The sequence below is a fragment of the Varanus komodoensis genome, unplaced genomic scaffold (assembly GCF_004798865.1).
Source record: "Varanus komodoensis strain SLA01 unplaced genomic scaffold, ASM479886v1 scaffold10, whole genome shotgun sequence".
Taxonomy (NCBI): Eukaryota; Metazoa; Chordata; class Lepidosauria; order Squamata; family Varanidae; genus Varanus; species Varanus komodoensis.
In genome coordinates, this window is record NW_025335269.1 from 22,611,729 (window position 1) to 22,723,818 (window position 112,090).

The 112,090-nt window shown below is 42.1% G+C and overlaps 2 protein-coding genes across 4 annotated transcripts in view; both read left to right on the forward strand.

The window, feature by feature from the left end:
• The window catches only part of LOC123016529 (caspase-14-like), a 23,958-nt gene extending 23,318 nt beyond the window's left edge, over positions 1–640 (forward strand). Inside the window, exon 8 of one of the 2 annotated variants that reach the window (XM_044417030.1) lies at positions 495–640. In XM_044417030.1, coding sequence (XP_044272965.1) covers positions 495–573 — 79 coding nt within the window. In that variant the 3' untranslated portion in view covers positions 574–640. Of the gene's footprint in view, positions 1–465 lie in introns of both variants that reach the window. The other variant, XM_044417047.1, reaches the window with a different exon arrangement.
• Positions 641–29,691: 29,051 nt separating this feature from the next.
• Positions 29,692–90,836, forward strand: ZNRF2 (zinc and ring finger 2). Of its 2 annotated transcripts, XM_044417065.1 has the most exons (5): positions 29,692–30,609; positions 57,189–57,284; positions 78,776–78,881; positions 82,911–82,992; positions 84,989–90,836. In XM_044417065.1, the coding sequence occupies exons 1-4, from the start codon at positions 30,129–30,131 to the stop codon at positions 82,966–82,968; spliced, it is 741 nt and encodes a 246-aa protein (XP_044273000.1). In that variant the 5' UTR covers positions 29,692–30,128; the 3' UTR covers positions 82,969–82,992; positions 84,989–90,836. The 2 variants fall into 2 exon arrangements, with proteins under 2 accessions (XP_044273000.1, XP_044273007.1); XM_044417072.1 differs by lacking the exons at positions 82,911–82,992; positions 84,989–90,836 and adding an exon at positions 82,266–82,638.
• Positions 90,837–112,090: the final 21,254 nt, after the last annotated feature.

Here is a 112,090-nt window from a genome sequence, read left to right on the forward strand (position 1 = left end):
AGGGGAGTTTTATAAAGTATTCACATGTTCCTTCCTCATAAAATGGTTAGCTTTTAAGGTGTTTAAGAAAATGATGCTACAAGAGAGCTGTTGGGCAGTATAGAAATTAATTAATTAATTAAAATGGTAAATGACAGACTAACTTAGCTACCCCACTCTGATGTATTTTTACTGGCCTGGATGCATATTTCATTATACAGCTTCCATAAAGCCTGATCCTGCCTAATCTTGTAATCTGGACGGGTGAGTTAAATGTTGTGAACTCCCTAGAAAGCTTTGGCTATGGGTAGTATAGAAATACAATTAATAATAATACTTAAAAGACCCAATGAAAAGTTAGGCTTAACCAGCAGTAGCCCAATTTTTGAGCATTTTGTAGCCACATCTCTTGCTGACCCCTAGAGGGCAGTATAATCTACAGTTTTAGTTGCATTCTGGGTGATGCACCTTCTCTTTATCCTCAAGGTGACAACTTTTGCTCCTATCATTGCTAGCTATTTGTCACTGGCAATTCATGTCAAGCCTGCGGAGACGTCCCTGGACAAGCTTCTTCTCAGTTCTATTCATACATAAGCATAAAAAAATCACAGAAGATCTTCAGCCTTTCCTTCCAGAGGTATGAAGAAATGGTGACTAACTTGACACAAAAGTGTTGAAGAAGTGAAAAATTACAAAGGGATATAAAACCAGACCAAAAAAAAAAAAAAAAAAAAAGCGTGGAGGCAAAGTCAGAATCTAGCATAAGTTAAATATGTTCAAGCCCACTGGAATCAATGAGGTTGAGAACACTGTTCTGCACTCGATTGTGACTTTTTGGCATGATGCAGCTGAGTCATTCCAGAAACTCAAACAGCACTAGTGAAGGTCTAGTGGAATCTCTCCATTGTGCAAGGGAATTATGCATTACATTTCTGCAGCTGGTCATACAACCTCTTGCAGAAGCATAATGCATACCCTTGATTATGCAAATATAACTTTATTGGGATTTTGCTACACATGGTTTGAAACTTTTTCGAACTCAGCATCTTTTGTGTTAGCAGGATGTCTTGGTTGGGTGCAGCCCCGTTTTAAAAAAAGAAAGCCAAAGATTCAAAGGAAGTGTCGAGGTGAGCTTGGATGGGTGGGTGGGGGCTGCAGTTTCCTGATAGTGTTTTGTGGAAACATGATGTGGAGTTTCTTGGAGGCAAGGAAAAGAGGGGTCAGGATTGTGAAATGGAGTTACTGTTATTTCCTGGGTCCAACATCAGAAACGTACCAGCACCATCTTTAATCATACAACATCTGGCATTGTTTAGCTTACAAAATGAGTGGGTTGGGGGAAGACAATAGAGGTATAGAAAATTAGACATGGTGTGAAGATAATGGAGAGAGAAAATTTTCTCCCTCTTTGCTAATATTGGGAAGTTAGTGCAAGATGAGATTAGGCTCTGACATGAAGCTAGGCAAGGGAAGACCATCCTGCTGGTGCACATAACTCAGGACTGATTCACGCATGACCTGGAGATCATTTCCATGTAAGAAATGGCATGCATACCCTCACTGTCAAAATTTGGAATAGATGTGCATTAAGATGCAAGTACATACATTAAGAATCCTGTGTTAAGCTTGGGCCACATAAGACAAAGACAAGCATGAGGTAGCCAGAGGGACTGTGCTTATGTTGGCATCCTAATAGCTCAGCGAATACTGTTGAGGATAACTTAGATGGTGGAGGACATTGGAGTAGCTGGTTTTTCTGTGCGACGCTATTGCTGTGGACTCTGCAGCTCATGCTAGGCCCTGCCAGCTATGTTGACCACAAGAAAAGGAAAGAAAGATTATTTTCACAAGAGCAATCATGTTGTTTGAAGGTAACCCATACAAATCCAAGTCTGGATTGAATCCCAGACCTAATTGCAATTAGATCCTATTGAAATCAGTTGGACAATTAGCCATGCTTTTAAATCCCACTGATTTCAATGCAAACCAAGTACAACTACCAGTGAAAGCCTATACTAATACTTTTACTAGAAAAGAGTCCTATCATATTCAATGGGACTTAGACCAAGCTGCATAGAATTAGAACTGAGTTGTAACTTAGTCTCAGAATGCAGTTGTGAACAGGTGTTAGAAGTAGAGGCAGTATGAGGCAGATTTTTTAAGGTAGAATCAGATTTTTAAAAAGCATTTATAATATCATATGGTTAGTAAATGGAACAATCAGACATTTTAAAATCTGCAATAAAATGCACATAATGAAAAGAATAAATCAAAACAAACAGGTCCATACACAGCAGAGATTTTTCATAAAAGCATTTTTGGAATAAAAGTGTTCTCAGAACATGATTAAAAGAAGTGGGTTGGAGGGCTGATGGCTTTCCTTAGGAAGGGAATTGCAGTTTTGGTGTCACTACCAGGATGATTATTTTGATACTCACCAAACAATTCTGATTTAATGGAAGACCAGAGAGCAGAACCTGAGAATACCATTATACACCAGTAAGTTCATGTAGACCAAGGTAAATATACAGTGGTGTGAAAACAGTTACATGAGCTTGGAACATATATCTGTCTCAGATCATAACGAGCTATGCCCATGTTAGTAAGATCACTGTGACTGCAGCAGTGGAACAGTTTGCCTCAGTCCTTTTCTTGCAAATTGCTCTGGATGAATGATTCATTAGTTACATCTCTAGTAAGGCATAGAAATGGGCTGACAATTTTACGTCAGCTTCCTGGAGAGGGGAAGCAACTACAAATCCAACAGGGCTTCAAATTAGCCTAGGTTGGGGCATCAGTTGTCCTTCACAAGAAAGAAACAATGAAACAATTGTGAGTCCAATGACAGGTGTTTACATTCCCTCAGCCTGGCAACTCTGACATGAAGGAAAACACTAGTGGATGCTCAGATTGCAGTGGATGGAAAGTGTGGTGGGGGATTTCATTGGAAGTGACACTTGCTAGACTGCTTCCTATGACCGCTGTCTCTTCCTGCTGTGTGTTTCCCATAATGCCTGTCAATTACACCACAAGGGGCAGGCGACCTTTGTTTCTCAGCAGTTAAAGATGATAGCCTTCAGCTCTTCACTGCTACACATCTTCTCCCAGATGTGTCTGCTGCTGCCAGGATTTGTTTCCATTTCTTTTTTTCCTTTGTAAAATCTTTTAAGAGAGTGAAATGCACAATCTCGGGCAAAGAAAGCCTTGAACCCCTTCCAGCTCCTTCTCCCTCCCCCCAAGATGAATCCCACTGATAAGTGCTAGAAACCCCATTGCTGGGACTGCCCCATGGCATGCTCTCCCACACACCTTCCTGCATCTTTCTTTGCAGAAGCAGACTGGATGTAGCCAAGCCTCTGGCATGGCACCAGCAAGAATAGCAGGCCTGTAAGGCCTCAACTTGGAGATGCTGAGAGGCAAGGAGAAGACAAAACAATCAGTATTTGTGTTTGACATTTCTAGACCATCCAATAGGTGAAACCCATTGGGCAGTTCACAGCAATCAACGTGCTAAAAATGCAGCATGATAAAATCTAATATAAATACTTTCAAATTTTAAACCAGTTTTTTCTTAAGTAAAGGCTAGCAGCAGCATAAAGAGACAACAACACACTTAAAAACTAAGCTGAGGGACCAAGAAGCTTAGAAACATAAAAAGGTCTTCACCTGGTGCCAAAAACACCACAGTGTAGCCACCAGGTGAAACTTTCTGGGGAGGACATTCCACAACCTGGCTGCCAGTACTGAAAAGTCACTTGCCTTATTAGTCATCTCAGGTGAGGCACAGGGGGGGCACAAAAATGTACACTTTTTGGGGATGGTCCTTCAAGAGAGATGCTGTTCCTGGGGTCATAATTATAATTCTATACAAACAAGGTGCTGTACATTAAAAGGTAAAGCAGAACTTCCAAAATGTTTTCTCTGGTTACCAAAACAGTGCAATCCTGAGCACAGTTACTCACAATTCTCTCTGATTTCCATGGGGTTAACCCAGTCATATTTTTCACTGATTGATTTCATGTATACATCATCACTGGGGTGGTTCAAAGTGTTTCATCTCTCTTGGCTCCCAGTTACAGTTCAGGGACAGGCAGAAGGTTGATCTGGAGTTACTGGCAGATCTCTGGCTGATTTGCTATAGACTGGTAAGGACTTCTCAATTCCAATTGTTTAACAATAGTTGCAGCAAAATGACAGCCTCACCATTTTAAAGTCATGCTGCTGAAACGAAGACCGCTTGGGATGCCCAGTAGTGAATTTGTGTGTGGAAAGACTTTGAGCTCAGGGAAATTCTGGTATCCAAAAGAAATTCCTGGGCTCTGAATTCTTTTGCACCATGTCGATCCTGAGAGTCTGGGAGATCTTGCAAGACTGGAGTCTGCCTTCCATGAATGAACCGACAAATAAGCGGAGCCTTTCAGTTTTCCTGACCAGCTGCTCATATACCTGAAAGGAACAGAAGGAAAGCAGAGATGAAGAGATCTCTTAATCTAGATGGTAAATAATCATCCCAATATTTACACGATGTTAGATTCAAGCTGTCACAAAACACAAAAAGCTCCTGCTGTGAAACATCTGGACTTGAGCTAGTTGTTGGCTTACTTTGAATTGACAGAAATGAAATGATAACACTATTTGGAAAGGATATATATGTTTCCTTTCTTTTCTAATACAGGGTCCAGGGAAGAATTGTAAGCTGGTGAGCTGACCAAAACATTCCAGTGGATGTAAACTGGCCTGAATGGAAAAACAAACCATAGCTAACAACTGTGCTGCAGGCCAGGATAGGCATAACTTGGTCTACTGGTAGATCTCAGGGTGACTTGCAGTAATACTGACTGCAACTTTTGGACTCCCATGGTTTAACAAAACAGCTTTCTGGCCTCAAGTATACTGTTGAAATGAAGGAAGGTTGGCATGACCAGGAAGCAGGGGCACAAAGAAAAAATCAACTGTTTTGATTGCAACAGCACATACGTATAGTACACGGTACCATCAGGACAGGACTTGGAGGGCAGAAGTCCAGGACTCCGCTTAGCAGAATGAATGAGGGGCCCCCCGCCCGCCCCTGCACCAATATTTTTTAAAAAAGTTGGAAGGAGATGGTGCTGACAGGGCACAGCCAAATGCACCCAAATGATCATTTGTTGTCCAAAGGCTTACAAACCTTAGAGGAAAACCTATACATTACCACCTAAAGCAGTGTGGGCAATTTGATGACCTCAACATATTTTGGCCTAGAAATCCCATCATTCCTCATTGTTGGTTCGAGTTGATGGGAGTTGAAGACCACAAATCTGGAAGGTCACAAGTTGTCCACCCTTTAAAGCGGAGATCATTAAGTCAGAAGCCTCAAAATCAACTGCACTAGAATTTTGTACTCACTCATCTGCATCCCTTCTGCTTTTCTGTACTGAGGAGCTCAATTGTCCTGTTTATATAAAAACACAAGAGCTGTTCTGCTTTGTTGTCTGGCTTCCAACTAGCCCAATGAGCAGAATGCCTTTATTGCAATCTTTTCATAATTGGAATTAAGAGTAATAGTAAGAAGAGATGCCTCCCTTGTGCAGTCAATAGTTCAAATCAAGAAGAAGGCCCCAGGGCAATTTGGACATATGAAAAAAGAGATAATTAAAAAATCAAAAGCCAATGTTGCTTCCAAATGTCCCCAAGGAGAGATGAAAGCTGATGGTGAGGTGTTTGAATAATGAGGATTTAATGGAATTAAACACTGACTTTTTTTGTATTTTATGAAGTTATTTATCAGATTAGGAAAAAAAGGAACATCTTGTTGGTTTGCAAATGTTGTTGCTACAAATGTTCAGTCCATTATTATTTCAGGCAACATCTGAGCTTACAGGAAAGGATATAGCTTATACATTTAAAAAAATCAATGCTAGGATTAATCTATAAATAGTAGATCCAGTATATTAATCTTACATTCCAGATAGCAATCTAGGAGCATCATTTCATTGATGAGCTGTAAATGCAATGTGAAAAACAAAGATTTATCATTCATATAGTCCTTTCATTTAGGGCACAACCCAATACATGTTGACAGGAAAAAGTCCTATAACTCCCACCATTTTTTCTGCCCAGAGGTCTATAGAATTCTCAGATCCAAGGGCAGAAGCAGGGCTGCTGCATCGGAGTTGGGGACCTGTGCTTGAAACCCTCTCCCCGACCCCACCATTGCAGCTGGCCCTGTAAGGACCACAGTGGCTGCCTCTCCAAGGCTGAGAAGACTCACTTGACGTTGGCCTATTTTGAACAAACGATAGTTAAAATTAATCATGGTTAATAGTTTGTCAGGTTCACATGTCATGGGAAGCTGTGGCCAATCAGTAATAGAATGCAAAGCTTTGGAGGAGGAGCAAAGAGGAGACAACATGCAAGTCCATTTCTCATCTGAACCTGCCCGGTGTCTCCCAAGTAGCAATAAATATTTGAAAGGCAGTGACATTTTCAGAGCTGACATAAGGTGACAGTCCACATTTGACATACAGCTGCTCCCATGTGACAGTATCTGAGAGCTGCCATACAGTCCCATGTCGGCATTTGTCATTCTTGCAATCCAATGTAGTGACATTTTGTATAACTGTGGAGTTTGTTGAGTGGAAAAGAAGCACGGTCTGGCCTCTCCCATGAGCAGAACGTTCTGGAAGCAACCTGGCCCCACTCATCAGCCGAAGAGGCAGTGTGCATGGCAAGACTGCTTCATGCCTTAGCGCAAGGCCTGGCTCAAGATATTTTTCTGCCCGAGGCAAGGGCAAGATGCTGCTTCTCCTGTTTCATGTACAAAAGCTGACCGGGCGGGCAGCTGAATCCTTTTCAACAAGCAATAGACCAGCGTTCTCCACCATACCTTGAAGGTAGCGTGCCAGTCTAGGCATGCCCACAACTCTCTTGCTGCCACCTCCCAGTGCCTGATTCTGCCCAGTGGTAGGACTGACCCTGCCAAGCAGAAATAGTCCTCTGCCTTGGAACCACAAAGTTGAAGGGAAGCATGGCCTAGCCCTGCCGGTCGAGGCACCAGGGGACTCTGGGGGTTTCAGTTTTGTTTACACGTCTCTCCCTGTGTACCCCTTATTACAATCTATTGCAAGCCACCATGAGAATTAAAAGCATTAATGGAAACATTCTAAACAAATAATCCATTAAACCACTCAAAACAAGCTAATCTCAAAAGGTCATGTCAAATCATTTATTTCATTCATTAAGGGAGCAAACTATGAATGTTTAGCCAGAAAAAAGTCCTGCAACTGCCACCATGCATAGGATTGCATCCTTATTCGTTTATTATATTTCTGTACTCCATAGCCAAAGAGGTAGTGCATATTAATTATATTTCTACCCCATAGCGGGAGCTTTCTGAGTGGTTTACAAAGATGAAAACTCTTAAAAATACAACATAGTGTGAAATCATTTGCATACAAAAATGCAAGGTCAAATTTCTGGCATCAAAATATGATTATCAGACTTTGAAAAGTCACTGTTTTTTGTTCCATAAAATTTTGTGTCAGCTCTACTGTAGATTTGAAATTACAAGTTGCTCTAAGGTCTCAGCAGCAACAAAGGCAGAGAACTACTGGAGCAAATAAGGCATGCTATTTGCTAGGACTGACTTTCCAAACGCTTCTGATTTGGTCAGCCCTCAGGCAGCCCTTTCGACAGTTCTTGGATGTAAAGATGTTCAGCTAAGAAGGCACAGCCTGAGTGGATGTACGGCCTATTACTACTACATCGTAGCAATGACTCTGCAATGTACCCTTTGCACACGATATTGTCGTCTTTCAATTCATTGGAACTGAACAGCAAAGGGATTGCCACTGATGTGGTTAATGATCTGTGAAAGTGAATCTCATCATTCCAAGGAAAGCTGAGTCCTCAGATAGACAATGATTTTTCTGGAGATGAGGCAGGAAAATGCTAGTGAAGTAAAACTGAAATATGTATGAATAGGAAGCAGTATTCTGTCCCCACAGATCCTATTGCAGTCAGTATAAGTTATCTCCATTCATTTCCTTTGGGTGATGGCTGTATCCAAATTGCTTCTCTGTTTGTGCTTGAAACTTATTTGCTGAAAGCATCAGCTGTGCAATTCTGCAGCTAATGTTTTCCAGGCTGCTTGGAGGAGGATAAGGAGTCAGGAGAAAGAGAGAAACAAGACAGGTTATATGAGACTGTCAAACATAAACTTATTATGTTTGGAATAATTCACATATCACACATAATCCATTTTTCATTTCTTTATACGAGTGAGCTAGGTTTTTACAATGGGGATGGATGTTCAGAAATGATTTTATCAATTATTCTTGACTACCAGTCATGATAATTCTAAGCAATTTTTAGGTTCAGAGACCTGCTCTGGGGGCTGGTTGCTACCAAGCAACAGTAGAAGTTTACTACCTTAGTGCCTTCCAGATCCTAAAGGCATCTTGTTGGCCACGGTAGGAGAATGGACCATAGGAGAGTAGACTAGTTCTAGGGTGCCTCATACAGTTGCCAAGACATTACTGCATGTCCCCCTGGGTACCCTGACCATGATGAACCTCTCCTTGCTAATTGTCCTTCTGCCTCTGCTTTCCACTCCTTCCTCTAGAGCCTCACCGGGATCGCACTTGCCTTTCTGCTGCTCCTGCAAGTGAGGTCAGAGCAATATTGATCAGGATCACTGGAAGATGGGGTGGAGAGAATACCCCCAACACCCTCCACCAGAGATCCTCACAGATTACGTGCACACACGCTTGCACACATAGGTATGCACATATGGTTCCCAAGCCATATGGTTCCCAAGCCAAAAAAGATGGTTTGCCCCATGGCCTAGATGGACCTTTCAGGGCTCTTTCATTCTTTGGTTAAAAACTTTAGCACTTATCCTGCATGTGTGTGCACACAGAGACTAGCCCTCAGGCCAGGCCTTGAACCCTTCCTGCCCACACAGAGTCGATAATCTACCCTGCAGGACAGGTGATTGACTGCTTCTCTCTTTTTCCCTTTGTCTGTCAGCTTCTCTGTATTAGGCAGGGAGCCCTTTATCTCTGTAGAAATATAGAACAAGAGAGATTCAATGAGAGTTTCTGCTGCCTAGGCAACACTGGGTTAAAAGCTTGTGCCTGTTCTCTAATTTCTGCTGAGTAAACTCTCCTTTCCTTTCTAAATGTTACCTGTGTTTGTGGGAATGCAAAACCAGGGCTTGATCTCTCTGGAAGTGTGCAGCAAAAGATCCCAAAGCTTTTTGGGCAATCTGGTGGGCAAATGCCTTCTTCTGAGGAGTACTGCTCCCCAAGATTAGCTGACATAACCCAACCCACAAATAGAAGAGCTAAAGTGAAATGACTAAACAGTTAATGCTTTGGTCTCATAACTGCTCCCCAAATCCAACATTCGTTTGGCGTGTAGTGAGTAAATTTAGGCTGACTAAATGGGCACGAAGATTTGCAGACATCAGGGTGCTGTGCACCATTGAAATCTAACTGTTGAGTTTCAGGAAGCTTGGGAATCTCCCATTTGCTGATCCTATTGGCTGCTCTCCTTTTGCTTCATTATATTTTTACAGACACATCTATTAATGTGATTTTTTCACTCCATCCAGCTGCATGTATGTACAGAATGATTCTGGGAGCATAAGGTTTTTTAACATTCACCTAAACTGGTTGTTTTGGTAAAGGACAAATTCCAGTTATAATTGCGCTCATGACAACAGGTATGTTTCTTTTTTTCCAGGCCCATTTTTCAACTAAGACAGTTCTGGAACTTTCTGTTTTAGGGAGTATGGTTTTGTGCCATGCATGACCCTGGTTTCTAAATATATTGAAATTAATTGTTTAGCATTGGCTATCTGATCTTGCACCAAAATGGAGCTAGAGCACCAAAATGATGACAACTCAGAAGAGTCAATCAGCATGTTTATGATCATTCTTGAATGAAAAGAGAGCAGAATGAGTGAAGAGGCTGACCGTGCTGTGAGAATGCCTTGGAATGTTTAATATGTATAGGCAATAATTTGTTAAGAAAAATGACTTAATTACCAACAATTAATACACAGAAGCCAACAGTGTGTGCTCCACACAATGAAGCATTCATTAATGTAATGTTGCTTGCTACAGACTGAAAGGAGAATTACTTGTGACACACCTGTTGATTCTTATCACATTTTAGGGAAGGTCCTCCTGAAAAGGTTTGTGCATATTGTCAAGGTAAATAGTATTTACCTTCCTCCTTTGCAAATGCAAAGATACATGAATGCACCAATCACCAGCTTACATCTTCAGACCTTTTCATGTTTATGGTTTGTGTTTCTTGAAAGCTTAGTAGGGATTGTTATCAGAAGATCAGATACAGAGGACAAGTGTCTTTGTTTCAAGCCCATATTTTACTGGCCATATCAGTAAAATATGGGCTTGTCAACCCAGTCAGCCTCTGAAATTCTGTGAGGTGGTGACCTTAGTGGTCTTTCTGCAGCCAACAAAATGTCACTATAGAGATGGCAACGACTCTTTGAACCAGTCTCCCACATGTGGTTTGAGTGGCAGAAACAGGGCAAGTTTTAAATACCTGTTGAAAACACACCGATTCACATAGATTTCCCCTGACCTGTGAGAGACTTTGTTTCTATCTTTATATTATTGTAATGTTTATAAATGTTTCAACCACTTTTATTCTTTTATCTTGTTTCTATATTAAGTTGTCTTTTAATAGAAATTTTAATACATTAAGCGGTATAAAGGAAATAATGCTTTGACAAGGTTCATGGGATGTTTCACATAAAAAATGCAACATACAGTGAAAGTAATAGTAATAGTGGATATATAAAAGTAGCATAACATCCCTTGGAAATAAAGCCAATTTAGTATGCAAAATGATACATGTGTAGGCTGAAAAAGTCCTACCAAAGTTTTCATTCTGTCTGGCAAATGCTGGACATTGTGGGACTTTTCTTCTGTCCAACATGCATGGGATTGCACCTTTAGTAGCTGAACAGCTACTACAGTAGCTTAGGGTGCACTCCAGTGGGCCTGCCCTGAACCCAACCCAGGAAGGATGGCAGGTACACAGAGGCAATAATCATCTCTAGACAGCTGAATCTAACTGTCTAGCTGTGGTGCATCAGGTGGGGAATGAAGGCAGGTGGAGCACCGTATCCAGTCTCCTCTCCTCCACACTTCCCAGAATGCCCTCTTCACTCCTTCTCCACATCCAATGCTGTTCTCTCCACACCACCTGTCAAGGACCAAGCGGAATCCAGTTGCAAATCCCGAGCTCCAAGATCAGAGCATTTTTTTCCTGACCTTGGAGATGGGAATCTGAGTGATCCCTATGGACCTCTAGACACTCTAGGCACCATAGGATTGCTGTGTTAGAAGCTAAAATTGATAAAAGTTAAGGGAAACACTTACTGGGAATGACAATTCATACTCTGCCTATACTCTGGGCTGTCTTTATGTGAACCAGATCATACAATGGGACTTGAGAGCTGCTGGGTGCTTAGCAACGTGCATTGCAAGGACTGGATGTGCCACAACAATACAAAGAATGGTTAACCGTGGAACAAAGACATACTTAAATCAGAGTTCTTAGCCTTCTTGTGTGTAATAAAAATATTTCAGGTTTTTAGGATTAACTACCAGATCACATTCATGGATAAATGCCACTCCCTGCCATTGTGCAGACTCTCTTCTGCAGGGATATGTCACCTTCATAGGCTTTAGATTAGGTTTCCTGCTTTCTGGTATAGGCCCTGCTGAGAAGGCGTATTCTTGCCTCCAGTTCCCACAGTATGCTGGCCCATGTTCTGATACTGGACCAAAACTGCTGTGCCCCCTGAACAGTGCATGGCTAATCCACACGCCATTGATTCTAAGGGTCTATTCAAAATATGACCAAACCTGGATCTAACCCCATGAAAATAAGCAATCTGTTCAAAGATAATGCTTACAGAGTGTCAGCTCACTAGGTACTGCAGATCATTCTTTCTTCCAACAATTTCTGAGCCAGCCTCGAGCAAGTGACATATGCAAGCTTGCTTGGATATCAGAGGCCTGCTTTTCATGGAGGAATGTTGTCATAGGAACAGCAAAGAAATGATCCAAGAAAGTGCTATGAATGTTGCACAAAGAAGGAAAGAGTGTTAATGTATTCCCAGTGAAATTCCCTTCATCTGTATCCTGCTTAACAATTGCCCTAGAGATCTGGCAGATGGTATTTGGCAGGTACCTTAAGAGCTGGATTCCACCCAATACAGAGGGCTCCAGGTTTTAGAACAATAATGAGCTTAATAGGACCCTCTGCAGTGTCACAAGATGGGCCACAGAATCTGCAACAATTGGCAGGGACGCTGCTCAACTGAGCGATGCTGAGCAAGGTCACAGCCAGGGAGCCTCAGGGATACATGCTAAGCTTTGTTTCAAAATGGGCACATGAAAATTCAGCAGACTTTTGCTGTCTGCTGTTGCAGGCTGTCTGCAGGACTTTCTGCCATAAGTAGTAATAGTTGGCATTCTTTGTCAGTAGAGATGATTCAAGCACTTCAGTGTATGGACAATGTCAAAGTCACAGGTGACAGATATCTAAGGCTGTGATATATACAGGCAGATTCTGGGTGGATACTACATTCCCTTCTCTGTGCCTGTACATGCCTGTAAAGCATATTCTGACAGCTTCTTTGCATGCATAAATGGATTAGTGCATGTTTAATTGTCTGCACCAAACCTTTTCAAATGTTTCACACTAATTGGATGGCAGTAATTCTTTCATTACAGGAGGGGAAAGCAGGAAGCATGTTTCTAGCTGAGAAGAAATGCCAGTAATCCAGAAACTAGGCTCTGGGGTCTTAACAGTAAACAAAGCATGTACAGACACATAGAACAGAATGTAGTTTTCAGATAAGGAACAAATGAGTCCTCCATAAATCTACCTATGGTTTATTCAATCGACATAGAACCCATACCTTCTTATGCATACATTTCTTTCAGTAACATGCCAAGGACATATGAAAATGATACCAAGACTTGCTAAGTATCTGCTAGTGTTGTCTTTCCAATGCACAGACATTATGTCTCTGCTGACCACTTTCCATAATAACAGCTGTAGGTGCAGTGGTCACATTTCCAAGGGCAGAAAGAAAGAAGTAAAAAATGAATTAAAAATCAGTGACTCTGATTTCTGGAAACTTCTTCCTCACCTCTTCTTTTAAAAGGATAGGAAATGCAGACCTATTTTTTAAATGATGCACTAGTGTGAATTATGATGGGGAAATGACATATGCGCCGCCAATTATTTAAATATACAACAGGGTGGGCCCAGAGTCCTTACCGCTTATGTATTTGCATCCATGCTTGTTATCTGCCTGTGCATGTCTGCCCCTTCCCCCAGTTCTGCATTTGTATCATTTCCAGTTTTTACATACCTTTACAGTGCAGATTAGGTATTATCTGTTTATCAGGGAATGGCTTCAAGGGTTCATGAGCTGCTGCAGGGAATATGTGCTCTATTCCCTTATCAATTACTTGATTCTTCTGCAACATTCAAGGATTAATCATGGAAGAGCCTGAAGCAAAGCACATAAACCTGAGATATTGAGGAACAGAAGAGATACCAAACTAGTTAGTATCTTTCTTCTACCCTTAAAGGCAGCCTAGAAATAATGCTATTCAGATGCATACATAGAGAAGATATTTTGCTGCCACATCTGTGCTCTCTGGGTTTTTTCCCCTTTAATTTATTTTTGAGCTAGTTTTATGCCAAGCCAAAAACAAGACAAAACCCCTCATAAAAAATAACCCGGCTAGCCACGTGGGCAATTTCAAATACTTAGAAGTTTGCCAGGGGAAAATAATTCTTAAATAGTATTAAAACTTATATACATTTATTGGAAGTTGCAATGTATTATGTGAGGCTTACTGCACACAGGATTGTAGCCTCCAGGTCTTTCCAATGAATGTCTTTTCCCAGTGTGATAGCCCTGTTTTTATTTAACACCTGATAGGGAGTAGCCAGTGCTGCTGGTTCTTGCAGTGCTAGACAGCTCTGTTTGTTATAGGAGGCATGTGCCAATAGGCTTTGAAAGAAGAGATCACACACTCTTTGTAGGCTAGGATAATTTAATAGAGAGAATTACCTGTATAATTTCCAGAAATTTAAAAAATAAATGAGGAAGGGAATTGTGATATCCTTCATCAAGATGTCTCATACACAACACAGTAACTAACCATGAAAATATTGCTACCACCTTCTAAGCTGGGGTGGCCATGTGTCCAACTTTACAGAAGACAGTCCTCTATTTGAAGAGCTGCCCACTCCAAATCTACTTTAAACATAAAGTACCCTAAGAAAGGATTGCATGGGGCTTGAAGTGGCCATTTGTAACTAGATCTGGACAGCAGACTAAGCTGCAGACAGAGTACCTAGTCACAGTTCTCCCCACTAGAGTGACCTGTCTTGCATTTGCATTTAAATGATAGTAAATCTTTCCTAATCTGCCTCTCTATATAAGTTGGTGTATGCAAATCTCTGTCCTCTATATGTCCTTTTTTCTTGCAAATATTAAGTATTCTATTCCCAATGATAATTCACCCAAACCCAAACGGGGGGGGGGGGGACTGCTGGGATTAGGCCTTTTGGATAGTTCAGTAATTACATGCATGCAGATTTCTAACGTTTTTCCCTATAAACAATGAAAAAAATTCCTCAGGGTTTTAGGTAAAGCAGGAAAATATACTGTGGAGGGGAGTGGATAGCTTTTTGGTGTTTCTTTCACTATATGATGCTCTAGTGAATTCTGTTTGGTCTCCAGTATTGAGCATTTCAAATATAACTGCATTTACTTCTGGACATCTATCTGTTGAAATATAGTCAATATATAGGCTTTCTAATAATAGCATAGTTTTTGCATGTATGTCAACAATTAGATCTTCAAGAACTTGAAAGATGTCCCAGACCTCAGAAGATGAGTCAGAGAGTAAAAGACCTGATAGGTTCTATAAAACTTACTTGAGAAATCTGCAAATTGACTTACCTTTTGGAGAACAGCCAGGCTGTAACTTTATGAGAAGACAAAAATCTTGCTCAGTTATATACGTACCCATCACAAACAAATGCGAGCAAGGCTGCAATTCTTGAAAGTTATTATTAACAACACTTTATGACACAATTTTCTGTTGCTTAAAAAAACAAAACAAAATGAAGTTACCAGTGCCCTTCTCATAATATCATTTTTATTTTAATAATTTTGGTGAAACCAAGAGTGGACTCTGGCAAAACCTGATGGAACAGGTGCACTGAGAACAGTGTCCCTCCCAACCCACCAGGGTGGTGTGCTCCCTCTGTACCCAACCCTGTGCAGACTCTACGATGACCATGTTTGGCTGCAGATGGTACAGTAGGAATGAGATGTCGCTCTCCTGGACCCAGGACAGGCTTTCCAAATGGCAGGATGTTCACTGTGGCTATGTCTTCCATGGTTCAGAAGATGTCCAGAAGATGCTGATGGTGAGTGGCATTGGGACCATTTCTTGGGCATGTCTTTGTCCTTCCTTACTGCCATTTTCTCAGTGGCTGCCATCTTGGCCCTCTTATCAGGCCTCTTCCTATCAAATGAGAACCCAGACTTGGGTGGCATGGATGGAGCAGCTTTTGGAGCCCCAGTAGCCACCAATGGGGTACAAGAGGTGGGGGTTACCCAGGATGTTGAGGGGTGCTCTGCTGGGCTTCCATGACTGACTGAACCATAAGGGCACAGCTCCACATTTCAGTCCTGACCTGGCCCACTCAGTTTTTGTGAGCATGCGGTGTGAATGTTTGACAATGAGGACAGGAGTTCATTCACTAGTCTTTGCCTAGACAAAAAAAGCTTAACAAATGTCCATCAGACAAGGGCATTTGCATGCTGCCACATATGCACTCCCTAAAAGTTGCCTTGGGAGCCATCAGGAGAGAGAAGAGAGAAAGGTATGAGGTAGATGAAGAAAAAATAGAAAGAGAGATGATGACAGAAGGGTTCTTTTTGGATAAGGGTAAGGAAAAAAGGCTGGGTGTGAGGACATGAGCAAAGTGTAGAGTGAAAATAGATATTAAGAAAGTTCTGGAAGGATCTGAGGTAACTGGAAAATGCTAGGAAAGAAAGGGGAAAACTAAATATACCAGGGGGAGAGAGGGGCAGGGCTCCTGCCAAAATAAGCTTAGCTAGGACAATCCTTCAGACAACTCAGATGCAGAGTCCATATGCGTGATGCACGGAGACCATGAAGGAGAAAATTGTTTGTCTTTAAGGTGTCACAATACACTTTGTTACATTTTTAATGTTCACCTATTGGTAGGGGGGCATGATTCTGAATATGAGCTGATTTTGTCATTTTTTATTTTCTTGCTTGTTGCTAGTAGTGTTACTTTTGGGCAGGCAGGGGCCAGGAGTGGTTCAGCTTAATCCCAATAAAGTATCCCCCGCTTCTTATTTTAGGTGTCTGTGGAAAGGCTTCAGAAAGCAATTTCTTAGTGCCCATTACTGTTTTATGGCTGGCAATCTGCAAGAGTACTCATGTGTTGTTAGGATGTGACATGGAAGTGATATTGAATTTACTGGACTTTTTTTTTCTAATTTTGCTATCCAGAAAATTCAGCACTCATTTTCACTGAATGACAAAAAATCCATAACACAATTCATCCTGTAACTTGAGTCGCATCTCTCCCAGGGAAGTCAGAGAGGAATTGCTATGAATAGCAATTAAATTTCATTCTGTATATGCATCTACCACAACTAATAAATCCTGCCTTCAATACTGCTATGAGCTTGTCTAGTTTTGTTAACTCTCATCTGGTCCATCACTATTGTTTGCCTTCACGTATCACTTGATTAGAAAAGAAACCATGTTCTCTTAATAGAATTGGATAGTACCCTTCCCAGCCTATTTGTCTGCAAGTTAGGGGTGTGATCTGAAACAAGTATTTGGAAGTGTGTGTGTCAGACAGGCAGGCAGAGGCAGAGAGAAAGCCATTTAGACACTTTTTAATTGTAGCTTTTAGAAGGACAGAAGCCCATGAGAGGACTGAACATAAGGTCCTCTAAGGATCAGATTCTATTTGTAGGAACGATAGGGTCAGTAACCCTGGAAAACTTTGTGTAGCTTCCAATTATGCTTTGCTTATGGGCAGAAAGTGAAGAGGAACTAAAGAGCCTCTTGATATGGGTGACGGAGGAGAGTGCAAAAGTTGGCTTGAAACTCAACATTAAGAAAACTAAGATCATGGCATCTGGTCCTCTCACTTCCTGGCAAATAGATGGGGAAGAACTGGAGGTAGTGACAGCTTTTATTTTCCTAGACTCCAAGATCACCACAGACGGGGACTGCAGCCAAGAAATTAAAAGATGCTTGCTCCTGGGCAGGAAAGCCATGGCAAATCTAGACAGCATACTAAAAAGCAGAGACACCACCTTGCCAACAAAAGTTTGTATAGTCAAGGCTATGGATTTCCCAGTTGCAATGTATGGCTGTGAAAGCTGGACCATAAGGGAGTCTGAGTGCCGAAGAACTGAGGCCTTTGAATAGTGGTGCTGGAGGAGACTTCTGCGAGTCCCTTGGACTGCAAGGAGATTAAACCAGTCAGACTTACAGGAGATCAACCCTGACTGCTTTTTAGAATGCCAGATACTGAAGATGAAACTCAAATATTTTGGCCACCTAATGAGAAGGAAGGACTCCCTGGAGAAGAGCCTAATGCTGGGAACAATAGATGGCAAAAGAAGAAGGGCACGGCAGAGGATGAGGTGGCTAGATGGAGTCACTGAAGCAGTTGGTGTGAGCTTGAGTGGACTCTGGGGGATGGTGGAGGACAGGAAGGCCTGGAGGAATGTTGTCCATGGGGTTGCGATGGGTCCAGCATGACTTCGCACACAACACAACACAACACAAGTAAAGCAAATAGTACAACAAATATTCATAAGTCCCAAGTATGTGAGTTCATCTAGGCATAATGAGTGCACTACTTGAACATCAGTTACAGAATTACTCCCAGTTTACAGCCTCTAAGATTTTTCCACTAAGATCAAAGCTTGTTGAATAGAGGCAGCTCCTAATCTATTATTTGTTCAGTCAGCACCCACAGAGAAACTGAAGTAATTGATTCCTGTTATAATTTGGTTTCCCAGTTTTACCTGAAGGTTTAGGGTAGAAATAAACAATCTACCTTGCTTACCACACATAGACTTTTTTTGAGCTAAGGTAGGGCAATGTAGCCACTAAAGTTGAAGCTGTTTCATGCTACCAAGCTTGAAGATATGTCTAAATTCCTGTGCCACAGTGAAGCGTGCCTGAGACACAGTTAATACAAGTCATATCTTGCTTTTTAAGAATGTTACAATATATAATCTTGCTTGACTGCACAGGCAGGCTGTCAGGTCAACAAGTGGGACCTTACTGATTTGCAATGGCTCTAGTATCATTTAGCAAAAGGAAAGTAGCAATCAGGTAACACTAAATTTGTCCTTCTTTAAGGCACCCCCACACTTAATTTACAAAGTCATATTACAATTTTGTCTCCTATGTTAGATGTTGCCAAATTGTGTCATTCTGAAACTTGAAAAATCTCAGTCTGCAAAATAAAGCCTATACATAGTACTAGCCTTCTGTTCTGCAAATATGTTCTGTGAACACACTGAAGAGTTTTCAAAAGGGCAAAGGATAGCATACATTTGAGAACAGATACCATCAAGTTAATAACTAATGCTGCTCCTGAGCTTGTTCTTGGGCACAATCAGTACTGGGCTTCATGAAACTGAGAACCCATTCACAAAATCATTTAGGTAGGATAAGACACTTCAGCATGATGCCCATGAGCCTTGTGTTCATGTGCCCCCCCCCCCATGTTGCTGCAATGAGACTGGATAAGAACAGTTTGTTGTTTCATCTAACCCAAGACATAATGTGAATAATTTAAACTAGGATTTTTCTTTGCCCAAACACACCAGGATCAAAACAGAGTTTCGGATTTTGGCTTGTTTAAACAAACAGAATTTCAAAGTAATTACAGCTCTTGGTTATTTTAAAACAGAAGTGGGTGTTTCTGGTTGCTTCACTGTGGCTGTACTGAAGGAGGTGGGGAGACTATGACTATATATGTAATGTGTCTGTGTGTAACTTTAGGGTTTAGCATTTTGTCCAAACCATACCAGGATCTACCTACTTGCATTGCTTTTTTGTGGAAGGGAATCAGGGTATTAGCCTGCAACTGAACAATTAGTACAGTTGTTCAATAGTACAATTAATTCAATAATTAGAACAATTAGTGCAAATAACAAAATAATCACAGATTTTGTTATCACAGTGCATCCTAATTTATCTAGTAATCTTCTGGAAACCAGTAGGGCTGTTCTCAACTAGAGTATTTTTGAGGGGAGTAGAATTTTGCAGAAGAGACCCTTCATATAATATTCATTCAAGAACTGATGCTAAACACTTCCAATGGATTTTAAAATTTCAGCCTTTCTGCTTTTTATATAGAAGGTGACACTTGCACTGAAATATCTATGCAATATCTAAATTAAGTAAAAACTGGCTAAGGGCCAAACTAGAAGTGATGGGGAGAAATCATGCTTGCTTCTCTTAACTGGGGTTATGGGAAAGGGAGGTATGTGAGGGCCAGTTTACCTGATGTAAAGGCAGGCTTGCAGTGTATATACTTCACAGACATGCTATAAACACAGCTGCTTTGTATGGTGTGAAGTGGCTGAGAGCAGTGCTGGAAGACCTTTATGGTAAAGTGCATTGAAACAGTACCGTGGTGAGATTAGATACAGTACTTGGACAGAGGGGCTATCTGACTCTATGGGGCAGCAAGGGAAAAGGAGTCCTGTTGCTATTAAGATGGCTGACTGTAGTCAGAGGCTCTCTACTAGTTTTATCCTAAAATAAGCAGCCTTTTCATATAAAGCAAGATCAGCTTTTTGTAGCCTGGCAGATCTACAGTTACTAATGGGGTGATTTTCCCCTTTGAGAGCAATGGTAGGGTTAGAAATTGGTAGGTCATAGCCACGCTGGTGAGAGCCAGTGTGGTGTAGCGGTTAAGAGTACAGATGAACCTTGTGGAATTCTATGACAAGGTCTCGAGGTGGCTGGAGGGAAGGCGTGGTGGATGTGGTTTACCTGGATTTCAGCAAGTCCTTTCACAAAGTGTCGCATGATATCCTGGTTGAGAAATTTTTGAGCTTTGGAATAAATTGATACACTATCCAATGGATTAGGGCATTGTTGATGGACTGCAAGCAGAGGGTGATTATCAGTGGAGAATCATCAGGATGGGAGCCAGTGACGAGTGGAGTCCCCCAGGGCTCAGTTCTGGGACCGATTCTGTTCAACATTTCTTATCAATGACCTGGAGGAGGGGATAACCAGTCCTCCACTGACTAAAATTGCTAATAATAGTAAGGTGGGGTGGTGGCCACAACTGAGGAGCAGGTGATCCAGAAGGATCAGGACAGGCTGTGGAAGTGGGCAGGGGATAACAGGAAGGCATTCAGTGTGGATAAGTACAAGGTCTTGCACTTGGGACACAAGAACAGGTGTCACAGGTACAGGTTGGGGGACAAGTGGCTGGAGAGCAGCACTTGTGAAAGGAATCTTGGGTACTTGTCAACAACAGGCTGAACATGAGCCAGTAGTGTGACATGGTGGTTAAGAAGGCAAATGCCACCCTTGGATGTATGGTCAGAAGCGTGGCTTCCAGTTTCTAAGAGTGCAGGCCCAGGACTCAGGTGATCTGGGTTCTAGTCCCCATTCAGCTATGGAGCTCACTGAGTGATTTTGGGCCAGTCACAGACTCTCAGCCCAACCTACCTCACATGGTTTGTTGTGAGGACAAGTTTGAGAGAAAGACGTGAATCATGTAAGCCATCTTGAGTTCTTGAAAGGAAGAAAGGTGGAATATTGTATCAATATAATAAATATATAAATAAATATTCTTGGAGGAACATAAGGGCTTTGGATCCAACAGATCTAAAACTGCCTTTGCCCCACCCCCAACATGCCTCATTTTGGGAACTATGATAGTTTGAACAGGGTTAGGTTTGCTCAGTTTATTTTGATTGTGTTTCTGAATAGCAGCATGTAAGTGCATCTAGAAGACAGTGCTGCAGGTATAAATTATCTACCAGTTTGCTTCAACATCTCAGGGATGAAATATGGAATCAGCATATGGAGGTTCTTCAGACATCACCTGAAGTAAAATGAATCCTTTTGCTGTTTGTATTTAGTTGCAAAAATAAGTAATTTCTAGACACCAAAAATGTGCAGGTTATTGTATCCAGAAAAATGTATGCAAAATGTTGGAGATTAAACAATGTTTTTACTGTAACAGGATGGGAACTATTTGATTGTGCTATTATGTGTAAATTGACAAGTTTTACAAGACAAAAAAAAGGAAGGCAGAGAACAAGTAAGTTGTAGAAAACTGGTTATCTTCATATGCCAAAGGGCAAATTTCAATAGATATGGGTATGGTTTACTATGGTTTACTTTGCAGTGCTGTACATGTTCATGTTGTACATGTAACATTCAATCTTTAGATGTGAATTAAGTACTGCATATTAATACAAATTCCATTTTAAAAGGAAGGCTATAAAGACAGTAATTCAGTGGTTCAGCATTCCACATCTTCCTCCTATGCCAGAAAACAAATGAGAATTTGTCCAACCATTGCTTTTTCTTCATAAAGATAGCAGTGATGGTACATGCTCTTCTCACACCCAAATGCTGTGTTCTTTCAGCAGTGAGCTGTCCAAAACTATTATCACTAGGTGTCAGTATGGACTAGTTTATTGTACCATCTTCCCAAAGGGGTGTTTGCGGGGGGGGGGGGGGGGGATTTTTTATATTTGTTAGGTGATTGTCTCACTGAAATGGTATCTAGTCTGTGTACATGTACACACACACACACACACACACACACACAGAGAGAGAGAGAGAGAGAGAGAGAGAGAGAGATCTTCCAACCAGTATCCTCAATTTACCTATCTGATTTATTTTGGATTATTCATATTGACATAGACCATATTCATTCTGAGCAACTTTCTCTTTCCTAAGATAGCTAATTCATATTGCAAAGAATGTTGTTGTTAGTCGCGAAGTCATGTCCGACCCATCACGACCCCATGGACAACATTCCTCCAGGCCTTCCTGTCTTCCACCATCCCCTGGAGTCCACTTAAGTTCACAATTGCAAAGAATACTATGTATTAATTATGGGTACTCCAACTCAGATTGTGAACTTCCATCAGTATGTTTGCAATGTATTTAAATAACACCACTACCACCATGTTGGTTTGGATCTTAAGGGAGAAATAGGATGGCTGTAAAAACAAGTCAAGCTTACGCTGAAAATGCACCCTAATCCTCAAGACAGGTTTGAAAAGAAATATTTTGTACACCACTTTGCAGTTATCCTTTCTACACTGCTTTTTATAGGTTTTGTTGCCCTTGCCTGTCCCTGTCTCCATTTAAATTTGTGAGTTTGTGAGGGTAGGGAATTATGACTATAGTACTTTACAAAGTATCATATATGCTGAGATAAAGGCTAATTCATATTTTGGATACTAAATAAATATTTGCATAAGTATCCCAAAATTGCAGTAATAATTTTACAATCCTTTCTGAGTGTGAGCAAAGAGGATAACATGTTTGGGTTGTACAAGAAGGCATGTGGGTAGGACCCCGGCTTTGAATAAAAAAGCACTGCAAGACACAAACATTTAGTTTTTGTTCACTGGAAATACTAGTCAATGTCCCCTTTGGCAAATAGCACATTTTCTAAATCTTTCTCTGCAGCAGTGATGAAAGTTAGACATTTTTACATAATATGAAATTCTGAGATGGAAGGTAGTTTTCCATTACCACGACCTATGATGAATTAGTTGTCAAAGTTTTTACTTTCTTCTTTTCCTGGAACTTGCCTCATAAAGAAGTCAGTCTGAGGTCACAGTGAGACAGACACTCCCCATGCTTATGGTTCAGTGCTTGTACATAAAACCAGGGAAATATCCAGGGAGTATGCAGAAGCAGGACTTTTTATGCTATTGTAGTGTCTTTGTTGTGTAGACTAGAGCAGAGGCGAACAGAAAGTAGATCTCCAGATGTTTTGGCTATCAACTCTCAGGATTCCTGGCCACTCTGTCAGGCACTTCTGGGAACAGAAGTCTAAAGCATCTGAAGATTGACAATCTTCCCATTCCTGAACTAGGGAAACAAAGAAAAAATGATATAAAAATTTAGAGAACCAGTGAAGAAAAGATATATTGGGATGTCCAAACTAGGGGATGATGAATGTACATTGGAACCACATCTATCCATCTTAAAACTATTATGATTATTTAACATTTTTAAAGCGTTTTGGATGGCTGTGTGATCTCTAGCCCATTTACTGACTCTAGCCCATTTACTGACTCTAGCCCATTTACATTTTGACTCATTTTGCAAAGGTGTCCTATAATATACTGCAGTTAGAAGCTTCTGAATCAATTTATGTTCATTTGAACACTTCCACTATGTTCTCTGTACTGCATCACAATGTTAACTGCATCTACTTCTAGGAAGACAGTTATACCATGTGATCCTTGGTCATAAGAGCAATTTTATTCATTCATTCATTCATTCGGTTTTACACCGAGGCTCTCTGTTGGCAGAATTAGCATAACTATACTAGCAAGTTTCAGAAGTGTGGCTTTGTCACTTTTCAGGGAACAGCAGTTAGTGATGATAAAATGAAAAACTCTTCTCTGGATTTTGATCTATTATTATATTTCTAAGGTTACAATTTCCTAATAATGAACTGTTAGAAAAATGGATATATCATATGTAAAATTGTACAGGCTGTTGTGGTCAAAAAGACACAGCAATCTACAGCTCTTAATGTAATGGTTACAAAAGAACTTGTCAGCTGCAGAGAGTTGAACAATTGACTAAACATATGCTTAAAAACTCTTGGAAGGGGAGACTCTTTTGTATTCAGTAACAGGAGTAAAATAACATTTGGCAATAATGTTTTGTTGGTTTTAACAAGTGATCATGCTACTATAGCTTTCTTTTCTGTTCTTCCATTTAATTCCCCCACTTCTATTTTTTGTATGGTTTTCTAAACTGGAATCTACACTGTACTTGAACTAATATCCACTCTGACCATTTCTTTTAACTGTCATTTAATTGAGTCATTCATATAGGGGCAGAGCAATCCTGTACTCACATTATGTTGAGACTAGAGATATGTTGCCACTGTAAGAGCAGGATGGTTGCTGTACTCTGTGGAAAACACATACTGGTAGAAAATGCTAAAACACCATAAAAATGACAGACTTACCTGCAATGTCCCTAGAAACACTACCACAGCCTACCAGATTAGAACTGTGCTGCATATGATGTCCACATGTAGGGTGAACCAAATAATTCACAATGGCAGCATGCCCTCAGTATCACCAAACATATGGTACTCAAAGTCATGCAAAAATGATGGCACACTTCACTGGCCCCGGTTGCATGGCCCAGCTACTGCCAGTCCTCAAGCATCCCTAGAGGCAGGACTTTACATCCCTTTATGCCACTCCCAACTATCATCTTAGGAGCGCAACACACATAAAGTAGAGGAAGGGGAAGCACACTGCACAGTACTCACATAGCTCCTTGGGCAGGATTCAGACAGGGAGGAAACAAACCTTTTGAGATCTTTCTACCAAGAGGGCAAGATTCTTTTGCCAAGCAACCAAGGCAAGGGGCCAGGACACACAAGACTAACAGCCACCCACACACAGAGCAGCAGCCTTCACTAGCTTCGTGCTGGGAAGCAAAAAATGATGTTTAAGTACTCCCAGGAGGAAGAGGCAGATAAGATCTTATTCACCTTTCATATGTCTGGTCAAAATAAGGCAGGACCAAAGCAGAGGTAACTTCCAGAACTCAAATCCATATTGCAAGGTCCACCAAGGAGTTCCTTAACCAATCAGCCACAGCAACAGATACCTATCAGATCATCATGGGATATTTTTCATCCTTTCTAGCCTCAACCTCAATACCCAGAGATGGGAAGATTAGCCCTGATCTGATGAATACCTTACTTTTCACATACAGAAGGTCCCTGGTTTCAATCCAAGAGACAACCACACACTGTGAAAGGGAAGGGTCCCACATCTGAGCCAATCAGGGAGAGTGCTACATAGACAAATAGCCAGTTCCTGTATGTGCCAGCAAGCCCTTCTGGCCTATGGCTTTCCCTGAAATCCCAGGAAATACCCCACCCTATGTTACCTGCTGGACCAATTTGTTAGGAAGCATCCTGGTAGGTCAAATGCCCCCCCGCCCCCCGCTCACCATCTTGATTGAATGCCTAATACAGCACCACACATTCCATTTGTACCCAAGAGGAACCATGAGGGAGCATAGGAGGCAGGTCCTATCACACACCATACCCACCTCCACATTCCCATTTGAGGTCAGCAGAGTTAAAGGAACTTATGGTCTGGGCTAAGTGTGCCCCTTCCCTTATGCTGTCCATCTCCTGCCCATAAGTTTCCCTGTGCTGGTGGACAGGCTACTCTGCTGGAATATTCCACTAGCCTATCTGGGATGATCCACTGTCATACCTGTCATGAGGGATTCATGTTCTGCCAACATAGAATGGCCTCTGCTGAATCTTGTACCCCAGGGATTCAGATGCTCAGCCTCAGCAGTCAAAGCCACTCCCTGGGGTTCCTCGGAAGGGTATATTCCCTTTCCCTTGGCTATATCCTTTTTCTCCTAAGCCGTGATCATTTGGCAGTGCCCTGGCTTCTGTGCAGTTTTTTTCCTATTCCCAAGTGAAATGCCCTTTCTAAGGCTCAATTACTGGCAGTAAGAACTTGAAGCTTCAATGCTTGGTATTTCTGGTATTTTGCCCCCACTCTTGTGCCCTGTCCACCAGTGGAATTTAACTGCTGAGTTTTTTCTGAAATGAAATTCTGCTCTCAGGTGGAAAGAAGTTCACACCCCTGTGGAATTATGCACGTAAAGATTAGCTATATTTCTCTTTTCCCTGTGACATTATATATTCTATAATAATTTCTCTTAAAACAGCATAGTCCTACTCTGAGTGTCTTGGATGGATTTTTGGTTCACTCTGATGATTCAAGATAAAGAATTATATTCTTTTAACTGTTATTTTGACAGAAAATAATTGCCTTCTTCCACAGGAAATGAGCATCAGAGCAGGAAAAAAGATTTGTCAAGAACTGCTAATTTGACAAGCCCTGAATATAAACTGAAAGAAAAACAAAGAGAGGAAAATGGGCATGTTTTTCTACATACGACTATTTAGCTTAAGGATGGGGAAGCTGTGGCTGTCTGGATATTGTTAGACTCTTAACTTCCATCAGCTCCAGCCAGCATGGCCAGTGGGCCAAGATTATAGGAGCTGATATACTTTAAATATTTTATAAGAACTAGCATTATTGTGACTTAATAAAATAGCTACAGTGGTGACAAAGCAATAGTCTGGCTCACAACTCCTTGGCCTGTTACTTCTTCCAAGAGGATAAGCATGTGCCTACAGGAAAGAAATTTGGCTGTGGACAGGCATTCCAGTTTGCTGTTGCAGATGGCGATCTCAAAGGAGCACTAGCAGGACTATTAGTACCCCATCCATGAATTGGAAACCCAAATCAGAGACACTACTAAGAACCCTGTGAATGACGCAACTGTTTTCCCGTTTTTGTGTCAGGATATACTTTGAGAAAAACAGTTGGAGCAGAAACTGTTTTTGCTGTACAAACATATCTATCTAGATATACTCAATTATTTTATCTCAGAGAACTCAAGGAAAGTTCTTAATGCACTTAAATGACATGGAAGAACCATGAAAGAGGCCCACATGATTCCTCTGAAAACCAGACTCATGCAAAATAGGTCCCCTCCTCCATCAATGCTGATGTTTCCATTTCAGGAAATGCAATTTAGATTTGCAGTGCAGCTTGCTAATATTGAAGTGCATCCTTTAATTTTTAATTAACTTATGCAGTAACTTCCACCATGACTCAAACAGACATTATCAAGCTGAAAAACTGAAATGGCATACTCACTCCAGCATAACTTTGCAGATTATTTATTTGCCATGCTTTTGATAAGTCTCATTCAATGACAAATTCACTTTAATAGTATAGTATACAAAGCTGGCAGCAAAGGTAGCTTTAAAGGAAATTAAAATAATGTCTACAATTTTGATATCCCAGAGAACAAAATACATTCTAAATCACAAGTAGTGCTAGCCTGTGACTTCAATTTTACTCTTACACAGAAAAAAATATTCCTGCTCAACTCTGTGCTATGTTGTTATTTACCGTATCACTGATATACAGGTAAATTCTGTGTTCAGGAGCTTGTCTTTCATTTAATCTTAGACTGGTTTAGGTAATTTGGAGTGGTACTACTCCTTAATTTCTCATCTACTTAAAAAAAAATGCGATAGGTTGGCAAATAAGGTTACTTTTGTACTAAGTTTATTTGAACATTGTGTATAAATACAACAATTAGGTAACAGAAATGTATCCCCTCTAACAGCTCTTGGACCAACACAGCTTATTATGGCCATATTGAAAAGTACTGAAATGTAAATGTAAACAAGTTTTACTGTGGCTGTTATTCCTCCTTCCAACCAGTACTCTTAAAGAGTATTGTTCAGGTCTTTAGCTGTACTTGGGATCTTTCAGGACTATCGTATGAGGTAAGTCACTCTTATTCATTCAATGAGAAATAGAAGCTAAGAAAGAGCAACTTGCCCAAGTCGACAACGATTTGAATAGTTTTTCCAAATCTAAGTTTAACTTCTCACTGAACCACACTGGCTGCTCAAGCAGAGCTACATTACACATTAATTTTTAAGGTGTACATCTTGTAGCATGATGTGTATATATGACAGCTATCTTCAGTGGATCACAGAATGCATATTGCCCACTACTTATACACACTATGTCTGTAGGATTGGCTCAAATTGGTTATGGTTTACAAACAATAGAAAAAGGGTCATATATTTCCCCATGACAGGTTCCAGGGCACCCAAAGGAAATCATATGGACTTTCCAGTGTTTGTTTCTGGTCTCATAACAATTGACACAATTAGTCCAGGAGGAGGCAGTCAAAGAACTGCTTCATTTAGGGCTCTGTTTACTATTTTCAACTATTGTATTGTATTGTATTGTATTATGTGGTTTTAATTGCTGTGAACTGCCCAGAAAGCTTTGACTGTTGGACAGTACAGACATGTAATACATAAATAAATGTTCAGATGGAACAATTCTTAATGGCTTTCATTTGATAAAGTTGCATTTATGATCTATGTTTCTTAGGTTTTAGAGTAATCTGAAAGATCTGCATGTTTTGTGTGTAGGCATGACTCACCATAGCTGATTCCCATAAACTGATTTTAGACATACACACGTCTTTGATCACGTGGAAACTGTTTTTTGTTTCCAGAACCAACAGTATCTCTACTCTTTGGGGACCATGCTTTGCAATGTTTGGAGAGGGATTTCCAACCTGGCTTGAACTCTGGCACATTTTTATTTCAGAAATGTAGCAATGTTTGCATATTATACATGGCAGGTGTAATCTGCAGTGCTACATATTTATCTCAGCCTTCATCTAAAAGTTCTACCTCATAAAGCAGTTTTGGCCAAGGGACAGACATTGACTTTCCCAAGGTCACTCTGCAAGTTTATGATTTGGAAGGGGTTTAACTCCAGCACACTAACTACTACCCCAGTCTCTCTCTCTCTCTTATTTGTGCACAGGGGCTGTACTACATACTGAAAAGATCTTGGAATCAGCCCCACGGGAAAAAAGGACCCCCATGTTCATACGCTAATTTAATAAGATCTAACTCTCTTTCTCTGTGTGTGTCTTGTCTCCCACAAATGTAAAAGAGGATGTATAGGCAGGGGGAGAAGATACCTCAGGTAGAAAGAATTATAAAGGGGGCAGCAGAAGGAGAAGCAAATGCTGGCAAAAAATACCCCAAATCCAGGAGCATCAGATGCAGCGGATTATCAGGGACCCTGTGCGTTTCTTTCAGCATGTGCCCATGGATAGCAGGGCGGTGGGACAAGCGGCCTCCCAGAGATCCGCAGCTCCAGCCCTGGACCCCTCCCACGTCGCCTCCGCTCGCCTGTCTTTAATGACCAGCGCTGGTTAACCTGGCCTTTTTTAAAAGAGTTGCCACCTTTCTCCTCCTTGGAGAAGCAAAAACATGACGGGCGAAGTGTTTATTCACGACCACAGTCCGGTGGCGGGAAAGCTTCGCCTGTTGAATTTCGGCCTGACCGAGAGCTGTGAAAGGGGCATGAGGCGTGTCGGGCGCAGGAGAGAGCGTGAAAGAAAATGGGCGAGACGGGTCTGCCTGCCCAGTTCCTCGTCCAAACCGCTTGCTAAGCCGCGTTAGTTTCCCCCTCAGAAAGAGAAGCGGGGGGAGTATTACCTACGAAGCTGAGCAGAGAGAGGAGGCGGAGGCAGTTCCAACTGTCTGTTAACCTCCTCCCTCCATTATGGCGACACGGCGGTAGACAGAAAGCGAGCGCGAGGGGAGCGGCGGACGGCGCAGAGGTGCCGCCCCCTCGCCTCACACTTGAGCGAGCGCGGGGGAACCGGGCCCGGGCGAGTACGCGGCCTCGCGGGCGGGTGGCCGCCGCCATCGCCGCGACTTTGCTTCGGTCGGCCTGGACGGGGGCACCGGGACAAGGATGGCGGAAACGGCGGGGCTGAGCCCTCGGGCAAAGGCTGCTGCAGAGGCAGTAGCAGCCGCCGCCGCAGCCCCAACAGCAGCGCCTTCCCCGGCAGCGGCGCCCGCCGCCGGAGCTTGCCCCGTCGCTGCTTCTGTCGTCGTTTCGAGGGTCTCGCCGCGGGGGAGGCTGCACCGCCGCAGCCCCAGGGCCGCCAGCTGAACCGCAGCTGCCTGCCTGCCTCGGCTCGGCTCGGCTCGGCTCGCTCGGGACTCGTACTGGAAGGACCAGCGGGCGTTTCGCGCTCCCCTACTCCGCCCCACCGGCGGGTCGCACTGAGGGTAGCGGCGGAGTCTCAGAGGAACCACACTAGCAGCAGCAGGAGGAAGGAGGAGGAGGAAAAAGAGGCGGCGGCGGCGGCGGCGAAGAAAGGACCATGGGTGCCAAGCAGAGCGGCCCGGCCGCCGCCAATGGCCGAACGCGGGCTTATTCTGGCGGGGACTTGCCTTCCAGCAGTAGCGGCGGCGGCGGCACTAACGGGTCCGGCGGGCGGCCCATCGGTGGAGGAGCGGGAAGGTACACGCACCTGGCTCCGGGAGTGCACCACGCGGCCCCCGGCGGCTCGGCGAGTGGGGGGGCGGCAGCGGCTCCCCCCGTGGCAGCGCCCAGGAGCAGGTCCCTGGGCGGACCGGCCGCCTCCGGGACTCGGGCTGCGCATTCTGCCTTCAACATCCCCAACAGCAGCGGCCTCTATGGCTCCCAGGACTCGGTCAACAGCACCCCCGAGGACAGGGGACGGGCTGCGGCTGGGGGAGGCAGCGGTGGCGGCGGCGCAGGAGGACACTCGGGGGGCAGCGGCGGACCCCGACTCGTAATCGGCTCGCTGCCCGCCCACCTCTCCCCTCACCTGTTCGGAGGTAAAGGACTTCGCCACAGGAAAGCGTGTGTTGTTTTTGTATGTGGGGAGCCTGGAGAGCGAGCACGTGCTGTGAGAGAGCAGCGGGCGGGTAACTTACAAAGCGAAGGCTGGGAGAAGAAAGAATGGGGCGATTACTTTCTAGATCTCCAAATGTCGGGGGAAATGCTTCCTTAGCATGGATGATCAGGGGTAGGAGGACCGTCATGCACATTTTAAAAAATCTTGTCACTTGCTTTCCCTTAAAAAAATCCCTCTGAATGTGTTCCTACTCAGAGAAGTTAGAACTCCATTTTGACAGGTAATAATAACATTTTCTATCCAGCGGGTCTCGCTACCCACACGTTGTAACTGAACTCAAGCGGGGCTGGCTTTCTGGCTGGTATGGCTTGGTCTGTAGCCGTCAGTTCAGCTCCATGCACAGTCTACTTAGAAATAAGTTCTGACGAATGCAGTCGGTCAAGCTGCTCTTGCAAGAGTGTTTAGGATTGCAGTTCGAGATCAATGAAACTTACTTCTTAATAGACAGAAATTTTTGACAGTATTCTGTGGCTGACAACTGTAAAAAATATACTTAGCAGTTTTATACTGATGTTGTATAATGATTAGTTAAAGCTTTTGTGTTGAGGATAGTTTTCTTCAGTAATGGCTGGATGTTTCACCTGCATCTTGGTTACTGATGTCAAAGGAATACGGAAACTGAATTCTCACCTTGCCCTGCACTTAGGACTCGGTTCCAAGGGTGAGAGATGTTGGTTTTCTTTTTCACAAGATTTGCTTCTTATTCTGAATCTTCTGGAAAGAATGACTCCCTCTCCCAAAAAAAATTCTTTCTTCCATATTCAGAATACTTGACTTTGTTTCTTACGCAGGCAAGTTTCCTCTTATTTTGCTAGTTATGTGTCCAAAATACCCTTAGAACAGGAACTGAAATTTTTCAACACCACAGTTAGTATCATTTGGCCTACAATGTCAATAGCTGTTGTTGTGGTTCTGTAAATTCTTTGCCAGCTACTTATATAATTAGGACTTAATTGGATAATGTATTTGTGCAGCATGCAGTGTATTTAAATCTGACCACCATCTCTATTTAGGTGCTGGTTTAAGGAAAATAAGAGCTTGTCACTAATTTTAGGTTAATAAACTGTCAACTCTGAGGGTATTTTAGTTATTACAACTATAAGTTATCTATTACAAAGTTTTTCTCTCTCTAGACAGAAACATTCTGATGAGAGTAGTTGGAATAGCAAATTATCTAGATAGAAATAGTCGTGTAGTATAAATTTGATAAAATGTACAGTACTGAAAATGAAGAGAAATTGAGCATAGGAGAAATTGAACCATCTGTTCAGTTTTATAGCCAAACCTTATTAGATTTACTTAGAGGTAAGTATGACAGTGTTCAATGGGGCTTAATTCCCAACAAGTGTACATGGAATTTCATCTGTAATGAAATACTGGCTGTTAATGTGCATTTGGCAGCTTGAGCTACAAATATGCGACTAGGAATGGGCCAAATAGGTTTGCCTTTGTGAAGAGGATTTTCTGTTGTTGCTATATGCCATCAAGTCAACTCCAACTTATGATGACCCTATGAATGAAAGCCCTCCAGAATACCCTGTCCATCACAGCTCCATTCAGATCTTCCAAGTTCAAGGCTGTGGCTTCCTTTCTGGATTCAGTCCAGCTCATTTTCGGACTTATTTTTCATCATCATCTGGCTTGGCCTTTCCCTAACATGATTGCTAGCCATTTTCTAGCCATTTCTAATAGTTTCATTTAGTCTTTGATGAGTGACATGTGACTAGTAGAGCTTTTGTTCTTAATGGTTGCTTGCCTGTTGAGATCTTTGAAACTATATCTGAGTGAGAAGTCTGAAGCTCTGAGTGAAAAGTCTGGCAGTAGTCTTCTGTAAGAAATCTATAAGGTGCTTGTTTGATCTTTTGGCCAATATGATATAACACATTGCTTTCAAAATTATGGATGCTCTGGGATGAGTGGTAGTAGATGCACCTGGTTGGATCAATGTTACAGCTGTGTTCTAGGAACTACTCGAAATCATTCTTCTTGGTCAGTGCAGTGTAGAAGATACAGAGTGGTGGATTGGGGACTCAAGATACTCAGGTTCTAGTCCCTGATTGGCTATGGAGTGCACTTGGTGACTTCTGTGCAGTCACTGGCCAAAAGATGTAATAAATGCCAAAAGATCAAAGAACTCGAACCTAACTTGCTGGGTTGTTCTTAGAGTAAAGCAAAGAGGGAAAGAGCTATGTAAGCTACCTTGGGTTTTTTGGGGAGAAAAAGGTGGGACATACATCTAAACATAACACAAAAAGTTTATAAACTAAAGCACAGTAGAATATGCTCATTGTACAGAGCAATGTTCCTGGTGTAGACACTGAATAATAGTGATGGGTCAAGAATGATCAGTCACTATGCTGGTTAGGTATCTAGTATCTGCAACCATCACATTATGTATTTATCTGTTTGTTGCATTTGTATGCCACCCCATGGCCCAAGGGCTCTCTGAGTGGCTCACAAGAAACAACAGTGTAACTTAGGTATAATAAATAAAACAATGCCATCTAAAAGCCACATAAAAGCCAACTAATATAAAATGTGAAAACAGAAAGATTATAACAATATAAGCAAAAATCAAACCAGCAGTGAAAACCAGATATAAACATGATTCTAAAACAGGTACTAAATGAAAAGGTCTTTACTTGGTGGCAAAAACAGAGTAATGAGGGTGCTAGTTGCACTTCTTTCAGAAGAAAGTTCCAAAGATGAGCTGCAATAACAGGGGTGGTCTTTTTTTTCTAGCCAATTCCGCCCTCAGTTTACTGGGCGGAGTTCATGAAGGAGGACCTCCTTTGAAGATCTGAGTGGTCTGTTAGGGAGAGCCAGTGTGGTGTAGTGGTTAAGAGCATGGGACTGGGACTCAGGCGATCTGTGTTCTAGTCCCTGCTCAGCCATGGAGCCAACTGGGTGACTTTGGGCCAGTCACACACTCTCAGCCCAAACTACCTCACAGGGTTGTTGTTGTGGGGATAAGATGGAGGAGGAGAATGATGTAAGCTTGAGCCCTTTGTAGGAAAAAGGCAGGATATACATTGAAAAAAACAAAAAATATATGGAGACAGGCATTCCTTTAGATATCCCAGTTCCAAGACGTTTAAGGCTTTATATGTTAGCATAAGCACTTTGAATTGGGCTTGGACAGTAACAGGCAGCCAATGCTGTTGGCGGAGTACCAGCATGATATGTTCTGTAGGACCAGTCCTTGTTAATAATTGCACTGCTCTGTTTTGAATTAGTTGAAGGGACCAGACAGTCTTCAAAGTCAGTCCCATGTAGAGCACATTGCAGTAATCCAGGTGAGAGGTTAACAGTGCATGGATAACTCTAGCAAGGCTCCACTCATCCAAGTAGGAATGTAGCTGGAAAATCAGCTTAAGTCAATTGAGGCTGCCCCTGGCCACTGAGGCCACCTGGGAAACAAGTTGCAGCTCATGCTCCAAGAATACCCCCAAGCTATGAACTTTATCCTTTAGGGGGAATGCAACCGGGTACAGGATACGTTGACATTTTCCCAGTTGGATGAACAGACTGTCCACCAACAGAACCTCTGTCTTGTCTGGATTGAGTTCTAGCCTTTATAGAGTGGCATAGGGAGCATTGAACACTACTAGTTTATCTGTGTACAGTCATGGCAGCATTGAGAAATTTAAGCATTTGGCAGACAAAGCCAAAATTGTATGCAGACTCTTATATACAGAAGTTTTAACTGAGCTCTTCTAAGTTAAAAAAGTACAATAGATCTAAATGTTTGTCTTATTATAATTAAATAATACATATGTTTTTATAGCCTTTGTGTGATGGTTCTATGAAGGACCCAAATGTGAACAACATTTTAGAATGAAGGGTTTTATTCCAGTTAGTCATTATGAACTACTTTGTAACTTGAGAATTGGTCCCTGCAGCCCTATTTGCATGTGATGACAACCTAAAGTACTAGTTGAATATATGGTAAATCATATGTTGTTGTTACATGCAAACTCTACGCTATGGTTTAGCTATGGGTTGTTAACCATATATGAGATGTCACCACTGCAAAAGCTCCATTCTTTATCTGCCTGTCCTTGGAACATACCTTAAGGCTTCAGGTTGGGTTAAAATGAATTAGTGTCAAAAGTTTTCAGGATCTTTGTTTTTTCCTAACATTTGAACGATATAAGAATAAGAAAAATTAAATACAGTAGAATGTAATTAATACCAGTAATATATATATATATATATTTATTAAAACATTTTTATGCCGCCCCATTCACCGAAGCCTCAGGGCGGCTTACAACAATAAATTAAAAGTAATTATAATAAATTACAATAAATATAAACATTAAATTAAAAATACAAAAATACAATATAAAATAAGCCGCCCTGGCCAGATAAAATCTAGTATTACTAACAGTTAAAATGCCGCTTAAATAAAAAGGTCTTCGCCTGGTGCCGAAAAACAAATAACGACGGCACCAGGCGAACCTCTCTGGGGAGCGCATTCCATAACTTAGGCACCACTGCAGAGAAAGCCCTCCTCCGAGTACCCACCCTCCTAATTTCTTTCATGGAGGGTTCCTGGAGAAGGGCCTCTCCTTCTCCAATATAAGACAAAATACTTGTGGTATATTGGAATAAAAACTACATGGGGTATTGGTTTAGCTTTGTTTATGAAATAAAAGTTGGGAATCGTAGTCAGCACATCTGGAGGACAGCAGGTTAAAGATGACTGCACCAATTAATGTTAGCAATCCAAATAGCTGCACAGTATGGTGAAACAACTTAGCTATTTCAAAAGAATTCAGCATTCTTTCTCTGACCTTGATGAGGCACCTTAAGTTTTATTCTACTTATTAGTTCTATTTCACTCTGAGATGCATATGCATTTCAGTGTGTTTATATATGCTGTCATGGTTTTGCGAAGGATAATCACCTGCAAAGCATTAATTGCAACTTTGATAGAGCCAAGCTTGCCTAGTATTGTTACTAATGAGCTTATGAAATGGAAAATTTTCTGTGGAAAAATAAAGCAATAGAAAAGTGTCCAACCTACATCATTGGCAACAGTTGCACCTGCCAAACAGCTGGTCAGTGGTTGAGGGATTTTCTTTAGAAATCATTAGGTAGGAATGACTATAGTTATATAGTTACATTTATTCTTTTAGAAAACCTGGACCATACATCGATAGAAGACATTTGTGGTCTGGTGAATGATTAGAGCCTACTGCTTGATAGGATTCTTGCAAATAATGCTTGTCTGAGGACTGTACCGAGAGACTCCTTTTACAGAAGATCCCTCAGTCTATTTTTTAGGGAATCCCTTTCCACCACAGCTCACCTCTTCCATCAGGGCTTCCTGACAGAATCACCCATTGCTAGGCTGCAGCACAAATGGCTCCCATTTTGCATATCCAGGCTACTGCATGTGGATTGTTGAGTCCTGCAAACACAGTGAGCATGGGGTTACACAAGAGTTAACAAACCTTGCAAAAAACTTGAAACAGACCATTGTTTAATCCTGATGACCATTCTTGCTGGGTCCACAGGCTACAACCTCTGAACATGTATTGGATATCACAGTGGTGACCATGGGCACCACTACTCATGATGGGTTAAATAATCTTTGACAAACCATCTTGTGTTGCATGTTCCAGGTTTTGCACAGTATTTTCAGTGAACTGGAGAAGCTTTTTGAGAAGGAAGGGATAGGGAAGTGCACTTCTGTCAGCATAGTTGGATCAGCAGACATCTGGATTCAGCAGTTTCTTATATTTTCAAGGGATCGTGCTTGCTCAGGATGCTTAAAACATCAGTTGTGCTTTAAATGTTAAGTGATCCTGATTGTCTTCTTGCTTTATACACTTTGAAATAATCAAGACTGAAGTGAACCCACCTACACCTGTCATACAGGTTTATCTTGAGTGGAAACACTAGCTGTATCTGCTTAAAATGCATTTCAAAATATGCAGCAGGAGCACAGAGCTACAAATATAAACAATCAATAATATGATACAAATGTGTAGAACAGATTATATTCAGACCCATCTGTTAGCTTCAGATGCAGGTTCTACTGATTCTGTCCATCTTCCCTCTGCAACACACACATTCCTTGCTTCTGCCTCCCAAATAGTTCACAGGACTTGGTATTAACAGCAGAATACTTTTAATATGCCATAAGTTTTATGCAATAGAATAAGACCTAGCTATCTTGTAGCTTTTATTCTGTGGGACCAATCTGATAATAACAGTTCATACTTTCCCTATATTGAAAAATAACCAGACTTTTCCTTTAGTATTTGGGTTTCTCTAAATGGTGTTATACACCACAATCCTATGTAGAGTAGACTTGCTTGTACCTCTGTAGTGGGGTGGTTGAACATGCAGCCCACAGGCCGCATGTTGCTCCCAAGGCCTTGTTCCATGGCCCTCTTGCTGCTTGGAGCCCCTCTGTTTCCCCTCAGTCCAGATCCAGGCAATGGCACAGGCATGATTTTAGCAGGCTTTCCCAAGACTGCTGTCCGATCCTGCTGACTGTGGGTTCAGCTGGCTGCCTTGTGAGAGCTTGCCCCTCGTCAGCAGGAGTGGGCAGGGTATGCTGGAGAGACTTTGTCAGCTCAAGTGCAAGAAGTTCAGCACACCAATTTCAAGAAGGATGGAGGGGCGGGGGGTCACATGGGAGGGTTTCTGGATGAGAGATACAAGGAAAAAAGGGATGGGCCACCCCAGAGGGAGTAGTCATTGTGCTTGGGCTGTGGTTTTATCCCTCTTTAAATGGCTAATTAAATAGATTGTGTATATTAAATAAATATTTAAATATATTGCTAACATTTTAATTTGCAATATGGAAATATAATTCATTGTGTGGCCCATTGTGTGGCCCCTGGGTTCTGTGTCAGAGTCCTCCTACAGCCTTCGAGGTAGGAGAAGTTGGACCACCCTTTTCTATAGGATAGCTGACCTCAGTTTTTTCAGTTTTAAAACAGAAATGATCTGTATAATTCAAAACTTAGGCTTTTAAATTGTCCTGTAAATATTCTGTGTCATTCCCTATATGACTTTACATTGCACTGTTGTGTTCTAGATGTAATCACAACAATTTATTACAGCACTTGCTTAGTACACATGATATTGCAGTATTTCATACTGCAGCTGGTAGTGAGTAAGCTGGAGGACTGTTTTTTAACTAGCTCAAGCTTGCCTAGGTGTGGTTCTGAGCAGTTGCCTTGTATGTTGTGAACCTCCTTTTGATAAATCTGATCCAGGGAATTGAAGGAAACTTTAAGGTATCAAAGAAAAGATAGCAGATATCCAAAACTTAATGGACAGTGTTCTCACTAAAACACGAGAACTTTTTAGCACCTTTCTTCTGGTAACAGCTACTTGAGAGGGTTTGTCATTGGAAGAAAATAGCAAAATAGCACCCCTTTTTATGGTTGCTGTAATAGGGAAATAATTAATTCAATTGAATTCAGCAGAGAGTGTATGATGTCTTCACCCTTCTTCCTGCATTGATAAAGGACCAGCATGATATAATTTCTAGACAAGTGTCCAGACTACAAACCAGGTTTGAATCTCTACTCAGCAATGAAGGTTACTGAATGATTGGCTGGGTTGTTGTGTTGCGCAAATCCAGATGTTCGAATAAACCACACTTTGCTAACTGCATACAACCTACAGTTCACAACCCGACAACAATTATTTTTATTATTATTTATTACACTTCTATACATTGTAAAGCTGAAGCTTTCTGGGTGGCTCACAACAGGATAAAAAACACAATAAAGTATAGTAGATAAAACAATATTTTAAAGTTAATTAAAATAGCATTAAATACATTAAAGTCCATTGAAAAGATCCAGCCAAGAAGAATGGAAAATTTACTTCATGGATTATTTATGGTTAACGAATCATGGTTTTTAAGGACAGCTGTGGACAATAATCCACAGTACAGTTATAGTCCATATTTAGCCTTGAGTGTGGTTTGTCATGTTGTATGAATCTAGCCACTGACTGGGCTCACACAATGGTAGGAGAAGAAGCCATAGGGGCTTGTGTGATGTTCATAAGCTACCTCATTTCCATACTTACTGATCTCATACATGGGTTATCTGAACATGGTAAAGTGGTTCTCAAACCGCCCCAGAACCTATAATTTGTTTTAGGATTCTAGGATGGTTTGGAAAGTCTACTTACCACCCAACCCACTGATTTTGTGAAGCTAGTCAGTGTGGGCAAGTTATTGTCCTGGTTCACACATGACACCAATCCATGGTTTGTTGCCCAGTCAGGGTCAGTCTGGCAGACAACTGAACAAGCTACGATTAGTTTTCTCAATTCTTGGGTTACTTACTTTCCTTCTCCTTCACCTGCCCTTCCCTGTATCCCAAATGTCTTTTCTGCCTTGTAGTACAGTCTTGTAGAGCAGCTGGTTTATTAATCACTGAACAACCCATCGTTCTAAGTTCATATATAACGACAACCCATGATTTAAACAATCTAGAGTTCACATCCCAATAACAAATCATGGGACTGAGTTCACATGATAGAGCAGATCATGGGTTAACTCACAGCTGTTGTGAGAATAAAGTAGGGGAGGCCAAAAATTTGATCTCCCTGCAGGAAATAAATATCATTTTTAAAAAATTAATATTCAAGTTGTTTTTTTCTTGTACTAAAATTGAGTTTTAATGTAATACATTGGCAGTGCGACTATAGAAATAACTCCAGTTGGCTCTTGTCATCATGTTAGCTGTCTTGGCTGCCATCCTAAGTGTCTTTATGTTAAGAGATGTTAGCTGTCAGCTGCATTGGATTGCGGGTGCCAAGGCAAGTGTAATAGTGGTTGTGTTCACACAGCATGACAACCCATCCTATGAATAAGTTACACTGTGTGGGTTGTTTAAGGAGGAAGCTCTGGCGTGCTGGACAATCTATATTTTCCAGCCCAGAAAACAAAACAAAACAAACTGCTTGGCCCTGTCAAAAACCCTGTCTTAAAACAAACTAACTGCTCCCATAAATAGGATGGGCTAGACTTTTCCACTTTCCCAAGCACCTGGAGGCTCAGAAACAGGTGGAAGAAAATGAAAACAATAAGGTACAACCTTAAAACCTAGAAGATCTTGCTGTGTAAATGTTGCTTGCTCTCCATTTTACAAGCAAAGGTGTTTTTCATTTCACTGGGACATTTTTACTATATGTTTTACCTGTTTTAAATTTAATACTCCTTTGATTTTATGATATTTATATTGTATTTTATTGTTCTGTTTTTATGCATTATTCTAAACTGCTTCAGCTGGTATAGATGTGAAACACACACACATAAATAAGATCTGTTTGCAGCTTTGCTCTGCTCTTGACAACTGACAGCTACAAGCAGAGTAACATATTTAAAGCTTGGCTTTGTCAACATCCATACATGCTGTCTGCTTTGACAGCAGGAACTCGCCAGGACATTGACCAGGCAAAGCTTTGCAGATTGGGTGACTGGAGCTGCATATTTGCATATCTCCAAACTCCATTTTTTAAGAAATGCATATTTCTGGTTCCACAAAAACATGGCAGACCAGTACCAACTACTCTAATGTGCTGCTTGGGCACTTTGGCAGGGTTTTCACTCTGGAATATGTGAAAAGCTATCTCCAAAAAGAAGGGAAAACAAGCCACAAATACTGTAAAAGGGATGGTGACTGGAGTGAGGGAAAGTGAGCCAGTGACACATTCTTTAAAGTGTGACTTGGGGGTGACTTTCAGTGGCAGTGATTTAGGCAATGGGCTTTTTCCCCTCTCAATGATGTCTTGCTTGCTAAAAGCAGCAAGGGGTTTTTGCCACTCTTGCTGAGCAGCTCACTTGTCACCTCTTTGGTCATACAATGGGACTAGTTGCCCAAGTTTGGAAAATACGACAATCCCTTTTGGTTCCAACAACCTTCTAAAATAAGCCATGGGTTGTCTGGGTTGGCTAATTACAAGGTAGCTTTCCATGATGTGTGAAGTATCCAGTGAGTTCAAATTCCCTATTCTCCTCTTCAACAGGAGAAAATGGATTTGAAAAACTAAAATTCCAGGAGGGAGGTGATCAACAGATAGGATGATAGGAGGGAGCTTTACCTGAATAGTTCAAGTGACTATAGGTAGTTGTATTCTGCAACATTGTACCTGTGGTGTCTTTTCAATGACATGAGCTTTTGCTTCTTTTTACTTTCCTTCTGTGATTGATGTAGTTTTCTGGAGATGAGAAGGTTCAAGAATTGGAATTGTATTATACTGAAAAAACACAGTGGCTCTATTGACATGACATGGGTGCAGGCCATTGTGTTGTGTGAACCCAGCTGTGCTAATAAATATATTTTGGTAACCAGTAACAACCAAAAAAGAGAATTCATGATTTGTTGGGTTATGGACTTTGGGATCTTCATGGTTAACAGAGTGTGATTTCTTAGTATGGCTGGTGTTCATACAATACAAACATGGTTTGACAGCACCTCACAATCAAGCCATAGTCAGCTCTGAAGGCTGTTGCTTTTTGGGTGTGACACGTTTGATAGTTTAACTTTATTTACAGCTTTTTATGCCACCCAATAATTTAAATTATCTGGGCAGTTTACAAGATGGAGGTTACAACTAAAATATAAGAACATAAAACATACCATGAGGACTAAAGCACATTCAAACAGTCACATAAAAACAAAGTAAAACCAGCCACAGGTCAAAAGTTCAAAAGCATGAGCACATTTAAAATACCAGATAAAATTCATGTATTGGGTATGGGATTATTTCAGATAACTCTGTGATTCTAATATGACCTTGCTGTAACAAATTCCAAGTCAATAACTTTGAGATAAAAATTCCTGAACTCTGTTATACTTGGTGTCAGCACACTTAGAAATAAGTGATTTTGAGCCTGTGTAATCAAAATTAAATGTGGACCCAGGCACACATCCAGAGAGAGAGGGAGCATGGTGTGTCTGCAGTAAACAAGAGGACCACAGTGGGCAAAAACCAGTTGGACCTCCTGGTGTAAGTAGGAGAACAAACCATTTAAAGAAGCTGCTGAAGCTCTAGATATTTATTGGAGGTGTGTTTTTCTAACCATTTCTTCCGGGCTATTTATGAATATAAATGTCCCTCATCTGCTAGTAGTCCCTTATGGTGCCTCTGCTCCATTGAAAGCAGTTTTGTGGGTGAGGGATGGCATTAGACTAGAGAAAGGCATGGGAAAAGAGTTAAATTCTCTCCAGTGCTATTTCTTTGTCAAAATCAACCAAGCAGAAGCTGCTTTGAAGGTGGCTGTGTTTTAGGTCAGAAGATTCAACCATGATGTTCCCATGGAACATCTGTTTTGGTCAGCAGAGAAAAGACCTAAAGAAGTAGCTTTAGGAAACTGCCGAAGTGAATGCCCTTTGTTTCTCCTGTACTGCCTCTGTCTAAAGTGTTCCAACATATGTCTGCTTTCACCATTTTGGCTTCCCTTAAGTAAAAGTTTATTTTACTTTCCGTAATATACAGCAATTTTCTATGAACTCCTGAGTTCTTCTGTTGCATAAGGTATGACTTCTTATCCTCATCTGTGAAATAATAAAAGCCTGAAACTGTTGACATGTCTATAGGCATCCTCTTTCTTCTGGCTGAGAAAGAGCCTTATGCTGAATTCTGAGCATAGAATGCAAAGTGAATGCATACACAATTTGAGCTTATTGTGCATTGCAGAGGTAAAAAAATGTTTATATTTCTCCTTCAAATGATTACACCAGTATAGAGATACTTTGCTTTCTCTTTGCCTGTATAGTGGAGACTAACTCTTGAATATTGTAATATTGGTTCACAAAAAAATTTCCCTCAAATTTTCTAAAACTGAAATAATGGCTCACAAAGGCAAGGTTGCTAAGTATGCTCTTCAGTTACACCAAAGAAGTAGAAGAAGTGAAATTACATTCCTATAACTAGATAAGCAGATATATGAGAAATTCAACAAGATAAACCACACTTTGTAGAAAGGAAAGAGATGATGCCTTAATTTTTAAGCGGATTTCTCAGTGTTTAATTCGTTTACCAAAGTAATGCTAATAGGAGACTGAATTTGCAGTTTAATGGCACCTTCATTACTTTCCTGTATTCCTTGTATGTATCTATATTTTTTACCTTTAAAAATAAATGAAATCTCAATGTTTTTATGGAGTAGAGAAATATGAGAAATACAAGGACTACAGTATTGGAGGATAAAATAATTGCTCCATTCTGATTTCTGGAATTCTTAATTATGTCAATCTTTTTGTTTCATTTATTTTGTTATTGTGTAACACACAGTGGAAAACTACACCACTGATGTTCTTTCAAATTGTATTAAAATAAAAATAACATAATTATCACAAGAAAAGTGTACTTCATAAGAGAGATTTAGCATGATTTAAATTTTATTCTGAAGTGTTTGGAGCATTGGCTTTTGTTTTGAACATAAGCCCAACATCCTGTCTCTTCCCTGATTCATTATCTCCTTACAAAAGAAAATTTGTAAACAATTCCTGTAGCCACATAGTGCTGGCATGAGAACAATTTTATCTGTTCTGCAGTCTTAAAGTTTAAGTTTCTGTGGCCTCTTAGCACTCATAAGACTTCTTCTAACATGGATAATTGTTGTAATTTAGAAGCTTTCATATAGTTACCTGACATTTTTGCCATTTACTTATGTGAAAGCAAAGAATCTGAAGACAAGCTAAAGTAAACCTGACTGAGGTAGTGTTGCTGAAACCAGTATTTCTAGAAAAGAGTGGAAATATGCCACAAAATAGTTGTGTGAGAGAGAGAGAGAAAGAAAGGGTGTGAGAGCTTTGATCTTGGGCTCCCCTTGGATAGAAACTGTTGCACCATATCTGAGTGTTTCATCTCTCCTGTCATCTTAGAAACATCTCCTTGGGATTGGTTCTTTTTCCCCCTATTTGCAGCCCAGATACTCTCTAAGGCCTATTAATTACCCATTGTTCTGAATAAATGGTCAGAGCTTTTGGCAAGGGGCCTTGGCCCCTTCTTGGAGGCAAACCTTAACATAGTGGGGTTGATAGGTGGTGGGACTGATAGTGTCAGAGAAGTCAAGAACAATTCCACCAGGAAACTAAACTCTCATTAGTCTGGTCTCCTAGCAGGGTCACCCAAGCTAGACAGTGCGGAAAGCTGACGGGAAAAATAAAAGATGCATTTGAAACATAGTGCTGGTGCTGGTAGAGAGCTTTGCAAACACCCTGGACATACAAAAAGACGAACAAATGATTTTCACATCAAATCAAGCCAGAACTTTCTCTAGAAGCAAAAATGATGAAAGTGAACCTGTTGTACTTTGGACATATTAGAAGGCAAGACACATCAGAGATGCAATCTAGGGGAAGTTGCTTTTGCTGCTGCTATCATCCCTACATTATCCATACTGGAAAACAAAGGAAATTATGCTTCCTAGGTTTTTTCCACCATGAGTTGTAGCAAGATAAGAGTACTCTTTGGAGACAAAAAGTAAAGAATCAGTATTGACCCCTTACTGGCAGCAGTGTGGCTTGCTGTTGATCTATAGTCAGAGAGAAGCTCATTTTAGTACCCAGTTTCCAGCCAGTCAAATCCACCAGATTTTGACTCTCCAACCAGATTCTTCACATACTCCTAAACTGTACTGTGATTATTTCAAACAAAAATAGCAGTACTCATGGAACCTCATATACACCATTGCTGTACCTGTACCTGTGGAGAATTAGTTTCTGGAACAAGATTTACTTTCTGAGGCCTCTGTTTAGACATCTCTCTCACAGGAACTCACCATTTTTTGCAGATTATTGTATGTTATGAAATTCCAGCAAAGGTTAATATGTTTGGAACCAATATTTTGTCTTGCCAGCACAGGATTATTTTCAAGAGATTACTGGATATTTTTAATTGATTATATGCCCTGGTTAACATTTAGTGGGTTCAATTCCTTTAGATAGTCTGGAGGATCATTTGGAAAATTGTAACAGGAAAGCGCACACATCCTTATATTACGGCTTATCCTGATTCATACTGCACTGTGAAAAATGGTACTAGTACTATCTATCCCAGCTTCAAATCACGATTGCAATTTTTCAGAAATGTCTTAAAACAGCCTTGCAATGTCTACAAATCACTAGTCCACTGTCTGCAGATAACTATATTAGGTTTGTACTTCTTGTTTGTTTGTTTTTGCTTTTTTCTTCTTCTTTTGGCTGAAAAGGATCCAGCTTCTTCACCAGCAGGCAGACTCTTAATACTGTTCAGCTATGTTGAGTTCTCTTTTCAGAGTGTGTCTCATCCTTGTAAATCAGAATTTATAATCGAAGACATATGTAAGAGATAGAGGATGACAGTTTAAATAAGTAGCGAGGGATGCTTTGTATTTAGTTCATTGTCAACTAAACCCTTTTTGGGCCCTGCTCCCTCTACTCCTAATTTCCCCTTACTTCTTTCCATGCCTATGGTTAACCCCTGTTTGGTAAATAACTGAACAGGGTTAAGTTGTATGCTTAATCCATGGATCTAGAAATGAGAGGTGACCATTTGACTTGTCAAACATTAATTTTGTAAGAATGTTACAGTTCAATCTTATCTTTGTGTTAGTGATAGTTGGATGAGGACAGGATTGCTGGAATAATCCTATACTAGCCGTTATGCTAGTGTAGTCGTTTTCACAATACAGCATTGATGATATGCTGGTGAAACTTTAAATTGGTGTAGATGCTTTGATAGCACACCCATGTCAGTGTAAGGAGAAAAACTGAGTAAAGATTGGGGTGTGGTGGTGAATTGGATGAGTAGCCAGCTTAGTCTGAATCTAGAATATGCTCTCATTTTGGTCCTATATTATCTGTTGGTATAAAGCTAAGCCTATAAAAAGTACAGGTATTCCCATTGGGTTGTGCCCAAGAAACCCTCCCTGTTACAGCACAGGATTCTGGCAACCAAGTAGTCCAATAAAACATAGTGCTAGAATTATACAAGCCCCATCAACAAACTTTGCTATATATTCTTGTTGGATGGCTGGAGACTACATGACTTCATGTCTAGTGATCTAGGAACACAAGTCACAACATTAGTGAAAGTGCACTCCACATGAGGCAGGAAGGGCACATGAATAATAGCCCTTTGTAATCTGAGTCCTGAAATAAAGTTCTATTGGAAACTTTAATTCTGCTGATATGGTTAGGGCTGCAAGGTCAAATCACCCCACATGTGTAAGCAAGAGAACCCTGAAAGAGGGGGAGAGAGTAGAGTATCTTAAGCACACTTGACATCAAGCTTTACAGAACACTTGAAACATTCACAGTCCCTTAATAAGTAATAATAGTTACTTAATTTTCAGCAGGATTTGTATACAGTTTGTATAAAGTGAGGGGCAATTTCTCAAATTCAGAAGAACTTCCACTGTACACTTTAGAAGGCAACAGGGAACATGGACATCTTTGTTAGTCAACAGCATACGCTGCCCAAATGCTTGAAGTGGCAGTGGAACAAACAGTAAAAGGAGATTGTATTTCAGTGCATATCCTTATACAGTGGTACCTTGCCTCACAAACTTAATTCGTTCCAGGTCTCTGGTCGTGACCCAAATTGATCATGAGCCAAGTTAAATTTCCCCATAAGATTCAGTGTAAATAAGGTGAATCCGTTCTGAAACTATTTTTTTAATCAGAAAAATGTAAAGCAAAGTGACAAAGAACAACAGAGATCGCGGCCATCTCGCCCCCGCCCCCCCATGAGCGCAGCCATCTCCCTACCCCCCATCACAAGCGCAATTGCGCCCATCATCCCTGCATGTGCCTGTCATCCCAGCGCGCTGGGGAGGGGGAGACAGGTGTGATCGTGGGTGTGCTGGGAGGAAGAGATGGGTGCAAATGTGGGCGTGGTCGGGGGGAGACGGGCGCGTTCGTGCTGGGCGGGGAGATGGCTGAGATCGTGGTTGCACTCCTGCAGGAAAGAGGGGCGCAATCATGGGTGCGCACATGCAAGAAGGACGGGAACGATCTTGGCCATCTCCCCCTCTGGCCCCCAGCACAATTGCGGACATCTCCCAACTCGAGTGGGGGGGAGATGGGCGTGATCGTGGTCACCACCCAATTCGGAGTTCACAACCTGAGTCAATTTTTTTTAATGAAATTTTGGTTCACAACCTGATTTGGTCATGAACTGAGGCATTTGTGAGCCGAGGTACCACTGTATTGTGTCAAATGAACACAAAAAATCACCATTGCCCCAAAATCTTAATTTTTCAATCTAAAACCTTTGTTTTTTCACTACTTGGAAGTGCCTTGTGTTTGTACCTTGGATTGACTGCTGCAATAAAGCTGAAGAATGTTTGAAAGGCTACTCTTCAGTAAAAGAATAAGTTCATAGTGACAACTTTTTAAAAAATATATATATTTATATACTGTCCCATTCCCATAGACTCTGGGTGGTTAATTTCAAACAGTTTGCTTACTTGTTTATGAAAGAAGTATATAACTTCCCATATTTCTTATTTTAATTTTATTATCTTTATTTTTAGCAACTTGGAGATTACCTCCATCTACATTCTGTTTTCCCAACTTCAAGAGGAAATGTTCCTTAATGAAGTTATTTTTTAGGGCTAATTTTATTTTATAACTTAAAGAGTCAAATTCTTCTTTGTGCAACACTTAACTAATTTAAGGAATGCTCCAGTCTCTAACATCTTCTGTGCAAACCATGCAGGACCTAACAAGATATGCTCAAGAATCTTCATTACTTTCAGCAGGCCTTTATAGATTCTGTTCCTCTTAAATGAGTAAAGGAATTTTTAAAAAAAAACTTATCAACAGAAAGTGTGCTCTTGTTTATGGATTGTGCTTTTGAGTTTTCAACAGTTGTCTGTAGTGTCATTGTTAGAAAGTACAAAAGGGAATCAAAAGGTGTTCCAAAGAAATGAGAGGGAGGTTCCTTGTAGCTTTCCTTTCATCTTGCTGGCTTCTTCCTCCTTATTTCATTCTCCTGTACTTCCATGGAAAGAACGGAGTACCCAAAGCAGCCCAAAGAAATAAGATGCTTGTTTCTTTAGCAAAACTCCCTATCCCAGTGCACCAAGGGGAAACACTGTTCTGCTGTGCAACAGTACGCAAAGTGCACATCTGCAGTATTCTGACTTACCATGATTTTTGTGGGGCATTTCAACCCGTTGAGATCATTTCTGAAAAGGTAGGAAGCTTCCCTCTTACCTGCTGGGAATTCTTCTCAAGTTGTCAGTGGCTGCGTCCACATAAAGACATGGGGGCAATAATTAGATTGATAAACAAAATAAAACAATTTACTTAAGCAGAAATTTTGCAGTTTATTTTTCTTAATCATAACTCAGCAAAAGTGAACCCTGACACAATGTAAGAGGAAAGTGCTGACTCACCCACCTGCCTCTGAACGTTATGCATCCAAAGTTCAGTGGGTTTAACTAATTTGCGAAGCTTAAACGGAAGATGGATCACAGTCAGTTGAGTGTGTACTTCAGACTTTCAGGTTCCTTTTTCCCTCAGCCTTTTCAGATAGATTGCTATCATTTTTTATATAATAACTGAGTGATTTGGTGTTTACATTAGTGCTTCTCTAAACCTTGTTGCCATGTAGATCCCTCTTTTATTTATAAATAGTTACTGTGGACTGTGGACAATAGTCTATGTTTTTACCGTAGCTATCTGGTTGGCTAAGATGTCTAAGCTGGTAATTGCCCAGCATGTCTGGTCTTGGCCTCCATTAGCTCCCAGAGCTAAGTGGCGGCTACACAGAAAACCAGTTGACTTATGGAAGTATTCAGAACATACCTCAGCTGACATGAAATGGGTATTCTGGATGTTTAAGACATTGGCTGTGCTAGGTGTTTGCCAGTTACTGCCTTTTGCTGCTGCACAGCAGGCTTACTGACTTAAGTTTGTCAGATGATGGTATATAGAGGTTGTCCTGGGTGATTTCATCAAAGGAGGAGATGTTTTGAGAATTAATAATCAACATAATGATGACTCTAAATCAATCACTGACCTCACAGGTACAGAAGAAGCTTTGATGATTTGCGCTAGTTTGGAAGTAGGACATCCAGAAAGGGGCATGCAGACTGAAAGGCCATTTCACAACTACTTGGCCTTCTCTATCCTCCCTGGGTGGGTTAGTTTGGTTGGTCACTTCCACCCTACAATGCATGGGATGGGTTGATTTTAGAATCTCCCAAGACTTGCTGGCCGCTGTGACTATTTATGCTTCTCTTTCTCCAGCAAGTCAGAAGAGGGAGCAAAGCCAAGTGGTACACTTTAGAAGAAGTCTTGCACTTAGGGTACGCACCCACAGCATCCTGCAGCTTAAACAATTTTAAGATAGTTTTTTTCCTGACTATCTTACCATTCTAGTGCTTCTGGAATAGACATCAATCAATATTTATTAAGCTGGTTGGGAAACTGGACTTTCTAGGAGAGGTCTGGTTGGATCAGTCATCCTGCATTCTGTCTGCCATTCTTATTTAAAATCTGCGTATCGAGACTATATTATCTTATAAATAAACCCTTTTATGACTTTCGTTTTTCTCAGCATGAAGGCTAGTTGCAGTTCATTCTGTGAATGTGTAAAATGTACCTGAGTGATAAAGGTTCATAATCCTCACTTTTTGGAATACTGCAAAATAGGAAGGGAGAACATTTTTTTGTTCCTGCAGGAACCAGTTATGGTCTAGAATTGTGCAGAATTTATGTTCATGTTCACTTTTATGGCAGAGTAATTAAAGCTAGGGAAATATGTTATTCCACCAGCTAGAGCAATTGTTTTACTATATGCTATACCAACACAAATTTCTTACTTTCAGTTTAGATAGGGAAATGTGCAAAACATTGGGTACTTTGGCTCTGAGAATGAAGGACAAAATATATGTATTGTAGCATCAATTTCAAAGGGTGTACATATATAACCAGTGCGGTGTAGTGGTTAAGAGCATGGGACTGGGACTCCGATGATCTGGGTTCTAGTCCCTGCTCAGCCATGGAGCCAACTGGGTGATTTTGGGCCAGTCACAGACTCTCAGCCCAATCTACCTCACAGGGTTGTTGTTGTGGGGATAAGATGGAGGAGGAGAATGATGTAAGCTGCCTTGAGCCCTTTGCAGGAAAATGCAGGATATAAATCGAAAAATAAATAAATGAATAAATATAAATGATTGCTATTGTTTTTCTTCAAGATATTGCAGCCTGACTTTTTATCTTTTGCTGTTTGTATGTATTTCAGACAAAGCAATTAAAAATAAAATGGAACTAGGATTTCAGCTAGAGGTATTCTTCTACTTAAAATGCCTTATTTGATGTTAAAGATTGATTCTGGAACTTTTATATGCAAAGTATGCCATCACGTGTTTTCCCTTCATAATATTTGCAGTGTATGTTATATCTCACCTTTCCTTTGAGGAGCCCACACTGGTATACATGATCCTCCTCCTTGCCATTTTTCTCAATAATCCTAGGAGGTATGACAGACTGAGAGTCAGTTTCTGGCCCATAGTCACCCAGCGAGCTTCACAAATGGCTAGGGATTAGAACCCGGGTTTCCAGAGTCCCAGTTCAGCCTACTACATTAAGCTGTTTCGCCATTCTGATAAGTACAAAATGTATTGTGGGAAAATGACCTTGGAGCAGGTCAGGCTCTGGACACCTTCATTGGAGGTACTGATTTCTAGCTTCTCATATGAGGGGTATGTCTTATTGCCCATTCTTTGCTTTTGTGTAGTGAACTTCAAATCATTAGGAAAAAAATGACACTAAAATGCATTTTTAAATGTTATGGCCTTTCCCCCCTTTATTGCATATTTATCAGGTAAATCTTGACCACTTCAATAATATATGTTCATAATGGAATACTTTGGTTCCATTACTGAAGGTGTCGCCTTTCTATTACCCTACCTCACAATCTCAATGTCTTAGAGGCAAACTTCCTTTTGTGGGGCATGTGCTCTTTGGACTTCTGAATTTTCTAAATAAAGTATAGTGAAACATGAATGTGTAACTTGTGCAACACCACCACAGTACCTGCTTTATAGCTATTCTTTTCAGTATGCAGTCTTGCAGAACTCAGGTTGTTAAAATACTGTGCCAACAGAAAACATACTGATATCACCGTGACTGCACCATCCATATGATACACTACTGTGAATAGTATAAGTTCACATCCTATTGATTGTTAGTATGTGTTTGGAAACATTTGATCTGCCCTATATCTTGGCACAGTGCTTGCCTTCTTCTACCCCTCTCCATGTTCCAGAGGGATGAGTTGATGGTTTAATGGTTAGCCATCCCATAGGAGGCTTCTGAAGGGTAGTGTTAACTCATGTTGCCTTGAGAGTTTGCTTAAGTAAAGAGTGATTAATAAATGCATTAAAAGTTTTGGTGAAAGCATTGTATTGTTTAAAATTTATGCATTCCACAGTGGGTGGTCTGAGTGGGTTGAAATACCAAATAACAAATGGCCTTCTTTCTTTTATTTTTTATTTTTTCTTCTTAATTTTTTCTTTGTAGTGGCCACCCAAAGTGTACAAGGATTAATATTTTGATGTCCCATAGGCCTGAATGCCCTTTGCAATGACGTTGTTAAAAACAGTTGTGGTAGCATTCCTTAACCATTTTTATGAAAAATAAATAATTCTTTGTAGCATTCTCCTCCCCCATTTTAAATTTGATCTCAACCCTAATGTTACCAAGATTGCAATTAGAGTGGATATCTCATAGTGGTTTCTTGCCCATCATTTGTCTTTAGCACAACAACAGTGACAACAAATGGAGATGGAAGCCTTAACTGTGTTCACATTTTGTCTCAGCCTTTTCACAGCTACTTCATATTGTGCTTTGTGTATTCTCCCCTTATTATGCTCAGGAAATAGAGAATGCAAAGAGGTGGAGCTTGCGTTGTTCTTCAGAACCTAATTATCTGGTGCAGCTATGAAATAAAATGTTATGGCCTAGGCCACCCTACTTGCACAGAGATAACCCAGTTCAATGTATTACTTTCTTAAAAACAAACATTTAAAAGTTCAACATTCTTTCTTCCTGTTGTTGCCACAGACTAACATGCAAACCTCTCTAGAGCAGGAGTGATTTCAGCAACTCTCAGTAGCAGATGTGAAAGCTTTACAGTGGATTTGCTGCAGGTTATGCTTCCATCCTGTGCTTTCTCATCTGTGAAATGTTGGTCTTTGAAAACAGTCAGTCAGGAAGTTGTTAGCAGTTGCTGTATCAGGTGACTGGCATGATAGTCGGTCAAAGGGACCGAAGTGTCATAGCCATTTGTACATGTGGGGAGCGGGAGGTACCATACACAGGCCTTTCTATGCATCTATTAGAAGTGTCCAAGCCAATATGAGAGAGTTGTATTGCCTAGTTTAAAGGAGAACCTAGCTATAGTGGGCATTATGGAAACCTGGTGGAATAAAAAACCCAGTAGAATATAGTTATCTGTGGATATAAACTCTATAGGAAGGAGAAATAAAGGCATATTGGAGGAGGTGTTTCCCTGTGCATCAAAGAGGGTATCATTTTGAACAAATTAGAGAACCTGAAAGAGGTTTCTTTTACAGAAGTGCAGTGAGCAACAACACTGGTTCCAAAACTAATTTAGTACCAGCAACATGCTGTTGTCATTGAGACCAAAATGTACAAGGTAATCATTAAATTAAAAATGAAACTAGGGAGACCTTCATAAATGGGTGAGTTCACCTCCCCCATGTTGACCTGGTAACATATATATTCCAGTTATGCCACAAAGGTTAAATTTCTTGATGTCCTCTTATTGTATATTTAAGTGAAAAATTGCCAAGGAAGTTCTGCACAGTCACAATTTATTTGGTACATGCTGGTTCCAGGTAAATGGATTAAAAGTGACACAAAATCAGGAAGCATATAGAACGATGTGCCCTCCTGAAAAGGACTCACCAAAGATGCCTGAGCAAACTTAACAGTCATGGAATAAGAGATCCTTTTATGGATCAGTAGTAGGTTAAAGAACAGTGAACAAAGATTAGGAATAAATAATAAATTCTCTCAGTGGAAGGATGTAAAAAAATCCTACAAGGATTTGTGTACCAGTACATTTCTAAAAGGATCTTTCCCAACTGAAAAAATGGACATCAAAATGGAAGATACAGTTCAGTGTAAACAAGTGTAAAGTGATACATGTTGGTATCTCCCCTCCCCACCCCCCAACTTCAAATATAAGTTAGTGGAATCTGAGGTAACAGTGACAAACCAAGATAGACAGAGAAGCAAGTGCCCTGTTCCAGATGGGAAATGGAAATGGCAAGTTTCCTGGCCTTACCAATTCATGGATTCTATTGTATACACTACAACCCATTAATTGGCATTTTGTGTGAACAGGTCACTCTGCAGAATATGCTCGTATTACTTGTTTAACAGAAGTTTCTATCGCAGTTTATATTTAATTCATATTGGATTGAATTTATATTGTTTGCTGACATGCTTCACTAGGAAGCATTAGGTACTGGTATTTCAATTTAATCAGATTCTATAAAGCTTTACCCAGTGAGAACATTATACTTTTACTGACCTGGGTGAAAACTTTGCAGCCTATAGACAGTTCTGCTACCTTTGTGCCCTTTGAAATCATCATTATTGCTTTGAGAAGTGATAGAATGCAAACTTACTGGGACACTAAACACTGTTTTCAGACATCATGATAAACTATGGTTTATTGTGATAGGAATGAGCCACAGCATACCTTGGGCTTGTACCCTCCCCTTGTACTCCAGTGCATACACACAAGGAAGCTTTTGCTTGTGTTCTGATTAACCACAGTTTATTACTACATCTGAACTCTAATCATAGTTTCTCAAAGAAAGCTAGCTTTGTAGCCCATGGTTTGTAGTTTGTTTCATTCCAAGAAACCATTGCTAAGATTAACAATTCATCAGGTACAGATGATGCAGTAAGTTCCATATCCTTGCTATGGAAATTAACATAACAAGGTTCTATTGAAGGGTATCTTATATAGGAATAATGTGTTGGGGGATAGATGGGACCAATAGTAGCTTGAATCCTAAGAATTATGAATGACATTCTGCTTTCCAAAAGAGGCTTTGCTAAGGGAGAAGGGACTTTCCAGAAGAGCATCTAATGTGACATAAGGGAGGCAAATTTGGCAGGAATCTAACATCTTTCCCTTTGCCATCTGTTCATGCATGTGAACATTCACATGTGTACAGCCCAGCTCACCATGGTTGGAATCGAAGAGGTTGCCCATCCCTAATTTGCATTATCTTAACCAAAACAGTAAGTCAGAATTGTTCAGCTTTACTTTCACCAGGAGAATGCTTTTGAACATAAGTTGCAGGATGGAAAACATGTTCCTCCATCTAGCACCCAGTCAAGCAAAGTCTGTAAAAAGCATTAACACTCTCAATTTTCCTTAAATCAGAGTTCGAATATCAGGACTCTGCAATGTTAAGCTATATTAAAGATCTGTATGAGGCAATGCAATACTTTTGTGAGCGTAGCAGGGAGCAACTTAAACAATACCAACTGTAGTTGAAGTCCTGCAGCAAATTAAAGTTGTGGTATTACTTTGCTTTCTAGTGTCAAGCATCATGTTGAGGGAAGATGTTCTGGTTGCTTCTTAATGATAATATTTAAGTAGGGTGAGCTTTAAAAAAAAAAAAGTATGGTGCCTAACAGTTCTTGAACAGTGTGTTATCCTAGTGCAATGATGGCGAACCTATGGCACACATGCTGCAGCGGGCACACAGAGCCCTCTTTGTTGGCACACGAGCCAAGTTGCCCCAGCAGCCATGCACATATTTGAAAAGAGGAATGGTGCCAGGCAACAATGTCCTTCATTAGCCACGACTCGCCACATGAGGAGGTGTCAAACAGGTGGCCAGAGGCAGGTGCAACAGTCGCAGTGGGTGCGCCAGGAAGGAAATGGGCGAGCAGCGAGCGGGTGCGCTGAGTGCTGGTGGAGCCTCCACCCTCCTCCTGCCTCTTCCTCCTCCTTCCTGCCCGCAGCATGTGAGTGGCTGCCCCAGCTGGCCTCCTAGCACAGTGCCGGGACCCTGCTGACTCAGTAGCTGCAGGTGCAGCCAAGCAGCCACATGCCTGCTCCTGGGCCGGGATCCTGCACCGGTGGCCGCAGAGGTGGGGAAGCTGGGCAAAGGGAATGAGCAACGGGGTCAAGGTGGCAAAGCAGCAGCAGCAACTGGAGCAAGGAGGAGGAGAGAGAGGGTGCCTGGGATCGATATGGCGCTTCCTGGGGAGGGAGGCCAAAACAAGGAAAGGTGGAGGCTGGAACTGCTGCGAAGCGAGAGGAGTGGGTGCATGGCGGGGACCCCCCTCCCCACCTGACCCCACTCACCCAGGCTTGGCAGTGCTGTGGGGGCACCTCGAGGAAGATCCCAACAGAAGAGCAGAAGGGATCAGAGATAGCTTCTGCTCACCTTTAGTTTAGGTCTCTCTTCCCCCCATTCCACCCCTCCGGTAAACTTTCAAGTGCCACCGAAGCTCCTGCGGCATTCCTGCGGCATTGGTTTGGGGGCAAGGAGGGAGGGAGGGAGTGCGCATACCTGGGCGCAAGCAAGCCCTGCATCCCCCAACTTGAGGGCGCTGAACGTAAACATGGCTCCTTCTCTCTGTTAATGTGTTTTTCTTTTAAGACAAAAGATGTTAATGTATGAGTTGGTTTTTTTCTGAACTAAAGCCACAGTATTCAGGTTTTATTGCAGTGTTGGCACTTTGTGATAAAAAAGTGGGTTCTGGGTTGCAGTTTGGGCACTCGGTCTCTAAAAAGTTCTCCATCACTGTCCTAGTGGAACAGAAGCCAGTGGTTGTTCATCGCAACTGAACTTTCTTTACCCGGCATCCAAAGAGCAAAGAATGCCAGGCTAGGCTATTGATAGAAAATTCTTCGCAAACAAAAAGAAATAAATATAGTAATCTCGGGAGTCTCAAACATGCACATGTGTTTTCTTCTTCGGCATTTGACTGAAATAAGTAATTTCTTGTGCACTTTAAATCCTTCAACTCTATGCTGATGACTGGGGGCTTGCTAGAGTGGAAAAGGATGAAGCTAATTACACAACGGCCATAAATTTTCTATTAAACTCAGGAAGAACATACTGAATGCCTAACCAGGTCTGTAAAGGCTGTTGCATTTTCTGGCCATTTGTCAAGTTTTTGTGCAAGACAGGTGGAATGGTTTGGAAACAGGAAGTGTGGGTCATGAATTCATCTACTTATCAGTTTGTACCTTGTATTGAGCAACAGTTTCAGTCATGTAATTAGAGGTATTAAAACCATATTGCAGCATGTTTTCATTTTAGCTGTGTGAAGATCCTTCAAAGATGAATATATACTTTGATTAGGATGGTCCTGAATGAAGTCATCCCTTGAAAATGAAGGGACTGTTTTTGAAACTGAGCTTTTGAGACTGTTTTTGAAACTGAGCTTTTGAGACAGTTATGTTAGAGAGAATCATTCAAAATCACTGTCCTCTTTTTTTGTGGTGAGGGTTTGAAATGCCTACCTGAAAGTTTGAAATGCCTGCTTTTAAATGAAAATGAAACTTGATGTAGAGAAAGACAGAAGGTGCAGAAATATTTAAAATATAATACAAAAGTTATTGGATATATGACTTGTTTAAATTTGTGCTAATAAGCAAAACCCTGAGACAATCTAGCATGATCTTGTCACTTCTGTAACCAGGTAATTTTTCTTGTATTGTAACAGTTGTTTTACTGGAAAATAAACTTCACAATTTGATTGTGATTATGAAGTTGTCTAGCCTCTCTGACCTAGTTTGATTTAATCCTTTCCAGTCAGTCCTACTTAAAGGGTTGATTCTAGTACAGCAAAATTCCTTCATAAATACGGAGAGGACACTATGAGAATATGAGACCATATTCATTGAGATAAACCTTGATAAACCTACAATTGCACAGAGTAATTTTACCTTGATCTTGACTCATTTGCACATTGGAAACACATGTCAGTTTGGTTGCCATCATTTGCTGTTGGTGACAAATTCACAAAAGGTATTTGAGTTTAAGTCTTCTTTCCCAGCTGTGTTAAGAAACTGCACCTACAAATTTCTATTTCTTTCTGTGACACTTCTTCCTCTCTGAAATGAAGCATTGTGCTAACTAGCTCTTAACATCAGCATACAATATTACCACACAATTTCACATGTTTTACAATGTAACCTACTTTGAGTTTGTTGTCTCTTGTCCTGTTAATAGGACCTTTCTATCCAGACACAACTATATGGCTACCCAGTTTGCATAAAATTCAAAAAAGGAACTACGTATATAGTTAATAAACCATAGTAAACTCAGCTGTTAGGCAAAATGCACCTGTCTCTTAAAAACAGTGGCATATTTCAATAGCCATGCATGGTGATATTTTCATAACCTGAACAACTGTTTTGAATTGCCTGTAATGCACTGTTCTTCAATTGTTAAAGATACTTCCATTGTTAGACATTTTTCTTTTTTCTTTACATCTTCAGGATTCAAGTGCCCAGTTTGTTCCAAGTTTGTATCTTCTGATGAAATGGATTTACATCTTGTGATGTGCTTGACAAAACCAAGGATAACCTACAATGGTAAGAAAATAAGCCAATTGCTGCTTGTAGTACAGAAATTGCATCATTATTACGCCTTGCCAATTGGGTATTTTTTTAATTAGCAAGTGCAGTGATCTTAGTTCAGAGAACACTGGTTCTTGGGCCGATAGAAATGTAATAAATAAAGTAAAATATAAGTACATACTTGAAACTGATAATACTCTACTTTCTGCTAGCTCTTTCTGATGATTATTTTCTTCTTTCCCTGCCTGGTCTTCCCAGATCCTTTCCCTTTCTTTGCCATCTTTAAGGATTGTAATTAGGTAGAAGACTAGAGTAATTATGTGACCATGTCACTGAATGACTATTTGAGCATGCAGTCTGGCATTTCAGAAGTGATGATCTTTGCTTGTTCCCTAACTTTTGCTGCATTAACTGGAATGGATCTGAATGAAAAATTCTCAACGTCTGTAATATCTGTGACTTTCCTCTTCCTTCTATATGGCTAAAGTAAATGAGAAGTGAAATTCAGTGATACTATACATTCACCAACTATAGATTGGTAGCTATTTTCAGTTATATTTTCAGTATGAGTACAGTGATATTAAAAATATTAACCTATATATATATTAAGATAAAACATTTGTATGCTATTATTTCAATATGTCACTAAACATTGGGAAGAAATTTTGTTGCATACGGTCCAGTTAAAAGTAATAGCTGTGTCTCAAGGGCAAATTGAAACTCATTTGAGAGACTAGTAGTCAGAGCTATGAAAGGTCTACTGGCTGTTTTTTACCTTCATAAGTTGTTCCTTAGTCATACAAAATTAGAATGTTATCTTTAGGCCAATTTCATTCACATATAGTATGTGCGTAGGTGTGTGTGTGTGTGTGTGTGTGTTTCTACTCATCAGTCCAGCAACATACCATTTTACATATGTTTGTGACTCCTCTGCTTTGTCCTGCCACAAAATAATGAACACTTACAGCCATTTATCAAATGGTAATAACCATTTTGTGCACGTTGCTAGGTATCCATTAAATTTACTTTCCAGCTACACAAGGGCAAGTGCTTTGGACAAGAAGGACATTAGCAGTGCATCTCTCCTTTTTTGAAATCTCATTTGAGCTGAGGTTGGAAGTTGCAGGCATCTCCCACACTGATGAGAGAAATCCGTTTCACACAAAAGCTCTTGGCACATGTTAGAGAACTGGAGGGAATTGAATACAAGCTGGCTGATATGTCAGTACCTGTTGTCTGCAATGATGAATCATAATTATGGAGAATCCTGGGTTACTGTTCATGTGTTGTTGTATAAAGTCTGTTTCTTTCTGCTTGGCTTTTCCTACCAGTACCAGTGGGAGTAACTGAATTAATCAGGAGATTGCAGTTTACAATATGATCTTGTCAGTGTCAACTAAGAAGAAAGTCCCAGTGAGTTCCCTGATTGCAGTTTTATTGTGTCATTTGAATTGGGGCTTCTGGCTCATTGTTCCTTTGACAAGCCAGGAATTGTAAATCAAGACCTGGTACTGGTACAGATCAGCAACTCAGAATATGAGTTTAGTATTTGAACCCTCCCTTGTCATTATGTGCAAATCTAGAACTAAGAGTTAAGTAACGGTTGTTAAATATGAACAATCCTGGAAGAGAATCCACGGCTTGCTGTTGAATTGTGAACTCTGTCTGTTTGAATACTGGGCTATTGTTACATGCAAACCCAGTACCATTGAAGCAGAAGGCAGGAGCGGTTAAAAAAATCCCTTGCAACATGCCAGGATGGCTAGGCTCTAGAGGCATTCAAGATATAGAGAGTGGATGAAGGAGGAGCAAATTGTGCTTTGCATGATTGTTGGACAAGAGAAATCATGAGTAAATTCTAGGTGAGTTCTGGTTTGCTATTACATGTGAGCCAGGTTGTTGGCTTCTAATTACGGCTTGTGACAAGAAAAGAGCCCCAATTAAGATAATATGACATGGCATCCTTTCCTAGGTTAGTATGATCAGTCTTGTAGGCAGGAAGAGCCAAACAGAAGTTAAAGTGTAGCTAGCACAAAGATGACACTCCAGAACAGTCAGCCAGAATTCTCCAATTCTCCAATATTATTGCATATTGTTACAAGCGAATGTGACCATCGCGTAGGACAACTTAAATGCAGTTAGTGCTATCCCAGCAAATGGAAAAAACATAAACACTTACATTCTTGATCAGCAATTGGCGAAATCAGGGAAATAGTAAACATTATCTTCACCACCCCAGGCAATTACAAACCACTGGCTTACCAAATTTTGCATCTGGGTCAGACTCGCTCAACAGAAGAGAGACATATAGTAAATGTCAGATGTTTGAGAACTGCAAGACATGGACAAATGTTTATTTATTTAATAGTAACAGAAGAGGGTTGACTCATTCTCTGCAGGGCTCTTGGGAGTGCTGACTGGGCTGCTGTTTGAGGCACAGAGTGGAAGTGAAATGATTGATGGGCCACTGTGATTGGTTATCACAGCAGGAGATTCGAGCATCTTTCCCTGAAGGTTTTTTTGTGCTCAGCTGCTGGTTTGAGCCTTGATTGGTTGAGGCTCAGAGTTGAAGTCACATGATTGAAGCACTACAATTGGTTATCACAGCCTTGTTGCCTGCTTTTGTCCACCCAGGCTTGGCTGCTCAGAAGAGAAGTTGCATATGGCTTTTTCAGCTCCCCATTTCATGTACCAGCTTGGCTGCTAGAAGTTGCATCAGGCTTTTATGGCATGAGACTGGCTAGCCTCAGTTTGGTCACTCCTGATCTTTGTCAGACGTATCCACATCGCATCAGTATTTACCCAGTCTTAAAAGTTGAAGTGGAAAGTTTGCGCTTATGTATTGAAAAGATGCTAACATGTCTCTCTTTATACAAAGTGCTCCCCCACTTCACACATGCTTGACCACTCCCATTGCCATGGAAAAGAAACGTGTTATACATTTAACAATATGGAAAAACTGTGGTACAAATATGCCTGGCCTGTGCAGGAAGCTGAAAATAAACCAATGTCTTCTTTCTGAGAGCAGACAACTTGTCACCGCCTCTTCAGGTGGTTACACAGATGTCAAGAAATGGTGTGTATAACCTTACCACTTAAGCAGTAAAGTTTTCCATTTAGGTAGTTTTTTCACACTTCACTCATGTTACTGTTAATTCATGACAGTATTCTGGTATTGTCGGTATAGCATGTGCAACTACTGAGAACTTTAGCTTTGTACATTATGCCTCTGTTGCTCTATATTTGACTTCCAAGGTAAATGTCCTCAACTGCTGTCTAGTATTAAGGAAGTCCACTCTTAGTGCTTTACTTAATGGACTAGAGAGCAAGAATACAGTTTTGTTATACTTGCACTGAGGCACTGCTAGGACATGCACCATAGACATATAAACTGTTGCTCTGATTTCCTTAAGGGCAAGGCTGAGTGAATGCCATGCTTTAATCCTTCTGCACCCAGAAAAGCTGAACTCTGTGATTTGTATAAATTATACAATTTGACCGATTTCTTTTAGTTTGGCATAATTCTCCATAAGAAATAAAAAAAGCCTGCCATCTGGACCCGACACTGTTTGGTAACTATTGCCCAATTGCAAATGACTCTTTTTAGGGAAGATACTGAAGCAGGCTATTGCAAAATAATTGCAGGCACTGTTAGGGGATGGCAATAATCTAAACCAATTCCTGACTGAGTTTTGACCTGTGTACTGAACTGAATCTGTTTGGTTGCCCTGATAGATGACCTTTACTGGGCTTAGGGACAAGGGGAGTGTGACACGGTTAATTCTATTTGATTTCTTTTTAGCGTTCTATATCATTGACCCATAGTATTCTCCTAGATTGACTGTGCGTTGAGCATTGGAAGCACTGTGTTAAAATGGTTCTGATCTTAACCTGTAGATTTCAGAGATTGGGTGACTGTTCCTTAGCCACGTGGCAGTTTAGTTGTGGAATTCTGCAGGTTATGTAAGACCATAAGAAAGTCATGCTGGACCAGACCAGAAGTCCATCAAGTTGCCTGTGTTTTAGCATCTATATGAAGCTGCTGGGAATGTTCATTATGGGATTTGGAGCCAAGGGCTATCACTATGCTGATGACACACTATCTCACTGTGACACCTGGATCAGGAGAGGCTGTGCAAGCCCAAGAGCGGTGTCTGGACTCAGTTGTTGAGTGGAAGATGACCAGGACATTGAAGCTGAATCCTGACAGGATGGAAGTCGTCTGGTTGAATGAGTCCTCTGTCCAGGAGTTAGGCTCATTGTTTGTTTTGGATGGGATTGTACTGGCAGGATGAAAATACCATGGCATCATATTAGAGTTGGAAGCAACCAGTAGTAGAGTTGGAAGGGAATCCAACACCCTGCTCAGTTCAGGACATCCCTCTCAGATGGCTGTCCAACTGCCTCTTGAATGCCTCCAGTGTGGAAGAGCCCATGACCTCCCTAGGCCATGGGTTCTATTGCTGTACTGCTCTAACAATCAGAAAGTTTTTCTTGAAGTTTTTCCATCTGAAATCTGTCTTCCTGTAACTTAAGCCCATTATTCCATGTCCTGTACTCCGGGATGATTGAGAAGAGTTCCTGGCATTCCTCTGTGTGATAGCCTTTCAAGTATTTGAAAAATGCTATTACATCTCCTCTCGGTCTTTTTTCCCACAAAGCTAAGCATGCCCAGTTTGTTCAATCTTTTCTTGGGGGACTTTGTTTTCAGTTCTGATCAGGTCTGGAAATACTCCTAGATCCTTTACTGCCCCTGGGGTCCCAAATTACTGTGATAACTTGGAGTATCTTTTATCATGTTTGATTGCTTTGCCAGCTACAGTTTCTCCTGGCAAGAATAGCTTGACCACAGTGATAGAGGCACTAGACTGGATTACTGCAATGTTTTTTTATGTGTGGCTGCTCTGCTGTTATTAGGAAGGCTCCTTCTCTGCATGCTACTTCTTTGCTGAGCGAACTGTACTGGCCTAGATGTTACTTACAGGGCCAAGTTTAAGGTTTTGGTACAGTGTACAAAGCCCTAAACTACTGGGGATCAGGCACTGAGATCATCAGAGGACATTTGGACAGAGGACAGCCTCCATGGACCTGAGGCTGATTGGAGTCCACCAAAAGAAAAGCCTTCAGTGTGGTAACTCCATTTTTGTGAAACTCCTTGTCTTTAGAGGTCAGGCAGGCTCTGAAGCGGTGTTGTTTTCAGTGCCTGCTGAAAGTTTCCCTTGCTGGTGACCCATGGTATTAATGTCATCTTGTTTTTGATATATTGCTTTTATGTTATCTGTTTTATTTTTATTGTTCACCACTCCAGGTTTGTCTGTTTAATGTATAATTTTTGTAAATAAATAAGGTTAGGAAAACCTGGATGCTATGTTTTGTACTATTTTACATCAGGAGTCCAATTTCCATGTACCAGAAGCTGGCAATACAGGAATTCTCCCCCGCCTCCCCTTAGCTCTTGGGAGTTCTTAGCATATTTTGATGGACTGCATATAAACAAGAAGGGCTCATTATGGGCTGCATAAGACACAGAAAAACATAATAGCAAAATTAAGGCATGCTGCCTCTGGTAGCACATAGCCAGCAAGACTAGTAGCCATTGATAGCTTCCTCCCTCATGAATCTGTCTGATACCTTTTAAAAGACATTGAGATTGGCAGCTGCCACCACTTCCCATGGAAGTGAATCCTATAGTTTAACTATATACCCTGTGAAGTAGTACTCCCTTTTTTCCTGCCCTAAACTTCCCACTAGTCAACTTCATGGGATGATCCCAGGTCTAGTGTATGGGAGAGGGGCTTTCTACTTTCTGTGCCTTTATTTACTTTTTTTCTAAGCCGAACAGTCCCACTTGTTGTAGCTGTTCTTCATAGGGAAGCTGCTCCAGCTGCCTGATAATTTTTGTTGCCCTTCTCTGTACTCTTTCCAACTCAATATAATGCCTTTTTTTCAGATAAGGCAATGAGAACTGAACACAGTATTCCAAGTGTAGTAGCCCCAAATATTTGTATAAGGGCCGTAATATTTTGGCAGTTCTGTGCCATTTCCAATGAAGCCTAGCTGGGAGCTTTCCTTCTTCACAGCAGCTAGTCACTAGATGGACATCATTATTGCATTTTCCACCACTACCCCAAGATTCTTGCTAAGTCACTGCTAGCTCAGATCCCCTGAAATAAAGATACTTTGCCCCAACATGCATTACTCTCCACTTGCTTATATTGAACTGCAGTTGCCATTTTGATGCCCATTCTCCTCACAGTCTCTTTTGGTTTTAACCGACCTAGCATGTTTAGTTTCATTGGCACATTTTGCCACTTCACTACTTATTCCTCATTCCAGATCATTTATTAATAGGTTGTAGAGCATTGATCTTAATATGGAACCTTGTGGGACTCCTCTAGTTACATATCTCCATTGGGACAAGCTACCATTTATTCCCACCCTCATAATTTGGAGCCAATATCATAATGTTAGATGCAAGTCCTTTGCAAACCAGAATATTTATTTCAAATGTCTTGGCTCTAGCAGAACACTTTTATGAGTCTGGGCAAGTACACACTGGAGATTTTTCCCTAAGTTGTACATCTGCTGCATTGCTGCTTTTGGAAGAATATTTGGAAGGGCATGAATACAGTTTGAATGAAACTATCTGCATTTTTCATTCTTTGTTTGTATTCTGAGTTTATAGGACAATAAGAGTAAGCATGACTGGGAGAGTATTCTTGAAGCCAGTCGTGTGATTTGGAAAATTTTCCTTTCCACAGAAAAATTTCCATTTCATTAATTAACAATGCAAATACAGTGTATGCAAGCTATATTGTAAATAAAATATAGGCAAACCCAGCACTTTTAAAGTTATAATTAATAACATTAGGCAATTATGTGAGAAAATAAATGCATGCTGTTTACTGAAATATATTCATTACTGTGAAATGGAACAAATTGGAAGTGATGGCAAAACTGAAGGTGCCCCAGCAACCTCAGTGAAACAGAGTTGAATTCTCTGGAAATTGATGAATGATTTTCTGAGTTTATTGTATAGTTTTTTAAGTTACTAAGGTGCATTAGTACTGCTTTATCAAACCTGACATCTTTCAGATATGTTGAACTGCAAGTCCCAGCATCCCCAGTCAAATTGAAGGATGCTGGAAATTGTAGTACAACGTATTTGGAACGTGCCAAGCTGGGGAAGGCTAAATTAGCGTGCCAACAATTTTCAGAAGCTTTGTTTCTTTCTTACATTTAAAAAAGTAAATGAAGTATATGCTGTTGTTTTTTAAAACTTTAAAGCCGTTCCAACAAAAATTCTACAAAATATCATTCTTAAATTACATTATATGTGCTGTAAGTTTTTACTCAGATATTTCAGGTGAAATACGTGTGCTGTGTTGAGACAAAAAAGGGTGCTGTTTAAGCTTAGCTGTTCATTTTACTTGCTTGTAGTAAACAGGCCAGCGATTTTCTGATCCAAATTAAATTTTTTCCAGTGCAGCTGATGTTTTACAAATTAGCCAAAAGTTATCCATGACATGACTAGGTAGTGTACTAATGCTCAGACTCTGTCAGAAAAATGGCATCTAAGTTAATTATGAACAACTTTATCTGCAAATTGTCAAGCAAATTGCTAACAGCAGGCTGTTCAGGATTCAAGCTGCTATATTCTAGAACCTATACCCAGGAAGCCCTTAACTTCCTGAAGGAGTTCTACTGGATAACACTGAACAGATGCAGTGGAGGTGGAGAAGTGAGATTTCTTCATCACCAGGGAATAAATTCACAAATGGATTCTTATCTCTGCTTGATTGTATTTGTTGCAAGTCTTCTGACATTTGTGCTTTAATTGTCAACAGTTGGCCTCTGCTTCTTAGAATTCCAAGAGTTCCTAGAGGACATTTGGGAGTGATCATTGTGTGAGTGTGTGAACATCAATAGTATGAGTCATCATTTTATTTCTAGCATTGACCAGGACCCCAGCAGGGCCACCAGTTAAGCCTACAGAACATTTCCAAAGACTTCAGAGGACCATCTGGGTTCATCAGCTTCCTGGGGTGGACCATCAGATTTGGTCCCACACTTTTGCAGACCTTACGTGTAGCCTGCAGGTAAAAACTGATCAAATTATGATCTCTCCATGCCAGTGGAGTCACTGCTGGCTCCCCCACTAAGCATGGAAAATTAGGCCCAAACTGTGCTTTGCCATACAGCAGATATGATCTGAGACAATCCTATCTTTGACATTGGTGCCCTAAAATCCCAAGCCACTCCTGACAAGGTAGCCATGGCATGAACATTACAATCTCTCAAAAACCACAAGCTTTGGGGTCTTCAGTACAGTGGTACCTCAGTTCATGAACTTAATTCGTTCTACCATTCTGGTCGTGAACCGAATTGGTCACAAACCAAGTCAACTTTCCCCATAAGGTTCAATGTAAATGAAGTTACTCCATTCTGAACCATAACTTTATGTTATACATAAATGATGGCATATAAAAGTTCTAGATAAATAAATATGGTGTGTTTTTTTAACCACAAAAATATGAGCCACGTCCCCAGGCTGTAGGCCAAGTCACGGCCACCTCACTGAGCCCAGGGGTGGACTGGCTGAGGTGGAGCAGGACCGGGGCTGTGGTTCCTGCACCTCCACTGTGGCCTTCTCAGGGGAAGCTGCTGCTGCTGCTGTAGAGCGGCTGCCATGCTTCTTCCCCCCTCAGTGGGGAGAGGCAGGAGGTGCCCCACTCAGCTGGCCGGGGCCCAGTCCCTTGTCTCCCCTCACCTTGGCATGCAGAAAGCAGCCCTTACCTCCCTCCTCGCGACCCTCTCCCAGCCAGGGAGCCGTCCCGTGCCCGCCTGTCCAGCCTCCTGCTCCTGCTCCCCCTCCTGGAGCTGGGCGAGCGCCTGCCAGGGGACCTTCCTCCGGCTCAGAAGTGGGGTGGTGGCGAGAAGCCAGGAAGGCCTTGACCGAGGTGAACGCACCATCATGGCTCCCCCTCATGTCATGCTCTCCATTTCAGTGGCCGGCATGGCGTCATCTTGTGCTTTTGCTGCAACCCGAGCAAGCGGAAGATGGTCGCAATCATGGTCGTCACCCAATGTGGAGTTTGCGAACGGAGGCAAAATTTTATCAAACTTTCTGTTCATGAACCGATTTGTACACAAACAGAAGCGTTCATGAACCAAGGTACCACTGTACTATGTTGAAGACCACCTCGGGTAGGGAAACTGTCATTCATTCATTATATTTATATCCTGTCTTTTTCTGCAAGGAATCCAAAGTGGCTTACAGAATCCTTCCCTCCATTTTATCCTCATAACAACTCTGTGAAGTAGGTGAAGCTGAGAGTCAGTGACCACGCCAAAGTCAGCCAGTAAGCTTCATGGCTGAGTGGGGGCTAGAACACTTGTAGATTTCCTGAGTCCCAGTCCAACACTGGCAGCTGGGTAGGCACCATGTTGACAGAAGGCTACTCAAAACTGGCTAACTATTGGATCACATATCTGACCAGGGAAATAGAAACCCTGGGGATCAAGGCTACCAGCTCCTCTCCATCCCTTTAGATGAGCTTGGTACTACACGAGAAATACCGGTGGGCATATTTGGGAAAGATTTACTGATTCCCATTTATCCAGCCAGGTTTCAGTGACACAGGTCAGAATGGCATGGTCTTCTTCATTTATAAGGCCATTATTTTGTCTGGCATTCATCAAAAGCACAATCAAGCTAGAGTGGACTTGCAGGCAAGCGATCAGAATGACTGGGGTTGGGAGGTAGACTAGAAAGGGACAAAGCACACATACATTTCAGTTGCCTTCCTCTCAACCAATTGTGCTGACCTCATGAGGAAAACTACACATAAAGTTGCCCCTGAGCAAGCAGTTGAAGTGGTTCTGCCATTGTAATTGATTGTTCTGCAAATACTAAGGAGATGCAAATCAGTCCACAGAACCCATTTAAGAAAAAATGGTGTGCTTTGTTTTGTTTTGTTGGTTTTTGGTATATGTAACATAATTTTAATGTCTTTATATGTCATCTTGCAGCAAGTGACCAGTGATTACATTCTGTGTCACATGAGTCTGCTTAATAGCTGCTACCTACAGTGCCCCACTCAGTCTTCAAAGAGGTCATTCAGAGGATGTCTTAAATTGTGTCTGCAACTGCTGCAGTCTTGTGACTGTTGGGAATTTCACTTCAGGGCAGACATTGAGCCTTATCTTTCACTGCATTTATGCAGTGGTTTACATTTGATAGCCTGTAACTCTTTCATAAGAGAACATAATTATTTTATAAATTGGGTTTTTGATCCAACAAAACAGGCCTTACCCCACACTACTTTCTGTCAGAATGGGTTTCCGTAGCTCTTACTTTTTATGCTTTATACATGTGTTTTACACACACACACACACACACCCCATGTTACTATTTTGGTTCACATTAAATCCTGAATGTATAATTGAACTTTTGCAATGTGGAGCTTGTTTGGAAGGTGGTGTTTTACGAGTTAATAGCAAAATTCTGGATTTTTATGTCTTTGTCAATATCTTAGACACCAGCGAACTTTGGTCCTGACTTAGATTTTTCCCCAGGGTTGTGAGTCTGTTACTTATACTGGAATGAGATTTTTTTCCCTGTCTGAAGCAAATCTATAATCATTAATTATTCCTACTAATCTGAAAGCCAAACTATCCACTTTATATTGAGAGTATGTGTGGCTTTCTATTATTTGTTTAGATTTGCACAGGCATGCCTGAACTATTGAGAGAGTCCTTTCATTTTATAACTTGGAAAAAGCTGACTATTCGCAGTCAGTGCCATGACTGAGAATTGCACCACTCTGCATTCTGGATAGGACAAAAGGGCCAGTCTGTATGCAAAAGAATAAATAAGAGGATAAAGATATCAATGGCCACTAGTCATGATGGCTGTATATCTCCATAGATGATCAGGTGCTCTGTGTCTTGCCATGACTTGTTTCCTTCTTAAGTCTTCCTGCCTGCCCTCAGCACATGCTCTATGGGTCCTTGTGGCACAAGAGGCTTTCTGTAGACTTACACATATTTAAGGTTATTTTGAGTAGGGAGGGTGCTATTGCACTCATGTCCTGCTTGTGGGCTTCCCATGTGTAGCTAATGGGTCGCTGTGCAAACAGATTACTGGACTAGATGGGCCTTTGATCTGATCCAGCATGGCTCTTATGTTCTTAAATGGACATAAATCCGACAACAAAAAGACTATTCAGAAATTTGGGGGAGAACATTTCAAACTTTCAGGATACTCTGCTGTTGACCTTAAAACTTAATGTAAAAAGGGAATTCAAGGGGAGACACTAGCACCTTGCGAGGACCTTTAATTGTCACTTCACATTTCATCTCCCTCTAAGCTCATTGCTTACAACCCATCATCACGTATGTGTCTGTGTGTGTACGACTGCCCCCCAACTTGGGACAACACAGAACAAATATGATACAGTTACCTCTAGTTGTCAGAAGCTTGCACTATAATAAATTTGCTAGTTCTTAGAGTAGTATAATACTTTTTGCAGTTTTAAAATTGCAGTTCACACTTAAGTAGTGTTGAAATCTGGTGTTTCCATAATGCCTAATTACTATATAGTGTCAAAATTGCAGAAGTTTTATCTAATGTGTTAACTTTACTTTTGAAATACTCACATTGTTATCTTGGCTGCATTCTATTGAGGAGTTATATATAAATTCCAACATAAAGCGAAACAGTGAAATACAGCACTTGGCATCCACTAAAATAACAGAATGTCTAAATAGTTTGTGCACAAAGGGAACTAAATGGGAATAATGTAGGAGGCTCTGCAGGTTTTACCATAGCAGCCTCTAACATAATACTTTGAGCTTTATAGGATCACATCTACTTTTATTTATTGACTGTTGAAGAATTTATCCCATTCTTCAGCAAAGAACTGTTAAAGAATGGTTCTGCCCCCCGCCCCTTCTGAAATTATTTCAGTGTCTATTTCTGCCCACAGTGGTCAGTTTCTCAAAAAGGGTCCCCTGCCCACGGTCAGATATTTTCAAATATACCATCACCACCCATAAATAAATGAGTGCTGTTGTGTACATGACAGCTTAATTGTATATTTCATTATGGTATCATTTTGTTGGAAAGGGCAGGAATTAGGCTGGTTGTCCCCCTGTTCCTCAGCAGGTGGGAAAACCTGGCAATAGCTTGTCCTATGCATAGTCTATAACTGTAGACATTTACAAAGGGGAACACAAGCAGGCAGCAGTGGCAAAGGTCAGTGCCTGGAACCAGTGATGACTCCAGCTTTGCTTGCCGAAGGAATCAGTGCAAAAAGAATGCCCCTTCTGCTCTATGCAGCTCTCATGAGAGGCTGGACATGGATCTAGGAAAATAGAAATGGAAAAAACTCAAGCTACTGATTGAAATGAAACAGCCAAAATACTTCTGCCAATGAGCCAAAATCAATTTTAGTATACTTTTATATTGTAAAACAATCAGTGCTTAATGTATAACAATTTGGCCAGTCATTTGACCAAATACATAACTCATTTCGTCAGCTACCTAACTCAATGATAAATGTTCATTGTGTTTATCTTGTAAACATTGAGCATTGCACAGAAATGTCACAGACTGTACTTTTTGCTCTTAATAGCCTTTTGGCCCAATTCAAGTCATACTTCACACAAGTGGTAAAGGTGGCTTTAGTCTACAAAGCCTTATGTCACAATCTATCTGTTAGTCTTATAAAACTTTCCTTTGTGTTTCGTTGGTAACACCAGCTAAGTTCTACACCGTATTTCCTGTGCTGTTATCCTATCTGCAAAGAAGTTAAGTGAAGTCTAAAAGTCAGATAAAGGCCCAGTATCGTGAAAATGCAAAGAACCCCCAACCACAAAACAGATTTTGGTATGTTATATGTGCTATCTGCTGGACATCCCCACTGGCCCAAAATATTCATTATATTTTGATGAAGATTCTGAACATTCTAATAGATCTACATGGTATGGGAAGTATTCATATTGCTTTAACTGGACCTAGCATCAGCACAATGGCTTGCTAGTGATTCTTGAAATTAGGGGAAATAGTTTCTGTAAGGATACTTGCAGCGGGTTGGTGCAGAACAGTTCTTTGCTGGAAGATCCTTTTCTGGAAATAAGGGTTTTTTTGTGGATATTTCCAGAGTTAATTTTAAAAGTGCAGAATCGCCATGACACAAGCAGTTGGTCCCATGAGCACAACAGAATGAGTGAATGGCAGTATTAGATGCTGTGCTGTAAGTTGCCCGTTTAACATGTGCAAAGAATGGACCTGGGTAGTGAAAACAGACAACTTTGTATTGATGATTGAAAAGTTGAGTGTCATTCTATTGTAAAGTAGTGATCACTGCCATGATTTAAAGTGTTTATGAGTGTGTTCCTTTACATATTGGATCATATAGAATCATAGAATAGTAGAGCTGGAAAGGGCCAGAGGGCCATCAGGTCCAGCCCTCTGCTCAGTGCAGGACTCCTGGTTAAACCATCTGGTTCTGGGCATTCCTCAAGAAGATTAAGCCTCCATCACTGAAGCTACTCCTCCTTACATATAAATAGTAGCAGCTAACAACCAGGAATTAGAGCTGTCTCTGGATGCTGCTTCTGAACAATTAGTACAGGATAAAAGGGAGTTGGCTAGTCCTTTGAAAGTTAATAATTCACAGGCGGATGAGCAACACGTGAGCTTTATGCCTACCCACACAGCATAAAGGGGTATGCTATGCTCTGGGGCACTGGAGTGTCTAAGAATTCCATTGATTACAAGCTGGAGAGCATGCCTAAGAAAATTTTGAGATTCAGCAGCTGTTATAAAATGTTGGTAATATTTTTTTTTAAATTGCTATAACCTGATAAATGTAGTTAAGAATCACATAAGGAGATTTAAAAAACCACTAACACTAAGCAAAATAGCCTTAATAATGTCAAGGGCTGGCAAAGTTGTGGCCACAGAGATCTTGCTGCAGCACTGGAGCACCAAAACTTTCACCTTATGGAGGAGGGAGGTTCTCCTTCTTCATAGTCTCTGTGCCTCAAACCTGGGAGTTGGGGGTGGAGTGCCAAAGTCTTAATTTTCATCTCTGCTAGTAGTAAACATATTGAAAACAAATTTCACAGACCCAGCATCAGTTCCAGATTAAAGGCACAAAGACCTCAATGGGTTTTACCTAGTCTCAGTAATATCAGCACCCGGAGAAGAAATACAACTGACTGGGAGCTTACCCACTCTTACCTAGATTGCAGCTGCAAGGGCTGTCCTGAGTCTTTTGACTGTGGAAGGAGTTGGGCCATTGGTCCAAGGACAGATCACAGATTTCATGTTTACAGGCCATGTAATAGAACGTGTTGGATCCTCCAAAGAAAAGTTGCTCATCCCCCTGCTACAGAGGATACAAGTACAGGAAATGATTGTGGAGGCAATCACAAAGCTCCCAGAGAGAGACTGTAGAGGCAATCTGATTTGACCAAAGACGCATGGAGATATATTCCATAGTGGCCTTAGGGGGAATGTAGGTGATAGGCACTTGTCTTTGTGGCCCATCACCTCAGAATTCAGACTTCTTTAACTCTAGGCACAAGATAAATATTGAAAAGGACTTCAGCAGGCACAGGGTCCAACTAGTGGCCAGTAAAACTCATAGATGCCTCCCTGCCCCACTCCCATCCCTGCCAATTCTAGGAAGATTTTTGCTCAGATACTTTTGCTTTAAGATTTAGTTTAGAAAATATAAGATAGTAATATAGCCTTACAGACTATGATTTTCCCAGCTGCATTATATGAAATAACAGCCACTTTAGCCATGCACATCCCCAGAATCCCTAGTGCGATGGGCTGTTACTCTATCCCAGTCCTTGAATGCATAATGAATCATATGGCATTTGACTGAAGTGTATTTAAGTCTTTGGACTCCCCTAACAACATTGGATTAACCATTATAACAGCATAGAAACAATCTAGCAACAAGCTTTGCAAGGTGGACTTCAGAAATCTCAACAAAACTCTTGACAGATTCTTTGTTCATGGTCTTAGGTTTTCATTTCAGAAGGTTTAATCTGGACGGTAGTGAGAAGAAGTGTGTTATTCCTAGAGGGAGGCTCTGTTCAACTTAAAAAAAAAAACGGCTGGCTGTACTTAAAATCTGTTTTAGGCCATTACTTTAATACTACTGAGAATTTGACACAGGGTAAATTTGAGCAAACTTTGGCCTAAAATCAATTATGTGGGAGAAGAACATCGTGTACTGTTATTTTTCCATGCCAAATTTTCCTTTCTTTTTATAGTTTTAACCATGGATTATTATTACTATATCTGTAAAATGTAGCAGTAATAAAGTTGCAATTTCATGTTTCCTAGGATGTATATACATCTCCAACACACAGCTGAAATTAGCACATTAATAGAAGTGTGAAGGACTAGGAAAAAGACATGGAAAAATTTGTGGAAAGAAGTTCAGTACCTTTTAAGACATCTAGATTGGCAACCATCACTATTTCCTGTGACAGCGAATTACATATTTTAAATATATACTGTGAGAAGAAATACTTCCGTTGATCTGTCCTAAAGCTCCTGCCAGTCAGCTTCATGGGATAACCCCAGATCGAATGGATAGAAGAGGGAGAAAAGAGTTTCCCTCTCTACTTTTGCCACACCATGCATTATTTTAAGCACCTCTATCATGTCTCACTTTATTCCCCTTTTTTTCTGAGCTGCACAGTCCCAGTTGCTGTAGCTGTTCCTCATAGGAAAGCTGTTCCAGCCCCCTTAAATTTTTTGTTGCCCTTCTCTGTACTTTTTCCTACTGAATAATGCCTTGTTTCAGGTAAGGCATCCAGAACAGAACACAGTATTCCAAGTGCAGTAGCACCAAATATTTGTATAAGGGCCATAAGATTTTGGCAGTTCTGTGCTATTCCAAATGATGCCTAGCTGGGGGTTTACCTTCTTCACAGCAGCTGCACACTGGACAGGCATTTTCCTTGAGCTGTCCACCAGTACCCCAAGATTCCTTTCTTGCTAGGTCATTGCTAGCACAGATCCCATCTGTGTATATTTGAAGATATTTTGCCCCAACATGCATTACTCTCCACTTGCTTATATTGAACTGCATTTGCCAGTTTGATTCCCATTCTCCCAGCTTGGAAGGATCACTTTGGAGCTCCTCACAATCTCTTTTGATTTTAACAATCCTAAAAAAAGTTTAGTGCTATCAGCAGACTTTGCCACTTCAGTACCCACGAATAATTCCAGATCAAAGCTTCAGAAAAAAAAATAATTCCCAAAGCTGTTTGTGTCATGTACACAATTGCAAACAAGCCAGGCCAGTAGCAGTGTTGCATTGTATTCCTCTTACCTCCTGGTAGGAGTACTCTTGTTGACAATTCCATCCAGCTATGAGGTCTTCCATTCCATCTGGCCACCCATGTTCCATTTTTCAGTTTAGCTGACACTCATCATTCTGTGGCTACTGGGCATGGTCAATCCTCATCGCACTGTTTTTGGGTGGCCCTTGGAATTTAAAAAAACTGAAAAAGCTTATCTGTCTGCTTTAAGGAGCCTTCAAATGTAGGGTTTTTCTGGGGGTGGGGGGTGGTCCAAACGCATCCCATGTATTCAGTACTGGAAGTGATGACAAGTGGACACTGCAATAAAATATCGCAGTGTGACAGATCCACAAATGAAAATGTGTAATCCTAACCTCTGTTGAATATTCTGTTGGAAGGCAGACAATACTTCTAATAAATAAACAACCCTTTTTCTATTTTTGGAGGTAGGAGTCTTCTGCTGATTGCAATTGCTAATGCACAATGGTTGAAATTGGCATGATCTTATTAATCCACTGTTGTAGCTATTTTGCCAAAACATAAAAAACCCATCTTTGTGAACAGAACATGTGTTCTGCCCAGCTACAGAAACTTGCATTTTCCCTTTATTAAGGGCAGCAGCAAAACATCAAATGTATCTCTCCTTATCTTGAGTCATGTATTACAATTTCCATTTGTAAAATTAAAACATGCAGACTCTTGTAACTGAGACTAAGAGGAATTTGATTGCTGTGAACATACCTACATTCATCTAAAAATAATTGTATAATGCTTGCTTAATTGATTCACTGGTTATAGTACATATTAACAAAAACAAGATTTCTTAAATACTTTTAGGGCTGTTTTTCTGCATGTAAAAGAATTACACTTTGATCCTTAAGCGCTTGGTGGCATAGTTGTTTGCCCTTGCCTATACAGCAAGCAAAAAGAATGTAAAATTGACATTGAAAGCAATCAAAATGCCAGTTATTAAAACAAAGAAATCTACATTTATGGAAATTTCATAGGATTAACAGAAATAAGAGCAATTGTCACTGGCCAAGGAATAGCATTTTATGCTCAGTTACTTTTACATTATTTTTAAAAATCAATTATCACTCTTGATTTTCTAGGCAAGGGCACGTTGTGTGCCGCTTTTGTGGTGGTCTGCTATCATTGAGGGTTCAAGAACAAAAAAAGTATTCAGGTAACATGCCTGATCTTTAATCTGTCAAGTTGTAGTGCTTGTCTCTCTTATTCCCCATCCCCACCTGTCCCTCTTTCTGCTGAAATTGATAATTTGTTCTGGATGCATCATCAGAATGCCTGATATTCCTGTTATACAGCAGAGCATAGACACTTATTGGATGCTTTCATAAAACAAACATTATTGAAGGTGCTGATTTTTGTTCTGCTGTCTGCTTTTATATATGCTTCCTTGCCCTGTGCTGAAAATATTGGTTTTTACTTAGAAAGACATACTTTTATTTTGCATTTTGGGTACAGCAAAGATGATATTTTCAGACTTGGTATAACTGCCTACGGAATACCAAGTTTCTTGAGTTATTCAGAATGGATCACTGATGTGACAAACAGTATTTGACTGACTGCCCTTTATGTATGGGATTGTTCTTCTTGTTATGCGCCATCAAGTTGTCTTCAACTTGTGGCAAACCCATAAATGAAAGCACTCCAAAATGCCCTGTTTGTAGCAGCCCTGCTTAGCCCCTCCAAGTTCAAGGCTGTGGCTTCCTTTATGGATTCAGTCCATCTCATATTTGGTCTTTCTTTTCTTCTTCTACCTTTGACTTTCACCTTGGTCTTCTCCAGTGAATCTTGCCTTCTCATGATGTGTCCAAAGTACAGCAACCTCAATTTTGCCATTTTTGCTTCTACGGAAAGCATTGGTTTGATTTGATCTATGACCCACTTGTTTGTATTTTCTGTTGGTAATATATAACCTTAACTTGTGCTCAGCCAACCTCCAGAGCAAGCAGCTGGCTGGTCAAATGTGGGAAAGGAGCCCTGAACTCTCCTCTTCTGTACAACAGACCTCATGAAGCAAATGCAGGCTGCCTGCTTGTGACCCCACGGTAGTTCAGTTTGTTCCAAGGTTCCTGTTTGATTTACTGCTCATTCTCTCTTCTCCCACAGTCCCCACTCTCTCTATATGTATATGTCTTATTTTCTTGTACTTAGCCACATTGCTGGTAATAAACTGGATTGGTTGAATTTGTGCTTAGAAATCTGAGATGGATTCACTGACTCTAGTATTCATGTTAGTGGAATAAACATGACAATCAGTCAATGAATGTATGTCAGAGAATTCAGAGTACAAAACAAACCTACCCTTATCACAAGTCATTTTTTTACAGCTGGATAACACTAAGCTTGAGAAAAATTAATGTATGCCAAGTATTCTGTTATTTCAAAAGGATACCATTGGTGAACAGCAAGGTGTGGTTTGTTTTTTAACAATTCTCTGACATGGAATTGGCATTGGCATTTATTTCATTATCTTTTGACTTCACAGAAGTTCCAGATCTTTAAAAGGTATGGAAGTTTACAACACTAGAAGAGAATTGGTGACACCACTGTTGCCTCTGTCTTGTTCTGGACAGTATTTCCTGAAAAACACTGAGGTGGCGTTTACATATGCCATGCTATTCTGTTTGTAAAAGGATTATATAGACCTGAAGCTTGCCTACCTGACCTGTAGCTATATACATAGTCATCGCTGTATCTAAAATGATTGAAATGGACTGGGAGGTTTTCCTGCTGATATAGGGCATACCTACAAAAGTGTGCAAGTTGCTGCTTAACTCTTGTATTTGTTGTGACAACATTTGCTTTTGTGTAAGAGAGGATTGGGAAATATATGCAATGTGTGTGAGTTTTATATGGTCTCTTCATTTGGCTATGGTGGAAAAGTAGGGCAGATATGAGAAAAGCTCTTTATCACTTGTAAATGCATTAGGAAGGTAAATTACTTTGATTTGAAATGAGGCTTGAATGTTTACATTACTTCTAAAATATTTTCTTCCTGGGGAAAATGTACATCCAAAGCTTGCCAGGCTGAAATTTTTAGGTGATTGGAAATCTGAGCCCAGATTTCATCCACTGGGGCCTTCACTGTAATTGCTCAATATTTTACATACAATCTCACTTCATCCCTCTCCTGATTAGCGTCTTCTACTAGATGAAGGTTATAATTTAGTAATTAATGATCATGATCTTATTATCTATTTTTAAGATTACTAAATTCTTGTACATGTTGAATCTGCTGAAATCTGCTTGTCTAGATTAAATAGTCTGCCACATTAGGAAAGAAAGTAAAGATACTAAGCATATCTTTATTTCTCTGAAGTTGTAAATGGATTCAGTAGAAAACCTTCATGCAAATCTACTTATCCAAAGCAGAGAGAATACTGGACAGAAAATTCAGTCTGCTCTAGAGTTATCAGTGATGCATTAAACTACAGTATTCTCAAAATACTGTATTTTCATAATGTGGACAAACACTTAGGCACCTCATCCAAGGTGATCATGTTTCCCTTAACTCTTAGCATCCCCACAAATCATGGGGATCAAATCTTGATAATGTTTTAATGATTAATTAAAATATTTATAAAATCAATGAATAAATAAGAAAGCAAAATCACTTCTGCTCTTGCAGTCCAAGGATGTTTTAACATATCCATCTTGCACAGATTCTTTTTAAAGATAAATAATAATATCCTTTGTGATATCATATTGAAAGTTAAAATTGAAGGGCGTTATTGGAATTTCATGCCAGGCACAACACATCAGAATTAATTTCCTTTAGCTCCAGTCCTGTGGAGATAGGTAGCAACTTTGAACTCCTCTTAATTTATATCCTAAAACTTAAAGAGAATTATGTTCAGATCATATAATGAATGCAGAAGATTTGTTACTGAAACTATCATCATGTTGGTATGTAAGCAAACTTAACCTCGCATGCTTTAAAAACCAATATATTTTATACCAAAATGAAATTCAGTGCAGGTAATAAAAGAGTAAGAATGAGAATGGCTCAGTTCAGAAGATTAAAAATGGCCTCTCTTCTACTTGGCATCTGTTTTTTCAGTGGAGTCATAATAACACTTTCAGTAAAGAACATCCTTCTAATATTAAATATTAAGGTGACTATCTTCTATCATGTGACCTGCTTTGAAATTCACGAGGGGCCTATTCTCTCATCACTCCTCTTTTTAAACACTCCATAACCATATCTACTCCATAAACAAGAAAGCCAACAAATATTGCCTAGTAATGAGCTTCCCATATGTGGAAAGGATGGGGTAGAGAAAGGAAACACATTGTTTCTGGAGGGTGTTCCTTTTGAGATCTGGCTAGCACGGATTGGATTGTTCCCATTATCCATGCTAGCCTGGATAGAGGCAGTAGGGAAGACTACTTTACACTTTGTAAACCATACTGTAGGTGCCAGTTCAGCCTGATAATGGCAGTCAGTGCAATTTTGTCAGAAGTCGGCAATACTAGAAAAGAGAAGAGATGTACATCTCTACCATATTAATCAGGATGCAAATAATTTCTGTTTAATTGAGGATTGTGGATACATGATATAAGATTTAAACTGTAGGAAAGGTTGGCAGAACTTTTATATCTTGCAATGTTACTTACACCATTGTTTGTAACTTTCCATATTAGTAGTGAAATTATCCAAGTATGGATCCTTATGTACCCAAAGTAACACCATCCACACAGGAAAGAGAGGTATGCGTCTCAGCTTTGGAGATTCCCAGGGTTTGTAGGAATGAAAAAAGGAGCAGGGGGAAAACTCCAAGAAGAGTGGGGAACCTGAGCATGCTTACCGAGCACAGGATGTAAGCTAACTGTAGACGGGCAAATAGAATTCAGTGTCCTGGAGAAGGTCATAGATATTTTGATTCCTGAATAGGAGCACTGCGTACTGCAAAATGTTGTTGCAGGTTCCATTGTGTTTTATATCTGCAAGCATGTACTCAACCCTACACCCCAACAGGTTATTCTGGAACTAAATCATTTCACACTATGATTTAATTTTCTGGGTGCCTTAGATTTGTTGGATGGGCCTCATCTTCCTTGCCTTTTTTCTTTTCGAACACTGTTAGTATTAGAGAAATAGCTTATTTTTGTCTCCATTATTTTTGCCTGTTTTGTAGAAGATGTGCTTAGTAAAGATGCTGGGGAGTGTGCAATATGCCTGGAGGAGCTGCAGCAAGGAGATACAATAGCAAGATTACCTTGTCTATGTATATATCATAAAGGGTAAGTACATGCAAAACATAATACAATAGCTGAACCAATGATTTATTATTATGGGCTGATACAAACTGAAGTCTATTGTACAACAGGACTTCCCCCTCCCAACCCATCAGATCAGACTTGGGGTGCGGGGAATGTTGGAAGGAGAAGGAGACTCTTCTGATAGTAGTGCATAAATATCTCAGAATAGTTGTTAAAAAGTCTGCTTTAAATGTACTGTGGAAATAATCTTTACAGTCATGATTTTTGGAGTCTATCCTGCCATTATAGATAACTTCCAGGGTTGGTGTTTTTGAGTGGTCTGCTTTGATAGTACATAAAATAAAATGCAAGAAGCCACAGGGTGGGGGGAGCAATAGGTACAATAAAGACTTATTCATGTAAATGTTGACCTGGGTTTCATGAAACAACAATAAGTTATTTTACCCTTGAGCTGTGCCAGGTTCCAACTGCCATTACAAATATGCAGCTCCTGACTGAGAGTTGTTAAGTCATGCAAACCCAGCGATTTGAGAGCTAAAAACCCCTCCCATAACCCTACGATAGACCCGTTGTTCTTACATGCCATCAGGTCCTCTCCAACTTATAGTGACCTCATGAATGAATGATCTCCAAAATGTCCTGTCCTTCAAACCCCTGCTCAGGCCTAGTAAACTCAAGGCTGCGGCTTCCTGTGTGGAGTTACTCCATCTCATAATTGGTCTTCCTTTTCTTTTTCTTCTGTTTTCCAACTTTCCCTGGCATTATGTTCTTTTCCAGTGAATCTTGCCCTTGCATGACGTGTCCAAAGTACTACTCTTCAATTTTGTAATTTTTGTTTCCGGGGAAAGTTGTGGTTTGATTTATGGCCCACTTGTTTAGCTTTCTATCAGTCCAGGGTATTCACAAAGCTCTCTTCCAGCGCCATGTTTCAAATGCATCAGTTTTGTTCCTGACAGCTCTTTGCACTATCCAACTTTCAAATCCATACATAGTGAACAGGAATACAATAATGTAGATCATCTTGGCCTTGCTCTCTGGTGAAACAGCCTTACGCAGTCTTTTCTATTTCCTTCATTGCTGCCTTTCCAAGTCTCAGTCTTCCCCTAATTTCTTGGCTGTAGTCTCCATGTGAATTGCTGACTGGGCCAAGATATGTAAAATATTTCATGCTTTCAATTTTTTCATTGTTGACCTTAAAGCTGTGTAGCTCTTATGTTTTTCGCTTTCTTAATATTCAGCTGTGGTTCAACTTTTGGATGTTCTTTTTTCACTTTCATTTGGAATTATCTCAATTCATTGCTGCTCTCTGCCAGTCATATGGTATCATCTGTGCATCTTAAATTATTGCTGTATCTGCCACCAATTTTTACTTCTTCCTCTGATCCTAATCCAGTTTTCCCTGTGGTATGTTCTGCGTACATATTGAACAGATACAGAGATAAATCACACCTTTGTCTTATGCCATTCTGCTTCTCCATATTCTATCCAAAAGTAGCTTCTTGTCCATAATACCAGTTATTCATCAGGACAATCAAATACCAAGGCACACTAATTTCTTGCAGATCCCCCATTGCTTTTCATGAGCCGCACAGTCAAAACTTTACTGTAGTCTATACCTTATGTACTGGATCTTCCATAGCCAGTCACTATTTGCAGTATGGTGTTGAGTGCCTCTTCTCAGAATATAGCTTGAATGTCAGTCATTTCCCACTCCATACAGGGTAAACATCTTTGTTGCTATTCCTCGAACATCACTCTGCTTGGATAGAAAATGAATGCAAAAGTCCTGTGATTGCTGCACTCCTTTGCATTTCCTTTCTTGGGGATTGGAATGTACATTGAGCATTTCCATTCTGTAGACCATTGTTTTATTTTCCCTCTTTGTTGGCATATTCTTGTTAGGATTTGGACTAATTTGGTCTTTGTTGCTTGGAATAGTTTGGTTTGTTGCCCTTTCTATTCTGGGTGCTTTATTTCTCCCAAGTGTTTTTAGAGTACCTCTCACTTCACTTTCTAATATTGCAGGTTCTTCCTCATAGAATTTCTCTGTGAAGGAGCCTGTCATACTTTCATATATTCTGTACAGCTCTTTTATATATTGTTTCCATCCTCTCTTTATTTCGCCTGCTCAAATAGCATGCCCCCCTCTTGGCCTTTCGGCATTTCTATCTAGGTTTGAATTTTCTTTTGAGTTCTTCAATCTCCTAAAAGAGGTGTTTTGCTTTCATTTTTCTATTTCTTTGCACCAGGCAGTATAATAGTTTTTGTCTGGTTGTCCCTATGTGATAATCACTGAAAAGTTGCATTCAGGATTCTGTCACCTTTTGTTTTTGCATCTCACCTGTCTTTAACAATTGTGAGAATTTCATCATCCATCTAGGATTTTTTTTCCCACTACTGGAGTTGTCTTTTTTTTCATTCTTCCCTTATTTCAAACCCCAGTTTTTTTGGCATATGGTCAGTAGAGTTCAGTAATGCAAATGTGTTCTTTGTATAGACTTTAAATCCCCGAGAATGTTAGTTGAGTTGTATTTTGACATTGTACTTCTGTTAGCTATCTTTTTCTGCTTTACTTAGAATTTTCATGGTAAGAGTCCATGGTCACTACCACAGTTGTCTGCTTGTCTTGTTTTGGCAGCAAAAATACAACTTCTCCACCTTCTGCTTCTAGTCATGTAATCTATTTAATGTTTGTGTTGGCCATGTGATGATACCTATGTGTACAGCTGTCTGAATTATGTATTTGTGATAAACAGATTGTTGACTTCACAGAGTTCTATGAGTTGTTCTCCTGCTTTGTTTCTGACTCCTGGGCCAAATTCTCCTATGACATTGGATTTTGCTTTGTTTCTCACTTTCGCATTCTAATTACCTGTGATGATCAGCATGTCTTGTTTTGGTATGTTCTTAGTTTCCTCTTCGACAGTTGCATAGAAGTTTTCAGTTTCTTCTTCAAAATCTGTTATTGGAGCATAGACTTGAGTGATGGTTATGTTGATAGGTTTTCCACAAATTCTGATTCATATTTTGCTGGACTTTGCATTACAGCCCCTTACTGCTTGTGCTATATCTTGCCTCAGTATTAGAGCCACTCCATTTCTTCTGAGTTTGTCATTTCCGGGATAAAACATTTTGTGTTTGTCACACTGAAAATAATCTCACTCCAGTCCATTTTAGTTCACTCACATCAAGTATAGTGCAATGTTTAACCATTCTGTTGCTTTATGGTTTCCAGTTTGCCTGGTTTCATACTTCTTACATTCCATATCCCAATTGTATATGTTGTGCAACATTGGACTTTTCTTTCACCTCTGTGCATGTGAGCCACTAGACTTCCTTTCGACTTTGAACTAGTTGCATCACTAGTGACAGTGCTATTCGTACTTGTCCTTTGCTCTTCCCCAGTAGCTGATTGAGTGCCTTCCGACCTGGGAGTCTCATCTTCTGGCACTATCTCTTGTTTCATTTTGGATTCTTTCATCATAGGGTTTTCAAGGTAAGAATATTCAGAAGTGGTTTACCATTGCCGCATTCTGCGCAATACTAACCAGATTTAGCTTGAGCTTCACTGTGTTGTCTGTGAAAGATCCTCTGCCAGTGTCATCTTCAACTACTGCTGTTGCCCGATAGCTGCCCTTCAAGATTTTCTGCATTCCCATCACCATTAGAGATACCCATTCTCTTCTGCTGATGTGACTGTTGCTCCTGAAGAGCATGGATGCATCTTAGTCACAGCTTTGACCATTCGGCCTTGGGTGACCCTGCTGGGAGACCAGTCTAGTGAGAGAGTCTGACCTCCTGACAGCATTGCTCTTGGCTTCTCTGATTCTCAAACCTCCTCACCACATTAAGGTGTGCATCCAAGAGGAGGAACAGATCAGTTAATAAATGAAAACAATCATTTATTAATGGCAAGCCTACTTACTGTGATGCTTGCTTTCTGACAACAAAGACATTTACTTGGAAATACATTCTTTCACTGGAGCTGAGTAATGCATAGCTTGTCTGTGTATTTCAGCCTGAGCAATATTTTTCTTCTTATTTTCATAGATGCATAGATGAATGGTTTGAAGTAAACAGATCTTGTCCAGAGCATCCCTCAGATTAACAGCCGATGTTCCTGTGTTAGAAGGTAACAGCTACTACTTTTTCTTACTAATATTTAATAAGTTATATTTAATATTGGCTCACCAGCCTAATTTGTAAAGTTATGTGTTTTAATTAATTAGTTAATTAATGTATTTAATGACTAATTGCAGTAGTAGGTTCTAAGACTCTGATCCATCTTTCTTACTGTAATCAAATTGTCCCTCTTCATAAGGTACGTTCACACTCAGGATTTGAGTGCACTTACTTAGTTATTTGATCCTTGCACACTGCACATGTAGAGGCTTCAGACCATTGACCCCATGATTCATGGTGGGGATAAACGCAGAGCCACTGAAGCAGTCAGCCATGCTAACAGGCCCTAGCATACCTAGGGCCAACATGTGAAAAGTTCTTTTCTCTGCTACATATCATATGGGGAGGAAGGTGTCACACATAGCATCCAATTGGCTCTAAACAAATGCTTCATTATAGCAGTGGCAGGATATTTTTGCTACACATTCTGCATTGGTGAAGAGCAATCTTTGATTCTCTCTTCAGAGGATTAGAAGTCTGTGCCAATGGAGATGATCTTTGAAGCGTTGTCACTAGACATATTCAGCTGTGACTTGCTAGAACTAGACAGATTATCCATAAACTCTTTTTTTATGATTTCACTTCTTCCTTGTGAGTATCACGTGTCATGTTTTGTGGGGCGTGGGATCTCAAAACTTCCACAAGATGGAGGGAGGCTAGCACATTACTTTTGAAACTGAAGCTTCCTCTTTTGCAGTGTCTGCTGGCATTGCACATCAGTGGTACACAGTTCTTTGTGCTGGATTGCAATACAAAAAACTATTTTAGGTGTGCATGTATCCATGAGGTGCTTTCTCCCCTTTGAACAGCAGCTCCCGTATGCTGTATCTGCAGTTGCTTCTGAAATTTGCATGATTTTCCAAAACTGGCTTGCTGTGTTATACTCATGGCTGTTTAATGGGGAGAAGGTTGTGAAAAGCTTCACTGGGCCCATAGCATTATTCGTCTAGGACTCTGAACAGCATTAATCAGTATCAAAGGAGGTCTTTTCTTTTTACCCTAACAGAAGGAATCAGTATATCTGATTTCCTTTGCTACTGCAACATTTTTGCAGTCATTTTAAAAATCAGCTAGAGTGGCAAGGATGGGGTGGAGTTACGTAGCTGATGGTGTCACTGCTAGGAAATACTATAAGCTTGAAAGAACTTAGGGTGTAGGTCAACGGGCATGGTGTTGTATTAGTGATGCACTATAGCAGTAAACAGTGATGACGACAGCAGAAAATGCATCACATACACCATATCCATTGTCCTTGCTGCCTTTTCTCTGCCCACACTATACTGTGTGTGTGTGTGTGTGTGTGTGTGTGTGTGTGTGTGTGTGTGTGAGAGAGAGAGAGAGAGAGAGAGAGAGAGAGAGAGAGAGAGAGAGAGAGAGAATATGCTTGTATATGCCCTTGTCTCTTCAGTGAGCATGTAGTATCAGAGCAAAACAAGGCCTTTCATGCTCAGCAGATTTCATTTACTTTCTGGCTTGCCCATGTCCAGAGATATTTGCCACCAGAGGCATAAGTTGCACTGAGAAGATGGTGGCAGTAGTGGGGAGAAGTCATGTAGCAACCTCCTCCCCTTTGTCCTTCCTTCTGCTGTCATTAGAAATGCAGGAGGCTTTGGCCCTCCATTGCATTGTATTTGGCACTGAAGCAGCACCTCTTTGTGTAAATAAGTCATTGGAGATGTATTGGGAGGGAGTCCAAGGAGAAAGAAATTCCTTTTCAAAATCTCTACAAAGCTGCTGTTAGACATTAAATGCAAGAGAGTATTTTTGTCAGTATTGACCAATGTGTATGGCTGCCTAGACCATACCGGTTATTATTTTTAAATCAAAGTGATGTCCCTTATTTTATAAACACCACAATTTCCGTCCTGAAACAAGACTGTTATGGTTTAGAGAACATATTCTGCTGCTAAGAAATATAATGTTGTTCTTTGTGAATTTCTTTATAGTCTCTTACACTGATCATCAAATGTAAAGGATTTGGAGTTCCATCTTCAGAAGCTAATTTGAGAGTGGACCTGTTTTCATTTTGGACTGGGAAAGATAGAGAGTTGAAACATGGCATAGGACAAATGATGCTATGTTGGGTGCTCAGTGTACCAAACACTCACCTAAAGGAGACACAGGGATTCTGGAAATGCTGCACATCCTGGAAAAATCCTCTTCCCACAGACTTTATGAAAACGATTTTGTATCTACAGGCCAAAGTTATTAACTTGCAGTTTAATTTTTTAAAAGCTGTGTACAGAAGCAGGATGTACTCACGTTCTTCCTTGAATGGAAGCTGTGCACTCTAGATCACTCTGGGACATTATACAAGGAGGATGCCATTCTTGGGTTGGAATCATCCACCCCTTCACCCCATGGGCTGCAAGGGATACAGGCAAACTATGATGTACACATTGTGAACTGAATTATGAAATTTCCCACTCTATATGCTGTTCACATTTTTTCTGTGAAAGAATGCAACATTCCTTGATTTAGGAAATTTTTGTAAGTGAAACTTCGTCAGAGTGCAGCCCAAAGAGCAAAATGTAATCAAAGCTGATTGTTAATTGACATTGTTGATCAGGCTATAGAGTTACTGAAATCTGCATACTGTGTTCATTTCTGTATGAGTATACTAAAATTCACTTTTACTGCTTGTGGGTATCAGTGCAGCAACATTCTTTTAAAAAGAGCATAATCTAGCAGCTATGCAATGTATTTTTTAAAAAAATATAGGGAAACGAGAATTACCATCTCTCAAGTGCTGCCAGTTAAGGTAATTTAACGGGTATTTTTTTAAATGTTTCAGGTAGTTATTTTCTTGAACTACTTCAATCTCCAGGCTGCCCAACTCTAGCTGAGTAGTCATAAAGGCAGGCAAAGTGGGATGTTTCACGGGGACGGGACCTGGACTGACTTTCTGTGTTTTTTTTTTGTTTTTTTAATTAAATGTTGTCTCAGTGGCAGGTCAGAGCAGATCTTAGTAATTTGCATCTAATGCCATTGGTCAGACTTTGGATGGTGGCCATACTTCTGTGCCCAGGTGGTCATACTTCATCTCATGGATTTAAATGGGCTTAAGCATACATAACTGTGGGCATAGGGTTGAAGGAATTACCTATGTTTTTGAGCCAATAATACTTTTACTGCACAACGGTGGCTTACCATAAATTGTAAAATGAGGTGTCTTGAGCAGGCTATGGAAGAGGCTAGCTAAGTAAAACGGTGAGATGTTAATAATATATTTGTTTCCACACAAAAAGGGGGACCTGTTATGGAAACTATTCAAAATATCTTGTGAAGTTTGTAATTAAATGAAATACTGCTGAATAAAGGTGATGGAAACTTTTAACATGCCAAAATAGCAAAATTAACTTGTGTATCATATTATTTCATTATTAATTCTGCTTCCCTTGAGACCATTTTTTAAAAGGAAAGCCTTTATTTATGTTGATTTGCAAAAATGCAAGTGCAGAAACTGCTGATGTTACTTTGCAGATAAATGCATACTTGAGAGCTTGCTATCCATCTCTTAAAAACCACAACCCCAAGTATACAATCCACTAATGTCTTGTTTTGTATAGATAAAACTCAGTGCTGTAGCCAGCAGTCACTACTGACTTCAGGAAAAGGAAGAACAGATACTTGCTGTATTATTCTGATCATATTCAAAATACTGTAGTGGACAGAACTAGATGCTTCCAGTGTGTGAAGGGTAGAGATTTTCAGAGAAGGAACTGTGGACAGAAGATGCTTCTCAGAGTGAGGAGAGGTCTTTTTTCCCCATGACTTCAAAATTTCTAAAAATGTTACTTATATACTCACCCTTTAAAACTTTTGTTGTGGTGGTGGTTTTGCAGAAACTTCTCTCAGCAACAGGTTCAAAGAAAATGAAGCAGGAAAGTTTGCAAGAGAAATTTTGCATTTGGTCAGTTCCACCCACCAACCCTGTTCATCTGTGTCAATCTCACAAATAGCTCTAGCATCCTATTTTGCTCATTAGAAGATCCTCTGCCATTAGACGCACCCCCGAAACTTCCAGTCATTTGAGAAGAAGCAATTTAGTAGTTTCTGATATGATGTGTAATGTTATGTAGGAGAAAGACTGAAGCATGGGTGAGTTTTTATTAGTATGTAGGTAGCTGCAGGAGCAGATCACCCTCTTTCAAGTTCTCTTTATCTACAGTCAGTAAAGTCTTGTGTCAATACTGGCTTTAAATTCTGTGGCTGTGGCCAGGAACAGCACTGCATCATACTGTTCTGGGAAATCCACTTCCATGAACGTAAATCAGAACCGCAGCTTCAGTGGCTGGGATTTAATGATGTTTCAAGGAGCAACAGTCTAAGGACAATCTAAACCAGCGGGGAGCGGCACTTTTTGCTTTGAGGGCTGCACAAGCTCCCTTGAAACATGTCGGGGGCCACTTACCTGCAGCAGGTGCGGTCACAACTCCAAATGGAGAGGACCAGTTCTACCCTCTCTCTCATTCCCACCCTTCATACACCCAAACACACACACTCCATTCATACAAGCTTCCCTCCATTCCTATACCTGCCTTCCTGTGTATGGAAAAAGGGATAGCCCCTCTCTCCATGCACAGAGGGGTTTTTAAGTGTTTCATGGAAGAAGCTGGGTTTCATCTTCCATATCGAGAACTCTAAACAGAGCAATCTGGATATGAAGAAAGTGACCTGATCCCATACTCCACCTGCAGGTTGGAGAGGAAAGGCCTTGGAAGGCCAGATGGGAAGGGTTTGTCCATAAATGGACTTGCAACCTACACTAAACGGCTTCCAAGTTTTCCAAAGTCCTATTCATACGTTTGGCAAAAATGACTCAAAGTGTCATACATATATCATACAAGCTCTCTTCAGAGAAAGTGTGTGTAGATGTGTTATTAGATGTATCAGAACTAGAATTGCAGCTGGAGATCTGTACGCACAGTGGCAATTGTGAGGTTGGATGCCATCTAACTTATAAATGGCTCTGAAATCTCATTTACAGTAGAGATACAGTAGAGATTACAGAGGGATCTTTCAGACAGGTCTTTTTACTTGTGAACATTACTTCAAAGTCCTCCAAGGGAAATACTCTCTTTTGCTCTTTTGAGATTTTAAAAATTTAATTCAGTTCAATCTCCTAGCAAAAACGAATTCAGTAAGAATGTTTACATTGCTTGTTTATGCTAATACACTTTTTAAAATCCAGAAGCCTATTTCCGTTCTTGTCTTTCCCCCACCCCCAAGCCATGTAATGTGCTTCCTTAGCTGTTTTTCAGCCAGACCAGGATTTTCCTGACATGATGTTGCATTTTGCTTTGTGATGCGGACATGCTGGTACAGAAAGTTCCACTTCACCGTTGCCAATGTTTTAATCTCAGTGCTGATCTTCTTGATAGCATATCTTGCTATTTATACTTGTTTGTCTCAGACTTTAAGCTTCAAATCTCTCTCCTCTTTACTTCCTCTTCCTAAGCCAGCATGCTGTACTGTCTGAGCTTTCTTCTACTCTGCCTCTTTTAGTAGAACAACTCTGTTAAAGACCTCAATTAGCTCTTCATTGCATAGGCCTTTCCAGAGGAGGAGCTTTTTCTATCAGTTTGGTGGCAACCACATCCTTATTTCCAGTAGAGGTGGCTTTCCTCAGATGAAACTGACTTTCTGAGGCAGCCCTGAGGCAGTTCAGCAACACACAGAAGCACCAAGCTGAAGCCAGATTCTTTACCCTATCAACATTGTATTCTGTGGGATATACAGCCATTCATTGTTCTAAAGTAGCTCAGTGATGAAGCCAAATAGTGATTGCAGTCCTGAAATGGGACAGTAATAGATAATTCTGAAGATGCTGGAAAGTTTTTTCTACCAAGAACCTTGGGAGTGCAGGGTTGGACTCCTTTTAAAGGCTGAGAGCCACATTCCCCTATGGGAAAGATACAATCAGTGAGACCATATGCAGAAGCCACTGGGCTCACCTCTTTTCCTACCATACATTCTATCTTGCTGTCTCACCCTTCCTTTTCCCTGTCCGCCCCTTAAGTATCCATCTATTCACGGCATTTTGATTCTGGAATACCCTTTGATTTAAATATGACACCCTCCCCCTTCTAATGAGTGCTGGTTTTTCTTTCTTAAATTACGGTTTAGTATATATCAGAGTATCAGGGCCAGGAGCAAGTTTGTCCCTTTTAGGTTTCTCCAGATGGCCTCACCCCTTTCTGCTGACCATTGATAATTTCCTGACTTTTCCCCCTCCACACCCTTTAAAAGGTTGACATGCCTCTTTTAAGGCTTCAGTACTGGCAATAAAAGCTTTTGGCTAAAATACACCGGCATTTTTAGTACTGGCTCCACCCCCTTTGCCTTTAGCCCTGCCAACACTGGAGTACAGTTCCTGAGAGCTTCTCCAAAATGGAATTCAGACTCAAGCTGAAAGAGTTTCTGTATACCTGGTGTATGTGCTTCAGTATCTTAAAAGGCAATTATATTGACTCTTATATGGTCAAAAGGCACCAATCGCTAATTGATGCCTCTAAATCCATTTGCAAATGCGTAGGTGATTCCTTTTTACATGCTTAAAACTCTCTTCACTTACCAAAACATTTTCCTATCTCTTAAGAGGCAAGGAATTGTTCATGTAAGCTGGCAAAGTGGTTCGTAGACAAATGTTATGGCTTGCAGTGTGCAAACTTTAAACCCAGAGGATTCCATTCCATTGACATCTCTGCCAAGGAGCCACTGTGCACTGCCTGGGAATTCTGCTCTCATTCACATGGACTGTTGACTGGTGCTGGTGGGCCTTACCATGCTTTTGATGCATTGAAGTTGTGCTACATTCACAGAACTTCAAATTCGGCACTTCCTTACAGTGATGTTTTGCCAGGTAGAGTTCAGGAAGGAAGCTGTCTTAACAGTAAACCTGCCTGTTCTTACTGTTTTCCTTTCTCACTGAGAGATTCCTGAAAGACTTTCAAAGATTTTCTGAAACGTGCCATTTACATGTGTAACAGCAAGCCTCTTTAATTTGTAGGTTGTTAGCATGTTGTCCAAAACTGGGCACATGGGTTATTCATAGGTTAAACAGTCTAAAGTTAACCTAAGCACCATGCCCCATGCATACCTGCAAATTGTTGGTTAATTAACCATGATCTGCCACCAAATGCCACTGTTAATGTATGAACCAAGTCATAGTGTAGAAACCTCTAGCCTATGTTTGTGCTCATCAAAATAGGCTGAAATGTTTATCTTGTGTTAGCAATATGATTTCCATCCCTGGTGGCCTTGAGAAGACACCTGACTCATCTGAGGGAAAGGGGAGCTAAGATGTTAAGAGGATACATTGGAATGACACCAAGTTGCCAACCCTTGCCTTTTTAACAAGCAACCATTCAGGATTAACTAATAACCAAGACCCTCAAGCCCTCCTTTGATGGAGAAAAGTGCCCATTGTAAATCAAACTAATCATTTCCACACCATATAAGATGAAACTATTGAGCATGAAACTGCTTAGCAAGGAATGCTGTAATGTTTGGTAGTGGCCATGTACAAGAAGTCTTCCTCCGGTACCCTGCTGTTCAACAAGAATGTAATTAGTGATGTTTAATGTAAAAAGTTTGTATTTTTAAAAAATTGAGTTGTGTTGAGAAAATTACTTGAGGATTTTTTTAAGGTACATCTTGTACTTGGTCTGCCTGTAAACAATCATATGATTTTTTCCTCCTTTTTAACTGATTTAGGTTGTATGTTTTAACATTCCATTTGTGTAAAATATGTACAATGACATGTTAATAAACCTTTTGAAGCACACTTTCCATCATGACTGGGTGTCTTATGAGCTTTTAAAAATTTAACAGGAAACTAAATTCCATCAAAACGCTGGCTTATAACAGCATCAGGATAATAAGGTGCTTCCCCCCTTGTGCTTAAGGGTTTTCAGTGTTAGCATTTCAGTGAAGAAAATGTGTGCAATGCAATGCTTTGTTCTGATTCCTTTTTCTGGCCACTTTGACGCAGTGGCTTAATTGTAACTGTCCTCAACATACAGTCAGGATCAGGCATAGAAATCCTGCCATCATGCAAAGAACCAACAATCTAGTACATGTTTGTGGAGGGCCCACAGTTCATATGTAAAGCACATGTTCAACAGTACAAGCCAGTGCATATTCTCTCAGAAGTAAGTCATTGAGGTTGAGTCCCTCATCAGTGTTTTTAGGATTGCAGCCTAAATCCGGATTAGGGCCAGCATATACAAAGGTTAAAACAATTGCAACTAATACAGCTGGGAAGGAAACTGGAAAGAGATTGCCCATTAGAATAGACAACACTAAGCTCCCTGGAACGATGGTCTCACTCTGTATATCACAGCTATAACATACTTGGCTATCTTGAATTTGTGCTAAAGTCTGTAAGCCCTACTTTATTTATTTATTTATTTAGACAACTTATATGCTGCCCCCTTCGCAAAAGCCTCAGGGCAGCTTCAGATCATAAATAAATACTATCAAACAAATACATAAAATAGTGGAGTCATCCTGGCAAAGTTTTTTAAAATCAATAAATAACCTCAACAATTAAAATACTTGGGTTTTCCCAAGTCTTCCTCCTTCCCACATGGCTGGCCCTGGCTCTGCTGTCAAGGAGGCAAGACAATGGGATCACATAGACAAGAAATTAAATAAGAGGTGGATTGGGGTGCCTAGCCAGGGGAGGGGAAGAGATTAAGATCTGGATGGGGATTAATGTTACATGATCTCCAGTTAAATTGCATCATCTCTGTCTATGATGCTCTCTTGTCTGTTTAAAGTGAGTTTTAGAGCAGAAATGATCTCTTGACGCGCCTTCAGTAGGAAGTGGATTCTCTCCACTATGGATCCCTTTTACACTTGTTTAATCTGTTGGCATTACCTAGCTTCAAATATCTAGCTTCACCACTTGAATGAAAGTAGTAGGACAACTGCTTCAGTGCAACTTGGTGTAATTAAAAATTAGTATCTATAACATCATTGAGGTAAAAGAAACCTTTCCCACAGTGTGATATCTTAGGTGGGTTTAAATTCCCCTAAATTCCTTTTTAAAATGTGTGCAACTCTCCAAATCACACCTTTTTAGATAATGGAAATGCATGATCTTGTACAACTAACAGCCTTTGCGTGGACTGAATACACACACGGAAATTCAGAAGGCAGGTTGGGACTTGAACTGGAACTTCCGCCCAACCTTTGCAAGTGACTTTCAGTGGCAGCCGAGCGGGGGAGACCTGTGGCAGTGGTGATGTTTCCCCATTGGTGATGAGAGCAGTGAAACCCAAAGCTTGCTGTGGGCGCCTTTTGTGATTAGAATACCCACATTTTGACTTTGCAGTAGGAAGTCAGACGGAAATTATTCATTTCTAGTAGGTGCAGAAGTTCATGTGTGGAATTTCAATGAGCACCTGTTGGCTCCATTCTCAACCCAACTCCCTCTCGGTTCTCTGCATTGGCTTTGCCTTCAATTACTATGGTTGTGCTTCACTGGCCTTGAGTTAATGTACTGTACGTGCCTGCATCAGACTTGCTTGAGTATTTAATTCCCAATCCCATATATGGAATGTGGCTGGTTGGCTGGATACAGCCTGGATGGAATGGGAAGGCTGCTTTCTCTGGGCTGACAACCAGGACCAGATTAATCATTATGCTAAGGACCCACCAACAGAGGGTCTTCTTCCCTTCCCTTTCAGCACTGGGAGACAGAAGCGCAACATGCTGTCCTTCCCAGCATGGTAGGGAACGGGCATCTTGTGACAATAGCACAAGCTGTGTCCCACTCCACCCAGCTTGCATTGCAGCTTAGTGGTAGGTCAGCTCAGGTTGGGATAGCAGGCAGGGAAAGCCACCAGCCTCAGATAGACATTTATCCCTGCATCAGTGATGCAGTTAAGGTAATCATAGACCCCGGACTTACTGATCTGAAGGTGCTGGAGGAGCTAGCTTTGGATGGCCACGTGTGTTGTCTCAAGTGCGGAGTGCCCAGTGTGTCTCTTGTCCATCCTTCCTTCCCCCAGCCCCAGGTTGTAAACTGCTTCTGCATTCCTGATGTTGGATTGATCTTTGCTAACCCTGATTAAAGAAAGAAAAAGAAATACTCTCACCATCTGCAGTGTTACATGTTAAGTGTATGTGTTAAATAATGCACTAACACCATCATAACCACGTGAATAAAATGCTGTTTTCTTCTACTGCCCTTATTTACTTGGGAATAGGCACTATTTTGTCATAGAAAAGAATACTATATGTTTACAGCAAAAAATAATGAAATAACTATCTGTAAACATGCACATGCCCAACCGGTGCTGCCTGCCCCTAATACAACATTTAAAAGAAGAAAGAATGCTGCCCTGACCCACACCAGCTCACAGTCACATTCCTGCCATTTTCTGGATGGTCATTTGGGTCCCCAGGCCTGCGGGGTCCTGGACGTTGTTCCCAAGGTCCAAACCCTAGTGGCACTTCGACTCTGAATAAGAGCGGTTGTTGGAATGCTTTCAGGAAGTTTTGGCATGGGACACTGAATAACTTTGAACAACTTGTAGGTTGCTGTCAGGAAAGACAAATGTCCTCTAGAGTTATCCACAGCTTGTAATGTCACATGTTCCCCATGCAAATGATTCTAGAAGAACAATCATCCTCTGATTGCAGACTGTGAATGGCCAGGAAATACAATGACTATAACTTGTAAACAGACATCCAAAGGTTGGGCCAAACCCATCCTTCCAAAACTGCCTTGCCAGAGACAATGGCTGGGTATTTAAGAGCTTCCTGAAGGGCAGTTAAGGGCACAATCCTATGCACAGAAGAATTGCTACAACTCTCAGCGTTCTCCAGTAACTCTGCAGTTAAATGGCTCTAACTGTGCCATGGCCTGTCTTTCTGTTAAGCGGTGCTAGTGTCAAAATATCAAGCGTGGCCGCGTTTAATTCTGAACTGAGAGCAGTGGCTTCATGCTTGCTTTTTCACAATGCTGCACATAGCCCCAGAAAGTTCTGGTGTTTGCTGATCTGTGATCCTGACAGATGTGCTTTTCGGCAGCTATTCAGAAGAGACAGAGTTCTGACAGGTGACAACTGCTGGCTCCGGAGAGATGCCTCAAGAGGCCCTGCCGCGGTGAATATTTTTGTTCCATTTCATTCTCTCTGAAAAAATGCAGCCGGGTCTTTCTCTCTGTGACAACCGGAATGTCGGTTGCTTCTCCCTGACAGCGCCCTTTCCTCCCACTGCAAGTATGGCAGGAGCACTTTCTGCTTTGCAGATGCACCCAAGGGAAGATCTCATCAAAAGCTTTGTCTCTTCGGGTGCTTTTGAAGTCCATTTCCTCCCCTCACTGATCTCACTGAGATTTGGATCTCTTCACCTTCCTCCCAGCCCTGGAGCAACATGGGGCACTTTTTAAGCAATGTGAAATTCATTTCATATCATATTTCAAAACAATTCGCTGCCCTTCCCCACCCGCCTGCCCCAGCCCAGCCACCCAGGCAAGCACAGATGCATCACGCTTGCTGTCACTGCTCTCTTCCCAGCAAGAGTGAGCGACTTAAGAGTGCAGCCCATAATGGCATGTGGGCCTTGACGTTTCCTGCCAAGGCAGTGCTTTCAGAAGCCACAGTGTCTGCCTGTGTGATAAGAGCGGAGCACTTCTGGCAGGCCGCACTTGGAGAATGTACTGCAGGCAATGCCATGCCGCTACAGCGGCATAGGGCCTTTTGCATGCTGGCAAATAGAATGGATCATCGTCATTGTCGTCGTCATTTCTCTACTGCTCAAAGGCACAGGGAAGTTCTTCAGTCAGTTCATGTAGTACAAGATACATAAGCCATTTTAATGCAAAATGTAAAGCAGATATTGAAGAATTAAAATGCATTCAATAAAGTAGAGTTTATAAGAGAAAAAACTGTTGATGTATGCCTCCCATATGCTACTAAAAGCTATTAAATGCCTCAACACAGAGGGAAACTAGTGCCAAAATGCTAGCAGCCTCAGTGGGGAAATTGTTCCATAAGCAGGGGGCTGCCACTAAGAAGGCCCTGTTCGTTGTTGCAACCATGAACATCCCGTAGTTGTGACACTGGGAGAAAGGTCTCAGATGCTGAGCATTGTGCCCGGGTAGATTTAGGTTAAGAGAGGCCCTCCAACAGGTACTGTGATCCTGCCTGCATCATTTCAGAACAAGTCTGGCATATCCTGTCATTCCACGTTGGAATTTAAAACAACATGTCTTTACAATCCTGTGATGAGGATTGAGCTGAGAGAATGACCCTGTTCAGACATGGCCCACAAATTGCAGGTAGTTGCATCCTACACATGCCACTTTTGGTTTCCAGCAATAACCTGTGAATACAGTATTGTAGACTTTTCCAGAATGACCCGCCCTGGGGACTTGAGGTCACCTGTAGGTTAAAAACCCCATGTCAATCCAAGAGCAAAGCACAGACATCCCCACAATTCAGCCTACAAACCGCTGCAAAACATCTGAACAGGGACAACATGACTCATTTTATTTATGTATTTATTATTAATCAGCAAGCATCATTTTATTTATTTATTACTGAATTTTTGTACTCTGCCTCATTCCCTCTGGATGGTCTAGAAGAGATTAAAGCCAACCATGATTAAAATTTGACTAAAAACAAGCATATTCAACAAAACCAATCTGGAACTAATCTGGGAAGAGATGCATCTTGAACTCCTTCTTGAAGGTAGCAGTCTGGGATATCAGATGCATTTATCCTCATTGCACAGTTTAACGGGGATTTGAAACCTAGTGTTGTGAGCTGAGGTCACCCCTTTAGGCAGTCAAAAGCCACAGACATGCACAGAGCAGTTTGTTTAACCCAATCTAGTATTCGCTTCCAGAAACTCTCTTTATAAGCATACCTGGGCCCCATCCCTTCAGGAAGAACCTTCTGGAAGCAAGCCTGACTCTTCTCTGTGCTCTGATTCTGTAATTGGGCAGCCATCCTTTGCTGATGCCACATCATGAGGTCAAAAGCCAGGGCTGCCTGGTCTTTGTCTGAGAATCTACCACATTCAAGGTCCCCTTCCACCTGCTGTCTATCTTGAACATTCCCATAGGCAGCCTCCCATGGGAATAAATGCCTCTGCTTCTTTCATCTCCATGTCCTGGCATGGCCCGTTCAGTCTGGCTCCCTTCTGTTCTGCTTCACATTCTGACTCAGGTTCTTCTGAAGTCCAGCCAGCAATCCTTGAGAGTCAAAGCCAGCATCCTTCTCATTCCCAACACTTAGTGCTCTGATGCCATATTCCTCCCTAGTTTGCTGGAATGATAGGAATTGCAGTCCAGGACCTCTGCCAGGCACCAGGTTGGAGAAGGTTGATCTATCCACTTGGACCTCACTGGTGGTTTACTATATGTGGAGATCATATTTTCATCCTCTGTATCCATGATGTCTAGCCAAATGCAAACGCTGAACGTTAGAAAGTTCCTGTGTGCTTTGAATAATTTTTTACAGTTTTGCTTTTACTGTTTAGCCGTAACAAAAGATGGAGAAAAAGTTAGAATTGCTGTCAAACAGTTGTTAATTTTAAAGACCTTCAGATGTCTCTAACAAAATCTGTAGCATTCTGCCTAATAAAAATTCAGTGGTTACTGGCAACTTTGGCTCATTTTTAAAATTGTTTTCAGAAAGCAAAACACACAAACACCTGTCTTGTAAAAGACAAACCAGTTGCTATATATCTTTCAAAATACTTTTCCCTTGCAGCATTCAATACTGGGCAGTAGCAGAAATGTGAATTTGTTTGGACAGCCTAGTCACAAAAACAGAAATTTGCATCAACAGAAGCCTGGCAAGTGTAAATTTAGATTACATCATCAATTTTAAATAAATGGTCTTCCAGCCTAATTTATATTGTACTTGAGTCTGATGTACCCAAGAGAATCATTTACCACAGTTTGGAGTCTATTCAATGGTGGCTTTGCCTTGATACAAGGAGTTTTCTCTCATCCAAGTTGAGGTGTCCTATTTTCCCTGCTCCCACAACCACAGCCATCTCTGTGGTATATTAGATTCTGTTTCAGAAGGCCCCTTATTCCCCAGGGAAAGCTTTTGGCTTAAGTGAGTAGGGAGGGAATGGTAAAAATTGGATCCCCCCAAGCGGCCCCAGTGAAAGGGCATTCTACTGAGGAAAGCCACCTTCGAATACAACCCTTCATTTGTTCACTTATTCAAAGTATGTATATATTGCCCTTTGATTTTTGGCTCTAATGTTGTTTATAATGTTAAAATGTCTAGGAACAAAGGTTATGTTAAACCAGGAATCTTGGCTTAGTAGTCACAGTGTGAGTGCTCAGTGGACTGGCATGCACAGTCATAGAAATATAGAAAGTTGCCAGTCCAAAGAAATATAGGGATCTGAGCATGCCTGTGCAGGCCATAGAATAGAATAGAATCGAATCGAATCGAATCGAATCGAATCCCTAGAAGGCCCTCAAGTCCAGCCTCCTGCTCAGCTTCACATGTGGTTCCCCCGTCCAGCTGCAGGCCTGCACATTTCCAGCTTAGCAGAGATGACTTGATATGCTAGCTTGATGTATAGCTATGCAGGCAGGCTTAAAGCAACATTGGTGAGTCAATAAATGGGCTCATCTAGCCCAGTATTGTTGACACTGGCTGGCAGTGGCTGTTCAGGGTTTCAGGCAGGACTCCTTCCTATTCCTCCTTGAGTTCTTGGAGATTGACTCCAGGACCTTCTACATGTAAAGCATGTGTGGTACCACAGAGGTATGACCGGCACCCCTTCCCCAGTTTGTTTAATCCTACTTTGTGCAAGATCTAAATAAACCAGGAAAGCTAACTTAGGGGAGGAACAACACCTGGCAGGAGACCGCGCCCGCGCCCGAGAACCACACCGCGCCCAAAGACCGCGCCGCGCACGCGCCCAAAGACCGCGCCGCGCACGCGCCCGAAGACCGCGTGAAGACTGCGCTGCGCCGCCGGCTCCGCCGCTACCTGACTGCCCTGCCACGCCCCTGCACACGTGGCAGGTGTGCCCAGACGGGGTGGGGCGTCGGGTGGCCGGCGGCTACAAAGTGCTGCAGGGGGGAGCGCCGGCAGGAGGAACAACACCTGGCAGGAGACCGCGCCCGCGCCCGAGAACCGCACTGCGCCCAAAGACCGCGCCGCGCACGCGCCCGAAGACCGCGCCGCGCACGCGCCCGAAGACCGCGCCGCGCACGCGCCCGAAGACCGCGCGAAGACTGCGCCGCGCCGCCGACTCCGCCGCTACCTGACTGCCCTGCCACGCCCCTGCACACGTGGCAGGTGTGCCCGGACGGGGTGGGGCGTCGGGTGGCCGGCGGCTATAAAGCGCCGCAGGGGGGAGCGCCGGCGGGAGGAACAACACCTGGCAGGAGACCGCGCCCGCGCCCGAGAACCACACCGCGCCCAAAGACCGCGCCGCGCACGCGCCCAAAGACCGCGCCGCGCACGCGCCCGAAGACCGCGCGAAGACCGCGCCGCGCCGCCGACTCCGCCGCTACCTGACTGCCCTGCCACGCCCCTGCACACGTGGCAGGCGTGCCCGGACGGGGTGGGGCGTCGGGCGGCCGGCGGCTACAAAGCACCAGCAGCGGCCGGGGCCGGCGGCCAAAGGGCGTCGGCCAAAGGGCGGTTTGCCGCCGTTTGGGGGGGCTGTTCGGGGGGGGCTAGGCTGGCCAGGGGACTTGCTCTTTTGTTGTGGCAGTCCCTTCTGTTGAACGGCCAATTTTAAATGTTTTATAATTTTAAAGTGTTTTAACTTGTTTTTATGGAGTCGTCCCTGGCCATGTTGCCGCCTGAGTTTCCTGGGGAGCGCACTGGCGCCGCCATTGGTGTGGTGATGGGCAATGGACGTAATAGCGGTGGGGGCTTAACGTGTCCGCATAGAAGAAGGAGGGACAGATGGCTGACACCTGTCCCTACTTCTGGTTTTGCTCCCAGCCAGAAGGTGCCAGGGAGTCTTGTCAGTCGCCCCTCGGGCCTGACGGTGCTGTTGTTTAATGCCAGGTCGGCCAATAACAAATCTGCCCTCATCCATGACTTGATTGTGGATGAGGGGGCCGACCTGGCCTGTATAACGGAGACCTGGGCGGGAGAGGGGGGGGATGTTGCCCTCTCTCAATTGTGCCCGCCCGGGTATATGGTCCAGCACTGTTCACGGCCGGAGGGGAGGGGAGGGGGGGTCGCTTTGGTTTACCGGGCCTCCATCACTCTCACGGGACTTCCTGTCCCTTCGAGACCAGGGCTGGAGTGTCTCTACTTGGTGTTGGGCGACCGAGACAGATTGGGGATTCTGTTGGTGTACCGTGCACCCTTCTGTCCAACAGTCTCCCTGCCTGAGCTGACGGAAACGGTCTCGGACCTGGTGTTGAGGACCCCCAGGATGCTGGTCCTGGGGGACTTCAATATCCATGCCGAGGCTAGTTTGACCGGGGCGGCTCAGGACTTCATGGCTTCCATGACGGCCATGGGGCTGTCTCAACATGTCACCGGCCCGACCCATGAACGTGGACACACTCTGGACCTGGTTTTCTCGACGGGGCAGGAAGAGGGTGGTCTGAGGGTGAGGAATTTATGCTTGACTCCCCTGTCATGGTCAGATCACTTCCTAGTGAGGTTTGTGCTCGAGAGCGACATCTCCCTCTGTAAGGGTGCAGACCCGATTGTGTGGGTCCGCCCCCGGAGCCGGATGGATCCGGAAGGATTCCTGAAGGCTCTGGGGGAGTTTCCGGCTGACAAGACGGGTGCTCCTGTCGAGGCTCTGGTTGAACTGTGGAATGGGGAGATGACCAGGGCTGTAGACACGATCGCTCCTAAGCGTCCTCTCCCACCGGGCAGAGCCCGCTCTTCCCCTTGGTACACTCCAGAATTGAGGGCAATGAAGCAGGTTGGGAGACGGCTAGAGCGTAGGTGGAGGAAATCACGTGATGAATCTGACCGAACACACTTAAGAGCCCACTATCGGGCCTATGCTGTGGCGGTGAGGGCGGCGAAAAAGAGACACTTCTCCGCTTCCATTGCCTCCTCACAATGCCGTCCGGCGGAGCTCTTTCGAGTGGTGCAAGGCCTGGTTCACCCAGGGCCAAAGGAAGAGCTGACTCCACCCTCAAAGGCCCGCTGTGACGACTTTGCCGAGCATTTTAGGGAGAAAATCGCTCAGATTCGTCACGAGCTGGATTCCACTATTGATTCAGAGGTTTTAAGGGAGACACCAACGCTGCCGTCTGGTCCAGAATTATTGGATGAATTTCAGTTATTGCGGCCCGATGATGTGGACAAGGTGCTTGGACGAGTACGTCCTACCACTTGCCTTCTGGACCCTTGCCCGTCTTGGTTAATAAAGGATTCCAAGCACGGGATTGGAACCTGGATCTTGGAAGTGGTTAACGCTTCTCTGAGGGAGGGTCGGGTGCCTGCCCCTTTAAAGGAGGCGGTAGTCCGACCGGTCCTGAAGAAGGCGTCACTGGATCCAGGGATGGCCGCTAACTATAGACCAGTGGCCAACATCCCGTTTCTGGGCAAGGTGTTAGAGCGAGTGGTGGCGGGACAACTCCAAGCACTCTTGGATGAAACTGATTATCTGGACCCATTTCAGTCCGGCTTCAGACCCGGGTACGGTACTGAATCTGCCTTGGTCGCCCTGTACGATGACCTGTGCAGGGAGAAGGACAGGGGAGTGCATCCCTGTTGGTTCTTCTGGACCTCTCAGCGGCTTTCGATACCATCGACCATGGTATCCTTCTGGATAGGCTGGCGGGATTGGGGGTCGGAGGCACCGCTTTGCGGTGGTTCCGCTCCTATCTCAACGACCGATTCCAGAAGGTGGTGTTGGGGGACTATGGCTCTGCGCCATGGCAGCTTTGCCATGGGGTACCGCAGGGTTCCATTTTGTCCCCTTTACTGTTCAATATCTACATGAAACCGCTGGGAGAGGTCATCAGGAGGTGTGGGCTGCGGACCCATCAGTATGCTGATGATACCCAGCTCTACCTCTCGTTTTCCACCAATCCAGGTGAGGCAGTGGCTGTACTGAACCGGTGCCTGGCCGAGGTAATGGGCTGGATGAGGGCCAATAAACTGAAGCTCAATCCAGACAAGACAGAGGTCCTGTTGGTTGGCAGTTCGGGCTTCAGAGAAGGTGACCTGAACCTTGTCCTGAATGGGGTTGCACTCCCTCCTAGGGACAAGGTCCGCAGCTTGGGAGTGCTCCTCGACCCGGAGCTTTCACTTGAAGCTCAGGTGACAACAGCGGCGAGGAGCGCTTTCCTCCAGCTTCGGCTGATTCATCAGCTGCGCCCCTACCTGGAGTACGACTGCCTTGCAACAGTGACTCATGCGCTGGTGACTTCCCGTCTTGACTTCTGTAACGCGCTCTACGTGGGGCTACCCTTGAAGACGGTCCGGATACTTCAATTGGTTCAGAATAGAGCTGCCAGGCTGCTGACGGGGACTGGACGTTATGTTCACATGACGCCAGTTCTCCGTCAGCTTCACTGGCTCCCCATTGAAGTCCGGGCCCAATTCAAGGTGTTGGTAATGACCTATAAAGCCCTAAACGGCTTGGGTCCTGGTTACCTGAAGGAGCGCTTACATCCATATTTGCCCAGTCGCCCCCTGAGATCGGCGGGAGAGGCCCTTCTCCGGGAGCCCTCCGTGAGAGAAATTAGGAGGGTGGCTACTCGGAGAAGGGCTTTCTCAGCGGTGGCGCCTAAGTTATGGAATGCGCTCCCCAGAGAGGTCCGCCTGGCGCCGTCGTTATTTGTTTTTCGGCGCCAGGCTAAGACCTTTTTATTTAAGCAACATTTTAAATGCTAAATACAATTGAATTTTATCTGGCCAGGGCGGCTTATTTTATAATGTGAGTTTTAATTAAGATTATTTTATATGGATTTTAACTTGTTTTATCTATGTTGTAAGCCGCCCCGAGGCTTCGGCGAATGGGGCGGCATAAAAATGTTTTAATAAATAAATAAATAAATAAATATCGGACCCATGGATTGTGACTAAGTATGTTTAATAAACTAAGACTCATAAACCAATTCTGAACATGGTTTATATCTAGCTGGCTTGTTTGGAAGTGCCTGAGTGCAGACATAAAGTGAAGCTACTCTTGCCTGGCTTGTTTTCCCATAGGCATGAAAGAAATGAAGTGAGAGCCAACTGGTGGCATGCACACTAATGTGGCTCAACAACATATATTAATATGGATATATTAAGCTAGAATTCCTGGTTTAACATGATGACTGAGAGCAGGCAATGAGATCCAAGAGAGGAGACATCTGTCTGGCTAAATACTACGTAAATTTGTGCTTAAATTCCTCCTTAGTTAAATCACAAACACTCAGAAGGAAACAGTACATTTAGTATCCAAATGTCTGGAATAGACTGTCAAATGCTAAGGTCTGGCCTTTTGTAAACTGAGTTCAACTTGTTCCAACTAACACATTTTCAGTAGCTTTTTGATACCACGCAGAGCAAAGTGAAGTTTCTTCTTTGTGGTCTCTGTGCAGCACACATACGGGCTCTGCGCCTGCGTGGACCCTGTGTACAATCTTCTCTCTGTGATTGAAGTAAGTGTGCGCATGACAAACCCTGCTTTCTTTGTTCTGCAAATGTAATTGATTAAATAAATACTTGACTGCTTACCCCTGGGGTTTGAGAAAATAACAGCAGTCTCTTTCTGATTTATTTTTGGTTGTTAAATCTTGCTGGGGCCAATATGAATGACTGGCTCAGAATAAAGGTTCAAATGAAAAGACACACTCATGCCGCAGGAGGCAATTGCCTGTTTGCATTCTTTGCTCTGTTGTCCTGCAATCATATTCCCCTGGCTCAGGACATTTTGGCCTCTCAGCTTATAGAGGGTTTCCTGTATGGAAAGAGATCACTCTTAAGAAATAAAAAGGTTGTCAAAATGTGCTCCATGGCAGGGCCGTTTGAGGATTGCCACGCTGGGTTGCTTTTTCTTTTGTCTGTTCTTGGCTGATTGTGCCAAAGTTCAGATCAACTCTCAGGGAGCAACTTGCTGGCTGCTGGATTGCGGCCCGCCACTCAGCTCCAAATGGATCAATGTCTGAGCCTTGGTCTGTTTCTTACAAAAGGAGCAAAGCCATCTCCTGGGGCGCTTTCATCTCTTTGGCTTGGTGCTTGAAGAATCCAGGTGTGACAGCACAATTTATGAACCTGAATCAATGAAGAGTGTCCTAAATGAGAGTTCCCTGATGCCAAGGAAAAGAGGAGAGAATGCCCAAAGCACTCCACATGGAACATTGAGCCCTCCCAAGGGCAATCCAGTTTCCATACATGGACACATGAGGCTGTTTTATCCTATGTCAGACTTCATGCTGGTCCACCCAGCCTAGTGTTGTCTACTTTGACTGGCAGTGGTTGCTCCAAGGTTTCATGCAAACCTGCCCCCCCCCGCCCCCAGCTGTGTTACTGAAGAGTCTGTTAATTAGCAATACTCTGGATTGAACATAAGACCCGGGATTTACAAATTAGAAAGGCGTGGGACATTTCTCTTCTGTTGAGAGCCACATTTCCACCCCACTGGGGCAGCGTGCTGATGGTGGATGGGGCTGGAGGCACCTGTGAGCAGTGGCCCGAAGTGGAGAAGCCTGGACTGATCCCTTGCAGAAGGCTTTTGAAAGCATTCTGAGAACTGCCTGATACTGAGTCAAGAGCTTCAGGTTGCTCACCCACGTATGCTCTACTGCTGTGCTCTGCATCCTCACACCCATCACCCCCAGAGAGCATCAAGCCTTCCTATGAAGCAGCAGAAGCCACTTTTTTTAGGACCCTTCCTGCTGAAGCACTGAGGATTTTTCCATGGACTCTGTCGTCTATATTTCCATACATGCTGCAGCAGCAGACTAATTGTATTGTCTGTTAAACAGCTCGACCTTCTCTTAATATGCACCCCAAGGCTGCAAAATGTCGAAAAGCAGCAGTGTATCAAAATGCATGCGGTGAACTTGGCCTGTAGAGGAAGTGACTCTTCTCCTGCCTGATAAGCCGCAGCTAAGCTGTCATTCTGCTCCACAGAAATGCCGGTCGCCACCACTGCCTATGACATTCAAGAGGGCTCAGGGGCATAGTCCCTGCCAGAGCAACGAAGCCATTCCTAGCTGTGGGGGGCAAGATGTGGGGCAGAGGGTGGAGCACAACTGAATTTGCATGACAGAAATAGAGAATGTTGTATCCCACTTCTGCTTTTTCTCAGGAAGCCTGCACCTGGAAACAAGGAAGCTGAAAAAGGAAAAAAGGAAGAGGCTCAAAATGCTACTGTTAAAAAAACAAACAAAAAAACCCACTAATTTTGAAGCCTTTGATGTTGTGTTAAAATGTTTTTATAAAATTTCCATCATGTTTTGGTTTGAGCTTCTTCAGGAGGACATAAATGCAATTTTCTTATTAAACTTCCCTCTCTCAGTACCATTCCAGCGTTCTTCCGAATTCTCTCTCTCATCTTTGCTACTGCTGTTTCTTTTTTGCATCTGAAAAAAGCCAACCCTTCTCACTTTAAGGCTAAAGAAGGTTTCATTATTGAAATTAATTCTACCTTTGAGAGGAGACGGTCTGTTAAAACTGTGAATGGGTTGGAGTATGACTATGTCCACCCACTCTGGGTGCCTGCAGTGAGCCGTGGAGGTGAGCCACAGAAATGGCTTCACCCAACCATGATCTTGGCTCGTGATGGGGCGCCGCCTATGTGTGTGTGGGGATGCCGTTAGACAGTAACTAATGTGTCTAATTCAGCTCTCACAAAACTGAGAAAAAAAATCCACACACAGATGAACGATTACCCCAAAAGCTTGTATTCTGCTATGTGTCTGCACGGAATTTTATTCAAGTCTTCATGGCCACTTTCAAACATGGCATAGACTTGCATTGCATTGTGGAATATCCTTCCCAAGGTGGTGATGCCTGATGCTGATGGAAAGTGGGAGAGTTCAGGATTTGGCCCAGGCGAAGGCTGAGCCAAATGTCATCTGTTCCAAAGTCGGGAAAAAGGGACATGTATTGTCCAGCACTGTTCTAGACCATGAGAGCTACTTTATTGAGGGTCGATAAATCCTTAACTTGTGTATCCCAACCACAAACTTTCATCACATTGGCCTCACCTCTGTACCGCTGACATGTGTGCTGCTTGGCTCAAATGATTAATGCACAGTTTGGCCTGCTGTATTTAGTCTTTTGTTCATGCTGCTTAATGTTCACAGTAAGCTATAATCATTCAATCAGCTGCTTGGCCTGCCTCTGAAGACTTGTGCCAAACTGGCTTCAAGGCCTAGAACAGGAGTGCAGAACCTGGAGGACACAATTTCGCTTCATGAGGGCTGAGTTCAGGTGCTGGGTGGGCCAAGGCAAAAGGGAATGGGGCAAAATATTTAAAAAGCCAGCACGTTCAAGTTTAAAGCTCTTTCTTCCAGTAATGAAGCTTTAGAAGAGCTATTTGAGTTTCTGAGAATGCGAGGGGGTAATGCAAAAACAAAACCAAACCCCAGAACACCACCAAGTGATCAATGGCCAGGGAAAGCCAGATCTTGACCCCCGGAAGGCTTGATGTGGCCCTCGGGACTGGGGCTATGCATCTTGTCTAACCTGTGAATTCAGTTGCCTGTTTCAAGATAGGCAGAAGCTAACTAAAGTAAATCTTCTTGGGGCACAGTGTAGAAATCTCACAGTGCAGGCAGCTACAGCTTGCTATAGCAATAGATCTCCTAAGTGGCACTTCATCATTGCCCAATGCAAGAGAAGATGAGCCTTTTCCAGGAGAGAAGCCAAAAGAATATCTGGATGAGTTGCTGGTATACTTGAGGACTCTGGCACAGACCTTGGGAGTATGCGAGGCTGTGCATCCTTCTGGTGTCAGTAGGTTGTGCTTACAAGAAGCAGATCACAATGCACAGCCCCACACTCTGAGGGACAAGGAGGAAGGAAGAGGTCCCTCTTTGGACTTCCAAAGCGTTCCTGCCTGAAGGCAATGCTTATTTGCCCCGGGCTAAAGAGCAAGGACTCATTTACAAGCCTGAAGTATTTACAGCATCCTTATTGCATGTGGATATTTGGCTGTATGAAAAAAGGCAAAAGAGTAAGTCTCCCTTAAGGCTTCATGTAGATTAGGGGTGGGCCACCTAGTACCAATTAGACACTTGGGGGTTGGATGGAGCATCTCCATGACCACTGGCCATGCTGGGTGGGCCGATGGTATTCTCTAGGGGTTTTGGACTACAACTCCAGCAGTCGTGACCATTGGCCACGCTATCTGGAAGTGACGGGAGACACAGTCCAGAACTTCAGGAGGGCAGCAGATTGCAGAAGGCTCATCTAAGGGAATGTGTTGGTTGAGTGAGTTGACCGCTTTTATTGCACAGGTGCTCCTTTAAGGGCTACTGTCCTGCCCATACAACTCTTGGCCAGCAAGCTGAGTGTGGCCCTCTGTTGTTCTTAATGTGGTCCACAAACCCAGGGATAGCCCACCTATTTTTTTCTGCAGCCCCGCTGTTTCTCTTTCTTCCTCAGGCCTCACCTTTAATCCAGGAAGGGAAATGCTCTTACCACCAGTCAGAGAGAGAGAACGAACCTGGGGAGGAATCGGCTGAGTAATTCAGTCCCTCTTACTTCTAGGCTTGTCCTGCTTACTTGTAAGTCAATATGCAGAGGCTATTTGAGGTGCTGTTTGAAAGCACTAAAAGCCATGATTCAGTCTTGGTTACTCACGGTTACTTTCTGCGTCTCACTAGCAGTGGAAAACCTCCACACCCTACTGGCTGTAGTGTGTGTGCCCAGGCATATGTCCATGAATGGCCCTCAGCAGATATTGCTTGACCTTCAGGGTCTGCAGCCCTTGGGTGGGCTTTCAGGGAAAGCATCAGCACTCATCCTCCTGAAGGCAATCAGCTCAGCCCTTATTTTCACCCTTTTGCTTCCAAGACTGCTACTTTTGGATTTTTAGTTTCAGTGATCTTGGCATCAATCCCCTCTTTTAAGTTTTGTTTCTGTTCTTAGGTCCTTCAGTTGTTGCTACCCGGATGCTTATTTGTAGCTGTAAGACACTGCAAAACTTTCTTGATGAGACAGCACGCAGTTCTAGCAACTACATAAAAGGTTTGTTATGTGCAAATATGGAGCCATGCCATGTGTGAGAGCTTTGCATGGAATCACGTCTGTCTGGTGACTTGCACGTTTTCTGGGCTCCAAGGTTTGGCCTTCCTGCTGGTGCAGCCGTGATAGGATTGGGGGGTGGGGGTTGTCTCAGGGCAGGTTTTACGGTGTGGCGTTCCTTGCAGGCATTTTCTCATCTTGCTCAACTGGCAGTGTTGAAGGAGAGCGAATCTGCAGATCACGTTCTGCCTCTGCTTTCTGTGACTGACTGAGAGACTAATTTGCTGCTAATCTGTAGGTCATCCTCCACCTCTCTCAGCTCCCCCCTGCTTTTGTGCACCATGCTATTTTTTGACCTCTGACTCAGCAATCGGGTGATGCTTGCTGGTGAGCCTGTTAACATTATCAAAATAGCCCTGAGGAGCTCTTGGGTCACGTACAGGAAAAGTTTGGCTCACGCTGCGCAATGCAATATGCACAAGGCGGAAAGGCCCACAAACAGGCTTTTGTCTGTCTCAGGGATAAGCCGCATACCAAGCTGCAGTCTTGTGTAACGAAGCCCCTTCGCCTTGGAAAATGCTCTCGGCCTGTGTGTGTGAGCCGCATGGGGAGAGTAACCCATTCCCTGCCAATCCCTGTCCCCTTGAAGTCTATTTGCCCAGCTTCCAGCAGCTGCCTCCAGCACCCCCTAGATTGGACCCAGGCCAGTTTGTAAGGGAAGGATGCATTTGCAGTACTGGTGGTGGCTAAAATCACTGTGGTGGAGCGTTTCAAGGGGAACTGAGCAGCAGCTGAAGGGCTAAACCCTTCCTTGCGCCTTCCTGAGGAGGCTTTGCAAAGAGCACCACAAGTTTCTTATGACAGGGAAGACTATAACGTGTCCTTTGCAGAGTCACTTCCGTCTCCACCTGAGCACTCTCTGTGGTCTTCCTTGTTCTAGAGCAGCCTTCTCCTCTACAGTAAGGTTGGACTGCAACTCCTAGCATCCCCAACCACTGGCCCTACTAGCTGATGGGAGCTGAAACATGAAGAAACATGAAGAAGCTGCTCAGAATGAGGTGACTGTTACTTCTCAGAGCAGGATTCCCGGAATTTGCAAATAGTTAAGAGTAGATCTTCACCCCAGGTAGATAATTGGTTTTATACCAAATTAACAACAAGTGATTCCCTTAAGGAAGCCTAAAATTATACAGTGAAGATGTTGAACAATCTTGGAGTGCGAGGGCTTCTTGGCAGGCCTAGAAGAGAAATGCTGCTGTGAGGAATGCCTGTTTTGTCTCTAAGGGTGGTGAATGCAGCTAATGTGGCAGGTGATCTTTCACACAACCATCATTCCCTTGATGAACTTGGGAGGTGTGTACCTACATGACTCAGCTAAAATGGAGAAGTAGGAGGGTGGCACCACCATGTTGAGAGACACCCAGAGGCTTTCAGAAGTACCAAAGAAACTTCAACAATGAAAATGTCAGATGAATTCCCACATGAAAATCTAACGGTCAAGCCCTCCTTCTCCCAGTAAGGACTGAACAGACTCAGCAGCTATGCAACACTGAGTGCCTGCTAGAAGGACTGAACAGAACTAGAGTTGGAAAGGGCCTATCAGGCCCTTGAGTCCAACCCACTGCTCTGCTTCCACATCCAGGCACCCATCCAGCTGCAGACCCACAACTTTCCAGCTTTAGCAAATATGCGCTAGGTCAGTGTAGAGTTATGCAGGACGGAGAAGAGAAAAATGGGAAACTAGAGGAGGGGAAAGGAATGGTGTGTCCTGGAGAATGGCATGTAGGTTGGCTGCAACCCCAAACAGAAGCTCTTCTCTACGTAGGAGGTGCAGCTGCACTTTGCAGGTCCCAGCGGCCGCCGCTGCTACTGTTTTAATTAATTGGCAATTAATGTCTAGAGATGAATAGCTAGTATGTTCTGAGAAATGCATGCCTTTCTATTTAAATGGGCAAGTAGTCTGGGCCAGAGGCCACGAAGAGAGTGAGGCTGCATCCTTATGAAGAGCACCTTCTCCATGTGCTCCCCGCACACAACCTTCTAGACCAGTGGAAGGCAAAGCAGTGAACCTTGCCAGGAAAGAAGGAAGAACGGAAGAACACCCTTCTGTAGCTTGGGACCATTAACCACCATCACCACCACCCCAATATAGTGCTCATTCACTTGGGCAGGGCAATGCAAGCCGAAGGTGAGTGCTGGAGGGATCCCGGGTGGCTCGGCTTCCCTCTGTTGAGACTGGAGACAGCACCCTGCCCCTGCCCCCTTGCAGCCAGTGGGGAGAGAATTGTAGGGCAAGAATCAAACTGGCTGCCTCTCAGAGGTCAGAAATTTGACTTGCAAGGGTAAATGGGGAACATTTCCATGCATGTGGGGAGGAGACCAGAGAGGCTAAGAGAGGATTTATTGTGCGCATTCTCCAGCGGTTCCTCTTCTGCTCTGAAGAACCCTCACTAGATGGGCTGGAAAGCCTGTCCAGGGAAGGTCAGAGAGTGGGAAGCAAAGATCACTTCCTTCTTTGTTCCTGTTCTGCCTGTTTCAGCTCAGCGGGGCATAGGAATAGCACAAGCCTCCATGTTTGAGGGCTTGGAGCAGGCAAACACAGTTCATAGAAGTGCACCCTTAATTCACATTTCAGCAGTGTCCATAGCCACCATTAGTAACTGGACAGGATAATTCTGTGAGTGTTCTTCAAAGAGAACATGAATAATTCTACAAGAGTTAAATAAATAAAAGAGCCCATAGAAGTTCTAGAACATAAATGAAACCAGAAGCATAAAATGTACTCCCAAGCCAGACTCTCCTACGAGTCCAATCCCACCTCCAGACCTAAGACATAGAAACAGAAAGAGAGCGAGCCAGAAGGGGGCTTGCAAGCCATCTAGTCTGACCCCCAGCACTAGCTGGCTCTGCTCATGACATGCAGAGACCTTACAACACATTTTGGGGGGCTTTAAACTGCTCTCAGAAAGGATGACCAAACCTTCCAACTGATGTATGCATGTCCTGGAATGCAAGCTGAATGCCATACAGGAGTTGAAAGATTACTTTTAGCCTTTAAAATCTGAATGGCTACAGGAAGAAATCTGCCACCTTTTATTAAAGTAAAAGATGATAGATGGCTTTGTGTGTGGCTCTTTTCAGGGCCTTTTCCTATGGATCACTCCTTCTGATTGATTTCTAGAAATGTCCAGATACTTTTAAATATGAACATATTGCATAGAATGTCTGTTTTGTTGCCAAATATTTTTTTGTTTTCTAGAGAAAACTGGTACTTCTGATAATGAACAGCTGATATTTTTTTGCAATGATCAGCTATGCCACTCATTTTGAGCTGCACTTGGGGCCAAAATCTGGGTCTTGTCATTCCAGTGGGCCCCCCACTGGATGACCATTTGGTGACCTGCTGATAAGGCCAGCAGAAGTAAATGTAAAAGCAGTGGCAGGTGTAGAGCAAGGGGAGATAATGTTAGTTGTGTACTAATCAACTACAGTAAAAAATTTGACCATCTGAATATCCCTTCTCCCTGATAAGAACAAATTACTAGCTCTGCACCACTGTACAGAGAAATATTGTCTCTGATTCTGGGGGGACTATTCAGCTGTCATGACTACTAGCCATCCACAGCCTTATCCACCATGAATTTGTCTGATTTCCTTTAAACGTTGTCTGAGTTGGTGTCTTTGCCTTGTGCTACTCTGAAAAGGCTGCCTGCCTTGAAGGAACAATTATAGTTTTGCCACACTGCTTCAAAGCTACCGCACTCTGAAACAAGTGATTTGAAAGCTTTTTATGTGAATCAGCTGGCACTTCAACCCACAGCTGCCTTGCACTGGAACTGAATGACTAGCCGGCAAGCAACTTGAATGTGATGGCTAGCTTGGGTTTGATTGGATTAATTATCTGGCACAGCTACAGATCTGAGCAAATTGTCCACTTCATGAAGTCCTCATATATGAAAATAGTAATAGAATGATAGACGCCACCCAAGGAAAACTGTTTGCCTCACTGGAAAGTGTTTCTTGTAGGTTCTTGGATTCTGCAATGTACTGGTCTATTTTAACTTGGAACGGGAACGTATTTTTATTTCCAGGGACCTGAATTCTGGTGAACAAGGCCCCATTGTAAGCGGCCAAGCTTAGTTCATTGGAAAGAGCCCGTGCCTCTGTGTTCTTATGCCATGATGCCAGGCAACTTGAAAAGATTCAAGAAGTCCAGCCAGAGTTTCCAAGAAGCCCAGTGCTGAAGGGACCACAGGATTTCTACATAGATCACTGGCGCTCCATTTGCCATTCAAATGACTCCTCTGGCTTAGTGGCTCAAACAACAAAGAGTTGTTTTAACTATCGCTGGATTTAACCCTGCATTGGATTTCTTTTTTAAACTGAGCAAGCCCAGTCAGAAATCATCAGCAAACAGTATCACATGCCACGTAATCTCAGCCATGAACATATTGCCACATAAAGCCTCAGATCTGCAGTTGGGCAACACAGAGCCATAGGCACATAATATGTATCCTTCTGCTTTTTTAAGGTGCCTGCAGCAGCTACGGCGCACCAGAGGAGTCACATTCCACAAGCTAAATGTGACCCTTCTTATGCTCCAAAGCTACTAGGAGTGCCCTTTTCTTTTGCAAAAATTACTTTATCCTCCATGGGTGCGCTACGCTGGGATAAAAAAATGACCCCTGGAGCTCTGCTAGCTGCCCACCCCTGCTCCAAAGCAACATGGCTTCCATTATTTTTTAAATGAAATCTTGTTCTGTGATCATGAGGACACGAGTCTTCCTGAATATGAAGTAGGTTGAGCCGGAAAGAGATGGTACCCTCTTACTCTTGCAAGCATTAAGCATGCAGTCAAACGTCTGGCTGTGTGCCTGACAAAAGAATGGCAACAGAGATCTCTCGGCAATTTTTGTTTGCTTGATCTCT

What these genes read in the sequence shown, in the direction of transcription:
- ZNRF2 (XM_044417065.1), top strand. Translation starts at nt 30,129, where the DNA reads ATGGGTGCCAAGCAGAGCGGCCCGGCCGCCGCCAATGGCCGAACGCGG. An exon ending in CTCCCCTCACCTGTTCGGAG is followed by an intron (nt 30,610 to 57,188) that starts GTAAAGGACTTC and finishes TTACATCTTCAG; the next exon opens with GATTCAAGTGCCCAGTTTGT. An exon ending in CTATGTATATATCATAAAGG is followed by an intron (nt 78,882 to 82,910) that starts GTAAGTACATGC and finishes TTATTTTCATAG; the next exon opens with ATGCATAGATGAATGGTTTG.